The 144,179-nt window shown below is 36.6% G+C and overlaps 2 protein-coding genes and 1 long non-coding RNA gene across 8 annotated transcripts; 2 read left to right on the top strand and 1 right to left on the bottom strand.

Moving 5' to 3' along the window:
* Nucleotides 1-24,741: 24,741 nt before the first annotated feature.
* LOC112644489 (uncharacterized) lies at nucleotides 24,742-34,562 on the bottom strand. Its single transcript, XR_003126416.3, has 4 exons — nucleotides 34,157-34,562; nucleotides 29,986-30,063; nucleotides 29,064-29,110; nucleotides 24,742-25,820 (listed from the first exon to the last, which is right to left on the bottom strand). It is a non-coding gene; the product is annotated as an uncharacterized LOC112644489 (long non-coding RNA).
* Nucleotides 34,563-34,671: 109 nt separating this feature from the next.
* CENPE (centromere protein E) lies at nucleotides 34,672-117,575 on the top strand. Of its 6 annotated transcripts, XM_025422886.3 has the most exons (50): nucleotides 34,682-34,849; nucleotides 45,044-45,135; nucleotides 46,484-46,573; nucleotides 46,659-46,777; nucleotides 47,483-47,602; nucleotides 48,063-48,144; nucleotides 48,298-48,365; nucleotides 48,439-48,504; nucleotides 51,612-51,663; nucleotides 54,176-54,263; nucleotides 54,594-54,723; nucleotides 55,272-55,391; nucleotides 56,839-56,997; nucleotides 59,708-59,849; nucleotides 60,932-61,020; nucleotides 62,288-62,455; nucleotides 66,334-66,408; nucleotides 66,636-66,755; nucleotides 68,577-68,699; nucleotides 68,783-68,948; nucleotides 69,396-69,550; nucleotides 71,307-71,624; nucleotides 71,737-72,009; nucleotides 72,175-72,333; nucleotides 76,106-76,309; nucleotides 78,148-78,306; nucleotides 80,616-80,906; nucleotides 82,183-82,473; nucleotides 83,899-84,141; nucleotides 84,289-84,447; nucleotides 84,635-84,919; nucleotides 85,060-85,164; nucleotides 85,334-85,621; nucleotides 86,214-86,372; nucleotides 86,551-86,832; nucleotides 87,634-87,792; nucleotides 88,386-88,655; nucleotides 89,263-89,421; nucleotides 89,586-89,876; nucleotides 91,128-91,232; nucleotides 93,162-93,380; nucleotides 95,405-95,602; nucleotides 96,295-96,498; nucleotides 98,360-98,578; nucleotides 100,734-100,919; nucleotides 107,733-107,845; nucleotides 109,452-109,549; nucleotides 111,756-111,939; nucleotides 114,383-114,669; nucleotides 117,035-117,575. In XM_025422886.3, the coding sequence occupies exons 1-50, from the start codon at nucleotides 34,794-34,796 to the stop codon at nucleotides 117,127-117,129; spliced, it is 8,283 nt and encodes a 2,760-aa protein (XP_025278671.1). In that variant the 5' UTR covers nucleotides 34,682-34,793; the 3' UTR covers nucleotides 117,130-117,575. The 6 variants fall into 6 exon arrangements, with proteins under 6 accessions (XP_048960904.1, XP_035565542.1, XP_025278671.1 ...); XM_025422889.3 differs by lacking the exon at nucleotides 66,334-66,408; XM_025422891.3 differs by lacking the exon at nucleotides 89,586-89,876.
* Nucleotides 117,576-122,469: 4,894 nt separating this feature from the next.
* BDH2 (3-hydroxybutyrate dehydrogenase 2) lies at nucleotides 122,470-143,912 on the top strand. The gene is made up of 10 exons (XM_025422948.3): nucleotides 122,470-122,616; nucleotides 124,895-124,986; nucleotides 125,854-125,932; nucleotides 127,767-127,863; nucleotides 129,620-129,728; nucleotides 136,341-136,401; nucleotides 137,599-137,712; nucleotides 140,823-140,881; nucleotides 141,435-141,527; nucleotides 143,561-143,912. The coding sequence occupies exons 2-10, from the start codon at nucleotides 124,915-124,917 to the stop codon at nucleotides 143,612-143,614; spliced, it is 738 nt and encodes a 245-aa protein (XP_025278733.1). The 5' UTR covers nucleotides 122,470-122,616; nucleotides 124,895-124,914; the 3' UTR covers nucleotides 143,615-143,912.
* The last annotated feature ends 267 nt before the right edge of the window (nucleotides 143,913-144,179 follow it).

Genomic DNA, 144,179 nt, shown 5'->3' with positions numbered 1-144,179 from the left:
ACCCAAAAGACACCACCCCAAGATTGCTAGAACGCATATAGCAATTCAGCAATGTGGCAAGATACAAAATCAATGCCCCGAAATCAGTAGCATTTCTATACACTAACAATGAAACTGAAGAAAGAGAAATTAAGGAGTCAATCCCATTTATGATTGCACCCAAAAGCATAAGATACCTACGAATAAACCTAACCAAAGAGATAAAGGATCTATACCCTAAAAACTATAGAACACTTCTGAAAAAAATTGATACAGATGCAATGAAACGCCAGGACACCTGCACCCCGATGTTTATAGCAGCAATGTCCACAATAGCCAAACTGGAAGGAGCCTCGGTGTCCATCGAAAGATGAATGGATAAAGAAGATGTGGTTTATGTATACAATGGAATATTACTCAGCCATTAGAAATTACAAATACCCACCATTTACTTCGACTTGAATGGAACTGGAGGTATTATGCTGAATGAAGTAAGTCGATCAGAGAAGCACAAACATTATATGGTCTCATTCATTTGGGGAATATAAAAAATAGTGAAAGGGAATAAAGGGGAAAGGAGAGAAAATGAGTGTGAAATATCAGTGAGGGTGACAAACATGAGAGACACCTAACTGGGAACAACGGGTGGCGGAAAGGAGGTGGGCAGGGATTTGGGGTGACTGGGTGACGGGCACTGAGGAGGGCACTTGACGGGATGAGCACTGGGTGTTATGCTATATGTTGGCAAATCGAACTCCAATTTAAAAAATATACAAAAAAATAAATAAGTTCAAAGGTGTGGTTGTCCTGAATGAGAAGCTCTTTACCCAGATGTCTACCTCACCTCCTTCAAGTCCTTGGTCAAGAATCCCCATTGCAATAAGGTCTTTTTTGAAAACTCCATTTAAAATTGTAAATTCTACTTACTCCCAAAGTATCCCAGCACTCCTTATCATTTTCTATTTTTCCCCTAGCAATTTTTTCCATCTGATAGTTAATATAGTTTATCTGTTTGCTATCATTATCTACCTACTACAATGTACATTTCATGAAGGCAGGAGTATTCTTTCTAAGTTTTTCTCTATTTTTTCTTTATTTCTATAATTCTAACCCTTGGAAAAGAAACTGCCATAGAATCTGCATTTAAGAAATATTTATTGAAAGAATAAAGATATTTTTGATATTTCAAAGCCCTATTTTTATTGCAGTTAAACAATCTCCAATATTTTTCTATAGATTTTTAAAGAGTTCATTTGAGTCATTAAAATTTATACAAACCAAAGTACGATAGACAAAAAGTGATATCAGAATTCTTGGTCTTATCAAGATGCAGAAAGTCAAAAAACATACTTCAGGTACAAAGACCAAACAGCAAAACACAACTAATCTAACAGCAATACTATTATCTATAATCCAGTATTCAAGAGACATATCACATTGATTTTATATTCTAGGAAAGAGACACTAGGAAAATTCATAATAAATTTCTGGCTCATTGCCTTTTTTTCTCCTTTATTTTATTCAAAAGAAAAGACACAATTCCTAGAGAATGAGAGAAGATATTTCTGTTTTGTTTTGTTTTGTTTTGTTTTGTTTTGTTTTGTTTTTCTGAAACCTATAACTTCTCACCATAGCATAATCCTTGGAATAAAAACAGACTTAAAGACAGACCTCCCTTTACTCCAGTATGGTCTTTGTGTGAGCCTGATGTACTGAAAGAGCATAGGTTTCAGAATCAGACATATCTATGTCTGAATCCTAGTGTGATTACACATGAGATGCTAGACAAGCCAGTAAACCTCTGCAATTTTTGGTTTCCTCATTTATAAATTCAAGATAGGAAATTTGCATAGGTTGAAGATAATGTATGGGAACTCTCTAGCCCACTAGAAACTCAGGAAAGGTCTCTCTTAATACAACGGAGATTAATTTTATAATAACAAGCCCTAAACGATGGTGTTTAGCTATAGAGAACTTCTGTTGTATTAAATATTACTGGCTTTCATTCGATGTTCTCTATGACATGACACTCAAATGGTACACTTTTAAGCTTTTTTCCTGACACTTTTCTAACAAAACAGGAGAAAATTCAATCTCAAAGAATTGTTGGCAAAAGTGGGTAGCAAGTTGTCTTCAGATAATATGCTTTACTATAGCATGTAACAATATGTAAGAGAATGAATGCTAGAGTCACCATAGCTGACTGTCAACACTGACTCTATCAAAACTATCCTGGGCAACTCACTTAACCATCCTGGGCAACTCTGAATCAGTTTCCTCTTTGTGAAATAGAACTATCTCATAAAATTCTTGAGGGAATTAAGTGAAGTAACACATACAAACTGCCTAGAACAGTGCCCGGTAGGAAACAAACATTCAATAAACATTATCTATGAATACTCTGAAAACATAAATTTAGAAACAACTTTTGCAATTTCAAATATGAGATGTATTTTTCATTGCTTGATTATTTTTGTCATATGCAGATATTTTTCTAACTCAAAAAACCAGAAACTAGTATAAACAATTCCTTACAAATAGAAAACATATATACCTGTTTTCCTTATAATCATCTTTTTTCTGAGGGCAAGGAGACCAAAAAGTTTACCTAAATTATTAAACAAGGTAGAAACTCTAGATTTTAATTAATTCCATGTATAATTTCTATATTCTCTGTGGTAAGTTTTTAAAATAAATTCTATATTATTTTTATTTGAAATAAGATGCTTCAGAAAAGTGTCAAAGCTTAATGTCAACTTTTAAAAAAAATCCAAAACTAAATTATTTACACATGATCAATAGATGATTTAAAAATATATAAAGTCAAGAGTAAATAATGCCATACTGATCTAATTTCTTTCATTGGTAAGTTTTCTTAATGATTTTGTGAACTTTTTAAAGATTTTTAACAAGAACTTGATGAAATAGTTTATAATATTTTTAGGATTAAAATAGGAAAATGTTATCTAAGTGAAACTGTTACTGAAATGAATTTCTAATAATTTCAAAATAGCAGCCAAAGTTGGAATTGTGTATACAATTAAAATCTATATAACTACATATACAAAGTTGTGCATTGCACAACCTACGCAACTAAACACAGAGGCAATGAATTGTTAGTTTCTTCAACTATATATATATTTTTTAAGATTTTATTTATTTATTCATGAGAGACACAGAGAGAGAGAGGCAGAGACATAGGCAGAAGGAGAAGCAAGTTCCATGCAGGAAGCCTGATGTGGGATTCGATCCCAATCCTGGGACTCTGGGATCATGCCCTGAGTCAAAGGCAGATGCTCAACTGCTGAACCACCCAGGTATCCCTTCAACTATAAAGTTAAAGGGATTTTACCATGATCAAAAGTTTGTCAACTTAAAAGGAGCCTCTAAGGAAATGTAGTAATTTTCACCCCTTAGCTCTTTCCCACTTAACTTTTCCAAATCAATTACTTGTATGAAAACATAAAAGTCATTCCTAACAAATTTTCAGAAAGACAGCACTGGGATAATAGCTAATAAGTCAAAAAAGAAAAAGAAAATCAAGATCCAAAAACTCTGAATAGGCTTAATCAATAGCATGTAGTAATCAAGATAAAATTTTAAGGTTTTTTTTTTTTTTTTTTTTTTTTTTTTTTTGGTGAGCTCTGCACCCAATGCATGGCTTGAATTCACAAACCTAAGGTCAAGAGTCACATACTCTACCAATTGAACCACCCAGGTACCCCAACAGTGTGATTTTATTTTTATCCTGGTTTTCAAAAAATCAATTGTACTGGAGTCTCAAGGAGAAAACCCAACTTAGCAGAAGTTCTTATGAAAAACACCTGTGGGATTTAGTTGACTTCAAGTTCAATAACAGACAAAAGCATAATGGACTCTACAAAAGAGCTAATGCAATCTTAGATGGCATCAATTGATGTATATTTTGCAGGACTGAACTGCTGATAGTACCACTGTATTTTTCATTGGTCAGATTCTTCATGAAGTATTGTGTCCAGTCTAGGTATCAGATGACAAGACATATCAACTGTAAAGGATTAAAGTTAAATCAGATTAAAGTTAAATTACTGTCAATAGTATCTTCACAGCTGGTACTTCAAACTATCGAACAATTATTTCCTTAACTTTTATCTTCAAATCAACTAACCCATCATCTAATTTAAATGTATCTTCCAGAACTTTGTATCACTATCATAAATGGAAATCCAACACCACTTCCCCAAAGTAGAAAAAGTGAAAATAAAACTGTGATTATATTTTAACTGGGTACTGTTGTCAGCCAGAGCTCAGTTTGAGGCCTGCTCTCTCTTTATAAAAAGTTACATTATGATGTATTAGTTGTTAAATATATATTACCATCAAACTTAGATCTTTCTTTACTAATGAGAAGAATTATAAAAGTTCAAAAAAGTCTGTGCTTAGATGCTATTTATGAACCTCAGGCGTACTATCTAAAATTATCTTCTTCATAAATAGTATGTATCTCCACTTTGGGAAACTAAAGTAAAACTAACTGGTATACCAGGCTATTTCGGTCTGGAGATTTAATCTGGAGAAGACTAGAAACACTATAGAGAGCTCCTCACTCAAAATTACCTTCCTGAATAATGAGAAAATTATCTGTAGATGTGTGTCTGTTTGATAATGGTGCTCCCCTATCATGATTTCTCTGCTCCTGGCAACATCTATCACGGAGACATGTCTCATGGAACAAAATGATATGCGTCCATGAAAGATAGTGGGATTAGGGGGCGGGAGTGGGAGAGAATGGAAAAGAGTAAGAAAACTGAAAAAGAGGATCCACGGTTTCTACTCTTTGGTGATCTTCTTAACCTTGACTCCTCAATTCCTCTCTTTATAATTAACCTAAGAATTTGATATATCTGTGGAATTCGTGGTCCTCAAATGCCTGAAAACAGCTCATTCTCTCATTTAAGATAACATATTTGCTCATTATAATCCAAGTAAATGAGATAAACATCTCTACGGAATAAAATGTCCTAAATTCACAAATCTTTTTAACAGACTCATTAAATTTGTCTTCTCAGCTTAAAGTTCTAGTTCTTTGCAACTTGTTGAAAGACTGAATTTTCAATAACCCTAATTGTCTAGATAAATAGATAAATCAAAGAGCATAAGATAGTGATAGCAGCCCATGATGAATTTAAAGAAAGGTTTCATTTTCACATCAAATATTTAGCACTAACACGGTGTCATACATACAGTAAATGCTAAAGATGAATTATTAATTAACTTTTCAGCATCACTCAAGGAACAATAGTTTTAAAAAAAAAAAAGTAGCATAGACCAGAATGAGAAAAAACTATATATTTATTCAGTGTCTGTTGCATAGCAAGAACTTACCCAAAATTCTTTTAATATCCACTTAACTGATCTATAAGTGAGAAAAATTCACATATAAAACTGACAAAGTTTAAGTAATTTGCTCAAGGTTATAGAGTTAGTAAGTAGCAGGGCAGAAATTAAACCCAAGCCCCGAGCTTGGGGAATGGGGAGATGTTTATCAGCAGTACAGACTTCCAGTTATAAGATGAATAATTCTGAGGATATAACGTACACCATGGTGACTATAGCTAACAATACTGTATTACATACTTGAATGTTGCTGAGAGTAGAACTTAAATATTCTCACCATAAAGCAAAACCAAAAAAAGGCAATTACGGGAGGTGATGAGGGTGTTAACTAACCTCATTGTGGTAATCATTTTGCAATATGTTTGTGTAACAAATCATCACATTGTGTGTCTTAAACTTAATATGTTAATTATATCTCAATAAAGCTAGAAAAAATATGCCTTAAAAAAGCTGAGGCAGCCAAAAACTCTGAGACTCAGTAATAGCTCAATTTATCCTGGTCATCATCATCATCATCCTCATAGCATAACTTTCTCACCAGATCTTCTCAAATTAGATTCTCAAAACTTAGCAGACCATATGTTTTAATTTTTATTTTTCAGGCCACATGTTTTTAAAGATATAGCACCTAATAAGGAGAACACAGTAGTGTCTAATAGTTGTTTATATGAATGATTATGGATAAAAACTATCCATAATATGAGAATTGTTGGCAGTTTCTTTTTTTTTTTTTTAAGATTTTATATATTTATTCATGAAAGACAGAGGCAGAGAGGGAAGCAGGCTCCATGCAGGGAGCCTAACATGGAACTTGATCCTGGGACTCCAGAATCACACCCTGGGACAAAGGCAGCGCTAAACCGCTGAGCCACCCAGGGATTCCTTTGTTGGCAGTTTCTATTGAAAATTAGTTAAGCTGTAACAGATCCCCCAAAATTATAAAAATATAAAGTATTCCAATTGTTTTTAACTTTCATTGTTTTCATGGCAATACTGAAGCAAGTAAAAAGATATAAAATTAATAAGTGTGATATGCTTTCTCGTACTTCAAAGTTTCTTAACTAACATATACCATAAATCACATACAATATTGAGCCTTTCAAATATTTCAAAGAAACCAGAAGCTATGTTTGGGCAAACTATGTAATAGAGGGAAAATTAAGTAGAAGTCAGGTTGGGTAAAACACGAATTTTCTAAAAGACTGGTTTTCTCCATATATTTAAGTAAGACCAGACATTCCCTGCTGATAATAACGTTCTAACAAGAAACAAACAAACAAACAAACAAAAACTGTTATTGTAGACAAGATTTAACCTCTGTATGCTATAAAAAAAGAAATACATGTTTTCTCTCTGGAATGTCATTATGACATGGTCAAGTATAGGAAGAAAAGTTAAATTTTTCAAAATAACTGCCAGGCTTGTACTTTCATGATTTTATTATTTCTGGTATTATGTTTATAAAAATGTTAATGAGTCACTAAGAGTATAAAGAATTTGCTTGTCCATCCTTTCTTCAGCCATAGAGAAAGTTGATGAGAGATTATGTACTATCTCGAAATCTGTCAAATCAGCAGTATTGAAAGCCAGTGATAATATTCACTTACAGGCTACTGAACAGGTTCATAAAAGAAGAGAAGAGCAAGGGAACCCGAAACCATGTTTACTTTTAAATCAACAAATATCAGTTATAAACTAAGTGAAATCCAGTTGATAAGTGCCTTTGAGAATATAAAAAATTCAAGCAACACACAATCTCTGTACTCAGTAATGTGTTTTTAAATTTAGAGAAATTTTTTAAAACACATAAAAATGAGCAAGCAGTATGAGCGTGCAATTATATTAAATGTAAATATTTTGTTAGTGCTTCTAAGCAAAGGTCAGCAGACAAAACAGACTACTAGCTTCCACTCTTCTTGAGAAGTAGAGAATGATCTTAACACTATATATTTTGGGGATCCCTGGGTGGCTCGGCGGTTTAGCGCCTGCCTTTGGCCCAGGGCACCATCCTGGAGTCCCGGGATCGAATCCCGCGTCGGGCTCCCGGCATGGAGCCTGCTTCTCCCTCTGCCTGTGTCTCTGCCTCTCTCTCTCTCTCTCCCTCTCCCTCTCTCTGTCTAAAATAAATAAATAAATAAATAAATAAATAAATAAATAAATAAATAAATAATCTTTTAAAAAAACTATATATTTTGTTTTTGTGATGCACAAACATGAAAGAATTCTGAAACACAGTAGAAATCTACGAGGAATTACTTCAACAGAAGATAAAACTAAAGTCTAGACTCATTACTACCACAGGTGGTAGCCAGGAAGAGATACACAAGCATTTACTCTAAGCTGACTCACAGTCCAAACTGCTAAGGACATCCAAGGACTTCTAACTTCAAGTAAAGTACCTCAAATGTATACTAAACACATGCAAATTGAAGTCTGTGGATCAAAGTGTTGTTGGAATAAGCAAGTATCAATAAGAAATCAGGAGAGTACCAAATGCTACAGAAGTGTGTATTTATCCTGTTAAAAACACTGTAAGAAATATTTCCCTTACTGTTTAATTTTATTTACCATAGTGTTTTACCTTTTTAAGTAAAAGTAAAATTTAACCTGTATTTTATATAAAGCATTAGATGAATAAGACTAAAATACCAACTACCACTCAAGAAACGTTTCATTCAAGACAAACCTTAAAAACTTTAAGTGGTAGTACTGTGAACCAAAAAGCTAAAATGTAACACATGTACGACAAACATAAATATTTGAGTTTAGACATTGTATTAAAACAGTAGCTGACCTACATTTTCTTTTTGTTGATGTTTATCACCACAATTTAATCCAACAGAGATTTATTGAGCACTCATTATGGACCAGCCACTGTGACAGATGATGGGATAAAGAGATGAATGAACTAATTAAATGGTGGTCCAGAATCTAGCATTGGTTTTTCTCCTCACAATTTTCACACTCTTCTCCTCCCATTTATCTCATCTCATCTAAGCTGAATTTTGAACCAATAAAAATTAATCTGATAAAAAGCATTTGGAGAAATTCATATCATTTTAGATTTGATCCAAATATTTTCCAATTTCAGTGAAATAAGCAAAGTAATTCAATTATAAAATTCAAAACAGACTATTGCATAGTTTTAGCTCCATCTTGCATTTTTCAATAATAGTCATCTTTTCAATATTCCTCTTTTAATCTCTCTCTCTCCCACATACACACACCCCTACAACATTAATCCACATTTAATCTTTTAGACATCATTCTCAGCTAATTAGCTAACTTCTTGAATGATCACAATTTCAACATTTTCATTGGTCATGTATATTATTTAAAACCTAAAATCATAGTAATGTGCTGCCTCTCTATAACAGTATATACAGTAAATGCTATTAAAATAGCTCTAAAGTGAGTCGGGCAAAATATAAAATCCATATTGAATGTGAACTCATTTCTGCTGATTCACTATGAGAAACAACATAGTCGGAAGGTAGAGGAATTTAACTTGAGCAACCTTGAAGCCCCACTTAGGAAACGGGGGCACAGGTGGTGCTTCATCTGCCTCTATTGAATGAAGATCATGATTTTGGAAATGAAAACTGAACAGCAGCTACATAGATGTTGCACAAGAATAGGGTTTATTCATTCATAAGCCCTACTTTGCCAGGCACTAGCATTTAGATGAGGGAGAAAGAGAATAATATCATTACAAATCCCCACATAGAAGAAAGGAATGATACCTCACTGGCAGAGGTTACAAATCCAGTACAAAGGTAAGAGATTGTAGTCTCAATTAAACAGACTATCTGCTAAAAGTCAAATCCTTCTTAGGAAAAAGTACTCTACTTCAGAAATTCATTCTCTTTCTCTCTCTCTCTCTCATTCTTGCCTCTCTGATAATATCCTTATGCACAAGATTAAAAAATATTAATATTCTATTTCGGACTTATTTGTAATATAGACATGATAGAAATTTATATAGGGAACGGCTTCTTCATTTTAAAATAAATAATAACAAAGGAAGGAAATATTGGAAAGAGTCCAATATAGTCGAACTACAAATATAAAATGATTTGAAAGAGAAAAGGAGGGGGATCCCTGGGTGGCTCAGTGGTTTAGCGCCTGCCTTTGGCCCAGGATCCTGCAGTCCTGGGATCTAGTCCCACGTCGGGCTCCCGGCATGAAGCCTGCTTCTCTCTCCTCCTGTGTCTCTGCCTCCCTCTCTCTATGTCTATCATAAATAAAAATAAATATTAAAAAAGAGAGAAAAGGAGAGAAAAATGTGATATCAAAGTTTTAAACACAAATATCACAAAAGTGACAGAGCCTTAAAATAGCTCTGGAAAGATTTAAGCCCAGGATGTGCTGAAATTGTGGGAAACAAAGAAACAACTGAAATATTTTCAGCTCATTCCAGGAAAGCAATAATCAAGGAATGTCTATTTCCCTGCTGGAGGTAGATAATGGGATGTTAATGGATAATAAAGGAAAGGCAGAAAGATCCATTAAGCAATTTCATTTTCATCTTATCCAACGAGTACAATCTTTATCAATATGTTGCCTCTAAAAAATATATATATATGTTGCCTCTTAAGCTTGCCTGAGCTGTTAAGATACCAACTGCAAATACTAAACAACTTCTGGAGAGCCAACGAGGCAGGACTAAGTAACCATTTCCACTGAGGAGCAAATATCAGACATTTCATTTCACCCCTAAATGTTTTAGAATATATATCTATAAGAAAAGGGTTCTTTAAAAAAATACCATTATCATTCTTCTTAAAATTAACAACTTTTTAACATTACCAATGTTCAAGTGTCTAATTGTTTCATTAATGTTTTATTTGATTTGTCTCAACCAAGAACTAAACCAGGTCCGTATGTTGCATTTGGTTAACACGGTTCTTAAATCTCTTTAAATCACACATTCTCTCTCCCTTTTCTTTTCCTTACAATTTTATTTTTAATTTTAAAAAACAGGACTGCTGTTTCTATAGTTTTCCACATTCTAGATTTTGCTGACTATATACCCATGGTGCCAGCATATCATGCCATCTCCTATACATAGTTAGATACAGAGATCTGATCAGATTCAGTTTATTTTGTTAAGACTAAGACATAGTTAATATGGTGTACTTCTACCAGGAAGTGTGTCATATTTGGCTTTCCCTCTCTTTGTGACTTTAGGTGTTGCTGGCCTGCTTCTTCCATTAAAATGTTTTTAGCAGCTATTGTTGGCCTTTGCCTAGATCTATTTTTTATTAGAAATTAGAAAATTATAATGTTCTCATCATTTGATTTCTTCTTTATTATTATTAGCTGGAATACTTCAATAAAGATCCCCTTATCATCTCTATGGCCACACTGAGGTTCTTCATACAGGAAAGACATGTTTATATACATCCTCTTCCTTACCAGGATTCAGATGAATGAGTTGGTTCTGTAACATTATTCAAAAGTAACCAATGAGGCACTTTTTTTAAGGTTTTTTTAAATTCCAGTTAGTTAACATAAAGTGCAATATTAGTTTTATGTATACAACTCAACACTTCTATACAACACTTGTGCTCACCACAAGTATACTCTTAATCCCCATTTCCTATTTCATCCATCCGCACTATCCACCTCCCTGCCCTGGTAGTCATCACTTTGTTCTCTATAGTTAAGAGAGTCTGATTCTTGGTTACTCACTCTCTCTCTTTTTTCCCTTTGCCCATTTGTTTTGTTTCTTAAATTCCACATATGAGTGAAATTATATGGTACTTGTGATTCTTTCTCTGACTTACTTTGCTTAGCATAATATTCTCTGGCTCCATCCACATCATTGCAAATGGCAAGATTTCAATCTTTTTCATGGCTGAGTAGTATTCCTGGGTGTGTGTGTATGTGTGTACCACATCTTCCTTATCCATTTATTTGATTATCATTATGAAGTCATGAAGTTTCACATATTTGATGTCTTTTAATCCAATACATTCATTGATCCTTATATGAGGAAGCCTCTTTAATTTGGCTCCTATGCCATGTTTGTCATAACTCATGACAATATTTGGTAGTTTCCTCACTTCCTGCTGTAACAAGATCTTTTTGATCCCTCTTGTACATTCTCTGTCCTGGACCTGGAAACACTCATTTCTGCAAAAACTGTGGTTTCTTTTTATGGAAAAAAAAGAAATTTTAAAACCATAGCTTGAGTACAATTAATTATTGTCTCAGGACTTTTTTTAGCAGACAGGGCTAGGAAACAACTTGTTTTAAGAAAAAAAATGTATCATCATGAATTCGTGTTAATTTTTCCAATGCAAATTTAGGTTGATGTTTTTAGTTAATTTTTTGTTTGTACTTCTATATGTGTCTTATGCTAAAAAAAAAATGGGTTCCTAACAGCTTAACATAATTAGTTACTAATTAGTTTCGAACAATACCATCGGCAACACTAATAACTGAAAAAACAATCTAATACTTCTTTGCAGATCTTTTTATCCTTAGGGCATATTCACTAGAGCTTTACAGTCAAAATTATTATGTTTTAAGGTCACTTGAAGAATCTACTCTCTGTGTCACGAACCTACCAACTCAATTTGTTTCATTTTGCTCCCAGTTTTTAGGAACTCCTTTTTACTTTGGATTAATTTATTACATAGTTACGTAAAACATTCTCATGGTTCCAAAGTCAAATCTAAAAATTTAAAATTAAAAAGATATATTCTGAGAACTCCAGCTTCCATTTCTACCCCTCCACTCTGTTCCTTCCACAATCCTTGCAGTTCTCAAAATAATGCCCCCTAGAGTCATTTGGCAATGTTTGGTTGTCACAACTAGGAAGATACATCTATAGGTTAGAGGCCAGGAATGCTGTTACCCATTCTACAATGCATGAGATAGTCCTACAGCAAGGAATTATTCAGTCCAAACTTTCAATATCATTGCTGCTGAGAAACCCTACTCTATAAAAAACACTTGTTTCTTTTAGTTTTGGGCTACTCTTTCATTTTCAAATACAAGCAAAAGAAAAAATTACTTTCTTAGATAAACAGTATGTATAATACATAGTTTTCCCCTTATATTTTTATGTAATGATCTACCCTGGAGTGCATTTCAAAGCAGTGTATAGATAAATTATTAATTCTTTTTTACAGGGGCATAGTACTTCATAATGTGGATGCATAATTGTTTATTCAACTACTTATTCATGGATATTAGACTTGAATCTTTTTCTATTAAAGACAGTTCTGCAATGAGTAGTATTGTGCATATGTCCTTTGTACTTTTGCAATATCTATTTATTTGGATGAACTTCTAGAAGTGGGGTTGTTAGGTCAGGTTTGTACCTTCTTCATTCCCATCAGGCATTAAAATGTATTTTCAGATTTTCTTATTATTGTTTTTCTGAAGATTGAGAAATTGTGTGAGTATAATTTTAGTTTGCATTTCTCATTATTTGTGAGTTGAATAGCTTTCATTTCATTTAAGACCATTATCATTTATTATTACATGTTTTAGTTAGCTTCTGCCAATTTTTCTTGGTGTTACTGGTCTTGTTCTACTGTAATTTTAGCAGCTTTTTTGCATTTGAGATAGAAATCTTTTCTCTGTAATATAATCACACTTTTCCCAGTTTATTATTTTTTCTTTTAATTTTCTTTTAGCTTTTTTCCATGCAAAAGTTTTTTTCAATTTTAGCACAAATTTATCTGTCATTTTCCATGTCTTCTTTTGCATTTTCATCAAGAAAATTTTCCCATTTACAAATTATAAAGGAATCTGCACATTTTTTTTTTAGTAGTTGCACGACCTCTCTGATACATTTGGAATTTTTCCTGGCATATGGTTCAAGGAAGGATCAAATTTTATCATTTTCCATGTAGCTATTTATTATGCCAATATCATTTATTACAGTATCCATCTTTTCAGCACTGCTTTGATATGCTAACTTTATCTTATAACAATTTCTATATGCACTTGGAACTATTTCTGAATTTTTTTATTCTATTAGTCTGTCTAGTTATATTTCTATCACATTGGTCTGTCTAATTATATTTCTATCACATTGGTCTGTCTAAGTCATGCACCAATAATGTCTGCTAAAACTAGCATCTCAATCATTTCAGAGCTTCCCTAGCTATTCTTGCTTGGTGTTCTTTTTCTTTTCTTTTTTTTTTAAGATTTTATATATTTATTCATGAAAGACACACAGAGAGAGAGGGGGGGGGGCAGAGACATAGGCGGAGAGAGAAGCAGGCTCCATGCAGGGAGCCTGATGTGGGACTCAGTCCTGGAACTCCAAGATCATGCCCTGGGCTGAAGGTAGGTGCTCAACCACTAAGCCACCCAGGCATCCCGCTTGGTGTTGATTTCAAGTAAAAATTGAATAAACTAATATATCTCTACTTTTCATTTGGATAATAATAAATTTATAAATTAACTTAGGAAGAGTTGTCATTTTTATGCTATTCAGTCTTTTAGCTAATAATATTGTGTGTCTTTCCATTTGTTCTAATCCAATTGTGTGCATTTTGAAGATGTCTCATTGGTTTCCTCAGTTAGGCTTGAATATTTCTTAAGTTCATGCCTAGATACTCTATCTCCGTTCGTTTCATTTTCTATCATGAACAGGATCCTCCATTCCTATTGCATTCTAATAGATTATTAAGTGTAAATATGAATGCTATTGATTTTGTCTATTGATACTTTAACATACTCTTTTACCAAATATCAGATTATTAGAGTAGGTTTAGCATTCCCCTTATAGTAGCTGGAAGAGGTCCAAAGTAATACTGCTTTATTATGCTTGAGAGTTTCTATTTTTAGCTTAGGTTGATGTGGCCAAGGGAAACAGATTGCCATGAATCAAAAGAGTAAAACAAGTACCACTGAGAAAAGATGGAAGACCCAATCGGTAAAGGAAATACCAAAAGAACACTTAGGGGAGGCAATTTTCTGAAGTGATGGAAATATTTTGCATCTTGATAGATTTGTGTGTATGCAAGTGACATGAATTTGTCAAGATTCATGGGATTGCACACCTAGAAGATTTCTACATGTCACTACATAGAAATTTTATCTCAGTAACTTGTAAATAAAAAGTGTACCTAGGGTTTTTTTTTCTTACTTTTTTAATCTAGATAAATATCCACTAAAAACTTAAAACCAACAGCTATATATGGTTAAAATTTCCCACCTTCCCAAGCCTATTCTCCAGAGAAAATCACTGTTAATACTCTGATGTCAATACCTGTAGATTGTCTATAACAAATTTTCAGCTGTTCTTCTTCCCTTCTTCCTCTCTCCTTCAATTTCCTCTCTCCTTTCTCTATCTCCTCTCCCTTCCTCCGCCTCCTCTCATCTCATCTTCTTCTTCTTCTTCTTCCTCCCTCCCTCCCTACCCTTGTTAAATTCAAGAACCTATACAACCCAAATTCAAGGAAGAGACTCCTAAAGGAATAAGTTTCAACAACCAAAACATAGTATCAAGTTCTTTTATTTCTCAAATATAGTGAACAGGACATATACTTCATAGCAGTATTTCTTAACCCCCCACCATTTTTTTCAAAGATTTTATTTATTTCTTTGAGAAAGACAGAGAGAGAGAGAGAAAGACAGTGGTGGGGGGGAGCAAAGGGAGAGAATCTTCAAGCAGACTCCCCACTGAGCACAGAGGTGGACACTGGGCACAATCTCACAACCCATCTGATCACGACCTCAGCCAAAACCAACAGTCCAACGAAGAACCAACTGAGCCACCAGACCCCAAAATTCCCCTTCTTCCATCAGTTTGCAGTACAAATGAAGGGACTTCATCCAATTTGGGGGAACAATCCTCTGAAATATCTCTTCCCTCATTCCCAGATTGCTCTCTTTTTCTATTTTACCTCATCCCTTTTCCCACCTCTACATCACTAACACAGGAAGTATCTGACAGCTTAGACCACTGTTGGAGCCTTAGGAAGAAGAAAAAATGTGAGAAAGCAGAAGCCACCAAGGAGTGGGAAGGAAGCTGAGAATAATATTTGTCATAATAAAATTATACACATATAGATACACAGACACAAATTATAAACCTAGTTTACAAATGCCCTGCAATATGATTTTCCATTTACTCAACTATAAATTCAAAGTGCTTAACTGTACCATAGACCAATACATATTTTAATTATTTCAAGTCATCAGACAAGTCAAAAGACTCAGAGATGTGAATTGGATAAAATAACTAGGTATGGTTACTGGTATTGAGAATAGTAACTAGATTGGTGATTAATGAGCGTCAACCTGGAGTTTTCTCTAGTGACTTACTGAAGAATTCTATCCTTGCCTCTGCCCTGTTCAACATTTTTATTGATAATTCAGATAACATAAAAATCATGCTTCTGAAAATTGACAAGCATAAGAGGAATTGCTAATGCAATGAGTGACATAATCAAGATTCAAACTATTCTTCACAAGTCTAATTAAACTAAAAACCAACAAGAAAAAATGTAAAAATAAAATATAACATAGAACAAACCTCAATAACTTAAGTATAAGATGAAAAATACTAATAGAATTTCCAATAAAACCACCAAAAAGTACATGCCAAAAGTACAATATTAAGTAATAATAACTCACAAAACCTAAAATAGCTAATAGACTTCTTCATTTGCATTAATAGGAAGTTAACATCCAGATCAAAGTAGGTCATAGTACCCAATACGCACTGTAACCTGACAATGGTCAACAACATTAATTGTTTTAATTCTGAGCACCATGCTTTAAGAAGGACATTGACGGGCAGCCCCAGTGGCGCAGCGGTTTAGCGCCACCTGCAGCCCAGGGCGTGATCCTGGAGACCTGGGATCAAGTCCCACCTCAGGCTCTCTGCATGGAGCCTGCTTCTCCCTCTGCCTGTGTCTCTGCCTCTCTCTCTCTCTCTCTCTGCATTTCTATGAATAAATAAATAAAATCTTTTTAAAAAAATGAGGTATGTTCTGCCGTCACTAGTGATGCTCATCATTGGTTAGCTATGCCTTCTATTTCCTCTTTCCCCTGGTCCATCTAGAGCTAAAATGGCTTCTTTGCCCTAGCATGCTAATCAAACTTTTTTTCAATAACAGATGGTTCAACAGCTGTACATTTGAAAAATTCTTTTCTTCTTATCCTAGAAAATTTTTTGTATTCTCATTAAATGCAAAGGGAAGAAATGAAAGAAAACACAAGAGAGGGACTGTGGACAAAACTATCCTTCAAAGAACTTTCAAGCTTAACCTATGAACCATGAAATTAGTGAGGTGCTAAATAAGCTGAAAATTTTACAATTTAAAGATCCTCACAATATAGAGTGAGCTGCTTCCTTGTCCATGTATATATAAAGAAATACATAATTAGGGACAGAAACTGCAATTTATGTAAACACGCAAAAAGAGCACCTAAGCTCTTGTTTCTAAGACAGGGGTTGGTAAATGGGCCTATGGGCCAAATCCAGCCTGCCACCCATTTTTGTGTGGCCCAGGAACTAATGATAGTTTTTACATTTTTGAATGGTTAAAAAATAAAAGAGGAATAATATTTTATGATATACAAACATCAACTGAAATTTAAGTTTCATTGTGGGTAATTATTTATTAGAACACCAGCACACCATTCATTTAAGAACTGTATATACCTGTCTTCACACGGCAGTGACAGAGTTGAGTAATGCCAACAGAGACCAGATGGCCCACAAAGCCTAAAATATTTACTGTATGGCCATGGCCTTTTAGAGAAAAAGAATGAAGAGTATCAGAAAACGTTTAATCATGTGAATGGATGCTAAGTAAATACTTTTTGAAAGCAGCAGTGGTGGAAGAGAAGCGCTGGAGCTGCACTACACATTTCATTCATGGCACATCATATTTTCATTTAGATCCCTCAACTGTGAAATGGAAATGAGAATATTTCACTCGCATTTTTAAAATAAACCATGTAATTTGAAGTATAATATACATAATATACAAACTACAAGGGTCCATTCAATGAACATTCATGAGGTGAACACACACTTATAACCTCTATAAATATCAATAAATAAAATATTATCAAGACCCTCAAAATCTCCTTTCCAAATTACAATGCTCCTCTTCCCAAAAAGAAATCACCATTCCTCATTTCTAACACTATGAATTTCTTTTGACTATTTCTGATCTTTAATTAAAGTAGACCACACAGTATACATCCTTTTGTGTCCAGCTTCTCTTGTTCAGTGTTGCATTTGTGACTTTTACCCATGTCACGGTCGGTAGCAGTACTTCCTCCATTTCATTTCTGTATTTTATGTCATTGTATGAAAATACTATATTTATTCATTCTACTGTTGTTAACCATTTGGTTGTTTCTATGTTTGGGCCATGGCAAATAATGCTGCTATGAACATTTGGAGGGAGGGGAGTAGGCAGAGGGAGGAGGAGAGAGACAATATCAAGCAGGCTCCAGGCTCAGCAGGGAGCCCAACACAAGGGCTCCATCTCATGACCTATGAGATCACAACCTGAGCTGAATCAAGAGTCGGGAGCTTACCCAACTGAGCCACCCAGGCTATGAACATTTTTACATGTACATATGTACGGATTTCTGTGTGGTATATACACAAGTTTCTCTCACCTATTTACTTATACCTCAAACTGTTCCAAAAAGTATTAAAGACAGCTTTCACAATTACTATAGTCGAGTTGGAAGTATTAATAGCTAATGCCTAAACTCCATCAAAGGAAGAATTCTCTGTTAGGAATGAAAGGTAAGACTCTGGAAATATACATTGGAGAGAAACAATAAGACAAAAAAATCACTGCATTTTTTTTTTCATGAAGAAGTGTATGGGGGAAAAAAGCATAAGAGAAGAGGAAAGAATTTATGGAGATAAAGGGAGAAGACAATGTGGCAGAAGAGTGCAGCCTATAGATCTAATTGGTCTATGAGAAGTCACCAAGGAACTTTGAAGAAGAGGAATTTTAAACATTCAATATTAAATTGCATGAACTGTACTGTGTAAACCATCTCCATTTATCTCCACCTAAAAACTTAGCTGCCTGTGCAAATGCCGTTGTGAGTAAATTGGTCAAATTTTTTTTCATGAACAGCAAAAAAAGAGGGAGTTACTACACATCTAGAGTAACAAAGCATAGCAAATTTAAGAATATAGCTAGAATACAGCACAGCAAAATTAAGAAATAAGCAAATATGTTGAGTGCCTGAAATGATTACTTTGTCTTATTTGTTATGGACGATGGAAGCAAACAACAATAAATAAGACACAGTCTCATCCTGAAGTCCAACGTAATTGGCAATCTATAAAATTGATCAATTTATTTTTATAAGTCATATGGCTTTAAACAAACTAACAAAAAGAACCCTCTCTTTTTCTAAGCAAAATATTTACAATTGTGTTACCTAGAGTGTGAAGAGTCCATCCTCTACATTCATAGAAAACCTATTTTATTAAATATAATTTAGGGCTTTCAAAATTCTAACACAAAGATTAGAATAATTATTTAAGAAACTGTTAAGCATTAAAGTAGATCGCTTTTTTAACTTTCAATTTTGAAATAATTGTAAACTCACAGTAAATTGTAAAAACAAAATGTAGAGGGAGATACCATACTCTCTTCATCTAGTTTCTCCAATGGTCACATCTTTCATATTTATAGTACCATACCAAAGCCAGGAAAATTACCTCTGTACAATCTACAAAACTTACTCAGATTTCACTACTTTTATATGTACTCATAACTGTGTGTAGTTCTTTTTTTTTAAGATTGTATTTATTTATTCATGAGAGACATAGAGAAAGAGAGGCAGAGACAGGCAGAGGGAGAAGCAGGCTCCCTGCAGGGAGCCTGATGCAGGATTCCATCCCAGGACCCTGGGATCACAACCTGAGCCAAAGGCAGATGCTCAACCACTGAGCCACCCAGGTGCCCCAAGGTGTGCAGTGCTATGGAGTTTTATCACGTGTGTTGATTTCTGTAACCATCACCACCATCCAGATACAGAATTGTTGCATCACCAAAAGGTTTCCCCTGGCCTCTTTATAACAACTCCAACTCTACTCCTACCTCCCTTCCCTAATACCAGGCAACCACCAATCTGTCTTATGTCTTCATAATTATATTTCAAGAATATCACGTAAATGGAATCATAAAGTACATAACTTTTGAGATTGACTTTTTTCCACTTGGCATAATTACCTTGAAATCCACCCAAATGATTACATATGTCAATGGCTCATTTTTATTGCTGACTAGTACTGAATGTCATAGATATACCAGTCTGCTTAGCCATTCACCTGTTGAAGGACATTTGAATCACTTCCAGTTTTTGGCTATCATGAATAAAGCTGTTAAGAACACTGATGTACAGGATTTTGTGCCAACTTGTTTTTCTTTGATAAATGCCCAAAAATGCAATTGCTGGGTCATATTTTTTAAGAAACTGTCAAACTATTTTCCAGAGTGCCGGTGCCATTTACATTCTCACCAGCCATGAATGAGTGATCAAATTTCTCTGCAGTCTCGCCAATATTTGGTGGTATCATTTTTAATTCTAGCCATTCTGACAGGTGTATAATGATATCTTTTTGAGGCAGCCAGCTTTAAAAAAAATACCACTCACTACCTCTGGGCACTAAAGAATTAAGAATGATAGTCTTTATATAACTTAAATAATAAAAAAATCTTTTATCACCATTGATTTTCTTTGTCCTTTGAATTAGAAAGCATGCATATAAAAAGTTTTGTCCTCTTTGTTCTAAATGAGGAAATGTATATTAGGCACGTGCTTTACATACAGTAATCATATGCAGAAATAATTTTACCTGTTAGCAGTAGTATGAATAGTAGTAGTAGCAGTAAGACAAAAAACCCTTTATAATAGGTTCTGCAGAAAATAAGTAGTCAATATTTACAGGGCTCTATGCCTGCTGAAAAATAAGTATATTCTTAAAGGAACAAAGTCCTATAATAAACCCAACTTGTGTTCTTTACTCTTGATTAGTCTTAATAATGTTTTTTATGTAAGAGTGAATTCATCAGTTTCTCAAACTTCTGTAATGTTGGTTTTCTATATTTCAAGGCTATATGGCCAGTACTTACAAATAAATGATTATTTTATCATTTTTGTAATGTTTCTTTTATGAACATATATTGCCTTATTTTAACCTCCATTAATACTTTTACCATCAATTCTATCTTGCTGGATATTAATATTGTTCTACCATTCTTTATTGGCCATGCTTAGGTTGGTATATTTTTTCCCTTCTGTCTACTATTAATCCTCTAGGTCATTTTGTTAAATCTGTCATTGTAAGCAACATTTAGCATTTTTTCTTTGTATCCAAGTGATTTTTTTTTTTTTAGTGACTGAATTTTTTTACAGTAATTTTTCTATATATGTATATATCAGGACTTATTTCTATTCTTAGTTGGTACTTCTGTCTCATCTATTTTCCTCTTTATCCTTGGCTTAATAAAATTTTCTATTCTCCTTTTCCATCTCAAACACACATACAGAGTTTTTCTCTTCTTGATCTAGTAGTTATAGATTTCCTCTGCTGGTTGGAAATTAGTCATTAATGATACCAGATTGGCAGAAATCTCAGATCACCACCTGGGTAAAGCAAACAGGGTTTAACAATTCAAAGTCATCAAAAATAGGGGGAAAAAAAAAGATCAGTAACATTCTCTAGAAGAGACAACAGACCAAACTTTGAGACCCCAAAAGCTTCAATAGTGTGTAGACTAATAGACTGGTATGAGTAATAATCTCTGTCAAATTAAGAGGCATATCAGAAATTCAGTTGTCCTGAGGTGACTGCGTGGCTCAGTTAGCTAAGCATCTGACTTTGGATCAGGTCATGATCTCAGGCTCCTGGGATGGAGTCCCCTCCCCCACCACCACCACCAGGAGGCAGGCTCGTAGGGAGTCTGCTTCTAGCTTTCCCTCTGCTCCTCCCGCTGCTTGTGTTCCCAGTCATGGGCGCATGCACACACACACACACACACACACACACACACACTCTCAAAGAGAAAGAAAAGAAAAAAAAGAGAAAGGAAGAGGAAGAGGAAGAGGGAAAGGAAGAGGAAGAGAGAGAGAGAGAGAGAGAAAGAAAGAAAGAAAGAAAGAAAGAAAGAAAGAAGAAAGAAAAGAAAGAAAAGAAAAGAAAGAAAAGAAAAGAAAAGAAGAAAGAAAAGAAAAGAAAAGAAAGAAAAGAAAAGAAAAGAAGAAAAGAAAAGAAAAGAAAAGAAAAGAAAAGAAAAGAAAAGAAAAGAAAAGAAAAGAAAAGAAAAGAAAATTCAGTAGCCTAAATGTCCTCCTCCTGGTCCAGATTTATATTCTCAGACCAGTCAGGAGATGTACCAACTACTTCACCTGGACTGGGTGCAATTCACCAATGTAGAGTTAGAAATATGATCAAATACAGGGTAGAACCGACCCAGTAACAAGGATATTTAGATGTCACAATAAAGGAGATTCTTAGTTCATCCACATAGCCTAATTTACACATTCTTAACTCTACTTTTTTTTTTTATCTAAGTATAAAGTTATTGAGGATCTTCAGTCTCCTCCCAAAACAAAAACCTTAATATGTTTCAACTACCCTTTGAACTTTACTCCTCTCTCATATCCCTTATTTACTAGGAGTTTATCTTTTCCTAAAAATATGCCTTGAAAATCAGTAGTTCATTAAATTTATCAGAACATTTGCCACTTCCTGTTTCTTTCATCCACTTCTTCCTCTCCACCACCACCACCACCACCACCCCGCCCCCAACACATGCTTTGGTAGTTTTCTCAATGAACATCTAAGTTCTCTTATTATTTCTATGTCTGCCAATATTGGTATAATCCTACCCTCACTCTTGTAATAGGTTCACTAGATATAAAATTCTAAATGACAATTATTTCACCCCAACATTTTGAGGACAATTGGTATATTACCTTCTGTTATATGCTACTACTGGTGGAAAATTTGCTGTCTAATGTCAATCCTCTTAGGTAATTATTTTTCCTTTCTGGAAGCTTTAAAAATTTTTCTTTGTATTCTTGATGTTCCCCAATTTCACAAATCTGTGACTAGGTGTGAAGTTACTTTTAATTATCCTACTTGCTCTTTGCAGTACCCTTTCAATCTTGGGCATTTTGAAAATTCCTCAAATTTTGAAAATTCTTCAGGCATCTGAACATTAAATATTTGAATATTGCTTATTTCCTCTATTCTTCACTTCTGGAATCACTGTTCGATTTAAGTGCAAATGTTGGAGCCTCTCTAGCTATCCTTCATTTCTTGTAATGAATCAAATCGTTTTATCTATCTGGGGTGCATTCTGAACAAACTCCTGAGTATTATTTTGCAATTCACTAAATTTCTCTTTGATTGTGACCTGTCTAGGAGGAAGTCCTCTTCTACCTACTGCTTTTGTTGGATGGGTTTCCTAAAGTGAATTTTCCACATTTTGGAATTTGGATTTTTCAGGTTTTTTTCTCTAATTGAAGGTTCTTGATGACTCTCTCTCTCTTCTGCTCACCTCTCTTTCACCCAATGTTTTGACAGTCCAGAACCAAATCTTCCATTAGCAGCTCCAAGTTCCTCCCTCCCAATAAAATTAAGCCTACTGCAAATCAATTTGCTGCACCAGAGGGAAGCTTGGCTTGGGACCTGGTCAAAACACTAAATCCAGAAACCTCCACAGACTCAAGCTTTGTATAAGCCACTGCCTTAGCAGTCATTGGTAGTAACCTTCCAGTCTCCCCTGCTGAATAGAGAAGTCCTCTTGTAGCCCCTGGATTCAAACCAAACCTGGCTTGGTGTTTTGTTTTTGCCCTCAGCCCATTACCTCACAGGAGCCAAATACCCAGCAGATCCTTGGCTTCAACTTTTCATCTTGTACTATTTCTGTACTATTTATACTCTTGTACAATTTCTGGTTTACAGAAATTCTAACTTTAATTTTTTCCCCTTATATTGTATACAGCATTTATAATAGGTTTGGATGCAGAGAGTAGGGTGAGGTCATGAAATACTAAAAAGAGTGAATTTATAATCCTTGTTCTTTCTATGTTATATTATTAAATAATATTTCTTATAGAATAAGGGAAGTTTTTTTACATATAAGACAAAATCCAACTTTGTTAATTGATCCTCAAATAAAACAATGTACATAATGCTTCAAAAGTAAAAACATTGTGCTTGAGAGACATAAAATCAAAAACATATAAATGATCATTAAACTTTTGTTATCTAGAGATTAAAAATAAGTCCTAAAACACAACAGCTTAGCTAAAATAAAAATGTTAAAACAGATTCAGAAAGAATCATACTTGATGGTCTGTAGCAAGAAAAAAGTAGAAGTGAAAGGAAATCTAATTAAAAGTACATTTGTATTTCAACATTTACCATTAAATAATACAAATTTTACATAGGTGAGTGAATTAGCGTGTGTGTGTATTTGTGGAGAGGAAAAACAGGTCTATAGGGAATGAAAATGTAGTTGGAATTTCAAATCTTTTGGTCTAAGCCATTATTAAAGTAAAACAAAAAACGAAACATTATTAAAGTAAAGTAAAACAAAAAAAACGAAAATTAGAGCAAAATATTTTTATCTGTTTTGTTCAAAGATGCAACCCAAATTCCTAGTTCCTGGCACAAAAAAGATATTCAATTACTAATTGTTGATCAATGAAGAGTATGTGGTTGACAGATTGTACCTTGATTTTACCTACATAATTAACAAGTATTTTTACTTAGGGAACAATTAAAGAAATTAGACTGAATAACAAGTACAATTAGGTAAAGTAATCATTAGTTCATGACCTTTCTCAATGTTATTAGTGAATTGAAGTGATCTGAATTGAAATGAAAATAAAATAACAGTTTCAGACAATCTAATTCCAGGACAGAAAGGAAGAATGCCAACTATAGTTATCCATCTGGAAAAGCTGATATGATCCATCCAGAGACACCTTCTCTAATGGGGATCATTAGCTACACGAGTTGCCTTCTATTTTAACAGCCTCCTCCCTATATAATCTCTTTCCTTTTTAGTCTACCTAGAGAACTCCATTGGGTTGTTTGGCACCCAAATGTATTTCACTGATGAGAACCCAGAGCTCAACATCTCCAAAAGCAATGGGTTCATAGCAAGTCAAACCCAGCTAGTGGGGGCAAAGGAGGGGAAATTTCAACCTGGTCTCCATCTTTCCCCATAAACCATGAAGTCATTCTAGCTAATTTTCTCCCCAGTATCAATCATGCTAGGTCAAATTACATAATCTGATCAAAGGGACAAAGACTGGTAAGAATTACAATTTGGACAAGCTGGAAATATTTTCATTTTACTTTATTACTTCTTCAATTAGCAAGCAAAGGAGATTCACATTTGGAGATGCAAGTGAATTCTGCTTTCATGCTTCTCACAGTCAAGACCAGATTTAGTGAAGGATCCGTATCCATATACCCAAGGATCCCAGAACTACTAACTTTCTGGTTTCATTCTCTTTTACACAAGAAACATCAGTCCACCATACTAGTTTTTGGAAGCAAGGCAGAAAGGACTGCATTAGAAAATAACCCTTTCTCTTTGGGAGTGCTTAAGGAATCTCTTACCTGTGGTTCATTTGATATAATAATGGTTTCCCTGTGTTATCTGGCCATAACGGACTCCTGCCTCAGTCACTGATCCTGTGTGTTTCATTCTTCTCTGCAGTTCAATCACTCCTGGAGAGTCTTTGGAAGAAGTACTACTCAAGGAGGATCAATCCAGCTTCCTTTCAATGGAAAGGAATAGCCCATAAGAAATAACACAAGAAGTAAAGGCCAAATTTAGGGTTAATAACTTTTTTTGTAAGTTTTCTTTTTATAAGTTGTTTTATTTTTATTAAAATAGCATGTGTACATATTTTACAAATCAAGTAGTGCTAAAAACCTTGGGAATATAAGGGAAGGGAGAAGAAATGTGTGGGAAATATCAGAAAGGGAGACAGAACGTAAAGACTGTTAACTCTGGGAAACGAACTAGGGGTGGTAGAAGGGGAGGAGGGCGGGGGGTGGGAGTGAATGGGTGACGGGCACTGGGGGTTATTCTGTATGTTAGTAAATTGAACACCAATAAAAAATAAATTAAAAAAAAAACTTAAAAACAGAAGTTCCCCACCTTATACCCTCTACCCCTCATCCACTACCTACTCCCACTCCTCAGAGACAGCCATTTTCAAATCTCTTGAGACTATGTAATGTGGACACTGGGCATGTTTCCAGTTAATAGATGCATACAGTTCTACAGGATTAGGTTGTTACTATTGGGTTGTTTCAGTCTGAAGTAGCAAAAGTTGGCAGTAAAATAAAGGGATCAGTTATTTTTAGGAGTTCCCTAGGACTTGCTTCTTTCTACTTTCAGTTAACGCTCCAACAGTTTCTCATAAGATGACAGGTTATTTCACAAAGAGATCAAATTACAAACCTATTAAGAAAAAAAAGAAAAACAATTAAGAGTACATTCCAGCAAAAAGCTCAATGTTTTACTGTGGCAAGTGCCACTATTAGGTTTTCAAATAAACCCATTCCAATGATTATTCTGTGTACTAAGAAAATTCATGCTGTTCCCATGCATATATTGAAAAGGATTTGGAAGTAACTCTCAAAAAGTAAAGAGGTCATGCTTACAAACTTAATAGAAACATAGGTAGCAATAAGTTTAAGCCAGGGTGTTTTACTGGTGAGATCTTATACTTCACCAAATTAAATAAATATTTTATTTTAAAATTTCAGTGTTTCCTCTTGTACTAAGGTATATACATTAAAGATTGTAAAAGTCAAAGTAAGCAAAAAATTAAATACGTGGAAATCATAATAAAAATATATTTTTAAAAGATTTTATTTATTTGAGATAGAGAGTAAAAGCCTGGAGGCAGAGGGCGGGTGGGGGGGAGAGTGGGCAGAGAGAGAGAGGGAAAAGCAGACTCCCCACCGAGCAAGGAGCCCAAAACAGGGCTTAATCCCAGGACTCTGAGATCATGACCCCCTGAAGGCAGACACACTTAACCAACTGAGCCACCCAGGCGTCCCCAAAATAATCATTCTTACTCACCATGCAAATGTAAAAGTATGTAACCTACATGGTAATTTGTTCTGCTAATTACATATGCAATGCCCTTTATGTATCCTGGAATGAAATGATGTGGTTCTCAATACTATGAGTATACACATATTCCAGAGATTACATTGCAGAGATAGCTCTAGGCCTGAAAAAATTATGTTATTAGGGTTCATTCTAGTTATAGCATATCAATTAACATTTTTAAGAAGATAGTTACTTCATGGGTATTTTCAGCTACTTCTCTCAGTACAAAAATAACTTAACTTCTTAGACAACAGTAATTTTTCATAGTTATTAAAGAATTTGTATTTCATCTCCGTCAAGGGCATGATAACTATCACCAATTGTGATTTAAGAAATGGAGACACAGCCCTACTCTCAAAGAGCTTATAGCCTAGTTGGGAAGCCATATGGAAGCTATAAGATATAAGTACTACATATCATGCTAGAGGAACACAGAGGACCAACAAAGGCTTCTTGAAAAATGACATTTGAACTACTTATGGAAAAAAATAGTCATAAAAGGAAGATGAAGCTGAATGTATCAGTGGTATTAGTGATGCGCAAGAAAACAAGGGTACAAAAACCTGTAGGACTTGCTGACTGGTTGGTTGTGTTGGCTGTGAGAAAGAATAGGACTTAAAAACAACTTCCAATTTTTCTCTTAGATAACGGGGTTGTTGTTGAACCAACTGACACACACATAACTTGGAAACAGTGATCTGAAGAGCACGTGGCACAGAGCGGGGAGGTTATTCACTTAGAGTGCATCTCTGAGAGACAGCATTCATGGAGAGACCCCTCCAGGGACAAGGAACTGGCTGGCAACATTTCCTTCTTCTGCCCCTCATCATAAGCACAGGGCTACCTGTGGGAACCAGCACAGTACCAATACTCCCTACCCAACTTGCGTACCTCACATCTAAACCCCCATGCTCCAGTGGAACAGCCCTTTCTAGCCAAGCTTGCCTCAGTCCCAGAGCAGCAGGCCCTCCCCCGGAAGACTGGCCCAAAACCCCGCCAACATTGCATCTCCCCACCAGGGAGTTTGGCAAGGCCTCAGTTCACATGGAGGCAGCAGCCACGGATCTCATTTCCCAAGCAGATCAAAGCACACCTAGTTCAAACACACCACATTCAGGCCAGGGACCAATGCTGCCTACAACACACAAAGACAGTGGTTGCAGACAACTGTTCTGAAGGATAAAGCAGCCAGGGTACAACTGCAGAGCACATGCAGCAAGGGAGCAAAGTATTTGAACAGATAAAAAATCCACCAAAAAAATAGCAAAGGACTTTTTAATCCAAATGAACAAAAAATAAGAACAATAAATAATACATAATAATGAAAGGATGCTCAATTCTATTTGCAGTCAAGGAATTGCAGGTTAAGTTAATAATAATAAATTAGTAATAATAAAATATCTTTTTCTCCTATAAAAATTTTAAAATAGAAATACCTGATATACTATCAAGGAATAGTGATGAATGGGGAAGCAGACACTCACATACTCTTGCTTGTAGTATAATTGGTACAAGCTATTTAGAAAGTAATTTGGTAATATTTGTTATTATTCAAAATAAGCGTATTATTTGGGTCAATATTTTAACTTCCAGCAATCTATTCTATGAAAATAAGGGCAAGAGTATGTAAAAGTGTACACAGATGGATTTTTGTGTTATAAGCTATATTAAAACGGTGGCAACAATCTAAAAGTCCATATAAAGGAATGGCTGAATATACTACAATATAACGATACAATTGACTATTAGACAGCCATTCAAAAAAAAAAAGACAGATCTACACATTGATTTGTTAGCATAAAAAGCAAATTGCATATCAGTAAGTACAGAATGATTCCATTATGAAAATACAAATACGGCTACTTCTCCAAATAGGTTTTTGCACATATTCAAGAAAAGGTCAGAAAGAAACGATGTTCATCACCTTAAGGAAGATGGGAGATAAGGAACATTCACTTGACAACTTTAGACAATTTTTTTAGAGTAGTAGACTGACAGATGATTCTTCCTTTTGTTATTTTATAGCCTTTTTTCTAAAATAGAGAATAATTCCTGATGCAAGGTCCTGAAGGAGACTGCAGAGGATGGAATCAGGGCATACACAAAAGAATCTGCCTCAGACATGACAAACACCTCATTCTCTGGAAGTGTGTGAAAATAGAATTGGCAGGATATAGGTCAGCTGGAGCACAGTCAGCAGGGTAGGAGAGCTGGGAGGTGAGACATCCTGCCTGGCGACCTGGTCTCTCAGGAAGGATGAAGATGGGACCCAGGCATGCGGAGGGTGAGAGAAGTTTGGAATCATTAGTGAGGGAAAGAGGAGGCTCACTGACCAAATGGACACCATGCACCCATGAAGTTCTTGTTCTCTGGGCCTAGAAGTAACAGCTTTAAGTGCAAAGCTTGCTTTCTGGCCAGAAAGAAGATGAAGGATTTTGGTGAACTATTATATACATCTCTGCAGCACCGTGACCACCGGGGATATCCTCTGCAAACTTATCCTGCTCCCTCATTCCTGTTCTGACACACATCCAAACTCAATTTTAACAAGTTCCTCTTTTTATGAAGATGTCATGGACTTACTTGTGCTGACAGGAATGCTAGAAATTCTCTCAACCAATTTCTTCATTCTGTGGAGGAGAAAATGGTAAATCACATAGATGAATGATTTTCTGGTACTGTTGCAGAGATTATAAACAGTGAAGCTGGACTGACCCAGGTCATTGCCATTTCCAAGATGCCATCCAAATCCAATGTAACCATGATTAAAAGGAAATGGGTACTATGCTTGTGATCACTGCAAATAATTATACCAAAATTAAAGATAAGACTTGTGCTTTGGGAATTAAACATCGTGTCTATTAAAGAAAAAGCATTCCTGTTGAAGGTAATGGTATAACTATATATTGTAATTAATTTTATCCCAAATGCATAAAATAAGTGAGTACAGGAGAACAAGTTGAATTGATGCATATTTTTAATTATCAGGAGCTTCTCTGAATCCTAAAATTTGCTCCATATTCAAGAACTGCAAAACACTCTTTCAGGCTATGCCATGCTTTTGGAAGGTGTACAGTGCCCTCTGCAGCTTCAGCAGAAATAAACACAGTTTGGGGGGAGAAACAGTAATTTAAACAACATGGAAAAATACACAACTAACATGCCTCAAAAATTCATTTTACCGTCTTAAACTGAATGAAAATATTTAGGTAAAGATCACATTTTAAGCAAAGTGCACTACAGCATGTACAACAGGTATTTTTGTTAAAAGATATGTAATATAGGAAAAGATATTTATGTGTACATCCATAGATTAATTTGAGGATAACACTCTAGGAAATGGCAAAATTACCTTTGGGATGACAATGGTACCCTGGGGACCAGACGGGCCAAAAAGATTTATTTTTCACTGTGATTCTTCATTTACTACTTATAATTTTTCATCATGTGCATGTACTAATCTTCCAGGTAAGAAAAAAAATTAATCAATAAATGTTTTAAGTACCTTTTAGAGAAAGGTTATGCATCCAAATCTTAAACCACTCTCTCCTGAAGTTCCATAACTTCAGACAAGTTGTTCAATCTGTTAAACAAATAAACAAACCAAAAAACAGGCCCCAAATTAAGTTATTTATGCCAAGCCTCACATCACCAAACTGAATTTAATTACTCTTTCAGTTCTTCCAGAAATAGAATCTTAAACCAATCAATCAGGAATCACCTAATCAGCACTAGTTAGGTAATCTGACTGGTTAACCACTCCTATCTCCTAAAGGAAAGTAACTTTTCAATAACTAACCTGTTTTGTTTTGTTTTGTTTTGTTTTGCCTAGTATGACTTCCTTCTTCCCATTCCCTTCCTCCTATAAAAGTCTCATTTTGTACAGGTCCTCAGGGCTCCTTTCTATCTATTAGATTGGAGAGATAGAATCAATTTGAATCAATTTGAATTCAATTTGAATTCAATTTTTTGCCCAATTTGTTGTTGTTGTTTTTAAGATTTATTTATTTATTCATGAGAGAGACACAGAGAGAGAGGCAGAGACACACATAGGCAGAGGGAGAAGCAGGCTCCATGCAGGGAGCCCATGTGGGACTCGATCCCAGGTCCTGGGATCATGCCCTGAGCCGAAAGCACTCAACCCCTGAGCCACCCAGGCGTCCCCAATTTTTTGCCCAATTTGAATCAATTTTGTCTCAAATTATTAAAACTTAATATGCTTCAGTTTATCTTTTAACAAATCTCTTTGCCTTACCTGACCACTCATTAAAATATAGCTTCCTTCACTGTATTTTATATTAGATACAGCCTAGTATCTTCATAATTTAAAGTTGTCTATACTAGTTAACCAAAACCAATCCTGAATGAACCAATCCTATTTTACATACAGTTTTTACCTATCAACTAATTTCTTAAAGTTGAGGGAAATAATTAACATTTACTAATTAAGATATTAATGATTATGAAAGAGTATACAATGAAAGGTAGACCTATTTTCTAACACACTCCTCCCCACCAAAGAAGATTAGTGGTCCTCTGTGTAACCTTCTAGAAATTATGTTAAAAAGCACTTATTAAATAATTGAATAAGCAATTTTGTAATTGAATGTTTACTAGACTCCAAATCTCTTACTAGGTGCACGGCGTAAGGTATAAGCAAAAAGAAGTCGCTAACCTCATAGAGCTGACACTCTAATAGGAAACAAACAATACACATAAATTGATATATACATATCATTTCTGGAAGTTATAAGTAATCTTTAAAAGAAGAGTAAAGAAAGAGAAGTCATAAAAAAGACAGTTGCTATTTTCTAGGAAGAGAGTTCTGAGAAGGTGACATCTGAGCAGATAGTGGATTTAAATGGAAGAGGGAAAACATGGATATCTAGGGTAAGACCCTACCAGGCAGAGAACAGCCAGTGCAAAGGCCTTCAGAAAGCGTCTGTCTAGTATTCAAGAAACTGTCAAGAGACCATTGTGGCTGTAGTAGAAACAGCAAAAAAGAGAGGGTAAGGCCACAGAGATTACAAGGGATGATATCATGTCAGAGCAACAGCTGAGACTGTGAATCTTATTTTGAGAAAAAACAAGGTTGGGGGTGGCACTGGGAGTCTTAAGAGAGAATTAACATGACCTAACATACTTTTAAACGATCACTGAAATTGTGTTGTGAAGATACTAGCAGTACTGGTGGGCAAAGGTAGAAGCATGGAGATGAGCTCGGTGAGAGATACGGGTATTTTGGACCAGATAGGTAGCAGAAGTTGTGATAAATGGTCATATTCTAGAAAATGCTCAAGGTAGCCCCAACAAAATTTTCAGGCACACCAAATATAGACTAAGAGAAAATAAATTAGACCTTTGTGGTCTAGGTAACTGGAAGGGTGGACTTGCCATCAACTGAGATGTGGAAAACTGCAGATCCACTAAGTTTTGAGAGGAAGATCACAAATTTGGTATTAGACATTTTAAGTTTGCAATATATCTTAAATGTCCAAGATGAAAGAAATTATGACATATATTTGCTAACAACTAGTTTATTAGAGAAGAGGAAATGACGACATCAGACAGAAAAGCAGGAGGGCCAGGATCTAATATAAATGTGAAGAAGGTTTCAGAGTGGAGGAGAGACAGTTGTCGACCTAGTTACAATCTGGAAATGGGCACATACAAGTAGGTGTGTAACCAGGTTGGCAGGAGTCAGTGTAAAGTTTCTTCTGGTTGCTTCTATTTTCATAGTTAAATAGAAAAGAAAATCTTGTTTTTTTTGTTTCTATTCTATATCTATAGAAAATAAATTATCTGTTGAAAAGAAATTAGTGAATCTCTTTTTACCCCCTGGCTTAAAACCTTCCATGGACTTCCCTTCACCATTGGAATAACAGCCAAACATTTTATCATAGCCCACAAGGCCCCACAGGACCTGGCTGGCCCTCACCTATCTCCCACCATTGCCCAAAATGTTTCAGCCACAGGGGCCCTCTTTCCCTGCCTCAGACATGTACAAGACAAACTGCACAAGCCTTGGGTTCCCTGACCTACTTGTCTCTCTGTCTGGGACATGTAAAAAAGGTGCCCTACCCTCCCAAGCATGGCTAATTCTTATCATATAGGTCTCACCTCCGAAGTCCCCACTGTTGGCCTTTCTTGAGCATCCCATCCAATATGGTGCCTCTTCTTATCAAAAGTTAGTTTACTTATGTGTTATTGTCTGTTTCTTCCCACGTATGTGTTGCATGAGAAACTAGCACCTCCAGCCCACCTTCTCATTCTCTTTCCTCTGATCTGCTGTTTACTTTTCTTCTCGATACTCATTACCACGGTATATATAGGGCATTATCCATCTCCCCTAAGAGAAGAATAGCTACATCTGGCACAGTAGGTGCTCAATGAGTATTTCCCAATGAATATATATGGAAAATTAAATGAAAAAAATGCACGTGGAGCATATAACAGAGCACCTGGCACATAGTAAATCTCAATAAATGTTAGCTGCTACAATGATGACAACAGAGACTAGCATGGCAACAATCACAACTATGAAAGGCAAATCCTCTGTGCTTTTGAACCAACTCCCTTTATGCTGTCAGAGATTTTTCTCTCATTAATTGCATGTTCCTTCTTCCTCTTTACAGGCTCTTTCCCTTCAGCTAAATATGTGCTGTATTTCACTACTATTTTTTTTAAAAATCAGTTAAAATATACTTTGCTTAACTCTGTCTTATTAGGTACAGCCAAGTACCATCACAGTATAGCCACAAGAGAGAGTAGTCTATACTAGCTCGCAGCTGGTTAAACAAATCTTGAATGATTAAACTCATTGTGACTTGCTGGGTTTTTTTTTTCCTATTAGCTAGTTTATTCAAGTTGAAAGAAACTACTTAATATTTGCATGGCTGAAATATTAATAATGATAGTAATGATTAATAATGAATTATACAAAGGAAGATAGATCCGGTATCTCACTCAGCCTTCCCTCTCCAAAGAAATCAGGTATATTCTGTGTATCTTTTCCGAAACTACGTATGCATATCCAGACATAAATATCTTTTGAAATATCAACTAGGATCCCATCCTGCACACAATTCCACACCTTGGGTTTCTTTCAAAGGAAACACCCTGAAAGGCTTTCTAAAGTTCACATTAAGAACTGTAATCATTCTTTGTACTGGCTACATAGCATTTCATTGTATCGATAAAACGCCATCCATTTAACTAGTCTCATATTTATTATTTACAGGCATTTAATGTTTTTAGCCATTTGCTATTATAAACAATGAGGCAACCTATCCACATTATATCCTTGCACAGTCCTTTAAATACGGGTATAAATAAATTCTTAAAAGCAGAATTTCTGCAGACAAGGCACATGTGCCTTCAGTTTTTTATTTTTGAAGTTTTTTATTGATATTGCCAAATTACCTTCCAAAAGTTTTATTAAATCACCAGAATTTTCTACTCCTCCAAATAATAAGCGATTATTAACTGCAGGTCCTATTTTCGGTGAGGGAAAGGGAATAATTCCCGAAACGCCTTAAATCAAGAAAGGGAATGAAATGCTTCCTAAGGAAAATGTTAACACTTTACTATGATACATATTTTTAAAAAATACAAACAGCACCATTTCTGGGAAAGCATTAGAATTATTTTCCCACTTTTTCCTAGTAAAAGCTCACCTCACTCATAGTTTTTCCACTCCTCCATAATTCCTTTTTTTCTAAAACAACCTCGTAGGAACTCACAGCCAATGGCAACAGGAGTTCAAAGAAAAAGGAAAACCCAAAACTCAGTTTCTAAGGAGCACAAGATTCCTAGGTTTCAGGGCAGTGCAGGGACTTCAGTTCTTGTCGTTCGAGGGGTTTTTAATAAAAAAAAAAAAAAAAAGTGGATTCTTTAAAGGACTTAACACCTATTGGTGAAAAAATTCTCTGCCTTATTTGTCGTACAGATTGCAAATACTGTTAGGGTGAGGTGGAGGAGGAGGAGTCCGTAAACGGCGGCCTGCATTTCTGGGGCTTTCAGCGGGAAACAGCCGCCCCCGCCGCCGCCGGAGGAGCGCGCTCCGCGGGCCTCCCGCATCCCTCTCCGCGACTTCCTACCCGACCCCCCCGCCCCGACCCATAGACGCGCCGCCGGCCTCGCGCCCCCCCCGCACCGCGCGCAGTGGAACAACCCATGACGTCATGAGGCCGCGACGCAATCAGACGCGGCGTTTCGGAAATTTTAAAATTAAAGGCGGGGCGGCCCGTGCGCTCTGGAAAGCGGCGGAGGTTGAGCTTCTGCGCCAGTTCGTTTGGAGTCAGCCTTGGCGGGATGGCGGAGGAAGGGGCTGTCGCGGTGTGCGTGCGGGTCCGTCCGCTCAACGACAGGTAGGTAGGCCCGGCCGAGAGCAGGGCCCCGCTGCGGCTTCCCGGGGAGTCCGCGCTGCTCCATCCCGGCCGCTGACTGGCTTTGTGCCACGGTGTCCCCTCTGCGTAAGCGACGGGGAAGGACCGGAGGAGGAGGAGGAGGAGGAGGAGGAGGAGACACGTTCCAGCTGTAATCGCCTAACCGTACAACTCGGGCTGGCTCCCGTGTAGGCCCTCCACGCCGGCGCTGCGCTGACTTGGCCTGTCGGCGCCTCCCCACCCGGCTAAGGGAAGCCCGGTCGGACGGTTGTTACCGGCCCTCCTCACTCCTCAGGGGCGGTCGTTTTGCCTAACTGCACCTAACTGCCTCTGCCTCCTCGCTGTATATGCCCTGAGAGCAAGGACTAGTCTGTCTTGTTGCGCTGTATTCCTAGGCGCTCAAGACGTAAGTCGCTGAATCCGACATTCGCAACGTTGGCTGATCTCTATCAATACGGACTTTTTTTTTCTTTACAGTATAGCTGTACACCCCTCAACAGACACTGCTGCTGCAGGAGAGCTTGGTTCTCGTCTCACGGGAGTCCCAAGAATGAATCTCACAGAGGACGAGAGTGAGCGAAGCGCTAGGTAGAAATGTACTAAGCAGAGAGAACAGCGAAGAGGGGTCCCCGGCAGGGTTGCCACTGAGGGCTTTGATGGTCTTTTATAAGATGTCCCAGAAACTTGGTAAATTTCTTGTCAGCACCAGAGCGGATTTGTAAATGTATCTATATTTAGAACAAACATGGGGGACCTGTAACAAACAAAATGTTTCTCTGTAAATATCCTGAGCACAAACAAGGTGTTCCCCTCTCTCTGGTTAATACGCCCTCCATAAGATTTCTCTACATCTGGGATTTCTTGAGAGTACTCAGTAGCCATTAAAGGGGAATACTCCCTAATATTTTGGAGCTAAGGAGCCCGGTTTATTTGTTTTTTACTGTCTCATCTCTGTTTCCTTGGGATATTAGGAGCCTGACTCCTGGGGCCTTTCAGGGTCTATGGGAGCCCACAGATTGCTGGAAGCCTGACTGTGGACCTTTCCCTTATCTTTCCCTGTCTGCCCCTAACTCGTTCCGTCGTCTTCCTCCCCCTGGAAGAGTAATCCTAACTACCATTAGGGAACTGGACGATGACCAGTCTGGCTGCTTCAGGCTGAAAAGGGGCGGTGTGGGGTGGGACAGCAGAGTATTCTCAGGGGTTGGGTCAGGAGGTCCATGGTATGGCTCCCAAGAGATGTTGGAAGGCATGAAGGGATATAAGCACCAGCAAACAGAGAAAAAGAAAACCTAACAATTATTTCTATGAAGAAAAAAAAAAAAAATCACTGAAATATTGACCCTGGTTTCCAAACCAATCAAATATTGCCCCAGTTTCCAAACCAATCGAATAATCCTGGAGAGACTGATTTTGTCCAGTTGAGCTTGAATGTCATGTATTAATTGTGAGAGCTTATGAGAATTGTCAGTTATATTAAAACAGCACATGTGGAGAAACCCTTTCAACCTAAGTGATGTTGAAGTAGTAAGTAATCAGTAGTGGTCTGATTCTCAAGAGTCTTGCCCTGACCTCACTTAGTTCTTGATTTAGGGCGTCTAACGTTTGAGACCCGTCATTCAGGGTTCTGCTGAGTAAGCAGTTTGTTGGATCTTAGGATGTAAGACTTTTCCTACTGCCGGCAGAGTCACGAGGGAGAGAGCCAAAGCCGCTGTTTCCCTGTTTGATATGAGAACCACATAATCATGGGGGGGGGGGGGGGAGAGGGTAGATGAGGCATTTCTCCTTGGTAATGGGCTGCTGTGGGGGAGGCAAGAGTGATGACGCCCAATCCCTGTTTGCCTACAGCAGGGAATCCCAAGAATTGTTTAGGAACGGTGTAATAGGCCATATCAGGGCAAAACAAAGTCCATTCTCTTGGCAGATGGGCAGATGTGATTCGTTAGTTGGCAATGGGAGGTATAAAGTTTCATTGATAGTAGCCTCACTGCAGACTATACATATACAATTGGCTTGAATGGTAGGTTTTATACGTATGGAGTGGGGGGGCCTGTATTGCAGAGAAGCAGCTTGAAGCTGAGTAGTAAGGCTTTGGTTGAGTCATAAAATTTCATCATGGCCCCCACACCTATTACACTATTAAAAAGCAAACTTCGTGGGAGTTAATGCAAAAGGATAAAACAAGTATTAGGTTCTAAATTATGATTACTTACATAAGATTTTCAGTTACCAATTTTGTTGAATAGATCATGGATACCTTTTATCCTTTTAATTGATCACAGATGTCCGCTATTAATTGAACACTTTGTAGGAGTTAATCGTAATGTTGAAACAACACATGTGAGGATACTCCTCCTACCCCAAATGATGTAGCAATAGTCCCTAATGGTGCGGTCCTTGAGAAGTCCTCTGACTTCATTTAATTATTGGTTGAGTGTATCCAGTGCCTGGGAAGTACCATTTAGAGTCCTGTCCAGCAAGCATATTTTTTATTTATTTTATATTGCAGTCCTTCTAGCACTCATACTGTCCCATAGTGTGCCCTGAGGTTTTTTTTTTACCATGAGAGCCAAGGTATGCTTGGCTGTGCTTGTTTACAATTATACCTTAGAGGTGGCTTCTAGAATAAATATGACTAAAGGATAAAACCATCAAGAAGCCCTCTTGGTTTGAGGTCTAGCCTGAACAGTATTATAATTAAAAGGAATCACTAACAAGTAGGAGAAAACTTGTCTCAAGAGATATGGGCATCCCCATGTACATCATCCAATCCAATCAAAAAGTAGGGTCATCCATTATCTTTACAAGTCCATAGTTCACCCCATGCAGTAGAGTACGCTCGGCCTTTAAAGGAGCAATTTTGTCATCCCAGCCATACAGAATGGTCAAAGTGCTAGTTGTATATACAATTGCTGGGGAATTCCATTTTTTTGTTGCTTTAATAATCAGACCAATGCTGTCCAGTTAATTATCCCCATAGGATAAAAAGCATAGAGTATCTTGTACATGCCCTATTATGTAGAAATGAAAAAGCTATTTCTCTGAAGTTTACCTCAAGAAGTCTAGCTAGGCAAACGACATTCATTTAAAGATCATCAGCTACAATTTAACATCCACAAAGATGTGATTTTGAAAGTTTCTCTCTATAATCCTCACTTCTTAATCAGAGGTAGCCAAGTCAGGACTGACCTGTCTACAAAACAAGTCCAGTTTTAATAAACTTGGCCTAATTATTTACATAAGCTCAGCAAGAATAATGATTTGATCACATAGGTCTTTTAGAATCTGCTTTGCTGGAACTTTTTATAAGGAATCTCCAGGTTGAACTTTTAGTAGCCTCTACAGGCCAGAAGCCAGGCCAAGTACTTGCCATCCGACATGCCTGCAATACCTGTAGATTTGGGCAGGTTCTTCTTCACAAGGTCCCCGAAGTATCTCCTTGCACCTGCCAGTGAGTGACATTCTTTACTCACTTGATGAGGCTGTGGGGAGCTTACTTAGCTCCTTAAGCAAGGTATCAGGCCAACATTTCCAAGGGGCTTTATTGCTCCAGGTTTCACGAAGTCAACTTTCGTTCCTTAAAGCTGTTTGGTCATATCTGAGTCTATGCAGGTCTCTCAAATATGACATTCTAGTCAAAGCGTTGGTAAAATAACCAATTATTTCCAATGGTGTCCTGTTAAAAGAATGGAATGTATGCAAATAACTATGATTGCCATGGAAGAATGCTTATTACTAAGACACCTTTTGAATTTCAGAGGGTTCAAGTAGGGAGAAAAGTTAATGCTTTATTTTGTTTACGAATGAATACTTCATATTTCTGTAAATCAGGTATCTTAAGAGAAAGTTTTAACCTGGGAGAGTAAACAGAACCAGTAGTGGATCAAACAAGGAGTCACAAAACTATAATCATCCTTTTGGTTTATTTATTTCCATGTTACTTGTTCTTGTTTAATTTGAATGCAATTTTAGTTCTGGAAATTATTACCCATTTCAGTTTTGATTTTAAAGAAATTAAAACCTATATTTGTCCTAACGATCCCTTATATGAACCTCCTTGAAAATGAAATTCATCTTACAAGAGATAACAATTATAAATGACAAAAACTTAGAAATGGAATCTAATCAGTTATTTCTGTGACACCTAACATTTCAATGATCAAAATATCACTTGATGACCTTATATTAAAACATACTAAAACTTCAGATGTTGCATATTATCTCTTGAATAGTTATAGTATTTACCCAAACGTAACCTAAGGTGTATCATTTGTTCAACAGTACTTTCAGAGTAACTTAACATACTAAATAAAAGTCCTAAGGAGTCAAAAAGACTCCATTTCCAATTAAATCTTGAGACATTCCTTAAAACCTTAGAAAGTTTTAAAGCACATGCCTAAATAGGATTAGGGATGTTAGAGACCTGATAAAGGCAAAACCTAGAAACTTTTCTGGGTAGGCAAAGAGAAAACTTTATTTTATTCTCTAGAGCAACCAACAATTCAAGAAAACTTGTCTTTTCGAACAGAGAGAAAGCAAACTAATTTTAGTCTTATACCTGTGTACTTTAAAAAAAAATTCATTCATCATCAATCTTAGTGTGTTCTGACCACATCTAGAAATCTTTTTCAAGGATTTCCCTTCACAAACCTGTACAATTTTCTTTTGCATGCAGATTTTTGTACCAAGCCATTTCTTTTTAAACAAACAATCTCATTTAGGACAAAATTACCTTCTTTTACCTTTAATAAAATGCATTCCCATTCTTAGATTTCTTATGTCTCGCCAACCTTTCTATGTACAGAGGTTTCCTTATTCTCCATGAGTCTTAATTACATTTAGCAGAATTTTTCACTCTTAGAAACCTTAGCCTCCAGTGAAAACTAAGTAGTAACCAATTGTGAACTGTTACACAAGAACTTTAGGTGGCAAATTTATGATTAAGGGCAAAACATGTTTACAAACAGATTCGAGTATTCTTAGTTTCTCTGCAGTAAGAAGTCAAAAGCACAAATATATTTAGTACTTGATGCATTAGCATTATATCCTATTTGGAAAAGATCTGAATATCCAATGAATTCAGTCTCAGTTACCATCCAAACAAAACTTTGAAAACTATCTTAACAATTACCTATTAAAACCAAGACAGGAGATAAACCATTTTTCAGTCATCTTTGTGCTAACATCGCAACAGATAACCCAAGTTTATTTGACCTTTAGCAAAACCGAATAAATGTTACACGTCTATCTTAAACCAACAAACTTTAAATACTGAATAGGTTTCACCTGGGTCTACTTTTTAAAAGCCCCTTTGCTCCCCATTTGTCAATTTTTACCTGAGACACTGGTCAGGAAATCTGAAGTGAGTGGAGTATGCAGGCAGCACCCAAGATGGTGCAGACCCAGGAGTGGGGGGGTGGGGGAGGCAAAGTGCAGCCAGAAGACTGAGAAAAAGGATTCACTGTTCTAAAGCTCATCCACTTGGACAGATGAGCCAATTTCATGTTCTTCCCCAATGAGTGGAATGAGGCAGTGGATGTCAGTCTAGAGAAGACAGGGAATTTCCCCGGAAACAGTTTCGGCAACTGCTTGGGAATATTCCTTAAAGTCCCTGTCCTGAGGGAGACTAACCACAGATGGCTCCAATTATAACCATTAACCTGGGAAATGAGGGAGAAGCTCCTCGTGTATAGCTAGAGTAGCCCGTATCTTTTGGGAGAAACAGAGAGTGAGTGTCCGCATCCCCTTTACTAGGGAGGGCCTGCGTTTCCTCCAGCAACCTGGGTTTATTCTGAGGCCTACTTAGATAACTATCCAATGTCAGGAGGGAGTTTACCAGCCAACAGGTTCAGGCAAACACACATTCTGCTAGAGGCCCTTAGGTGGGGGTCCTGATGTAGAGCCCTGTTCTCTGCAGAAGAGCTGATAAATCCCAGTGAGGCCATGCAGTGCTCCAGGAGATCAGTCCTTCCTTAAATTTTGTAATCCAAATCGTTTCCAGTGGGTTAAAAAGGCGCCCCAAGGGGAAGTCCTTGGGAACTGACCAGACCATGCCTTACCACGAAGGTCACACCTTATTTTAACCTTGCCCTGAAGAACTTTTTTAACCCATGGAAAACACTAGGAAAGTTTTACAAGGGGAAAATACTCAACTTTGCAGTACCCAATCTGGAGAAATAACCACGGAGGATGGTTTGTTTCCCATCTCGTGATCCTGGCAGGAATCTCTTACCCCATACCTGTTGTTTTAAGCATCAGTGGGTCAAATTTTCCCCAACTTTTCATAGTGAAATCCAGAGGCATCTCTGCCTAGGATGGGTTGTTTCCCATCTCGAAATCCTGGTAAGAGTCTCTTACCCCTACCTGTAATGGAGAGGTTGACTATGAAGGCATCCCTACAAGTCAGCTCTCACCTAAACCAATGCGTCCCTTGGTTCACTGCCTACCCAAGGTGATAGTGGCCTAACATCTTAGGATAAGGAGGGATCAGGCCAGCAGCAGGAGCCACTCTTACCCACCCATTTGCCACCTAATCCGCCTGCCTCCTCTAGATTTCCCTGAAAAAAAGTCTGACCTAATCACAGAACTTAGTGAGGTTAATAATTTAAATGGTGATACTCCTTTTAGAAAGGTGAGGAAGTAAGCAAAACACCTAGGACCTCTCAGCAGGAGGCGTGTGCTGCTTATGGATGAAGCTTTCCCAAGTGTGACCCCCCAGGGCTGGTCTCATCCTTTTATGTGTCTCAGAGACTCCAAGGCCGTCAGTGGGAAGGTTCAGAGCCCTGGACTGCTAGTCCTAAAGTGCACCCTCCAGATGAATCTTAGGCTAGCAAGGAATCCTATAAATTACTTTATTCCTCAAAGTTCTCTTGTTTGAGCCCTCCTCCTTTGGTCATGTAAATTCACTTGCATGCCTAGCCCCATGGTGCCTGATCTGTCAGGCCAATTATTGGCCAATTTCATTTAGGTTTTCCTCCCCTCACCCTTGCTGCCTTTCTGTTCCCTTACCTGTGGCCCCCTTTAGGAGCATGGCCCTGCAATAAGCAAAACCCCTGAGCTGGGGAAAAGCCAATTCAGAAAGCTCGAAAACAGAAAGTGGAACTGGTTAGGGTTAGGCCAATATTCCCTTCCTTTGGGGAAGGGGGATTGACCAAACCTTTCCCCAGAAGCCTGTCACCTGAGTGTTTAAGACCAGCAGCTGCACTATTTGCCTTTAACTGGCTGACAGATGTCTGGTTTTGCTGTTTGTTACAAGAAGAGGTTATCCAAGGGAAAGACTTCTCCCAGGAAAGAAAAGAAAAGAAGAGAGTCCCCTTTTACTCACCCCTCAGTGGGAGTTCTGGTTTTGGGACCAAAATGATACAGGAGAGCTTGGTTCTAGTCTCACTGAGTGGAAGAATGAATCTTGAAGATAACAGAGAGTGAGCAAATCACTAGAGCTTTATTAAGCAGAGATACAGAAAAAGCTCTCAAAAGTGAGAGAGGTGGACAGGGTTACCACTTAGGGTTTTTATAGTTTGTCTTTTACAGGAAACTGACCAGGGAACTTGGTAAGTTTCTTATCAATATCAGGGTGGATTTGTAAATATCCTGTCTATATTTAGAACAAACACCCCTGGACTTGTAAGGAACAAGATGTTTCTCTGTAAATATTGTGAACACAAACAAGGTGTTCCCTTCTCTGGTTAATGTCTGCTCCGTAACACTTTTCTAGGTCTGGGATTTCTGTGATTGCTTGGTAGCCATTAAAGGGGGATACTCCCTAACATTTTGGAGCTAGGGAGCCAGGTTTATTATTTTTTTTAATTTTATTTATTTATTTATTTATTTATTTATTTATTTATTTATTTATTTATTTATTTATTTATTTATTTATTGTTTCTACTGTCCTATCTCTGTTTTTTGGGGATGGGTAGGATCCTGACTCTAGAGCCTTTCCTTTATCTTTCCCTGTCTAGCCCTGTCTGCCCCTCTTGTTCCTACATCACTACCATCATTGTCTCTGTGGATGTGGATCCACATTCTGGGCGAGAAGATAGGTAATAAAAAAAATACAAACTGTTAAGTTGACATAACATTATAGGAGTAATAAATGCTGTAGAGAAAAAGCCAGAAGGGGAAGAAATGAAGTCTTTGCCTTCACTCCAGAATACTAGCGTATTTTGCGTGTAAGAAATAATTGCTAAATATTACCAGGTGTTTAATAAATGACAGTATCAAAATCAAGAATTTCCAATTTTTTTATAAATTTATTTTTTATTGGTGTTCAATTTGCCAACATATAGAATAACACCCAGTGCTCATCCCATCAAATGCCCCCCTCAGTGCCTGTCACCCAGTCACCTCCACCCCCCGTCCACCTCCCCTTCCACCACCCCTAGTTCGTTTCCCAGAGTTAGGAGTCTCTCATGTTCTGTCTCCCTTTCTGATATTTCCACTCATTTTTTCTCCTTTCCCCTTTATTCCCTTTCACTACTTTTTATATTCCCCAAATGAATGAGACCATATAATGTTCTTCTCCGATTGACTTATTTCACTCAGCATAATACCCTCCAGTTCCATCCACGTCGAAGCAAATGGTATTGGTATTTGTGGTATTTGTCATTTCTAATGGCTGAGTAATATTCCATTGTATACATAAACCACATCTTCTTTATCCATTCATCTTTCGATGGACACCGAGGCTCCTTCCAGTTTGGCTATTGTGGACATTGCTGCTATAAACATTGGGGTGCAGGTGTCCCGGCATTTCATTGCATCTGTATCTTTGGGGTAAATCCCCAGGAGTGCAATTGCTGGGTCGTAGGGCAGATCTATTTTTAACTCTTTGAGGAACCTCCACATAGTTTTCCAGAGTGGCTGCACCAGTTCACATTCTCACCAACAGTGCAAGAGGGTTCCCCTTTCTCCGCATCCTCTCCAACATTTGTTGTTTCCTGTCTTGTTAATTTTCCGCATTCTCACTGGTGTGAGGTGGTATCTCATTGTGGTTTTGATTTGTATTTCCCTGATGGCAAGTGATGCAGAGCATTTTCTCATGTGCTTGTTGGCCATGTCTATGTCTTCCTCTGTGAGATTTCTCTTCATGTCTTTTGCCCATTTCATGATTGGATTGTTTGTTTCTTTGCTGTTGAGTTTAATAAGTTCTTTATAGATCTCGGAAACTAGCCCTTTATCTGATATGTCATTTGCAAATACCTTCTCCCATTCTGTAGGTTGTCTTTTAGCTTTGTTGACTGTTGCTTTTGCTGTGCAGAAGCTTTTTATCTTGATGAAGTCCCAATAGTTCATTTTTGCTTTTGTTTCCCTTGCCTTCATAGATGTATCTTGCAAGAAGTTACTGTGGCCAAGTTCAAAAAGGGTGTTGCCTGTGTTCTCTAGGATTTTGATGGAATCTTGTCTCACATTTAGATCTTTCATCCATTTTGAGTTTATCTTTGTGTATGGTGAAAGAGAGTGGTCTAGTTTCATTCTTCTGCACGTAGATGTCCAATTTTCAGGAATTTCCTATTTTTAAAGGGCTTATCGTGTAACGCATTAGAAGACAGTTACATAAAAAACCATTACAATACATGATAACAAGCGTTATGGTGGCTAGAGGAGTCATTCATGCCTCTGAGATGACACCAGGGACAGAGCTGGTGTCAGGAAGTCCTGACACTTTCCATGAATGAAAGAACAGTTACTTAATGGAAAGGTAAGTCAGGGTATTCCAGATACAGAGGGGCTGCATTTCTTATTTTGAAAGGGATCTTCAGGTGGCTGTATGGAGGTAGCTATATATCGGAATTTAGCACAAGATAACATTGAAGAGAGAAATAAACATGATCCAAATCTAGTGTGCCATGGTAAGAACTTCAGATGTTTTCTTAAAGTTTTGAGCAAGAGGGATATAATCAGAGTTGCATTTGAATGTATCTTTTCAGCAACCAGTACTGGGTAGGAAGGTGGAAATCAAGAACTTCACAAAGAAATTCCCATGGGAAGGCAGGAGGTTACTAGTTCCCACTTACAAGTATTGACCTCTCAAAGTCACATTTTCCATATTTCTCTTATACATAGCATAAGCCAATACTGTCTTTTAAAATAATCTTCAGAAGTTGGGAATCTTTTATCTGTCCCCTATAATATGATTTCTATGACCAGTTTTACTAAAGTGCAATGTTTTTTTTCTTTCAGAGAAGAAGCTCTTGGAGGAGATACCCAAATTTACTGGAAAACTGACAATAATGCCATTTATCAAGTTGATGGCAGTAAATCCTTCAATTTTGGTAGGCTTATAATAGCATCAAAAGTTAATCTGTCATCCTTTTCCTATTAGGAATATAAAAGCCTTTTATATTCCTGGACTTGGCATTAAAGATCAGACTAAAACTTCTATAAACTGCTTCAGTAGAAGCTTTAAAAAATTGTTCATCCATCTTGTGTGATATATAAGATAATAAATTGATACTTAAAATGCAATTATATCAGAGTGCCTTATAGTTCAAACTAACATGTTTTCTCTTATTCGTTAGTGTCACAAAACCCCATAAGCGTAAACCATGTTGCTTAATGTCAAATCATCTTTAAGATCTTTCAGTTTATTTATTTATTTTTTAAGATTTTATTTATTCATGAGAGATGCAGAGACATAGGCAGAAGGAGAAGCAGGCTCCATTCAGGAAGCCCAATGTGGGACTCGATCCCAGGACTCCAGGATCTCACCCTGAGCCAAAGGCAGACGCTCAACTGCTGAGCCACCCAGGCGTTCTTCTTTCAGCGTAGTATATACTTTCCATAATTATTTTTAAGGAATTATTTTTAAGAAATCCCCATAAAGAATAAATAGTAAAGATATTCCTTCTTTGCTGGAATACAGCAGATACCTACCCTGTCTTATGTGGAACTTACCATATGGTGAGAGAAAGGCTTTAAACAAGTAATTAGCCTTGTGTTGACACAAGCTCTGTGAGAGTTTATGGTAAATCTAACTAGTCTAGGTGTCTAAAAGGGTACCACTGACCTGGGACCTGCAGGATGCGTGAGAGCTAGCTAGGATAAACATGGAGACACTGAAGGTTGACTAAGTTGATTTGTGTGTTGATTTAATATGGATATGTGCTGAGAGTATGCCAGACACCGTTCTAAACATGCATGCATATTAACTCATGAATCCTCCAAACAAGCTTATATGACCAGTACCTTTCCATTTCAGTGAGGAACGGAAACAGGCCTGCAGTCACACAGCCAGCAAATGGAAGGGTCAGACTCCAAATCCAGCCACACTAGCATGCTACCACTTAGGCACCTCAGGGCAACAGTGAGGTCCTCTCAACTGCAGGAGTAAGAATGGTTAGGCAGTTCGACTAGCATTAAACTAGAAAGCCATCATAAAAGGTTTTAGATCAAAGCTATATGAAAGAGAAAAATAATTTCTGGTAAAGGACTGTTTTTAGAGCATTAACATAACTTTTAAAGAAGTATGAACAACAAATAAGGTGAAGAGAATATTGTGTCCTAAATATCTTACCATATCCTGACAATTTTATTTCTTTGGACAACTGCTAAGCAAGACAACAAAGTTGATTTGTTTGATTTAACTTTTGTGTATATGTGTGTGGTTTGTCTTTTTTTTAGATCGTGTTTTTCACAGTAATGAAACTACTAAACATGTGTATGAAGAAATAGCAGTCCCAATCATAGATTCTGCCATACAAGGCTACAATGGTTTGTATTCACTGTAGAAATATTTGCGTATCAGTTCTGTGTTCAAGTATTGATAGTTTTACACGTGTGTGATTTATTTTTACAGGTACCATATTTGCCTATGGGCAGACTGCTTCAGGAAAAACATACACGATGATGGGTTCACAGGATTATTTGGGAGTAATACCCAGGGCAATTCATGACATTTTTCAAAAAATTAAAAAGGTAAATACCTAGGTAAACTTCTAGTACGTACAGATAAAAGTAATAATAGTAGGATCACATAACCTTAGTATTATCTTGTAATGATGAAAGGAAGTAGGTTTAGGGTTATCTCTTCATTAGCTATGGGTAAAGACGGTATAACATGAATTCCTTTTTTCCACACAAACTTACTTTGTAGAGCTTACAGTTTTTTCATTCTTTCCCTTGAATCCTGAAACAGTACTAATGACACCGAGAAGTAGGTGTCGAGGAACAGGAATATCTTACCAGAATGGTTAGCTCCACATTGCCTTTGCTTAGCTACCAGTGATTATTAAGGGGCAGAGAAAAGTAGAGGTAGAGAAAAGACCAGAATAAGCAACCTACTTTAAGAGTTGGTTTTAGGTTTATTTTTTCATTACTTTTTTAATGATTTTTAATGTCCTTATTTGAACATTCATTGGTAGGGTTTTATTTTTAGAGTTTAGAGAGATGGACTGAGCACTCTCCTTTTCTAATAATTTGATACTATTCATTATTCCTGAAACCTATTTTTAAGTTCTTGTATTTATTGTCTATATAAAATCAAATGAGGTTTTGTTCGTTTTCTTTACGAAGATAATTCTCAGAACATTTCTATATTTAATATTAGCACATAAATACTCAATATTAGGTTTTCATAAATGGATGATCTCTGATGTTTTTACATATTTCTTTTCCTTCTAGTTTCCTGATAGGGAATTTCTCTTACGTGTGTCTTACATGGAGATATACAATGAAACCATTACAGACTTACTCTGTGACACTCAAAAAATGAAGCCTTTAATAATTCGGGAAGACTTCAATGTGAGTAACAGAGTTGAGATGGCTCTAAAAACAAACTTGCTTATTGAGATTATTGTTCTTGAACATTTACCTTTAAGTTCTGTAGTTTTTAAACTGTCTCCTGTTTGTATGGTTTATTTTTTGTTTCTTAAGTGTTTACAGAGATCGCATATGAGCAATATATATAGTTTTTAAACATTGACAGCTGTGGTATTTTGACATAAGTGCCTTAAAGAGCAAGATGGAAATTTCAGGTTAGAATATGGTGTACTTTGGGATAGGAAATAAATTGTACATATCATAGGTTTACTTGTTACTTTCATATATTTTCCACTTGTAACTTCCACAAATGAATTCTATAATAGTTTACACCTTTTTTGAGAGTGTTTAGCCATTAAAGAAGGATAAACACTTACCATGATGTGTTTCTTATCTCTTAGTAATTTCTTCTCTACTCTTCTCATAATTAAACTTGTTTCAGAGGAATGTGTACGTGGCTGATCTCACAGAAGAAGTTGTTTATACATCAGATATGGCTTTGAAGTGGATCACAAAGGGAGAAAGTAAGACTTTATACTATATTTCTCCAAAACACTTGTAAAAACTATTCAGCTAAATGTATTTAGGTTTCAAATCACATCTTTCACTCTAAAAAAACAAGTTGATGTTCTTTGGAATTTTATGTACACAGCTGAAACATGATTTGCTTTTTACAGAGAACAGACATTATGGAATTACAAAAATGAATCAAAGAAGCAGTCGTTCTCATACCATATTTAGGATGGTAGGTAACTCTCTGTTTGGCCTCTCCAATTAAAAATGCACTAAGTTTTTTACAAGTTTTCTTTTCTGTCTAGATTTTGGAAAGTAGAGAGAAAGGGGAACCTTCCAATTGTGACGGATCTGTCAAAGTGTCCCATTTGGTAAGTACTGATGGACCATGATGCTGTACCATATGGGTCAAAGCATAATTTAATTTGGTTGCTGGATGTTTGGTTTCCTAAGAACTGTTAACTGAATTAAGAAGGCAGAAACATGTATAAATTGGTAGTTTAATTAATTTCATCTATAAACATGAAATTACTAGCTAAAACATAGGAAGAATTCAGAGGGTCTTTCTTTCTGTTGTTATGGGTGCCATCTCCTATGATTTATATGGAAAGACTTTTCCTAACCAGAGTTCTTGGGGAGAGTTTCCATTTGCATTTAGGAGTTAGAGTATTCTTGGAATGGGAGTGGGGGCCATTTGGTTTTGTTGTTGTTTTGGTCTTTGCCTATAGAATTGAAACTTATGATATCAACAGAAACCTAGCTGGGACTGGTAAACAGTAAATCACATTACTCAAGTATATTTGTAAATATAATAAGAAAATGTTTTATATTATAAACCTAGTGTCTTAGATTATAAATCCCTTGAAGGGAAGAGTGATATCTTATGCATATTTATAGCCTCAGCGCATTTTACATAGTTTATATTCAATACTTGTTTGTTGAATAGTGAATGTAAACATTATTCAGATGTTCCTTTATTCCACATCAGTAAACCTCCCCTTCCTTCTTGTTGTACTCTTATCACTTCCCTCTTTTTTTGGTGCTTCCTTCCTGTTTCTTCCAATATTCTCTGTCTTCATGGTCTAAATTTTTTAGCTTTTTTAAAATTTTTTTTTTCTTTTTTTTATTTATGATAGTCACAGAGAGAGAGAGAGAGAGAGAGGCAGAGACACAGGCAGAGGGAGAAGCAGGCTCCATGCACTGGGAGCCTGAGGTGGGATTCGATCCCGGGTCTCCAGGATCGCGCCCTGGGCCAAAGGCAGGCGCCAAACCGCTGCGCCACCCAGGGATCCCAATTTTTTAGCTTTGTATAGGATGATGTCAGATTATTTTTTCCCTAAAGTTTTCAAATCAAATAGAATAATTTTTTTTTCACTTTCAGATTTGAGAAATCAGAATCTTAATTAAATATCGAATTCTAGTTTGCCTAGAATTATTTTACTGTACCACTCTTAACCAACCTAATTTCACTTCCTTCTACTCCATGTGAGCTGCTCTCTGATAGGTAGATTGGGTCTCTTGGTGCCTTGAACACTGATACTTGTTACCACCTTTATTTCTTAATTCATGCTGTCTTCCTCACCATTTTACTCCTTTATTACGTATCTAGGTCTTCTGTAATATAGATACTATACAAGAAAGATTAGACGTTGAGTATTTTAGAGACAGTAGTGTCTGAGACCGTACATAACTAAAGCAGAAGTACACATAATTAATGCCCATCCTGAAAGTCTCCACACAGAGATAGAATTTAAATCTCTTTGTTTTAATTCATTAAAAATACTTGCTGAGCTTTCATCACATTCTGAGCGTAGTACGGCTCTGAGATTGAAAGAATAAAGAAGATATCTCTCCACCACTCACTGTCTGCACTGCTACTTCCCTGGCCCAGGCTGCATCACCTGTCATTCAGACTCCTGCAGAAGCCTCCTAACCAGACTCCCTGCTGCCACTCTTGCCCCTCTCCAGTTCTTCTCCATCCAGGGGCCACAGGCTATCCTTCAGAAAGTTAAATCAAGATGTGTTTGTCACTCTCTTGCTTAAACCCTTTCCCATCACATTTAGAAATTCCAGAGTTCTTACTCTTCCTTACAATGCCCTGCACAGTTCAACCCCCACCTACTTCTCTTACCCTATATTGTCCCATTTTTACTTCACCAACTCTGCCACACTGCCCTATTTTTGAATAGACCAAGCTGATTTCTGCTTAGTGACTGGGTGTCCTGGCTATTCTTTCTATCCAGAGTATGGTTCACTTGGTCTTTGCATGACTAGCCTCCTCTTCTCTGTCATTCCAGATGGTAGCTTAATGGGAGATCTTCTGCCATTAAGCTACCATCTGCTTATGCCATGGTAGCCATGGCATGTCTAAAGAACCTGCTCTGTACCTTCCTCTTTCCTCTTTCAGCATTTTATTTAAATTTTCTTAAACACTTACCATGATGTGTTTCTTATCTCTTTTTCTCACTTCTCACCTCCTCTTCCCATCCGGCCCCATGTAGAATAAAAGCTCTGTGAATACTGAGAACTTACTTTTCTGGTTCACTGCCATATCCCTAGCACCTAACACACTGCCTGGAGCATGACAGGCAGTAACCTTTGTCAACAATATTTGTGAACTGAAGGAGAGGCCAGTGCTTTTAAAGACTCTACAGTGTATTTAGAGACACAAATGACTAGCTCAACATAGTAAGTGCTAAAGAATAAGTTGTATTTTCAAAGACCTCTGGGGAGTACAGGATTGAAAGAGAAGTTTATTTAAGGTGTGGGAGAAGAAGGATAAAGGTGGAAAAGTTTTACTAAGGAGGTAACAGTTGTCTTGGTCCTGAATAAAAAATAGGGGCAGACTAGAATATTAGAACTAACTAAACAAAGGGAGTGGCAAGGGACATCTGGTGGCTCAGCAGTTAAGTGTCTGCCTTCCGCCCAGGATGTGATCCTGGAGTCCCTGGGATCAAGTCCCACATCAGGCTCTCCCTGCATAGAGCCTGCTTCTCCCTCTGCCTATGTCTCTGTCTCTCTCTTTCTCTCTGTGTTTCTCATGAATAAATAAACTCTTTTTAAAAAGGGGGGGGGGGGAGTGGCAAAAGGTAGCTCTTGGAAGCATAGAAAAAATACGTAAGACATTAAGGGATAGGCAGTAGGTCAGCTAGAATTCACAGTGAGTACTGGCTAGATTTAAGGCTGGAGCAACAAAGTGCCAGTTAGTAAAGAATCGTATTCACTGCTAAGGTTTTGAACTTTGTGTAGAAAATGGAGAACCTATTCTGACAGTATTTTGGAGGATATGTTATAAAGAATGAACAAGGTTTACAGATCAGTTTGACTCAGAAAGGGGAAGGCCTAAACAGTGGGATGAAAGACAAGCATTTCAGATGGATATGCAAATAGACCATGTGTTAAAATTGTTCTTTCAGTAATTGGGATTTTTTAATTTCAAGTTACCCTTCCTAAAGTTTTATTTTTATCTATCTTACAGAATTTGGTTGATCTTGCAGGCAGTGAAAGAGCTGCTCAAACAGGCGCTGAAGGTAATGAAAACTCATAAATGGATTTGATCTCAATGTCATCTTGTTCTTTTACAGAATAAAAAAAGTGCTACCTTGCATTTTAGAGACTATTAAAAATGGTAATTTTGTCATGAAAGTCTTTAACATAAACTGTAGCTTCTGAGGGCACTTGGGTGGTTTAGTCAGTTAAATGTCCCAACTCTTGATATCGGTTTAGGTCATGAGCCCTGTGTTAGGCTCGTGCTGGGTGTGGAGCCTACTTGAGATTTTTCTCTCCCCCACTCCACTCTCATGTTCTCTTTCTCAAAATATTTCTTTTTAAATGTCTTTTAAAGATTTTATTTATTTATGAGAGAGAGTGCACGCGCGCACACACAAGCGGAGGGCAGGGAGGGCCAGAGGGAGAATTAGACTCCCCATTGAGCAGGGAGCCCAACATGGGGCTCAATCTAAGGATCCTGGGATCATGACCTGAGCTGAAGGCAGATACTTAATCAACTGAGCCACCCAGGTGCCTCAAAGTTAAAAACGTTTTTAAAGTTCATTTAAAAGCATCTGTATCACTGTTGGGGATTTACCCCAAAGATTCAGATGCAATGAAACGCCAGGACACCTGCACCCCGATGTTTATAGCAGCAATGTCCACAATAGCCAAACTGGAAGGAGCCTCGGTGTCCATTGAAAGATGAATGGATAAAGAAGATGTGGTTTATGTATACAATGGAATATTACTCAGCCATTAGAAACGACAAATACCCACCATTTGCTTCGACGTGGATGGAACTGGAGGGTATTATGCTGAGTGAAATAAGTTGATCGGAGAAGGACAAACATTATATGGTCTCATTCATTTGGGGAATATAAATAATAGTGAAAGGGAATAGAAGGGAAGGGAGAAATGGGTAGGAAATATCAGAAAGGGAGACAGAACATGAAGACTCCTAACTCTGGGAAACGAACTAGAGGTCGTGGAAGGGGAGGAGGGTGGGGTGGGGTGAATGGGTGACAGGCACTGAGGTTGGCACTTGACGGGATGAGCACTGGGTGTTATTCTGTATGTTGGCAAATTGAACACCAATAAAAAAAAATTTATTTAAAAAAACATCTGTATCTGGCAAATTACCTATTTTAGGCTACTATAGCATCAATTAAAAAGCTTAATTAACTATGCAGTTGGTAGGATTGGATAGCCACAGAGTTTGTGAGAGTGCCATGAAAACCATCTAAATTTTCATAATTAGTAAGGAAATTCAGAAAGTTAGTGGAATACAAAATTAATATACAGACATTAATAATTCATAATACAAACAACAACCAGTTAGTATATTTAGTATACAGAAAGATACCATTTACAATAATGACTTGAAGATCTAATACCTAGGTAGAAACTCAACAAAAATTACCCAAGACCAAAATAAAGAAAACTCTAAAGCAGACCTAAGGGACATAATCAAATATTAAAATAAATGGAAAAACATACTTAGATGGGAAGTTTCAAAATTATGAAGATGTCAGACCTTTCTATGTTAATATCCTACAGCCTAACAGAGATACTCATTGAGCATGTCCTATGTCTACCAAACTAGTGGATCCTGCAACCTGTGAATAAGAAATGAGTATTTGTGTTTTAATCTGGCATGTTAAATAGCATATTATATCTGGCATATTACAGCAGTAGGTGAATAATTCACCTGTGAAGTACTAGCTGTCCAAAACTATTTATTGTAGTACTTTTTGTGTATGTGGTAGATTGAAAACCTACATGTCCCTCAATAGAGTGCTGAGTGAATGAATTCTGATATATCCATACAGTGGAATTTTATGCTGGTAAAAGGAAGGAAAAACACCAGTGTTTACTGATATGATATATAAATTAAAACAAAAAACCCACAGTACAGATTAGCATATATACTGTGCTACTATTTGTGTAAAAAAGGATAGGAAGAAACAAATGTATATGAGTTTGTATTTCTAAGAATCTTTACAAGAGTCGACTAACAAAAGTGATTTCCCAGTAGGAGGACTGGAACTGATTAAATGGAACATTAGAGTGGAAGAGAGTTTTTTTTTTTCAGTGTTGTTTTTCTTGTTTTGTTTGTTTACACGTAAGCCATGTGAGCATCTTAGTTTAAAAATAAGAACTTACCCTATAGGAATTAATTTGGTTGCTAAACATATAGTTGCCTATATTTGGAGGTTTGGAACAAACAGATTTAAACTGAGGAGCTAGGTTTTTTTTGGAAGTGAACTTCCCTCTGATTGATTGATTGATTGATTGATTTTTTTTTTTTTTGCCTTAGCTATCTATTTCTTTTCGTTCTTTCTCTCAGGTGATAACCTTTCTGATCCACTTAATAGGTGGGAGGAATAAGGAGAGCGCTCCTTATAGCAGTGGTATTAAAGGGGATTTCAGTCTAATAAAAAGCATATACTTTACCATCTGATGCTTTAATTTTTAACTTCTCATAATTTATAAGTTCATCATCTAGTACAGAGGTCAATTTTTGTTTTCATATTTGCCTAATAAATGCAGGTGTGCGACTCAAAGAAGGCTGTAATATAAATCGAAGTTTATTTATTTTGGGACAAGTAATCAAGAAACTTAGTGATGGACAAGTTGGGTAAGTTTATTCCATTGTACATTTACCTATTAATGCTTACTTTCATGAGGTTGAAAATTGTAATGTTTCAGTTGCAATCAAATAATGTACTGATTTCTTCCATGTATTAAAAAAGCTTTTGTGAATCTGAGCATGCGTAGTTATACATATGACTGTGATCTAAATTTTTTATTTTAAATATTTTTTAGTTAGTAGTTTTGATCTGCCTCACATAACCTGTAAAGAAATTTTTTTAAACTGTAGCTAATTTAAGATTCTGCATTAAAAACCAACCACTTTGTTGTATAAAAATTCTTATTATTTTTTTCCCCAAACTCCTTTCTCACAAAGTGGTTTCATAAATTATCGAGATAGTAAATTAACACGAATTCTCCAGAATTCCTTGGGTGGAAATGCAAAAACACGTATCATCTGCACGGTTACTCCAGTGTCTTTTGATGAAACCCTTACAACTCTACAGGTAAGTTTAATTTTTATTTCAATATGGGGGGGAAATCATCTTTAAGCAGAAAAAATAACCCACTAAAATTAGTGTATCTTTTTTTTTTAATGATATAATGTACCAGCTACAATAAAACTGATGTGTTGCCTACTAAATTTCACAATTTAGCAGTCTTAGAAGATAAGACCTGTCTTCCAATGTGATTGCCTTGGATTAATTAACTATTAATAAATAGTTTGGAGGAAGGAGAGGTACTTCCAAGTAGAAGCAAACTTCAAAGTAGAGGGAGCATTTACACTGGAGTTACTGGGATTCCAGTAAGCCAATGTTTTAGGTTCGCTGTTGGCATCCATCTGTCTTCAAGATAATTTCCTTCACTCTTCTGAAGACTAGTAGCCAGTGTAAATTATAAGGACATGGAATACTCTGCATGTTCAAAAGTATTTTAATCTACTTAGGAAGAGTATTGATCTTTCTTTATAAAACTTAATTATAAAAAAACCCTAAATATTATTAATTAATTTTTTAATATTGAACACTTAACAGTCTTATATTTTTTCCCCCAGTTTGCAAGCACTGCCAAGTATATGAAGAATACTCCTTATGTTAATGAGGTATCAAGTGATGAAGCTCTCTTGAAAAGATACAGAAAAGAAATAATGGATCTTAAGAAACAGTTGGAGGAGGTATGTATGAATGAAGTATTTTAGTAAAGAATAGGGACGGAATGAGAACTAATATCTGCCCAAATGCCCAGAGATCCATTATTCATTAATAGTTGAGATCTATAACCTAAATTTATTGGGGTGGGAGGTTATATGTTTATTTTTTATTTTATTTAAATTCAATTAACATGGGGATCCCTGGGTGGCTCAGTGGTTTGGCGCCTGCCATTGGCCTTGGTCGCGATCCTGGAGTCCTGGGATCGAGTCCCACGTCGGGCTCCAGGCTTGGAGCCTCCTCCTGTGTCTCTGCCTCTCTCTCTCTCTCTCTCTCTCTGTCTATCATAAATAAATAAATCTTAAAAAATAAATAAATAAATTCAGTTAACATATAATGTATTATTGGTTTCAGAGGTAGAATTCAGTGATTCATCAGTGTTATATATAACACCCAGTGCTCCTTATATCACCCAATTACCCCATGCTTCCACCTACCCCACCCCCCTCCAGCAACCCTCAGTTGTAACCTATATTTAAAACAGCTTTCAAAAAAATAAAAAATAAAAATAAAAAATAAAAAAAATAAAAAATAAAACAGCTTTCAAGTAAGGAGAAATCAACTCATAAAAATTTTAGTTTAATTGACTATAAACTGAAAACTTTAGGTTTCTTAAAATTATTTTAGATTTTGTTTTTCATTTCCAAAGGGCAAAATTTGAGATTTTTAAATGAACCAAGTAGAGATATTCTTTCTAAATTATCACAGATACATAGGGAATTAGGTTAAAAAGAGAGACCACATATAGTTACTTAAAACTATCTTTTGTATTTTCACATTATCTTGAATTCTTCTTCTGACCCTGAGATAACCGTCTAATATGGTAGCATAATCACTTGTCATAATTTCTTTGTTTTAACCATTATGGTTTCATATTTTGTAAAAATCTTATATTTTAGTTATCTTTTTAAAAATGAGCTGAAATTTTAAAAAATAAAATATAAAATGAACTAAAATGCCAAATGGAAGTCTTATGAGAACATCTGTTCTTTTGCTGTAGGTATTGCAAGTCTCTGCTTTTATGACTTCTGTACCTATTATTTATATATTTTTAGGCAATTAATGGAATTACTTTAACAGCCTTGTTACAATCTTATATATGGCATCTAGAATACTCACATGGGAAAAATACATTTTATACTTCATTATATGTTTGAGAAATTACCATGGTAACTGCCATAGTATTAATCTTTTGTAGGTAGGGTATATTTCATTTCACTAAACCTGATGTGGGGCTCAATCTAACAACCCTGAGATCATGACCTGATCTGAAGTCAAGAGTCGGACGCTTAACCGACTGAGCCACCCAAGAGCTGCCACATGTGAATTTAATATTCTATTCTTAAACTACTTTCAAGGATTTAAAATCTAGCTACAATTATTATTAACATAACTTAATATTACATACCATAGGTTTCCTTAGAGACTCGGGCCCAGGCAATGGAAAAAGACCAGTTGGCCCAACTTTTAGAAGAAAAAGATTTACTTCAAAAAGTACAGACTGAGAAAATTCAGAACTTAACACGGATGCTGGTGACCTCTTCTTCCCTCACATCACATCAGGAATTAAAGGTAAAATTTAAAAGATGACAACTCAGGCTTGGTATACAGAGACTAGGATAGGTATTCCTATATGTTTATTATATAGTTACATATCTCTTAACCCCTTGATACAATATATTCAGAAAACCTGGAACATTTTGTGTGTTTGCTATGCATCAGCAAAACCTAGAGGTTCACTAAAAATATTGATCTCTGAGCTTACATTTAGAGATTTTAATTCAAGAAGTCTGAAATATTGACAAGCAATCTATGTACAATATGCTTAAGAAATTCTAACGAAGTTGGCCAAATGATTGGAAGCATAGATGTCTAGGATATATGGTAATATTTTCTATTTAAAGAAATATTAATCTCAGGAAAATTGATCTAGAATATGGATCACAATGATCAAAATTCTGACTTCCAGTATTTGTACTTTTTGTTTTGACTAGTTAGGTTTTTTTTAGTCCAGTAGATATTTTTTGGCTATGATGGTATCATGATTAAAAGGATAGCCTGGAGTTTGACTGCATGGATTTAAATCCTGATGCTGTCAATTCCTAACTCTACCTTAGGCAATGTCTTAAATCCATTTGGTTGCAGTTTCCTTATCTGTAAGATAATTTGATTCCCACCTCATAGGATTGTTGTGAGAATTAGATGAAATAATATAGAATGTGCTCAGCATACTTTCCACAGGGCAGATCCTCAGAACATGGATGCTCTTAAGATAATTATTAGCAGACATTATGTTCAAGTCACCATACTAGGTATAAAGAAGGCATTTCAAGAGCTGTTTGTTGACTGATGGATGAATAGGAAACAGCCCAATGGAAGGTGTAGGGAAGAATATTTCAGGAAGAGATCCCCAAGTACAAATGCTTGGAGTAGTGAAAACAACATAATGTATTCCTTGGACTTAAAATATTTTGGTGGCAGGGTCTGACTTTAAATCACAATGAAGGATTTGAATATTACATTATGCTAAAAGCAAGGAAAAATCTTATATGGTAACATCACAGTTGTATTTCAGAAAGATGTGATTGCTAATGAGCATTGATTGGCTGGGACTCTACAAGGACTGTGACTCTAGAGATGGAAAAAAATGGATAAATTGGAGAGCTATGTAGGAGGTTGACCCAACAGGGCTTTGTGATTGTTTATATGTGAGGGGCAGGGAAAGGGCAAAAGAGGTATACAGGATGACTTGTAAACATTGCTGGGTAGTTGGTAACAGTATTCATTGTTAAGGAACACCAAATGAAGAGCAGTGGAGCTGCTGTTTTATTTGGGACATCTTCAGTTTAAGACTTGAGGCCATTGAAAATGCAAATATATGAAAATCAGGTGAACAATGTGACGTAGAGCTTTCCACTTGGACATTAGCTACTGCAGATCCAAAGTCAAGTCATAGTAATGGATGGGCTTGTTCTGAGAGCATGCTGAAAGTGAAAAGAAGACCAAAGACCAGATCCCCAGAACAGTTTTTTAGATAAAGGCAGACAATTTTTTAGATAAAAACAAGCCGAGATTAGCTCTAGAGTTAAGAAGGAAATCAGGTGAATTGTGGTCACTAAAGGAAGAGCATATTTCAGAGCGGTTGTGGTCATCAGTGTCACATTCTGATGAGAAGTTAATTAAGATAAATATAGTCAAAATTTTTTTGGATTTGGAAACAAGACGCTTATTTACAAAGCAGTTTGAGTTATGTACTAGGTATGAAAGCCACCTTACAGAGGGTTGGAATGATTCCAAGGGATGGGATCACAAACACAGTAGAGGGGACTGGACTTAGAGAAAAGGATCATTTATAAATTAGCTCACCTATGAAAAGGATGTAGTAAAAGGAATGTGGAGAGGATCAAATAAGATGAAATAGTACTTGTACCGTATAGAAGGACAAGAGAAGAATGGTAGCTGTGAAATCTGGAAAAACACAAGAAGAGGAGGAAAAATCAGCAAAGGAGAGTGAGTGGTGAGGGTAGCTGGCCGGGTGGGATAAAGACCAGAAGACAAAGGTGTTCCTAAAAGGATGAGGAAGTAGACAAATGACGAGAAAGGGCACAAAAGAAAAATGAAAAGAAAATTGTAGCTAGAGAGAAGTAAGGAGTAAAGAGTTTAAAAAAAATCAAAAGCAGACAGGCCTGGAGCATTCATTCATCAGGAGAATTCACCAGGAGGGAGCTGGTGAAGATAACAGATGAATAGATAACCAGGGAGCAAGAGGTCCCAAGGGAGAAAGGAACAATGAGGTTAGGAGCTCTGGAGCAGGCATTAGCTTTATTGAATTGAAAAAGAACTGGCATCTTGAAGGCTGTGCGTAAGATTTACTCATTGAAGAAAGTTCAGATAGACTCTTTGTCCCTTCCCAGTGAGAGCTGGACACCCCAGAGTGCTTTGGGTAGCTATGGTGTGACAGTGGCAGGTTCCCTAGATTATTTAAAAGGGTTGAGTCAGCCCATTCCTTTCAATGAAGTCCCAGAAAAGTTTGTAGGGAAACTTTCAAATAAAACATGATTTTTAAATCATAATTTCGCATCACATTTTTTTTATGGGGTTAAACACTGATTTTAAAAGTTTGAGTGTTTTCTTAGGATGTCCTTAGACTAATAAGATATTAAACCAGGCTTAAAAAGAATTCTACCAAGTCCATGGTTTCCAAAAATGTAAACTAATCCCCATGTTTTATAACAGTTGAGCTCAGATCTGCGTGAGGTAATTTTGATTTCTACCCTTTTAGGCTAAAAGAAAACGAAGAGTCACTTGGTGTCTTGGCAAAATTAACAAAATGAAGGACTCAAATTATATAAATGAATTTAATATGTCAACAAATATAACAACACGTAAGGCAGCTCTAACAGTAGTGGGCGAAATTGATGAATGTAAGTGCTTTTTCAGCTACTTTTAAATTACAGAAGCATCCCTGTAAAGAATTACTTTATTTATAACTCCATTAATGTGATAAGCATATTTAATAAAATGTATGTATTTTAAATGTGATTTCATTGGAAATAATGCTAAAAATTAGTGACTTTAAGAAAATGAACATTCGGGATCCCTGGGTGGCGCAGCGGTTTGGCGCCTGCCTTTGGCCCAGGGCGCGATCCTGGAGACCCGGGATCAAATCCCACATCGGGCTCCCGGTGCATGGAGCCTGCTTCTCCCTCTGCCTGTGTCGCTGCCTCTCTCTCTCTCTCTCTGTGACTATCATGAATAAATAAATAAAAAATCTTAAAAAAAAAAAATAGTTAAAAAAAAAAAAAAAAGAAAATGAACATTCTCCATTATTTTCACATCTCTTAATGATACACTGTAGTTAAAACACATGAGACTTTTTTTTTTTTTTTTAAGGTTTTATTTATTCATGAGAGGCACAGAGAGAGAGACAGAGACAAGGCAGAGGGAGAAACAGGCTTCCCATGGGGAGCCTGATGTGGGACTGGACCCTGGGACTCCAGGATCATGCCCTGAGCAAAGGCAGGCGCTCAACCACTGAGCCACCCAGACGTCCCCACATGAGACATTTTTATCATTGGTTTTGTACTAATCATTATCCAGTTAAATTAGTATCCATATAACATCTGCCTTAAATTTTGTCTAATCTTGAAAGGCTGGCATTACACAGGCATGTTTCAAAATAATGTGTCTCCAACATTAGCAGTATTTTTAAGGGGCATTTTAAAACCTACTTAAAATGATCACTTCCCAAATTCAGAATTTGTCCATTTAACCTATACTGTATTAAGGATTCAGTATTTTATTACTAATTCTTACTAAGAATCTTAATTCATACAGTAATATAAATGATCATATTTGTTATTAATGCATTTTTGGCATTCATGCTGTGAGCACATGTTAGCTAATTGGAGCTTATTACCTCTGATCAGATTTTTTTTTTTTGTCTTCAACTTTTAAGAAATTTTATTAACATGTTTATGGATAAATTTCCTTCTCCTAATTATAGCTCTCTGCTCAGAGTCTGATGTTTTCAGTAATACTTTTGATACATTAAATGAAACAGAGTGGAATCCAGCAACAAAGCTACTAAGTCAGGTAACTTAAATGCGTGTTATAGTATATTACCCTTACTCTTTTTAAAATTCATTTCTTATTGGTGTTTATGTTGTTGCAGTACATTACTGGCTCTGACTTAATTTCTTTAACAGTTTTGGTTCTAATTATTCACTATATTCCTAGTTGGTATCTGACATGTAGAAGGAAGCTAAAAACTTCATAATGCAGATGTATGGCAATAGGTAAACTTTTGTGTCTAGTTCTTTACCAGCAGATCTTGGTATCTATGATTTTTAATTTTTTAAGTTTTTATTTTTCCTTAGACAATCCCTAAGGATAAAAAGAGCTGATTCTTTTAAAGTGTCAAAATTCTCAGGCATATAGTAGAAGAATGGCACATCAGGGAAGCGGTAATACTGCCAAATCATACTGAAAAATAAAAGTCAATATATTAGTACGTGTGGTTTTATCAAAACTTTAAGGAATACTATAGTGAATTCTTTGGTAGGTATAGAGTCCATGTTTACTTTCTAGGCTACTAATGTCCAAAGAAATACAGTATAGTTTTATAAATGCATTTAAGAAAATTTCATGTTCGTTTTAGAATAAAATTACAGTGATTCTTAGGAATTATTATTATCATTACTTAACGATTGTATTAGTTTAAATTAAGTGAGTATTATAAAGTGCTTTTACATCTCTAAAACATTCACTAGAAGTGTGTTGTTTTTGGAAAATCCCTGATGTTAATTTTTTTTTTTTAACTTACAGTTTATCACTTTCTGATAATAGTATATAAAACAAAAACAGGCCTCTTTTGAGTATGGTAAAACATAGCAGCCATTAGAGTGTTAGAGGTCAATAAATAATACCTCTGTTCCCTTTCTAAATTCAGACCTATCTGAGAAATAAAACAGGCATCAAAAAGGTGGAGAATTAAATTATCAGCTTTATGACTATGGAGCTTAATGATCTGTGGTCAAGTGGACTTCCCAGGATGCTCCCCAGCCTCTTACATCTGAAAACTTTTCCAGTCAGATACAGGCAGAGCACTTGTTTACATGATCTTTTCTTTTTTTCATACCCCTTTCAAAATAGTCTTCTAAGCTAGTTTACGAAGTGCACACCCTTTATTTTACCCTGGATCAAGTTAGACCATTAGAAAGATATTGAAGAAGAGAATGGCCTAAGTTAACTACACGATTTAAGGTTAAAATATTTGACAAATCCAAATTCTAGTTAAGGAAACAAAGAATATATTATTTGAATTCTCTCTGACTTGAAAATCTGGTTTTGTTTCTAATAGGAGAACTTAGAAAGTGAGCTGAATTCACTTCGTGCCAACTATGATAATCTGGTATTGGACTATGAACAACTAAGACAAGAACATGAAGAAATGGAATTGAAATTAAAAGAAAAGAATGATTTGGATGAATTTGAGGCTCTAGAAAGAAAAGCAGAAAAAGATCAGGAGGTAAGAGATATGGAAACATGAAACTAAAACTACACTTTTAAAATAAGGATCATTCTCTTAAAGATACTTATTTCTAAGGTTGATATGTGGAGAATCCAACCATTTTCTCTATGTATACACAATTTAGAGAATTTAAGAAATAATTTGTTTATATTATTTTTAAAGTATTTAAATCGTATTTGTTTCACTTGTACTTCACACAAGAAGTACCAATTTAAAATGTCTGGGAAGGTTTGGTGCATCTGCCTACAGGTGGATTTGTCTTGAAGAAATGATTTCCTTGTAATTTGTATATTAGTTAATTTGTTGAGTACACTGGAAATACTGTCTAGAGTATAACCATTTCCTACTGAGACCAATATGAAATTTTACTATCTGGCTGAATGTTCTATGCATGGATACCATGTATTAATGGATTTCATTTTCTTTAAAAAATATATTCCTAAATATTTAGAACATTATTGGAATAACTGGGGAAGCTGATTTTGCTCATGTCTTTTAACATATCAGAGTTACTGTGAAAATTAGTGTAACTAATACTAGTAATGAAATTTTAAAAAATGAAACCGATCACTTAAATTTTCTAAATATTTAATATTAGGCTTCATGTGAAGAAAACCTAATCCAAAAATCCTCAGACTTCAGACACTTAGAAATTATCCAAGAAATTCAAGAGATTTCTTAGAGTCCTTAACTTAGAAGTTACAGATATTATGAATTATTTTACAGAATTTTTGAATGCATATTCATTTCTCTGGAACAAGTGTCCATAGCTGTTATCAAACTATAAAGTGATGTAGGACTCTCCTCTCCTACCTCAAGTAGTAGCCAGTGTTCTAGTGTAGTTAAAATATGAGTTTATTTGCAGCTACTTCTGAGATTACTGTAAGGTTAGCCCAAAGGGACACAATGCTTTTTCCTCTATTGCTTCATTTCTCATCCTCCTTTTTTTTTTTTCTTTAAAGGAAAAAGAGTTCAGTGCAAAAAGTATTATTTCCATTCTAAGAGGCAGTCTATGTGTTCTCCACAGGGTTTCATTTAATTTGTTTTAAAATTGGCATGTTAACAAAATACAAACTGTTGTATATTAACCCGTGGACTTCAATCAATAAAATTGAGTTTCATAAGAAGGGATGTGGTCTAGTGTCATGGTTAAGAGCATGGCTCTGGAGACAACCTTGCATCTGAGTGGAATACAAGGCCTTGAGCGAGTCCCAGAATCTCCCAGGGCTTACTTTCTAAGTTTTTTACATGATTTATATATTCAATTAATAATAAAAACTAAAGCTCACAGAGTATAGGACTTGACTCTCACATCCTGATTTTTTTTTTTTAATTTTTATTTATTTATGATAGTCACAGAGAGAGAGAGACAGAGAGACAGAGACACAGGCAGAGGGAGAAGCAGGCTCCATGCACCGGGAGCCCGACATGGGACTCGATCCCGGGTCTCCAGGATCGCGCCCTGGGCCAAAGGCAGGCGCCAAACCGCTGCGCCACCCAGGGATCCCCTGATTTTTTTTTTTTTCCTTTTAACCACACTCAAGGGGGTAACAGTGCTTTTCCTCATTATTTGGACACAATTAAATTTCTAGATTTTATAAGGTAACCTAAAATGTTAAGTAATAAAAGCTTACTCCGTTCAAAGGCAGTTCCATTCTATTTTAAACTAAAAATGAAGTCTGTGTATGCAGTAAAATATGTTCCTAAACCTCCATTTTGGGGAAAAGCTTAACCAAAAAGGAATAAAATGTCAAATTATAGCCTTAGGACATGTGGTCTTTGCCCTGGTTTGCCTAATGGTCTTATAAATCACCAGAGCTGTGTATCATTTTCAAATGGGAATATAGAAATACGGGATGTTTAGATAGTAATTTTTAGAAGGAGGGGTAGACAAGGTCAAGTATCATCAAGCTCAGGGAACAAAAGAAATTCCAACCCTCTAACTGATTTAACTTGATTTATGTTAGAATTTTAACAACTTGGAGGTTTTCATCTTAAGTTAAATATTTTCTTTCAGCTGCTGAAAATTATAGCTGAAATCTGTAATATTTTCTTAATGTAGCAACTGATTAACTATCAGTCATGTCATATACTTTCTCCTATGCTCACCATCTTAAATAATACCTCATTAGGAAGTTACAGTCCAAGCTTTACAAAAGCTAATCTTTCTCCATTAATGAGAACTAATACTTAAAAGTACTATTTCAGAAGAGAAGATTTCTTTCTAAATGTGTATTTTCTAAAATGAAGACTAATGATTTAGTTCTTTATTGGTAAATGTGATTTTGTTGCACAAAATTTACAAACAGGAAAGAAAAAAGACAAAGCCAATTTAAATTATACCCAATGCAAATGTCTGAAATTTTGCCAGTTGATAACCATTAACCATATGTGATGGTTGAAGTGTAGCTAGTCTGAATTGACTTAAGTATAGAAAAAAGAATGTAAGCTATTTCTTTAGTTTTTTATATTGATTACATGAATAAATGATAACATTTTGTTACATTGTCATTTGGATATTTATATCAGTGTGTATCAGTTGGATATTTTAGGTTACAATAGATTTTTAAAATGAATTCTGTTTTTTTAATGTGGCCAGTAGGAAAATTTTTTTTTTGATATTTTATTTAAATTCAATTTGCCAACATAATAACACCCAGGGCTCATCCTATTAAGTGAAACTTCGCTTACTAATTTGGCTCACATATTTCTGGATGATGCTGTCCTAAAATGGGAATGCTAACACTAGCACTGCTCTGAATCTAAAACTAATTAGGACTGAATTATTAACATTCAGAAAATATTACTTAAACCAGCTGCTATTTTCATAAATCCCTTATATTCTACTAGAATTTGCCATTACTTATTTTCTTCTTTTTTTAGTCTTATTTAAATTCAGTTAATTAACATTTAGTGTACCATTACTTTCAGGTATAGAGTTCAGTTAATCATCAATTGCATATAACACCCAATGCTCATTATATCAATTGTCCTCCTTAATGCCCATCACCCAGTTACCCCAACCCCCCACCTACCTTGCCTTTAACTTTTTAAGGACTCATCGAATTATGAAAATTTCATAATTCTAAGAAAAAATGTTTATCTGTGGCAAATTGTCATTTACATGTTTTGACACAAAAGTGTCAAATATTTAATGCACCAGATATTTGATGGAAAGGAAACTTTAAGAGAAATTCTTAAATCTTTAAGTATTCTTTATACTTTACACAGTTAAAAAAATAGGAACAATAAATCATCATTCCAATACTTTCTGTAGAATGAGTCAACAACAAGGTAATAATTGGTAGTCCTATACATATCTCTGTAGCTTTAGTGAATGGTGATATTATTGTAAAGGCACCACATGAAACTACCCTAAACCAAACCTAAATTCTAAACCACAAATCCTTAGAAAGTATGCCATTTAAAGCTAAATGGATAATTGATGGGAAGAAAAAAAAATAAATACACAACTGCATTTAACTTAGCCAAAACAAGATCTATTAAAAGTGTGGTTTTTTTTTAAGTTTGCTTACCAGTTTATCCCCTCCAAGGGATGCGTACTAATTTGCTTTTAACATTATAGCATTATTAACAGATGACATAACTGTTACTTGGGCCACGCTGAGGGTTTTTTCTTGTTTGCTTGTTTTGTGAGGTTTGGGGATTTTTTTTTGTTTGGCTTATCATGTTTCTGTTTGTTTTGTATCTTCAAATAATGAGGTGCTCTTACTGTTTTGGTGTTTCTGAATCAGTGAGTAAAGCAGTCTTTTGGGAGTTTTATTTTTTTTTTTTCTTTCTCTCTTTTTTTTTTTTTTTTTTTTTGCTTTATTAACTGTTGGTTTGCTCTGTTGTCTATTCACATGCTCTTCCAGATGCAACTAATTCATGAAATTTCCAACTTAAAGAATTTAGTTAAGCATGCAGAGGTGTATAATCAAGACCTTGAGGTGAGCATTTATGTTGGTATTTCTATTATAAGGAACTAGAACTATAAAATGTACAGTATATGTAATTGAACATGATTTCAGAAAATAGAACATTTTGTCTTTTAAATATCAACTTTTTAAAATTTCACTCTTTAAACTATTAAACTTTATTTAAAACTATCAACTATTTAAACTTTTTAATCCCCTAAAATTTAAATCCAATAAAATATGTTTCACACTTCTTATAGAATGAACTAAGTTCAAAAGTAGAGCTGCTTAGAGAAAAGGAAGACCAGATTAAGAAGCTACAGAAATACATAGACTCTCAGAAGTCAGAAGATATTAAAACGGACTTGTCCTACTCATCGGTAAAAATCAGGTTTATTTTGTTGTTTAGTCATGTTAAGCATTTCTAGTATACCATCATCATTATTACAGCAAATACTTATATTGAGCCTGCTCTATGTCAGGCACTCTTGTAATTGTTTTACATATTGTATTTTGTTTAATTTTGTCAATAAGTCCATGAAAGAGGGACTATTAGTATCATTGCCATTGTGTAGTTAACGAATCATTTGTAGAGAATTGAGGATATCACTCTGAATGAGAATAAGTCAGTTAAAGATGAACTTCCATTAAAAATCAGTTATTCCGGGAAGCCCCGGTGGCCCAGAGGTTTAGCGCCACCTTCAGCCCAGAGTGTCATCCTGGAGACCAGGGATCGAGTCCCACGTCAGGCTCCCTCCATGGAGCCTGCTTCTCCCTCTGCCTGTGTCTCTGCCTCTCTCTCTGTGTCTGTCATGAATAAATAAAATCTTTAAAAAAAAAATAAGTTATTCCAACATTTTTATTTCTAATTGTTTTATGCAAATGCATGCAGAAGTATGTAGTCCGTATCTCCAGGTAAGCTCTTATGTTGATATTGATAACTAGAACTATACGTATCATGAGTGAGCATGGTTTTATAAATTTCATTAATATTAATGCATTCTCACTATAATTTAAATAAGTATTTTAACAGTTTGGTATTTTTCAGAAACTGTAGCTCTAGATGACTTTAGTTGGTATAAGATATGGCATTAAATTGAATCTCATGGTGAAATTGTTAATTTTCGCTATTTGCTTTCTATTCTATTTGCTCTTGGTCCTCCTCATTGCTTCAAGAAAGTATCAGTTTGATTCCCATTTTCAACATTCTCTTTAAGAAGTTAGCAGATTCTAGCTGGAATTTCAGTTTCTGTTCTTTTGTTTTCATTTGAGTTTTTCAGAATACTTTTTATTACCTTCTCTTGGTACTCTTCTATTACCTGTTATTAATGACAATCCGTTGTGAAAGTGATCTTACTATGGTAAGGTCATGGGAAGAAAAGCAGTTTCATCTGATCCTGGAGTATCTATTGATAGAGTGGCAAGCAGAATTGCCCACTTTTTAAAAATTGTTATTTCTTTCTCTTTATTCATCCAACTTATTCATTTGTTCATTGTGCATTAATACTCTGCCAAACACATGGATGGCTGAATTTATGTAAGCTGAATTTAAGATAAAAAATTATATTATCTTAAAATGACACTCAGAGACTGGATCTTCTCATGTATTTATCAATCATTTGCATTTTCTATGAGTTGCCCGTTCATCCTGTTTGTCTATTGGATTTTTTGTCTTAATTTGTGGTTTCATATACTTAATTTTAACTATGAACTACTCACCTACCATGTTTTAGAATAACTTAAAAATACATAGGAAACAATTGTGTGTTAACTTTTTTTTTTTTTTAAAGATTTTATTTGTTCATGAGAGAGACAAAGAGAAAGGCAGAGACATAGAGGGGGACATGGAGGGAGAGACATGTGGGACTCAATCCCCAGGCCCGGGATCCCGCCCTGAGCCGAAGGCAGATGCTCAACCACTGAGCCACCCAGACATCCCTGTGGGTTAACCTTTTATAAACAATAGCAAATTTCTTCAGTCTATGTAATACTATAATGTGGAAAAATATAATCAGAGGTTTTAAAGTATTTTTATTATGGAAAATCTTTCTTTTCATCTTTCCTAAATACACATTTGATAATTAGTATATTTTCACTATTTTTTTATTTATCTGGAATAACATCTGTGTACGTGTTCTCTAAAGTCTTTTCCAATTCTCAGAAAGTTAGATTTCACTAAATTATTTTTATCATGTGTATAGGAAAGCACTGAAGACCTAAAACAAATGAAACAGACTTTACTTGATGCTGAAACTGTAGTCCTTGATGCTAAGAGAGAATCAGCCTTTCTTAGAAGTGAAAATCTGGAGCTGAAAGAGAAAATGGTAAGTGATTCCTATAATATTTATAATAAAGCAGTTTTTACAATCAGTACATTTCTGTGAATTTGTAATATTTTTCTTAATAGAAAGAACTTAGAAGTAGATACAAGCAAATGGAGAATGATATTCAGTTATATCAAAGACAGTTGGAGGCAAAAAAGAAAATGCAAGTTGATCTGGAAAAAGAATTACAATCTTCATTTAATGAGATAACGAAACTCACCTCCCTTATTGATGGCAAAGTTCCAAAAGGTATTTCATAATTTCAGACTTCCCTCTTTGCAGATTTGACTTTATCTGGAAACCTACATGAAGGATTTTGTGACTACATTTCAATGATTAGAAATCTATTATTCAAAAAGAAAAAGAAAAAGAAATCTATTATTCTCTGATCTGATTTTTTTAATAGACTAATATAAGTTTCAGTATCATTTGGTATTACTATTTATAACTGTTTCCATGGAATTAGAGTCATAAGGGTTTAGGAATTATTTTTCAAATAAATTGGACCTAATTTTCAAAAAGTAACAATCTAATTGTTAAAATTTGAAGAACTATTAACAATCAGGTTACCTGTTAACCAATACTCTTTCCTTAATAAATTTTATATGGTCTGATTAAATGATCTAACTTTGCCTGTAATTTAGATTGTTACAATAACTGAAAGCTGTTTTATTTAATTTACCTAAAATGTCCTAGGTTTGCTCTGTAATTTGGAACTGGAAAGAAAGATTACTGATTTCCAGAGAGAACTAAATGAAAAAGTTGAAGAAAATGAAGCTTTGCATAAAGAAGTTAAGTTGCTCTCAGCGTTGAAATCTTTACCCTCAGAAATAGAAATGCTGAGGAAAGAGGTAAACACATTTTCAAGCAAATAACTCTTCTTTTGAAATAAAAACCTTTGTGATAGCACTTTAAATATTTTGCCATAGTTTATTTTAAAGTAGCAAGCAAGAGACTATAAACATTTCATTCAGCTTGTTGGGAATAGAAATGATTGTAGTTCCTCCTGATTTTTACTACTAGACGTAAAAACACATTTTCAAAGCATACTTAACAGTATACTTAGTAACATTATCCACCTTGCAACCATTTCTACAGTCCTCAAATGTTGCATTTAAACAGAGTTCTAGGGGTGTCTGGGTGGCTCAGTCAGTTGAGCATCAAGTCTTGGTTTCAGCTTGGTCATGATCTCGGAAGTGGTGAGATCTAGCCCCGCAGCAGCTTTGCACTTAGTCCATTCCCTTTGCTCCTTTCCCTTTGCTCCTCCCCCCGCACTCTAAAATAAATTTAAAAATAAATAAATAAACAGAGTTCTATAGGGGGTGTCTGGCTGGCTCAGTCAGTAGAGGGTGCAGACTCTTTTTTTTTTTTTTTTTTAAGATTTTATTTTTCATGAGAGACACAGAGAGAGAGAGACAGAGACACGCAGGCAGAGGGAGAAGCAGGCTCCATGTAGGGAGCCTGATGTGGGACTCCATCCTGGGACTCTAGGATCACGCCCTGGGCCAAAGGCAGGCACTAAACTGCTGAGCCAATTTTTTTTTTTTTTTTTTTTTTTTTTTTTTTTTAAGATTTTATGAGGGTGCAGACTCTTGATCTCAAGGTTGTAAGTTCAAGCCTTACATTGGGTAGGAAGATAACTTAAAAATAAATTCTTTAAACAGAGTTCTATGGCCCATCCTTTTTCTAATCTTTTTTTTTTTTTTTTTTTTGCACTAGTCTTATCACTATGTTGAATAAAAAAGAGTAATGAGATATCAGGGAGGGCAGTGATAGTTTAGAAATCAGTGTAAATCTTGTAGGCTAGTGAATAATCCCATAAACCATCTACCAGCCTTTCCTTTCTCTCTGCCTTTCTAAAAGAAATAAAAATGACAAGTGTTTGAAGACCAAATGACAGACATCATGCTAAAGAACTCTAGAAACATTATTTTATTCAGTCATCCTAAAAACTCTTTAGTGTAGTTGCTATTTTTTAGCTCAACCAATAGTTGAGCTTCATAGATGCACCTCCTATCCTCAGCCTGTGATTGAAACAGCCCTGCTATATTATCCCTGTCCTTGGTCTCTGCTTTAGTTCACTTCTCTTCTTCCCACCATTTCTACCTTACCTTTCACAATGATTTTACTTTTTATAAGCTGGCTATGGCTTATTTAAATAATAATTCAAATAAAGCTTAATTATTTAAACTATTCAGGGATTACATTTTTAGAAATCGGAGCTGCATTCAAAGGCTTTAGGAAAAAAATGTGTCAAATTCTAAGAAAAATCATAAAATGTCTGACACACCAAGAGGTTAGAAAATAGAATGATAGATAAGGAAATAAAGGCACATATTGAAATGAAATGTTTCTGAGTGTCCCTTATGCATGCATTTCTTACTAGAACCCAAAGAGATCAGAAAACAAAACTTTTAATGTATTAAAAAGGATAATACATTGTTAAGGGGTTGGTGATGATAAAAATGTTGCCTTTCCTCGGTCAAAGCTTTGCTTAGTTACAGTCTTTCCACCCTGCCCCAGAAGAAACTCTTTCTTTTTTCCCTGACAACTGCTTCAGTAGATCACACATTGCTCACAGAGCTAAATTTTATTTCTTTTCCATAGATACATGATAAATCTGAAGAGCTCTATATAATAACATCGGAAAGAGAGAAATTGAATTCTGAAGTAGTTCAAAAGGAAAGTAGAATTCAAGATTTACTTGAAGAAATTGGGAAAACTAAAAATGATCTAGCAACTATCCGGTTGAATTATGAAAGCACTGATCAAGAATTCCAAGATTTTAAAAATCATCATATTGAATTAGAGCAAAAGTATAAGATGGTCCTTGAAGAGAATGCAAGAATGAATCAGGAATTAGGAAATCTCTCTGAACAAGCTCAAAAACTTGGTTTAAGTTTGGATGCTTTGAGCAACACAGAGGTTGGTATAAGACACCCTCTAGGGAAGTGATCTGTAGTCTTCTGGGGTTTAGTTTCCATATATATACACCATGGAGTGCTCTGCTTTTTCACATTTACTTCTTATTTTAAAGCTTTCTCCCAAATCTGAAGAACTTCTACAAAAAACAACTGAGAGTCAAAAAAGATTAAATGAAGTGGAAGAGCTGAAGGAACAATTAGAAAGTACAGGTTCAAGGCTGCAAACTATAGAAAAGGAAAAAACACTGATTGCTGAGCAACTTCAGCAAACCTTGGTAGAAGTAAGAACCTTAACCCAAGAAAAAGATGACCTAAAACAACTCCAGGAGAGCCTGCAGATTGAGAGGGACCAACTCAAAAGTGACATTCAGGATACTGTAAACATGGTAAGGCTTTGAGTAAACTCTGAAAACTCAGAGCCTCTTCATACAAATATTACAGGAGCCATCACTTAAACGTGAACATCATTCACGTTCAAGTAGTCACTACAAAGTTATTCCTACTGGTTCACATTATTCTAACAGAAATTGTTTTCCGTTTTTCTGACAAAGAATATAGACACCCAAGAACAATTACGAAATGCTCTTGAAGCTTTGAAACAACACCAAGAAGTAATTAACACACTAAGACTGAAAATTGCTGAGAAAACTTCCAGGCATTTGGAAACAGAGGAAAACCTAGGAGAAGCTAAGGATGAATTCCAGGAAGAGGTAAAAATAGTGCTTCCATCCAAAGTTTTTATATATGTGTAGATGAGTTTTCCCTTTTACTTGAAACACTTAAGAACATAATGATAGTCTCAATCCCATTTATCATCCACTGTGCTAGTAACTAAAATAATTTACAAGCATAACCCTAATGTCTTTGAAATAACTTCAGATATAACTGCTTACAATCAATTTGAAACAAAAAGAGAGAAATTCATTTGAACTTTGAGCTGATATTTTCAGAGGCCTGATGTATTTTTAATGTCTTTGAAAACGCCTCTGAATTCTAAAATACTTGGTTTTATGTCAGATTTTAAATATGAAACTTGCTTAGAGTTCACTATAAAATCAATGTGTATATTGCATTTATGACTATTTCTAGGGCTTGTGCTATAATATTAATGTTAGAAAAAAAATATTAATGTTAGAGGCTTAAATCTCAACCTTAATTTATTCTAGATGGTATGGCTCATTTTGTCCTGCGACCTTAGGAGAATAAGGTCGTCTTTTTTTTTTTTTTTTTTTTTTTTTTTGGGAGAATAAGGTTATTTAATTATACACAAGAAAGGCTAATGTTGTGTTTGTTTGTTTGTTTTTATAAATTTATTTTTTATTGGTGTTCATTTTGCCAACATTGTTTTTTGTTTTAAGAGCTGTGTTAGTCCACTAGGGTTGCCATCACAAACTATCACAGACTGGGTAGCTAAAATAACAGAAATTTGCTTTCTCTCAGTTGTGGAGGCTAAAGTCCAAGATTAAGGTGCTAGAAAATTTGGTTTCTGTTAAGTCTTTGCTTCCCTGCATGCAGATGGCACCTTCCCTCTGTGTCCTCACATGGCCTTTTTCTTATACTTGAGCTAAGAAAGAGCACTAATGTTTTTTCCTCTACTTAAAAGGACACTGATCCTGAGGCGCCTGTGTGGCTCAGTTGGTTAGGCAACTGATTCTTGATTTCAGATCAGATCTTGATCTCAGGGTTGTGAGTTTGAACCCCACATCTGGCTCTGAATGAACGAATGAATGAATGAATGGTCACCAGTCCTATGAGATTAGGACCCCAGTTTTATGACCTCATTTAACCTTAATTACTCTCCTTAAAGACTTTATTTTCACATATAGCCACATGGGGTTAGGGCTTCAACATGAATATTAGGAGGACACAATTCAGTCTCTAACAGGTGATTGCATATAATTTTGTACGATGGATTCATTTACTGTCTTTCAATTTTATGTACTTAATACTATTTAATCTAGAATATTTGCTACCAGGAATTTAAAACATTCATCAGTGGGAGACTGATGAAATAATCTTTTGTACATCCATAGCTTGGAATAGTCTATGTAGATATGTATGTATATAGATAAGGCAACTGGGTTTTATATGGTCATATAATTTTTTAAAACTACATATTATATGCAAACAGAAAAGTCACCAGATGGACATATTACTAAATAAAAGCAAATAACTACTTCAGAATAATTCAGTAAGCTCCAGCTTATGTAAATAAATCTTTATATAGATTTATCTACTATTCTATATAAGCAAGCTTTTATTTTTCCCATGGGGTACAGTATTTTTGCCTTGGAAAAGCTTTTCCTCCCTCTCCCTATGCTTCAGTTCTTCTCTCCTAGAAAAGCTTTTTCACTTGTTTTAAATATCTTGTGTTCTCAGCTTATCTATAGTTTGGATCCACCAAATGAGCCAAAGGCGTTTGACCTTGATTTGAAATTTCTGACTTTCACTTTCATTAGAGGAAGGTTTTTTGAAAAGATTTTTGAAAATAAGCCAAAATTAATAGCTGCTTTAAACAAATGTAAAATGCAATCATAGGGCCCCCTGAGAAGGGGCAATGGCAGCAGAGTGAGGGAGAGGGAGAGTTCTATTCACTGGAACCAGCTGGTCTGTGGTATTAAGTTTATGTTAGAATCATCTGTGTTCATAAAAAATGTCCTACTGGCACTTTTCTGTTTCTTGGAGTTTCTCAAATCTGGGATAGAAGGGTAGGATCAGCTTGGTCTTCTGTTAACATGTTCATGATGGAATCTCATGTGGATCCCTCTATTCATCTGGGCCCCAGAGGGCTGTATTAGTAGGTCTCTCATGAATTCCCTTAGAGTGCCCAATTTGAATCCTGCCTGATGTTTCTCTCTAGAAATGCAGTTCCTCTAGTCTGTCTCAACAGAAATTTTAAACAATGATTAGTAAGCTTATCTAATGTAAAAGACACAATTCTTTTTCTTTATTTTATAATATCTGTTAGATTTTGCTCATGATAGCTGAAATACTTTCTGGGCTGAGTTCAGTTCTGAAATGTACCTTGGGTATTCTCACATACTTTGTCTCAGCCTGCTTTGTTTTTGTGTACATTCCTACATTTAGAAGTATAGATGCAAGTTTCTGAATTACAGTATCTGACAAGCTAGTCCCAATGACTTTTCCTTACCTTAAGTTCTCATGTAATTAGCTCTGTGTTTGCTATTGTCAGAAACTCATGCATGCTGCCAACAGTAAGAGAATAGATTTGTCCAAACTCATTTAAGAGAATTGAGCAACTACTAAAAATTACAATTTGAAGATTATGTAACAGCATGGGAAAATGCATGTGATCTAAGTGGAAAAAAGCAAAAACGAATTTTACATATATTAATCATTAGTCATAATTACTGTGTTCAAAATTTTTTCAAGGACAAACTGAAAGAAAATATTCTAGAATTCTAGTACTGGATTGTGTAAACTAGTGACATTGGATGGGATTTTTCTTTCTGTTTTTCAGTTTCTAATGCATTTGTAGATTATCATAGAATTTTTTTAAGCTTTTATTTATTTGAGAGAGAGAGCAGGGGACAGAGAGAGAGGAAAAGAGAATCTCAAGCCAACTCCCTATTGAACGTGGTGCCTGACACAGAGCTAGATCACATAACCTTGAGATCATAACCTGAGCCAAAATCAAGAGTTGGATGCTTAACCAACTGAGCCACCCGGGCACCCCTATTATTAAAACTTTTTAAAACATATGTGGCCGATATGGAGCTGAATTTATTTCCTGGATGTGTAAGGTTATATAGTGATAACCTAATTTCATACCATTGATTATAATGTCAGTCTTTGTCTCCTTTTATCAAGGAGTAAACATATTAGATTATCTTTGCTTAAGACTTATTAACAGATAAATGAATTTATACAACATGCTTTTCTTAAGCAGAATATAAAAAGTATATTTTTTAGAAAGATGGATTATACTACTATAATATGAAATCCGTTTCCATCAAAATTATTTTGCCCTCTCATATGATAAAACTCCATCCAGCCTTGTATGAATACGACTGCTTCTGAAAATAATGATTTCTTGAGTGTGAGGGATAGAGAATTATTTCCAACTTTTGATGGAAAGAATGTGGGGGAAATGTGAGGTAGCTTACTCTTTCATAAAATTAGGTTGATCTATTATCATACATGACGATACTTTTAATTATCTACAGCTGTGTAGGTAGTTCTTATCCATGAACAAAAGTATGCTTAAGGGCATAAACTCTGGAGCCAGACCTCTTGAGTTCAAAACCTGAGTGACTTTGGGCAAAGGACCTGTCATCCTCTCTGGGATTCAATTTCCTCATCTGTCAAATGTAAATATTACTAGTACATACCTCATAAGGTTAGAGTGAAGATTAAATGTATATGCAAGTAGTGCCTGATAAATAATTTTAAAATGTAAGTTTTGGCAATTTTTATTTAAATTGTTATTAATTGAGAAATTCTTCTTTATTTATATTTTAGATGGTTGACACAGATAAAAAACAGAATTTGAAAGCCAAAAATACTCAAGCACTGGTTGTGAATGTTGAAGATAATGAGCTAACTGAGCAACAGAGAAATATATTTTCTTTAATACAGGAGAAGAATGAACTGCAACGAATGTTAGAGAGTGTTACAGCAGAAAAGGAACAGTTAAAGACTGACTTAAGGGAAAATATTGAAATGGTAGGATCTGGCACTGTATCCTTACTTAGCAGTATGTTTTTGTCTTGTATGTTCTGGGTTTTTATGACTTCACTGAGGCATAATTTACATATGAGAAATGCATCTCATGCAAGTGTACAGTCTGATGGCTTTTGACAAATATCACTCCTTGTGTACCCTCCACCCTAGTCAAGATGTAGAGTATTTGCCTCACCCTACAGAGTTCTCTTGAACCTTGACCCAGTCAATTCTAACCTCACACTCTGCCCTATATAGTCACTGTCCTGATGTTTTTTAAATATAGATCACTTTATCTCTTCTAGAACTCCATACAAATAGAATCATACAGCATGTACTCTTTTGTATCTTACTTTTTTTTTTTTTTTTTTTTTTTTTTTACACTCCTTTTTATTTCTGGGTAGTGTTCCATTTTGGATAGACCATAAGTTGTTTAACCTTTCTCCTGTTGATGGAAATTTGAGTTCTCTCCACTGTTTGGCTATTTTGAATGAAGCTGCTGTAGTAAACATTCTTACATAAATCTATGAACTCTTTAAAAAAAATTTCTCTAGGCTAAGTATCTAAATGGAATAGCAGGGTCATAGCAAATTACTAAACTGATTTCCAAAGCAGTTGGACCATTTTACATTCCTATCAGCAAATTAAGAGAATTCTGATGACTCCACATACTCAGTACTTCATATTCCTGGTGATTTCAATTTTAGCCATTCTATTGGATATGTACCTCATTGTTTTCGTTTGCCTTTCCCTAATGATTAAGGATATTGATAATTTTCTCATATGCTTTTTGGCCATTGCATATCTTTCTATAAGTTATCTGTTCTCTCAGTGTTGTGTTGTAGATTTTAGTGTTCCAATCTTGTCCATATTTGGTTAAATTTGTTCCTAACTGTATTCTCTTTTATTTATTCTGTTGTAGTTTCTAAACTTCATTTCTAATTATTTGTTAATGTTTTCCATATTGTCAAATCTACTTTAGTTTTTGTATTTAGGGACAGTATAATATGGGTAGATCGAAATTAGCATTTTTAGAAGTTTACTGTGGATTACAAGAGAACCTGACCTTTTGTGTAATTTTCCATATTCTTGGGATTGTCTGTTAGGTCAAAAGAGCTAAGTATAAATAAGAATACAGACAGAAGTTGTAACTCTTCTTGGTCTTACTTTGCAGTGTTTCTATGGTCATGACCCTTGAGAATGTCACTGTTTTAAGTTTATAACTAGGGTTAGCCCAAGTCATGCTAGCAAAGATTGGCTGCCATTTTGAGCTTGCTGTTAACTGGTGCCCCAAACCATAACCATTCTAGCATATGAAAAGCCCATAACTGTAGTCTCACCATCAGTTCATGAGAGCTTAGAGACAGTCTCCCTTGGCTTGAGGGTGGGAAAATATCAAACCTCTCAAGATAGAATACTAAATCCAGTTCTAATTCTCATGGTAGGAATATAAGTGAAGCAATAAAGAAACAGCATAAAAAGCAGATGTTTGGCATCTATATGATTAAATTAAAGACTTTCTTTTTTGGGGCGTGTGAGTGGCTCAGCGTTTAGTATCTGCCTTTGGCTCAGAGTGTGATCCTGGAGTCCCAGGATCGAGTCCCACATCAGGCTCCCTGCATGGAGCCTGCTTCTCCTTCTGCTTGTGTCTCTGCCTCTCTCTCTGTGTTTCTCATGAATAAGTAAATAAAATCTTTTTTAAAAAAAAAGAACTTTCTTTTTAAGGCAGTCTTTTCCCATAGAATTTGCCATGATTTCTTCATTTTCAGGCTGAGATAAATGCTGATTTTTATCGGATTTCATAAATGTAATATTTAATCTCAACTTTCAAAAAATTCTAGACTATTGAAAACCAAGAAGAATTGAGAATTCTTGGAGATGAACTTAAAAAGCAACAAGAGATACTTGTACAAGAAAAGAACCACACTATAAAGAAAGAAGAAGAACTCTCTAGGACCTATAAGAAATTAGCAGAAGTTGAAGAAAAGTTAAAGGAAAAGGTGAATTTTTAAAGCTATCATCCTGACTAAACTTTTTTTTAATACATTTTGATTGCAGTAGAACTAAATTCTAGAAATAGCATATATTTCCCAAATGAACAGATCTTAATGCTAATATTAGTGGACAGTTTCAACACCTACCTAGCTCTTAACCAACATCCTTTTTTGTGAGATTTATCTTACCCTAATCTTTAGATGAGACATTACCTTGATTCATCTAAGTTAATCATACAATATTCATTCATCAGAGACTTACTGGGAACCACCTTAGCCCAGGAGCTGTTCTGGGTACTTGAGATCCATCAGTTAATAACACAAAGATCCTGCCTTTATAAAGATATATTAATGATTCTTAAAATTCTTTAAAGAATTCTTTAAGATTCTTTAAAGATTTTTGACCGTTACCATCTCTTAGACATTTACAGTTTCCTGTGTCATTTCTTTTATGGAAGTCAGGTGCTGTTATAATTCATAAGAGCTAAGACTCTTGTAATAATGGTGCTGCCCAAGTAATTCTAGAGTGTACCTACAAAGATTTTTTTCTGTTTTAAGGATAGTGCCAGATGCATTATAAATAATAGATTGTGATTTCCCACTGTGCTTCTGTGGAGTGCTTTTTCCTAGTATGTACTCTCTTAATTCTCCTCCTTTTCACTATAACGTAATCAAATACTAAAATCTTATGTCAGTTTCATACTCATCCTAAAGAAGGGAATTAACAGGCTTGTATAAAACATAATGCCTCACTAAAATGGACAACTCAACTCAGGAAACAACACATATTGACAAGGATGCAGAAAAAGGGGAACCCTCTTACACTGTGGGTGGGAATGCAAACTGGTGCAGCTACTCAGGAAAACAGTATGGAAGTTCCTCAAAAAGTTGAAAATAGAGCTACCCTGTGACCTAGTAGTGCACTATTGGGGATTTACCCAAAGGATACAAAGAGTGAATCAAAGGGACATGTGCACCCCAATGTTTATAGCAGCAGTGTCCACAATAGCCAGAATATGGAAAGAGCCCAGAAGTCCATTGACAGATGAAGGATAAAGAAAATGTGGTATATACACACAATGGAATATTACTCAGCCATGAAAAAGAATGAAATCTTGCTATTTGCAACAACATGGATGGAGCTAGAGGGTATTAGCGTAAGCTAAATAAGTCACAGAAAGACAAAAATACCATATGATTTCACTCGTGGAATTTAAGAAACAAAACAGATGAACATAAGGGAAGGGAAGGAAAAATAAAATAAGAGAAAAATCATAAGAAATTCTTAATTATAGGAAACAAACTGAGGGTTGCTGGAGGGGAAGTGGGTGGGGGAATGGGGTAACTGGGTGATAGGCATTTAAGGAGGGCACTTGAAGTAATGAGCATTGGGTATTATATGCAACTGATAAATCACTAAATTCTACCTCTGAAACTAATAATACACTATATGTTAATTAAATTGAATTTAAGTAAGTTTAATTTAAAAAGTTGATGCCTTATTGTTTGGGCCAACCCGTAAGGACCTCATTAGAAGTAAAAATAGATTATCCAAAAAGTTTTTAAGGAATGAAGAATTACAGTTATTTGGCAGCTATACCTTTATATTTAATGTTTCTTTTCAAGTTTTTCTCATTTTCACTTTGTCTCCTTAATTAAGCTACTGATACTGTATTAATTTCCTAGACCCTCTATCAAATTACCATAAACTTGATGGCTAAAAAATAAGAGAAATTTATTGTCAAATTTCTGAATCTTAGAGGTCCAAAGTCAAGTTGCTGGCAATACCATGTCCCTCTGAAGGCTCTAAGGAAGAATCTTTTCTTGAGTTTAAATGTTTCTTTAAAACCGAGCCAGCTGGAAAAGAGGAAGGCAGTTAGGATGATGTGGTTATAATACCAACTATTCCTGGCTGCCAACTGTCCTTGGTGTCCTGGGCTTATAACTATATCCCTTTTATCTCTACCTCCATCTTCATAGAACTTTCTCTGTGTGCCCTTTTTTGCCTCTTATAAGGACTCTCATTGCATTTATGGCCCACCCTACTCCAGTAGAAATCCATCTGTAAAAACTGTATTTCCAAGTAAGGTCATATTCTGAAGTTCTGAATTGACTTGAATTTTGGGTAGAACACTGTTCAACCAACTACAGTCACTGTGCTTAGAAGGTTACTTTACTTGAAAGCTGTTTGACCATTTACATTGGGAGTGTATGCAGGGCTGTGATAATGATTATTTCAGTTCAGAAAATACATTTTACGCAAGAATTTTAAGAATATATAGGCAAAATGATAATTAAAAATTTTATTTCTTAAGAACCAACAACTACAAGAAAAACAGCTACAACTTCTTAGTGTACAAGAAGAAATGAGTGAGATGCAGAAAAAGATGAATGAAATGGAGAATGTAAACAATGAATTTAGGAACCGAGAACTGACATTGGAACGTATAGAAATGGAGAGGCTAGAGGTGGCTCAGAAGCTCCATGAAAATGATGAGGAAATGAAATCATTAACCAAAGAAAGAAATGATCTAAAGGAATTACAGGAATCATTTGAATTAGAGAGAGAGCAACTTGAAGGATTCATAAGAGAAATCGAAGTTACAGTAAGTTATTACCCTTTTCTTTCATCTATTAAATGTTTCTTTAAAATGGAACTGATTGGAAAAGGGGGAGGCAATGTTAGGATGATGTGGTTATAATATTCTTTAAACTCCATTTACTAATAAAGGGACTAGAAACAAAAGAACAACTAAAAATTGCTCACATGCATCTTAAAGAACAACAGAAGCTATTGATGAACTAAGAAAAAATGTTTCTGAGAAGAACGTTCAATTAATAAATACTTAGAAGGACTTAGAAAAATCCAATACTGAATTACAAGAAAAGATTTCTGTCTTCCTTCTCTCCTTTGTCCCTTCTTTCCTTTTCTCTTTGAAGGAAAGATGATTAGTAAGTGGTGAATGTGTTTGTTCATTTATTGGATATTATTTGTTGAAAGTCTAATGTGGCAGGCAGAGTTACAGGTTATAGAAATAAAATGGGAACAAGAGGAACAAAATTTCTGTGATCATAGAGCGTAATCTAATGGAAAGAGATGATAACGGGTAAATAAGCAAACGAACAAAGGTAATTTGAGATAATGGCAGCTGCTATAGAGAAAATGAAACATTGAGATAACTGAAACAACCTATGTTAAAGGCCACCATGTGCAAGGTATTGAAACTGTGAGTGAATGAGTCATTGTCCTCCCCATGCCCCCCCCCCCCAGTAGGGGCATATAAAATAATCCCTCAATTCCAGTAGGACAAATGCAGAAATAGGACATGCAAATTTACATGGAACCATTAATGACCATAGGAAAGGGGAATCAATCTGTAAACATAAAAAAATTGAGACATAGCATTGGAGCTCATCTGAAAATGAGGGACCATTCATTAATTGACATATAATCTGCTCAATGATTGATTTTTCTCTGGTAGCTTTTGGGAACTAGTAAAGAAATTAAGTGTACAACTCACTGAATCAACAGTATGTTAGTCAAGTATAAGAATTGATTCACTCTGGATGTAAGCTGGAGCAAAAAAAAATTATGGCAGAAAATGACCAGCAGAAAAGTCATGAAGAACTTCAGTAGGAATCAAGAGAATGTGAATAAATTGGGGAGTTCATGATCCACAGTAGGCAGTGGGTTCTAGATCACTTTTATTTCTGTGGACAGTATCCTCATCTTTTCTCTTTAAAGAATTATGATAATACAGCAGCTCTTTCTGCTCATGGGTCCTGTCCCCGTGCTTTAATAAAGTCACCTTTTTGTGCGCACACGCACAAAATCATAATAACCTCCAGATAGTAACCTTGGTATTTTATGTATATCACAAGATCCCAGTGCTTCATGAGGAACAGGAGCTACTGCCTAATGTGAAAGAAGTCAGTGCTACTCAGGGAACAATGAATGAAGGGGAGATATTGAAAAAGCAGTCCAAAACCAAGGATTCAATGACACCAGCACGCATAGAAATAGAAAGGCTTGGGTTGACTGCAAAACTTCCAGAAAGTCATGAAGAAATAAAATCTCTAACTGAGGAAAGAGACAACCTTAAAACAATAAAAGAAGCAGTTCAGGTTGGACAAGAGCAACTGAAAGAAGACAGTAGAGAAATGTTGGCTGAAGTAAGTTTCATGCTTTCCTTTGATTTAAGAGGTGTTTTATAAGAATCAAGTCTTTGAGGGATGCCTGGGTGGTTTAGTGGTTGAGCATCTGCCTTTGGCTCGGGGCATGATCCCAGGGTCTGGGATAGAGTCCCACATTGGGCTTGTTACAGGGAGCCTGCTTCTCCCTCTGCCTATGTCTTTCCCTCTCTCTTTGTTTCTCATGAATGAATAAAAAAAAAAAAAAGATCTAAAAAAAAAATCTTTGGGGAAGGAAGCACTTGTGCTACAGTTACAATATTACTACCATGTTTTCTTTAAATGTCTCTTAATTATAAAGTGATTGGAAACAGAACTAAAAATATAAATACTAGCAGGGTGCCTGGGTGGCTCAGAGGTTGAGTGTCTGTCTTCAGCTCAGGTCATGATTCCAGGGTCCTGGAATTGAGCCCCATGTCAGACTCCCTGCTCAACAGAGTCCACTTCTCCCTTTCCTTCTGCCTCACCCCCTGCTCGTGCTCTATCTTTAAAAAAAAAAAAAAAAAAAAAGAAGAAGAAGAAGAAAATCTTAAAAAATTAAAATTATAAATACTAGAAAACTAGGTAGATGTGTGTGTAGGTAGGTGTGTGTGAGAGAGAGAGAGAGAGAGAGAAATCTTCCCCCTTTTCTCTCCTCATTGCCAACACCCTGATCCAAGCCACTGTTATTTCTGTCCCTGACTTTCTGCAGTAGCCTCCTTACTGGCCTCCCCATATTCATTCCTATAGGTCTGTAATTCATTTCCCATTCTGAACCCAAGTAATCTTTTCTTCTTGAAGTCCTTTAAAATCATTTATTGCTGCTCTTGAACTGAAGACCAGAATCCCTCACATGGCTTACTTATGAGGCCCTAAGTCCCATTCCTTACTGGTCTCTAGCCATATTTCTGCTCACTCTTACCCTTGCTCATGATGCTTCAGCACTGTGCTTGGTCATTTCATGGCTTCCAGATGTTCTGGGGTCCCTGCCTACAGCATTTCCATTCCCCCTTGCCCAACTAGTTCTCTCATCCTTCAGATCTCAGTTGAAGCTTTCCATCCCCCAGGAAACCTTCCTAACCACTAAGGGTAAGTTAGGTCTGCCACATACCCTGCAAGAACCCAGAACCTCTGTTGGATAAGATTTGGCATAATGTCTATCTTTCCCTCTAAAGTGCAAGTCTCAAAATGGCAAATATCATATAAGTCTCATTTACCATTTTATCTCTAGCTTCTAGTAGGATGGTGACAATACAATGAGCCCTCAGGAAGTTAGTGTTCAGCACCTGAGTATTGTCGAGTGGGAGTGAAAAGAATGCTCTGTAACGAGCCACTGAATCCTGACTTCATTGTTTTAGGAAGTATCATGATTTATTTTATCCTAGAGTTAAAATAAAAGATCTTTGATTGTCAACTCTATTGTTTTAGGATTCTCTTAATATCTCAGAACCTCAAAATAAACAAGAACAGTCCTTTGACATGAAAGAAAGAGAAGATGAAGCTGAGGAAATCGTGAGTGAGTTGGAGCAACTGCAGGAGCAGCTTAAAGCCAAAGAGGCACCACAGCCAAGAGTGGGCATGGAAAGGCTTGAGATGTCTGAGAAGCTACAAGAAGTTCTTCAGTCTGAAACTAACCAACTCAAAGAAAACATGAGAGAAATCATAGCTAAAGTAGGTTTCACCTTTCCCCATGTGCTTTTTTTTTAACACTTTATAAGCAGATATTTGTGCAAAAATTAAGCCTTTCAAAAAAGAAGTTAGAGTGTAATAGTTAAAATGTTTCTATAAATTTCTCGACAATTTTCTCTGATAATAAAGCACCTGGAAACTGAAGAGGAACTGAAAGTTGCTCGTTGTCACCTGAAAGAACAAGAGGAAACTATTGATAAGCTGAGAGTGAATCTTTCAGAGAGGGAAACTGAACTATCCAGCCTTCAAAAGGAATTAGAAATAACCAATAATGAATTACAGAAAAAGGTAAATTGGGGGTGAAGTTCATGTAGGAGAAAACTTGAGGGAGCTAGCTTAACTGAATTGTAGAAACTAATTTTATGTACTAAATTGTTATGCAGAACACTCTGGGTGTTTTTCCTTTAAAAACAAAAACATTTATGTATACACACACACATATAAACACACATGTTTTATGTGTATATGTATTAAGATCCAAGAGCTTCATGAGAAACAGCAATTTATGAGCACCAAAGAAATCACTGAGACTCAGGAAAAAATGAGTGAACTGGAGCAATTAAAGGAGCAACTCAGAGTCAAAGACTCATCATTACAAAATATAGAAAGTGAGAAGCTCAAGTTGACTGAGAAACTTCAGGAAAGTCAAGATAAAATAAAAATTGTAATTAAGGAAAGAGATGAACTGAAAAGAGTACAGGAACTTCTTCAAATGGAGAGAGACCAACTCAAAGCAAACATTAAAGAAATTGTAGCTGAGGTGAGTTTCCTTCTAATGTTTTTTGGGGTGTAAAAATAGTGTTAAGGTAGTTAACAGATTCACTATTGTTTCATTTTTACGCAACCATAAAGGGACTGAAAATCAAACAGGAACTAAAAACTACTTCTGTTCTTTTGAAGGAGTACCAACAAACCATTAGTACTAGGAATATTTCAAAGAAGACAGACCAAGAAGCAAATATTGAGAGAGTTATAGAAAGTTCAGATGCTGAATCACAAGAAAAGGTAGATCTTGTTTCATTAAGTTGGAAAATGACATCTGATTATTGTGTTGCTCATTGTCCAGTAGAAGAAAATAGTATATACATTAAAGATGACTGATTTAATTTAGAAACAATTTTTATTTTTCCTACAAATTTCTGCCTGTGTCCTAACTTGTTTTATTTTTTCCCAGATTCAAGAACTTCAGGAGAAAGAGCATCAGCTTCTTAAGATGAAAACTGTCAGTGAGACTCAGGAAAAAATATGTGAGATGGAACACTTGAAGAACCAGTTTGAGGCCCAAAAGTCAACTCTGGAAAATATAGAAATGGAGAATGCAAGGTTAACTCAGAGACTTCATGAAAACCTTGAAGAAATGAGATCTGTTACAAAAGAAAGAGATGATCTTAGGAGTATAGAGGAGACTCTCAAAGTAGAGAGAGACCAGCTCAAGGAAAACCTGAGAGAAACTGTAATTAGAGTGAGTTACCACCTTTCCCCCATTCAGTAAATATGACATTGTATCCTAAAAGAACCATGGGCAGAAGGGTTGATGGGAGTGTAAAATCCATCCAACTGGGTAAGGTTGGAGGGGTAATATTTGATAATATATTTCAAATATTTCAATAAGTTTATTCATTGACCCCAAAAGTCCAGTCATAGCTATTTATCCTGTACACATCACATTAACACAGTTGTGCAAAGATATCTGTAGAAGGATACTCATTGCAAAAAGTTGCAATAACAAAACAAAGCAAACAAAAAGAAAATAAGGAAAATGCTAAATGTCTATCAGCAGGGGACTGGTTAATTAAGTATAACACATGCAGACCATAGACTAGTAGGCCACTAGTAAAGAATGAGGTGGTGCCAATGGTGCTGATTTGGAAGTATCCTATTGGGGAAAGGAGATAAGCTGTGGAGTAATATATCTAGCATGTACTGAAATTAAGGTGAATTTAGAGGATGAGACCTAAGGGGGCAGGGCATATTTACCTCTTGCCCTCTCTATCTTTCTATACACTGAATTTTCTTACTCTGAATATACCATTTTCCTTTCTCTAATAATAAAGGACCTGGAAAAACAAGAGGAACTAAGAATTGCTCGCATGCATGTGAAAGAGCACCAGGAAACTATTGATAAACTCAGGGGCCTTGTTTCTGAGAAGACAGATGAACTATCAAATATGCAGATAGATTTAGAAAACACAAATGATGCCTTAAAAACACAGGTATTTCTTTTTTTTTTTTTTTATTTGAAAGGTTGAATTAGGTCTTTTATGTAATGAAGCAGGATATGAATTAGCCTAAAATTGAAGACAAATATTTGCCTACCTAATTTTGAAAGTATTATTTAATATTTTTTTCAATATCTATCTATATCTTAATTTATTGTATGATTATCTCAAGATCCAAGAACTTCAGGAGAAAGAACATCAACTTCTTAAAGTAAAAAATGATCTCAGAGAAAATATGTATCAAACAGAGCAATTGAAGGAGCAATTACAGGCCCAACATTCAACCCTGGAAAGTGTAGAAACTGAGAGGCTGAGGTTAAGTCAGAAACTTCATGAAAACCTTGAAGAAATAAAATGTGTTACTGAGGAAAGAGACACTCTAAAAAGAGCAGAGAGAACCCTCAGGATGGAGCAATGCCAGCTCAGAGAAAGCCTCAGAGAAAAGGAAGCTCAAGTAAGTCACTCTTCCTATACTAGTGAGTAAACATGATGTTTTCCTGATAACGGTGAACCATTCTTTGACATAAGTGGCACCATAGATATGAGTGAACTGATAACCTTTCAGGCAGGTAATTTGGTATTGTTCTAAAAGTGTTAAATTCTGTAACCATTATTTTCTTTTTATTTATTTACTTATTAAGAGAGAGAGAGAGAGCGAGCACGGGAAGGCAGGCAGAGCAAGAGAGAAAGTCCTAACAAACTGAGTTTGGAGCCCCACATGGGGCTTCATCTCAACAACCCTGAGATCATGACCTGAGCTGAAACTAAGAGCCAGACTCTCAACAGCACCACCCAGGCGCCCCTGTAACCAGTATTTTCTTTGTAGACTTCATCCTACATATATATTTATGTATGTACACAAGCACACAAGGTTGTTGATTGTAGCAATTTGTAATAAAAAGTGGGAAACAAGCTAAATGTCCATCAGAAGGAAACTCAGTAAATATGAGCGATATGTCATAATACTCTGCAACACATTAAAAAGAAGAAATTGATTTGGGCTTCCAAATCAGGTTATTCAAATCTTAGAGGGAAAAGCAAGCTGTAGAATAGTATATATATCATGTGTTTGCTTTTCAAAAGTAAGACTAGGTCGTGGAGAGGTGAGGGCAGGGAAAATTTATAAGTTTCTAATAACAAAGTTGGAGAGTAAGAAGTAATAGTTTTATTATTTTTACTAAGGAAATGGGTCACTTTTAGGAAAAAAAAAATAGCATTAACCTGTGTCACCATTCTTAAAATTTCTCTGACAAAGGATCTGGAAAAACAAGAAGAACTAAGAATTGTTTGCATGCATGTGAAAGAGCACCAGGAAACTATTGATAAACTCAGAGGCCTTGTTTCTGAGAAGACAGATGAAATAGCAAATATGCAAATGGATTTAGAAAATTCAAATGCTAAATTACAAGAAAAGGTATGGAGAATATGCTTGCTTGGATATTTGATTTAGTTGTACCTAAACTCCTTTGGGGGATGTAAAATGGTTTAGCCACATTGGAAAACATCTTAACAGTTCTTTACTGTTGCTGAACATATACCTACCCATAACTCAGCATTTCTATTCCTTGAGTATATACCTAAGAGAAAAAAAATGCATACTTCTACATAGCTATGTGCAAGAATGCTCATAACAGTTCTGTACTCATAACAGCAAAAAATGGAAAACAAGTGAAGTGCCTATCTATAGGAAAATGGATAAATCTATTGTGATTTATAAGTTCAAAAGCAGGCAATATTCATCTAGAATGAAAAAAGTTCAGAACAGTGTTTAGTTGTGGGGGGGGCATACAGGAACCTTATAGCGGTGCTAGATATGTATACATGTGTCAAGAGTAATTAAGCTATATACTTAAGATTAATGTACCTCAAAAGAAAAATTCTGTATGAAATTAGGCAGGATATTAATGAGCAACATAGGAAGACTTGTCTTAATCAATTTAGACACTATTCTTTATGCTTCTCTTAAAAACTCTGTGTCCTAACACATTATTTTATGATTACCTTCAGATTCAACAACTTAAGGCAAATGAACATCAACTTTTTAAGCTAAAGGAGGATGTCAGTGAGACACAGAAAAAGACGTCTGAAATAGAGCGATTGAAGAAACAATTGAAGGGCCAAAGTTTAACTCTGGATAAAATAGAAATGGAGAACTTAAATTTGGCTCAGAAACTTCATGAAAACCTTGAAGAAATGAAATCTGTAATGCAAGAAAGAGATAATCTGAAATTGGAGAGAGACCAGCTCAAGACAAACCTACAGGAAACCATAGCCAGAGTGAGTTGTGCTCTTTTTACTTACCCAGTAAACATGTTTTTAGTACAAGAAGCTTTCTTTTTAAAGTACTGTTGAACATGTAAATGTTAAAACCTTCTAGGGAGACAGTTTCACAATGCCTTATTAAAGATTTGTCAGCATATATATCTGCTACAGTGATTCCACTTGTAGTGATTTATCCTACCAATATATGCGCACATTGGGGCAGAAATACAATAGCGTTCACTGCAACATTGTTAGTGCTGACGAAAATCTAGAAGCAATCCAACTGTCCACCAGGCTAAATGGGGTACACCTGTATAATGGATTACTCATAAGCATGAGAATGGGGCCCTTTTTACATAGTGTACTGATTTAGAATGATGTCCAAGTGGTATGAAAGGGACGAAAGCACTGACCGAGTTCACCAGGAAGCCCAACGAGGATAGATGAGGCTAGGGACAGGGACTTTCATTTATGTCCTTCTGTACGGTTCCAATCTGGAGGTGGTGTGCTTGTTTTTTGAACTATGAGCGTGCATTTTTAAAGATTTTGGTTAACTATTACATCATTAAGAAAAGGTAATGTACCTTTATACCATGGTATTTCTCAATTTCTTCTAATAAAGGATTTGGAAACACAACAAGAACTAAAAATTGCTCTTTTGCATTTGAAAGAACACCAAGAAACTATTGATAAATTCAGAGAGAGAGTTTCAGAAAAGACAACTCAGATTTCAAATATCCAAAAGGATTTAAATAAATCTAAAGATGAGTTACAGAAAAAGGTATGTGTTGTTTTGTTCTTTGAGGAGTAACTGCCCACAATCATTTGTGGAATAAGAAAGGATATAGATACAGATATAGAGATATACATATAACCAGTAGACACTATTTTCCTTCCTTGAAGGAATTCTGTTCACATTCTAACTTGTTTTATAATGATCTCAAGATAGAAGAACTTCAGAAAAAAGAGCTTCAACTTCTCAAAATGAAAGAAGATGTCAATAAAACTCATAAAAATATAAACAAAATGGAACAATTGAAGCAACAGTTTGAGGCCCAGAACTTATCTATGCAAAGTGTGGAAATGGATAACTTAGACTTGACAAAGAAACTTCATAAATGCCTTGAAGAAAAAAGAATTATAGCTAAGGAAAGAGATGAGCTAAGGAGGATAAAAGAGTCTCTCAAAATGGAAAGAGACCAATTCAGAGAAACCTTAACAGAGATGATAGCTAGCGTGAGTCCAGAATCTTCCCTTATCTAGTAACTGTTTATAAGAATCAAGCTTTTTCAAAAAGGGGAATAATTTGGTTTTGTTGTGGTGTGGGGTTTGTTTGCCTTTTTTGTTTTGTGGGGGGAGAGGAGGGTTGTTTGTGGGTTTTTTTTCTTTTTAGAAATTTCTACAAACAGTAAAAGATCATAGGATAACTATTACTATAATTTTTCACACAAATAGAAGATGCAGTTTTAAAAGAAGCCAAAATATTTTTCAGGAAATATCATTTTAATTATTTATTTTTAAGAAAAAATTTCTTACATAAAGCATACTATTTAATTTTTTAAAAAGGTTTTTAAACCAGGAAATGCCATTATCCTCCATAAAAAAATATTTGAAGGACTAGATTTGTAAAAGAGCTAAGTGCCCATCTCTCTGTCTCCTTATGATGGAGTTTTAGGCATGGGATCTTCTCAGTGAAGTTAGAGGGAAGCGGCCAGACACACAGCAGAATGAAATTCATCCAGTGAGACTGTCTTTAGGTATTCAGAATCACACCTTAAAAAACTCAGTGGAACCCTCTAGAAAATAACATACAATTCAGACAAGAAATTGCATAAAATCTATAAAAATCTTTTATTCTCATAATTCAGCAAGACTAGAACACCTTATCATTTGCAATATCAACAGAAACATGGACACTTGGGAACCATCCTTATGTGGGCCCTAATTAAATTTATAAAATTTAATTCATTCAACAAATATTTATTAAACAGTGATTCTTCTAAATAGTGTAGTGAATAAATGAGAGAAAAGGTTTTGTTTTATATTTCTAATCAGAAGTACAAAAAGGAACAGGATATGTATTTTATGTTCCATTGTGCTGGGAAAAGTCTGAATAGATAGATATATTTCAGGTGGTTTTGCTAGTGTATTAATTGGCAACAATTCAGAGACTTGAAATTGTAAGAATCAGATATAAATCTAAAATCAAATTTGTGACTGAGCGTTATGGGAATAAATCCTGTCTCAAAAAATAATGTGGTTCTTACACGATTTTTCTTAATGAGTTGAGGCCACTCCCTACAATACTTAGTGGTACTCTTGTTATTTATTTTCTGGCCATTTTTAACTTTGTTTTTGAGTTGCAAGCTTATAATTCCATTATTGAAATGACATGAAAAAATGTAATTGGAAAAGCATATAGAGGTTATAAATATAAATGAATGTAGCTATAGTTGAAGCCTTATTTTTTTCTTTGTATCAATGCAGGACCAACAGAACCAAAAAGAGATAGTAAAATATGAAAAAAGGTTACAATGTAATGAAAAACACCACCTCACAGAAAGCCTAAGGGAGAAGTGCTCTAGGATAAAAGTAAGTGTCCCATGTTAAAATTATGAATGAATATTGGTACCCTTCCAAAGGCCTAAATGGAATCAAAGGAACCTCTATGGAATGAATAGATAGTGTTCAGTGTTTTTTTTAAACTTTATAATCTAGTATAGGTGTGCATGTGTATGCATATGTATATGCATAAACACACAAAACTGGTGGGGGGAGGGAGGTATGATTTTAAGGCCCCATTGGAAAGGTGGTATTTGAGCAAATACCTGAAAGAGGTAAAGAATTAAGTCACATAGCTGTCTGGGGGAAAAACAGGATGAGAAGAAAAAATGATGAGTACAAAGCTCCTGAGGCAGAAGCCTGCCTGATGGGTTCCAGGAACATCAAGAAGGGGAAAAGCTAATAAGAAATGATGTCAGAGAGCTCATGGGGAAGATACAAGCTGTGGGGCCTTGAAAGATCTTTGGGTTTTACTCTGAGTGAGATGGATATCTGTTGGAGGCTTTTGACCATGTGAGAGACATAGTCTAACTTACATTTGAAAGGGATGACTCTGATCGTTGTGTTAAAAATAGAGAGTAGAAGCAGGAAGAACATTTGGGAAACTAATTCCAATAATCCAGGCAAAGATGATGGTGGCTCAACCTAAAGAGGTATCAGTGAAAGCAGTGGGAAAAAGTTGGATTGTGAATATATACTGAGGGAATGATTTAACTGTCCTTCCTCTTAGAAGGCAAGATCCCTAAAGACTTTTTTGGTGTGTTTTTTATATCATTGAGCACATTCCTATCAGAATATGTTTTAAAAGTATAAACGAATGACTATACAGTGCTGTTCCATACCATAATTTGATCATACTGAGACCAAAGGCGGGAATCCCCTTTCCAACATCCCAGATGAATGAACAGCCTTAAGTTATTAAAAAGGAAACTCATTGTCAGCAGCCCTTTGTTTTATTATTTAGCACCCTGAATTAAACGTGTCATTTGTTATATGACTAGCAATTTGAACTATTGTGTTCTTCCACCTATACAATAACCAGTGTCCCCTGCATGGCCTCTAGTCTTTTTGAGCTTATAGGCCAGGCTTATTTAGTGTCTACCATTTGCATTAATACCAGGTGCCTTACCTCATGAGATACTCTTTATTGTTCCACTTACAGAGAAACTGAGGCTTGGAGAGGAAGTTTAGTAGTTGCCCAAGGTCACATTAGCTAGTAGGTTGGTAGTCAGGATTTGAAATCAGGTGTAAGTTTAAAACTTGACTACAGAAACATCTTTATAAATAAAATTTTATTTCCCTTAAGCCATAATGTCTGTATTTTATAGATTACATAGATACAGGTATCATATAATAATTATTTTCCCCTAAAAACTCCATGGCAGTTACCATAGTCTTCATTTTGTAGTTGGAAAATGGTTCAGTGAGTTCCCTAGATAGAGCCTGAACTCTAACTCTGATAAAAAGTTAGAAAACTGAAATGCTAGGCAGATAAATAGAAATGTGTAAAGAGGCTGCACCAAGCAGGCAAACGGCTATTGGATTCTTTGTCACTTGTTTTACCTACAAACTCACACTGCCTACTGTAAACATGAGCCAGGATTCGGTCTTGAATTGTAATAGGTACTAGTTTGAATTCACTCAAATTTGTCTTCACTCTTTGTAGGTGGTCATTTAAATCATGAATGCAAAAAACTAAAAATGTATCAAAATGGTAACAGTAGTGGTTTCTGGGTTTGTTATATTTAAGTCTTTAAAATTTTCACAATAATCATACATTATTACTATAATCCAAAATCAACAATGAACGTTTCTTTTTTTTTTCTTTCTTTTTTTTTTTTTTTTTAGCACAAAGGTCTTAATTTGTTTCTGTACTACGGAAAATGTTAAAGCATAAATCTTGTTACAATTCTAGGACAAGGACTATTGTTAAACTGAATGATTTCTAATTTTTCTTAGGAGCTTCTGAAGAGATACTCAGAGATGTATAATCATTATGAGTGCTTAACTAGACTATCCCTTGACTTGGAGAAAGAAATTGAAACCCAAAAAGAGCTTTCAGTTACAATAAAAGCAAACCTCTCACTTCCACATTCACAAATCAAACAAATTGAAAAACTTCTCGCTGTAAACCAAAGATGTTCAATGGAATTCCACAGAATCATCAAGAGATTTCAGGTATCACCTTTTTTAGGAAAAGCTTTTAAATATTGCTATAAATTTTAGTTTTAACATCAGTATATTTAGGTCCTACTTTGGGAGTTGGCACATTTGCTACTTAGTATATTTGCTACTGAATTAAAGGTTATGTGTATCTCAGTATGTGCAAGATCCACTGTACATCTAGGATCTGTTCATTCACCAAAACTTGAGCTCTACCTGTGAGCCTAGATATCATCATGGTGCTTAAGAGACAGATAGCATTAACATCTCAGGTATCTCCCAATCTAGTGCATGAAGCAAACATAGAACCAGGTAGTAAGTATTGTGATAGAAGCAGGTGCAGGTTGTATGACATACCAGATAAAGAGTTACAGAAAACGAGATCACAGTCGAAGCTGGACTCAAACAGTAATGCTTGGAGTTCATTTTGCAGATGATGGGGAGCCACTAGGCAGTTATTTTCAGTGGTGGCAAGAGATGATCAGATTACCATCTTAGCTGCTTAACTATAGAAAAGCAGTGAGTTTCCTTGCAGCAGCGGCAGCTCCTGAGCAGGGTTGAACTAATAAACTAATGGTAACCAAATGGGAAAAAAAAAAAAAAAGAAAGAAAGAAAGAAAAGCAATGAGTTTGTGGCAGAGAGAAGAGACAAGAGGCAGTATAATTTATAGTGGTCCACATGAGATAGGTGACCATACTACTAGAAAAGGATTTATAGGCATAGGTAGGATAAAAGAAATTAAATATTCAGCAATTTAAAATAATAGGTTCATGTGATTGATAGTGGAGGTAAAGGGGGAGACATTTAGATTGAGTGCCAGAATTTGGGTGTAGCCAGGTTTGTGCCATTAACTGACAAAAAAGAAAGAGAAACAAGGCAGATGAGGGCAGGAGAAGAGATCAGGTGTTTAGTTTCAGATGTTGTAAGGTAGAAATACCCATGATGGAGCATTCAAGAAGAGAAACCAAGTAGGCACTTAGTTGTGAGTCTGAGGTTTGTCAGGACTAAAGATAAAGGTATGAACTTATCAGCATGGAGATGCTAGATAATACAATATGTATGATAGGGCCACCCAGAAAGCATAACAGAAAAATAAGAGCCTTCGGATAAGAAGAGAACTCTAGAAAAGATCAATTTTCAAGAGCCAGTAGCAGAAAAGAGAGCAACACAGGGCTTTGAGGTTGGAAATGTCAAAGAGGCAAGAGAAAAATGAAGCAAAAGTGCCATTGCTCAAGTCAGTGGCGGACAGCATGTCAAAGATGAGGTGGTCAAGACAGACAGATTCTTCAAACAGCCAGAATATGAACTGAAGAGATGCCCTTAATTTGTTGATAATAGACTTTATTGTTGACCTTTGTCAGAGTGATTTTAATTGAGTGGTTAGGGAAAAGCCAAATTATAAGAGGTTAAGGAAGAGTGGAAAATTGAAGAAGTAGGGAGCTGGTGTCTGTCTTTCCTAGGTAGATTGCCTCTCAGGTCCTGATATTTTTCCACAAATCTTGGCAATCAGATACCCAGAATTTATCCAGGAGGTCTGTGGAACATAATGGCATTCAAATTGTCACCTTGATGTCATACATCTAACTAACTACATGTGAGAAACACATCTTGAGGCTGGCATACCCACATTGGCCACCCAGTCAAGGTAGGAGGAAATTGAAAATGAATCTCAGGCATCTAGCTGGGAAGTCTGTGTGATTGGTAGTATAATTAACTGAAAAATGAGAAGAGAAAAGGAAGTTTATAGGGAAAGAGATTATGTTACATTGTAACAGCAAATCTGAGGTAATTGTGGGACATCCATGAAGTGTATCCAGTAGGGAATCCGAAATAAGGAACTCGAAGTCTGGAAGTTATTCTCCCAAGATACTGAGGAGAAAATTAGGGATAGAGAAATGTTCTTTCCTGCTTCCTCAGCTTACCAGACGATATAGATAAAAGATGCCATCCCACTTCTTAGTCCTGAGTACTCAAAACTTCCTCTAAATGTGTTGTTAAAAGGTTCATTTCCCAATCTGTTTAATGTTTTTCTTAAAAGTACGTGTTAAGCCAGATTACAAAGATAAAGGAAGAACAACATGAATCCATAAATAAATTAGAAGTGGTTTTTATTGATGAAGTGGAAAAGCACAATGAACTGGTAATTAAAATACAGCACCTTCAACAAGATTTTAATGTACCATCTGGAGAATTAACGGACCTCAAATTGAGCCAGAAGATGGATCTACGTATTGAGGTATAAGTTATTTCAAATGATTTAGATTTTTTTAAGCCTTTTTATCATATAGAGAAGGTACGTTTTCATGGGCTTGGAGCCATTTTCATATTCCAAAAATTAAAAATAGCTTGCATGCTGACTGCTGGCCAGATGTAGAGAGTGCCACATAATGGACTAGGTGGCCTCCTTTTAGGACTCCGCAGATACAGAAAAATAGATTTAGTACCAACAAGCAGGAATTCATAGAATCCCAGAATAAGTTTCCAAATGCTTTCTAAAACATCCTAGATCTATGGTTGGGAATCAGGAACATTTTTATTATAACTCCACATGGATTATCTGGCTTTCACCCAGCAGTGTGAGGCTGGCAAACAGTTACCAACATGCATACAAGGCCTGGGTGCACAGAAAAGCTACATGCCGAAGCATTTCACATACTGATTATTTGTCACATAGTTTTGAGTTTTCAATTCTAACAGGCAGAATTTGTAGACATTCCTTACATAGCCTGTACAGGCAGATTTTTATGATTGGAACAAGGTTGTAAATTAGAATTCTATTTCTAATACAATTAAAATAAATTAGAATTATTTCAAAATATTAAGAATGAGAGTTCAGTAAGGTATTTTCCCCTTTTTATGATATTTGTATGCTATTTAGATAAAAACTTTCTTAATGTCCAGACAACTCAATACTTATTTTTCAAACAGGAAATTCTCAAAGATCTTTCAGAAAATGATTTCCACTTACTAAAGACTGAATTTCAACAAGTGCTAGGTAATAGGAGAGAAATAACCCAGTTTTTGGAAGAATGGTTGAATACTCATTTTGATATAGAAAAGCTTAAAAATGGCATCCAGAAAGAAAATGATAATATTTGTCAAGTGAATAACTTCTATAATAACAAAATAATTGTAAGTAGTGATTTTTATATGCTACCTCATTCTTCTTGTTGTTTGCTCTAGTTTCTCTACCTTTTTCTTATAAAGGACTTTGAGCAACTTAATCTTAAGTATGCTTCTTTAATTTATTTGTATATACTTTATTTTGTTATTTGAAAATGAAACGAGAAAAAATTGGGTAAAACATGTTCTTCCTCTAACATGTTATAATTTAAAATATCAACTTAGACTTGTAAAGAAGACAAAATCTTGGGATATAATAATCAGTTTCCACTTACAGAATCTTGAATTATCTTTCTCAATTCTCTCTGCTTCTGTAGGGATTAAGTCTTTTCTCCAAGTAGCCTCAGATAGGGTAAGATACGAGCCTATTTCAGGGCTACAGACAGCTGCTGTGTGGTCTTTCCATAGAAAACTTGTCTAGTGACTTTACTGAGATGTTATTTTCATCTCGGTGACCTTATGCACTCACTGGTCCTTCAACTCTGAGGTTCAGAGATGTGGTTTGTATCTTCATTCCCAAAGTGACTGGCAGAGTGTACAGATTCATAAGAACCAACACTGCTTAGGACCAGTTTGTTAATTTGTTTTACTTTGTACTGATCAGAATATTCATTCTGCTCTCTGAAGTATCCTGGTAAAATATGCAGTGGTCAGAAAGTTGTGTGTTGTATCATGCAGCTGGAGGAAAGGGAACTAGATCAATATTATAGCTTCTAAGATTGGTTTTATGTTTCATATGTTTGCGTAGGTCTTTTTTGAGACTTTAACTTCATCTGGAAACTATACTTAAATCACACTGAAATGCAGATAATATTTTCAAAATATGTTTTCTTCTGGATGTTCCCATTTGTTGACTACCTCAAGCTAGCAAAATAGTAAACGAGATGCCTCAAAAAAAAAAAAAAAAAATATATATATATATATATATATATATATAAAGTCCACAATCAGTAGAGAAAAGCATCAAAACCAATATTTGGATAAGATAATTGCCATGTATAATCAGGGTTTTTCTTGTAATATCGAAGGCCTACTTGTGAGGTAGAAAGTAGGGATACCTACTGTGCGGATGAGTGGATATGTGTAGATATATGGCTTCTTCCAGCACCTTGAAAATAGGAATTGATAACTTCATCTGGTATGAGCGCAGTAGTCTAGAACAAAGGAGAGTCCAGGATGCCAGCAAGAACACAACTAATTTAGCATCCAAGTCTGATAGAAGTGCCTTAAAGATGTAGATAAGACCAATAAGGCATTAATGATGAGAGCAAAGAGAATATCCCATAAGAATTAGAAGTAAAAAGATGCTATAGGAGTAATTTCAGAATATGCCTTCAATATAAAGTATTAATTGACTGTTACTCCCTGCACAGAAATACAAGATTTTCAGATTCATTATAAAAGTCAGTGAATTCTTTTCCCTGTAAACACTGAGGTTTGAACTGAAGCAGGAAAATAGATTGCTGTTAAGTTTATTGGATATGCTCTGCCATTACATGTCAGTTAATGTTTGTATATGACATTATAAATGTCATAATACACATAAGGACTTTAACCTGCACAGTTGTGCAGATTTCCTCTTCATGTTACGACTGATCTAATAAAGTGAGATTTATCATCTTGCAAATCAATGTAAATCCTCTCCAATCCTTATTCTCCTTTTATTCTCATCATCAACATCCAGCATCTTCTGAAATTTCAGGAACTGATGCAAACCACAAAGAATGTTCACATTCTTTTAAAGTACTGCTCTAGAATGTTCTAAATAATGAATTTCAGCATATGCGTTGCCCTAGAATTCTAGTAGTTTTCATAGTATTTTTACATGTAGTTGATTTTAGTGTTATAATGGTGTTTTACTATTTAATAGGCTATAATGAATGAATCTACAGAGTTTGAGGAAAGATATGCCATCATAGCCAAAGAATGGGAACGTGACCTGAATTCAGTGAAAGAGAAAAATGAACAACTATTTAAAAACTATCAAACTTTGAAGCTCACCCGGACGTCTGGTATCCCGGTAAATTCTGCCACAGAAGACAATAAGAATCTTCATGTTACATCAGGAGCCACACAACTAACCACAGAGGTATGTGATTTCTTATAAGATGCTTTTCAGTTTGCAGATTGATCAGAGTTAAAATGTATTTTATATAATATTTCAGAACAAAATTATAGTACCAAATGTATTAGGAAATATGGACAACGTTAGTGTGTGTGATGGGCTTATTTTTTAAATATAGTTTTATTGTGGCTATCACTCAAATAACTACAGAACTGTATACTATATGACATCTTCCCTTTGAATTATAAAACATAAGTAACTCATAACTTAATTTGATTAAGAGATACATACACCTCTTAAGGTGCCATTACAGTACATTATAAATTTCTTTGATCATGAACTGTAATCTGTGTCTATTTATAGAAGTAGCTTAAGGGAAAGAATAGTCCAGCTCTTCTCTATCATCAGAGTCTTTAATATTGGTTAATGTTCTATCAAAATTAAAATGGAAGAGGTTAAAAATATAACAAATGCCTTGCAGATTAGCCTGTATCCAAGAATCAATACCTTATTCTAATGATTCACTTATTTCATCAACTAGCCTTACTTGGGAATCTGTGAAGCAAATATGCTATTTTATTTTGTTAGCACACAAAATGACTTAGTGAAGAACCGAAGAGTAAATTACAATTTATCATTTTTACCAAAGTAAATACAATAAAACATCAACCACTAGTTTAGTAATCAATTACCGTGGAAACTAGAAGATCACTAGTACAGTTTATTGGTTTGCTAATCCCTACAGATTTGCTAGCTGGAGGAGACAAAAGTAGCAGAAATATTAAACCTATCTACCAAAGCAAAAAGGAAACAGAAGGAAATTCCATCTCCAACGATCCCATGAAATACCTTATCCGATAATTATCATTTGCTAGGAGTTTGGTAATTATGCCAAATTAGAGTAGCACAGCATAATTTGGTAATGATAACGGAAATAGTCAAATAGAGCAGTGGACCAGAGTAGAGATTCAGCAGCAGTATACTCAAGTAAGGATGAGAACTGATAATGTCAATAGCCTAAAGAGGATTTATGTAATATTTGATTCCAGACAACCAGTTAGCCACCTGGAAAAAAATAAATCTGGATTCCTCACTCATTTAAACAAAAATAAACTCTGCTTTGGCCAAAAAGAAACAGACGTTTTCTAGGAAAACCTGTATATGTGTGTAGGTCAGTAATCTTGTAAATATGAAACAATTTGGGTATTTGGGGGACACCTGGGTGGTTCAGTTGGTTACGTGCCTGCCTTCGGCCCAGGTCATGATCTCAGGGTCCTGGGATGGAGCTCCTCATCTGGCTCCCTGCTTCTCCCTCTTCTTCTCCCCCCACCCCCAACACACTCCTGTTCATTCTCTCGTGTGCGCGCATGCAAAAAACAAGTAAATCTTTTTATAAATAAATTCAGGTATTTTTATACTTGCAAAAAAAAAAAAAAACTGGAAATAACCTAGATGTTCATTAGTGGTTGATGGGTTAACTAATTTATAGTACAACCAAGAAACTAAGTATGTATCCATGAAGACAAAAAGGTGGAGACATTTATATGTGTTGGTCATGGAAAGATCTGGAAAATACATTGTCAAGTTAAAAAAAAACTGTATACTCAGTATGTTCCTACTTGTGTATATGGCTGTTTTTATAACTATAGATTTCACAAATGCTCAGATAGGCCTAGAAAGTTTCTAGAAGGATACAGTTGAAAGAGTTTAGTAGTGGTTGCTACAGGGTCAGCTGACATTCTGAGATGGGGAAACTTACCCTTCATTATATGCCTTTGAATTTTTCTATATACTTGTATTTTTTAATTTAAAAACCAGGTAATAAAAATAAAGGGAAAGATATACTATGTACATTTCTTAAAGAGTCAGTTAACAAGTGTGCTTTAAGTGGTGTTAATTTAAAATGTTAATTTAAAATGTTAGTGCTTAACACTGCACTAACCATAAATAAAATAAGCACTAAACCTTATATTATAAAATTTGGGTCTTTTTTAATCCAAAAATCATCAGCTTCTAATAAAGAAAACAATACATGTGTAAATTGAGTGACATTTGGTTTCTCTTCTATTCTTTGTTAATGCAGTCTGAAACATTAATATCTATAGATGATCATCTTTGTCTTAAACTTATATATACTGTGATTCTGGCACACCTTATATATGTGTGCTTTCTCTAACAGAAAATTCAGGAGCTGGAAGCTTCACTGCATGAAGCTAAAGAAAGTGCTTTGCACAAGGAAAACAAGATTGTAAAGATGCAGAAAGAACTTGAGATGACTAATGACATCATAGCAAAACTTCAGTCGCAAGTTAATGAATCAAATAAATGCCTTGAAAAAACAAAAGAAAGGATCCAATTACTTCAGGTAACTTAACGAACTCATTCTATAATAACAAGATTTTTTTTTTCCTTTTACTGTTGAAATGGAGGATAATTTGGGTGTCTGAACTTTGAACTTCCTATTACCTATGTACACGTGAAGTTCAGTACTCAATCTTTTAAAAAGCAAGTGGAAATTGAGAAATGAAATGCATGTAAAATATTTCCATATAAAATTATTATTTTTATATTCCTAGAAAAATTATTTTGTAAAAGATATATAAAGATTATTCTTTATAGTTTAAAATGTAATTTTCTTTTTCAAAAAAACCCCACTTATCTAAATATTTATTAAGTAAATTTTAAAATCCTTTATTTTTTTTATTTTTTATTTTTTAAAGATTTTATTTACTTATTCACAAGAGACACAGACAGATGGAGAAGCAGGCTCCATGCAGGGAACCCGATGTGGGACTTGATCCCAGGTCCCCAGGATCATGCCCTGGGCTGAAGGTGATGCTAAACCCCCTGAGCCACCCAAGCTGCCCCCTGTTGTTTTTTTTTTTTTTTTTTTAATTTAATCCCATTAGTAAGTCCCACCTGGTAGCCTGTGGCCTGACTCTGACCTGTTTAGGAAAGCTTGTCTTTGAACTTGATTGCCGTTAAACAAGTCACCTTCATTCATCACATCTTTACCACTTTTTTTTTTTTAAAGCCCCAGCCCTTCCCACACTTCCGTTGCTTGAGCCTGACCCCTAATAAGCACTTAAGTTTGCTATCTCTTCATTTCAGTTAAAATTAGGAGCAAGTCAAGAATGTCTGCTCCTTTCATCATTTTAACATTGTTCTGAAAGTTCTGATTCATTCAATAAGACATGAAACAGAGAGGCAATAAAAAACAATCTTGTAAAAAAAAAAAAAAAATCTTGTTAAATGTAAAGCTAAAAGCCATGAAAATCAATTGGAAAGCTCTAGAATTTTTGAGAGAAATCATTTAATATGTCAAATCACATTTTTATTCAGTCAAGATACATATCTGTTGAATATCTGGCATATGTTGGTCATTGCTCTAGATGTCATGTGTACAGCAATGGAAAGAAATAAAAGTCCCTCCTTCCTTCAAGGAGCTTACATTCTGGTTTAGGAAGACAGAAAATAAGCAAGTACATATTTGTGTCAGATGGTGAAAATGCAGTAGGAAAATATTAAGCGAGACGAGGGGTATATGGGTACTGGGTGGATGTGAGGGCATGAGGGAAGCAGACATGATCTTATAAAGGGGAGCTGACGAAAGCCACACCACTGAGGTTTCTTGAAGGGATGCGTGAGCTATGTGGTAGCAGAAGAGCCTTCTTAGCAAAGGAAATCGCAAATAGTGCAGGTATGTTTAAGAAACAAAGCCCATGTCTCCTGAGCAGAGTGAGCAAGGGGACAGAAGTGGGAAATAAGGTGAGAAGTAGCAGAGTCCAGTCATAAAGGGTCTCACAGGCTGTTGTAAGAACTTTGGTTTTTATTTTGAGTAAGATGGGAAGTCATCAGATGATTTTGGCAAAAGGTTATGATGGTCCGATTAAATTTCTTAAAAGATGCCCTTTGAAAATAGAATCCAGGAGGGTGTGTTTGTTAATCTGACATACCAACTGCTACAACAAAGGGAACCAAACTGCAACAACTCAAACAAGAGGGAGCTTTATTTCTCTATCTCCTATAAAAGTGTGAATTCCAGGTTGGCAGATGGCTCCACAGGCTCACTTCCCTCCTGTTTTTCTGCCACCCCCTCAGGTGCTGTTTTCATCTGCATGGTTAAAGCCAAGTTGTTAACTGTCCATGCCCTGGTTCATAGGAAAGGGACAGATAGAAAAGTTAAAAATCATCTTAAAACCTCTACTCTTAAAGGCTCTGGCCCAGAAATGGGACACATCCCTTCCTCCCATATTTCTTGGAGTCAGAGATGATTCCAGAGTTTTTGGCCTGAACACCAGGAAGGATGGACTTGCCATTTATGGAGATGGGAAAGATTGTCAGAAGAGCAAGTTTGAAACCATGAGAGCTGAATCAGAACTAAGTTTTGGACATAATGATTTTGAAATGGGTACTGGGGACATCCAACTTGAGATATGACTAAAGCAGTTGTATACTTAAGTCTAAGAGAGCTCTAGACTTGTGTAAGTTTGGGGAATTGTCAGTATATAAGTCATGAGATTGGATGAAGGCATGAGCATAATGCGGAAGAGATAAGGAGTAACCAAAGGATACCAAGGTGGAGTAGCCAGTAAGTTGGGCAGGGGCAGTACAGCATAGAGTGCAAAACAGTGGTTACAGTTTCTTCATGTAAGTAAAAGTATTTCAAGAAAGGAAGTAAGCAACAGATTTCTTCACATTCTGTCTGGATTGATACAGGCATCTATGGAGACAGATATATTTTTGCTGTATACCAGGAATAACTATTTCTGGGTTTTGGCATTATATAACACCTATGGGGAAAGAAAGCAAAATATAGGGTATTCATAAAATCTTTATACAGTTTGAGTTTTCTTTCATTTGCTTTTCGGTATTACTATAAACATTCTATAAAATGCAACAATGTGGGCAGCCAAGGTGGTTCAGCGGTTTGGCGCGGTCTTCAGCCCAGGGCCTGATCCTGGAGACCCTGGATCGAGTCCTGGAGACCCCGGATCGAGTCCCACGTCGGGCTCCTTGCATGGGGCCTGCTTCTCCCTCTGCCTGTGTCTCTGTCTGTCTCTCTGTCTCTCATGAATAAATAAACAAAACATTTTTTAAAAATACAACAATGTATTTAACTCAAGACTTGACATAAGAAAAAACTTTTGTTTAACCTATTCACCATTATTTGAAAACATCTTGGCTATAACTGTCCCAATATAATAAATAATGTAGGGTTTGTTAATTGAATAGAGAAGAAAATAATTTGAACAAATGAATCATTAACAATTTTGTTTAAATATTGATACATTTCCTCTGTTATATCATTACAAATTGTTTATATCAAGTAGCAGTGAATTGATCAAAACTTTAAACTGTGCTGGAAAGGCATCTGCCTTCTGCTCAGGTTATGATCTCTCACCGGGGGTTCTGGGATCAGCCTGAGTCAGTTTCCCTGCTCAGCAGGGAGTCTATTTCTTCCACTCCTTCTGCCTCTGCCTCCCCACTCATGCTTGCTCTCTCACTCTCAAATAAATAGATAAAATCTTCAAAAATAAATAAATTGCACTAGAACTTTATGGACATCCTGCATGATGAGAAAAAGATTTTGCCATTATTTATAATGGACACAAAATCTAAAGATGTTTGAATGACTAACCTTAACAAAAAAAGTGAGGGCAAAGGATGTGAAAAGAAAAAAAAAATTAAAAAGAAATAGAACATGTGGTTTTATAAAAAACACATCATTTCCTAGGTTGGAATCTAAAAACTATATGACCCTAAGTTTTTCCCAAATTAATTCATAAATTTCATGTCATTCAAATCAGAATTTCAAAGAAATTCTTTTTCCAGTAGAGCCACAAAAGTTTAACAACTGAATCCATCCAAGCTGCAGATGATAAAATAGGTGATGTTAACCAAGAAATTCGTTTTCTGTCTTTTCAGACAGTAAAACTGTTTAAGATCATCAATGTTTCTTGAGTGTAATTTTGGCCATGTGTTTGAAATACGGAATTCTCTTGTCTTTCATTTCTAATTCAGTATTTTCTATTTTGATTTATTTTACCTAAGAATGTTTTAAACAATTTTAAATATGACTGATTTATTTTATTATACTGTGGCAAAAAACAAAAACAAAAAACAGTAATTTCTGCATTTCTAGAATATTTTGAAATTTCCTTTTTGGTGTCATAAATGGATACCTTTTATTTATTTTGAGAGTTCTTTGAATTTTTTTTTAATTTATTTATGATAGAGAGAGAGAGAGAGAGAGGCAGAGACACACAGGCAGAGGGAGAAGCAGGCTCCATGCCGGGAGCCCGAAGTGGGACTCGATCCCAGGACTCCAGGATCGCGCCCTGCGCCAAACACAGGCGCTAAACCGCTGAGCCACCTAGGGATCCCCTTCTTTGAACTTTGAAAATAATATGTAGACAGATAGTTCAATGGAAGAGAATAGAGAGTTTATAAATAGGTCCACACAAATGCAGCCAACTGATCCTTAACAGAAGAGCAAAGGCAATTCAGTAGAGAAGGATAGTCTGTCTTAACTAATGATGCTGGAACTGGTCTTCCACAAACAAAAAAATCTTGACACAGACTTTCTATATTCCACAAAAATTAACTCGGTTGATCAAAAATCTAAGTGTAAAACACAAAACTGGAAAATCCCCAGAAGATGAGATAGAAAATCTAGGTGACCATGGGTTTGGTCATGACTTTTTAGATACAACACCAAAAACACTATCCGTAAAAGAAAAAAAACTTGGTAAGTTAAACTCCATTTAAGTTAAAAATACCTGGGACGCTGGAGTGGCTCCGTGGTTGAGCATCTGCCTTTGTCTCAGGTCATGATCCTGGGGTCCTAGGGCAGAGTCCCACAAAGAACTCTTAACAGTGATCACAAAAACAAGCCGATTAAAAACTAGGCAACAGATCTGACCAGACACCCCACCTAAGATGATATACATGTGACAAGTATATGAAAAGAATCTCAGCATCATATGTTATGAGAATTACAAAATACCACTACATAACCTGCGATACTTCAACATGCCATAATGGCTAAAATCCAAAACCACACTAAATGCTGGTGAGGAGGTGGAGCAGTAGGAACTCTCATTCATTGCCAGTAGGACTGCAAATGGGACAGCCAGTTTGAAAGGGAGTTTGGCAGTTTCTTACAAAATTACAATACTCCAGCCAGTCATATGCTCAGAGAGTCCCTGATATCAGCACCTGATTGAGAAGGTGGGGTTGAAGTGGTGCTGTGACTGAGCAGACAGTGGGCTCCTCCAAGAATGGGCTTCTCTTACCCAGTCATCGACCTCCTTAAGCTGAGCATTTACCATTTATGGAAGTTTTGCACCTCTTTAGTCTGCTAGCCATGGTGTGCATGTAAATGTTTGTACAGCGGTTGGGAATAAACCCAACCCCCATAGAAACCCTATTTACCTGGAGGAATAAAGAGAACTCTCTGGGTCCCTATTTAGATGGGTTTTATTTTTTGTAATTCTAATTCTCCATCGTATGGCTGTGGTACAGCAATAAAAAGAAATGAGTGATTTATTCAGTAATGATAAGAAATGAGCTATCGAGCCATAAAAAGATATGGATAAACCTTAAATGCACACTTAATTAAAAGAAGCCAATCTGAAAAGACTTCGTAATCTGTGATTCCAACTGTATGACATTCTGAAAAAGGCAAAACTATGACAATAAAAAGATCAAGGCTCGCCAATGATCCAAAAGGGGTAAGAGAGGGAAGGATGAGTAGGTGGAGCAGGAGACTTTTAAGACTGCAAAACTATTCTGTAGGATATAGTAATGATGAACACATGTCATTAGATATTTGTCAAAATTCATATAATGTACAATAGGAACAGTAAACTCTAAGGCAGCCTGAAATGTATATTGCCTCATCATTTGTAACAAATCATACTAATATGTGATGTTAATAATAAGGGAAATAGGTGGGGGGGGGAGGGAGATGGAGCATATGGAACTCTGTACTCTGCTCAGTTTTTCTATAAACCTAAAGTTGCTCTAAAAAATAAAAATCTATTTATAAAAAAAGAGCCTAAATATATGTAAGTATGGGGGCACCTAGATGGCTTAGTCAGTTAAGTGTCTGCTTTCTGCTCAGGTCATGATCTCGGAGTCCTGGGATGGGAGCCCGGATATCTGCTCAGTGGGGAGTCAGCTCCTCCCTCCCTCTGTCCCTCCTCCTCTCCACTTGTGCTCTGCTCTCAAATAGATAAAATCTTTAAAAGAAATAAAACTCAAAAGTTTTTTTAAAAACTAATAAATACATGTAAATATGTATTTGCATAGGATTTTTGATTATCTAGGAGAAAGTAGATACATTTACAGCACTGGATTTAACCATCTTTTAGTCCAAATAATCACAACAACACTTTATAATACTCTATACCTTGAATTCAGTTCCAGTTTGGTATTTATATTGCTATTCTGACTTTTTGTTGTTGTTTCATTTTCCTGATTTACTTTGTCTACTCCTTATTTTCAACTTTTCTGTTTCATTTTGTTTCTCTCTCTCTCTCTCTTTCTCTCTCTCTTTTTTTTTTTATGATAGTCACAGAGAGAGAGAGAGGGGCAGAGACACAGGCAGAGGGAGAAGCAGGCTCCATCCACCGGGAGCCCGATGTGGGACTCGATCCCGGGTCTCCAGGATCGCGCCCTGGGCCAAAGGCAGGCGCCAAACCGCTGTGCCACCCAGGGATCCCCTTGTTTCTCATTTTTAATTGAAAAAAAAGTCTTTTAAGAACTGAAAGTCAGGGCAGCCCCGGTGGCGCAGCGGTTTAGTGCCTCCTGCAGCCCAGGGTGTGATCCTGGAGACTTGGGATCAGGTCCCACGTTGGGCTCCCTACGTGGAGCCTGCTTCTCCCTCCGCCTGTGACTCTGCCTCTCTCTCTCTCTATGAATAAATAAATAAAATCTTTAAAAAAAAAACAAAAAAACCTGAAAGTCTTATGTTCTTAATTATACCTTCCAATAGTTTCATGTATACCTCACATCAGATATCTACTTGTTATTCATTTTAGGGTTAAATTTTGTGCCTTTTTGCTTTTCATATGTTTGGAATTTGCTGTTTTAAAATGTTCCTACCAAATAAGGTAGTTAACAGCTCTTTAAAAGTGTTCTGGAATTATTTTTCTTTTCCCTAAAAATTTAGGATAAAGTTGCTTTAGGAGCTAAGCCCTATAAAGAAGAAATTGAAGATCTCAAGATGAAACTGGTGAAAATGGATCTAGAAAAGAAGAAGAATGCCAAAGAGTTTGAAAAAGAGTATGTCTAACTGAACACGACTTTAATAGCTTAAGTTTCCCTTCTAAATTATATAAAATTTTTTGCTTTGGTTAACGTTTTAAAATAACTTCTTAAACTAAATACAAACATCCACAGATTTTAAACTTGTTAAATTCTTACTACATATGCAAAGTTTTTAAAAATAAGCATAGTTCTGGTCAATTACTAACACACCATGTTTTTTGATGATGATTTTTTTTTTTTTTGATGATTCTTGCTGTCTTCTATAAACAGTTTAAAACTGGCCTTTTTTATGCTTGAAGATGAATAATAATAACATATATATATATACACACACACACACATCTGTGTGTGCTTGGCAGTTCAACTAAGATTTCTGTTGGCTCTCATAATTTAATTTGTTCTTCCTGTTGTGTTTTTATGTAAAATCGTATTTCCTTTTAAATTATGGTACCTAAAAAAAAAAAAAAAAAAAAAAAAAAAAAAAAAAAAAAATAAATTATGGTACCTAGTACCCAAAAGCATAACCTCTTTTTATTTATTTATATATACTACTATACATCATGGCATGCCTAAAGTTCTTTATGATCTAATCTGATGAAAGAACATTAAACAGAGTCAGGGACAATGAATTAGAAATATAATATTGCCACTTATTATTATATCACTTTACATACAGGCAGTTTAATCTCTCTGGTCTTTATATTCATAATCAGTTAGGATAGGTTTGTAGTAGAGGATTTCTTAAGATTCCTTCTGACTCCTGATGCTTTTTGTTCTTCCTATAAATATTTAACCGTGATACCAAATTTGCCCGGAAAGCACTCAAGCTTCCCACATTCCATTAAGAAGACTATTGGTTTTAGTGAAACTAATACCCATCAAGTTTTTCATTATAAAAAGGCAATTTTAGAGGAGCCTGGGTGATACAGTCAGTTAAGCATCCAACTCTTGGTTTTGGCTCACATTGTGATCTCAGGATCTTGAGATCCAGCTTCATGTCTGGCTCCCTGTGGAATCTGCTTGAGTTTCTATCTCCCTCTATGTCTTCCCCTCCTGCACTCTTTGTGTGTGTGTGTCTCTCTCTCATAAATCAATCAATTGATCTTTTTTTAAAAGATCAGTTTCACATATAGAATAGAATCGGTTGATACTGCCAGAGTCTCTAAAGGCAGAAAGTCTCTTGATTCATAACTGCTGATTAATACTTAAGCCTACAATACATAAAATGTCACTTTGTACTAGGGAATAGTGAGTAGAATTTGACCTCTGATTGTATCACATTAGACTAAAGCTGCAGCCAGGGTTTGCTTCCCTGACAATGTAGAAATAGGTGTAGAAGTTCTCACTTTATGGTCTGGTAATTGTATCCAATTAATAGCTATTGGCCTTCCAGAAATTTAAGAAGAATTTTAAAAATTACTCTTGCAACAAAATAGAATACTTCCAATCTGATGGTGTTATAGCTATAAAATTTGATACCAGGGAGTTATCTACTGCCACTTATGGGTTTTATGTCAATGAGATAAATCTTATTAGAAAATTCTCGACAGCATTTCTGTTTATCCTTCCATTAAAAATCGGTTGCTAGGCTTTTACATATTTCCATTGTTGTTCTTATTAGAATTACTTCTACAAAGGCCACTGTAGAACATCAAAAAGAAGTTATAAGGGTACTGAGAGAAAATCTCAGAAGAAATCAACAAGCCCAGGATACCTCAAGTAAGTAGAAAATGCTGATGTTTCGAGGTCCTTTCCATCTTATTTCTCAATACACTTAGACATTTTGAAGACATTGTAGATGTGACAGTCAAGAATAAACCTGTTAATCACTAATTTAGAAAAAACTATCTTGAAATGAATTTATTGGGATCAAATTTATTGTGTGACAGACATCTCCTTAGCTTCCTGTAATCTCAACTGCTTATCCATTATAGATTCTTAAAAAATATTAATTTTACCTTTGTGTTATTAGATCTTTACATGAGTAGAGTATCTTCAGTACTATAAAAGAATCCTGTAACTATCAAGGTAGAAGTACCCTTCCCAATAAAAACACAAACATGTTCTAATAGATTTTAACCATATGCGCAGTAAAAATACAATCAGCACACAGTAGAAATAAGGAAATAATATCCTACATATTCTTAGTATAGAAAATAGAGTTGATGCTTACTTGAGAAAAACTTTCAGATTTATCTTAGACACAGTTTCAAATCTTTTTTTATTTTTATAAATTTATTTTTTATTGGTGTTCAATTTGCCAACATATAGAATAACACCCAGTGCTCATCCTGTCAAGTGCCCACTTCAGTGCCCGTCACCCAGTCACCCCCCCACCCCCTGCCCACCTCCCTTTCCACCACCCCTAGTTCGTTTCCCAGAGTTAGGAGTCTCTCATGTTCTGTCTCCCTTTCTAATATTTCCCACTCATTTTTTCTCCTTTCCCCTTTATTCCCTTTCACTATTTTTTATATTCCCCAAATGAATGAGACCATATAATGTTTGTCCTTCTCCGACTGACTTACTTCACTCATAATACCCTCCAGTTCCATCCACGTCAAAGCAAATGGTGGGTATTTGTCGTTTTTAATGGCTGAGTAATATTCCATTGTATACATAAACCACATCTTCTTTATCCATTCATCTTTCGATAGACACCGAGGCTCCTTCCACAGTTTGGCTATGACACAGTTTCAAATCTAATGATCAAATTTCTACATATGCATTCCTCAACCTGTACCTTTTTCCATATTACTGCCTCTTGTGTTTCATTTGAAAAGAGAGGATGCTGAACAGTGTTTGGGACAGCTTTGTGTAGTAAACAAGCACTGAACTAAGGGCAGATTCCCCTCACTTCATGACTAGATGAAATCATGGGGACAATACCTGTCCTTCTAGCTTATGTATATACTTATTGTAAGGATCAAACTGAAAATTATGTGTGAAAGCACACTACAAATTCTGAATGTCAAGCAAACATAAGATAATACTTCTGTGTATTTTTATCCATTCACTTAAAAATAATGAGATAGTGTTCAAGATGTTGTCTAGTACATGTTTGGCCTGAACTTCTCTAGAGTCTATTGCAGGATAAGTGCACCCCTATCTGGAAAACTTCAAGGGATAAGATCGAAAACAAGCAAGCAACGAGTATGCCTTTTGAAGGGTCAGGATAATTATTCTTGATTTGTGACTTTCGGGTACATATTGTATCTGAATTCAGAATAATTCAAAAGGAAATGGATATTGAGTATCTTCCCCCCACACACATAACCCTCTTGTAAATTGTCAGTTATGCAGTGGATTATTTTACTTTATAAGTACCTCACATTTTTATGCAGTTTTACCTAAGATTTACAAAACAATTCCTTACCTTATTTTCACACACATAGTATAGAATACTTAATAGTATATACTTAAAAGTATACTTTAATAGACTCTTGAATTTAGTATATCGTAATAGTATAGCTTTGGTATCATTCTGAGTTTTATTTAGGTAACAGGTATATGTTGAGAATTTACAGTGTGCTGAATGACTGGTGGTGGACCCTACACACATTCTGTGTTGCAGGAAGCCCTGCTGCGTTTCCACTGATGTAGAGGAGAGAGCAGTGAAGGACACCACTAACTAGGGTGATTGCTACTGCTGCCATGGTAGTGAAAGGTTCCAGCGAGCAGTGTTGGGCTAGTGGAATTGGTGGGTAAAGAGAAGCAGAAGGACTCTAGAAACAATTAGAAGTGTTGATCAAAAAGGTATGGGAGGTGAGGTAGGAGGAAGAAAGCAAGGATGGCTTCTAGGGAGATGGTGATTAAGATGTTCTGGTTTTTGCAGTGACTTCCTGCTCTTTTTGTAATGTTACTTTTATTTTGAACTCTGGAGATAATTAAAATTATCACCTATTTGTGTAATTTGTCTCCCTCACAGTTGTATCAGAATATACGGACTCTCAGCCTCCAAATAAACCCTTAACTTGTGGAGGTGGCAGTGGCATCGTACAAAGCACAAAAGCTCTTATTTTAAAAAGTGGATATATACGGCTAGAAAAGGAAATCTCTAAGTTAAAACAGCAAAATGAACAGCTAATAAAGCAAAAGAATGAACTATTAAGGTAAGATCTGCTTAGGGCAGCCCAGGTGGCCCAGCAGTTTAGCGCCGCCTACAGCCCAGGGCCTGATCCTAGAGACCTGGGATTGAGTCCCACGTCAGACTCCCTGCGAGGAGCCTGCTTCTCCCTCTGCCTGTGTCTCTGCCTCTCTCTTTCTGTGTCTCTCATGAATTTAAAAAAACAACACAACAGATCACAAGATAAAAGCCCTAGCCTTTAGAAAATGGACACACGCACACACACACACAAAAGGTAAAATCTGCTTATATGATATCAAAATTAGGTATCTGGCTATTACATGTGGGGAGCTTGGTGTATACACATACGTATTTTTTGGAGTTGACAACCCTTCACACGTGGGGAAAGTCATTTTTAGAGTAAATGTAATAAATGTCTTTTAAAAGGAATAAGACTGGTACCCCCCCTTCCAGATGTTGGCTATCAATTGATCTATTTTTAACAAAGCCAAGAAACAGGAAGTAAATAAAGATCTTTGAGGGCCAGCTTAACTATACCACAAGTCTGCATACCCAAGTCAAAAGAGAACTCCTTAAGTCCATTACTGTAGCCTATTTGCTTTTACTTTTTAAACAGTTCTGACAAATTATTTGACTTCTATCAAAGATTAGAATCTTGTGCCAACCACTTTACTGTGATGATACAATAGAGGAAAAGTAGGCATTAAACAAATAACTATACAAACAAGTAATTTTTTGCAATGAGTGCTATTAAACAGTAACAATAAAAAGCCACAAATAGGACCTTATCTGGGTATGGGGAAGAGTGATGATGAAGAAACTGATGTAAGAGTAGCTGTAGGGCAGCCCCGGTGGCCCAGCGGTTTGGCACTGCCTTCGGCCGGGGTATGATCCTGGAGATTGGGGATTTAGTCCCACGTCGGGCTCCCTGCATGGAGCCTGCTTCTCTCCCTCTCCCTCTGCCTGTGTCTCTGCCCCCGCCCCTCTCTGTTATGAATAAATAAATAAAATCTTTAAAAAAAAAAAAAAAGAGTAGCTGTGGGAAAAGGATAAGAGGCCAGATAAAGGCTTTCAGTCAGAAGGAATAACCAATTGGTGGAGCTCAAAGACAAACAGTGTGGGCCAGGGCATAGAGAACGAAACAGAGTCAGGTGCAAGGAGAGATGCCAGAGGTAACTGGTGTAGGTTACACAGGACACTCTGAAGAGGTTTGGGTGGTATCCAAAATGTAATGAGAAAATTACCTCCAGTGGAGGATTTTAAGCCAGGGCCTGATGAGATCAGATAGTGTCTCTGGCTGCTGAAGCAATCAAGGAAACCCAGTTTAGGAATCTATCTGCTGCAGTGCAGGCAAAAGATAATTTTGGCATGGGCTAGAATGGGGTCAGTGGGCATAAATATAAGGAGATAGATTTGAGAATTAAGTGTGGAGTTGTGTCCACAGACATGGAAGACCAGATAAAGGAGAGCAGAGCCTCTGGGACTTCCCTCTAGGTTTCTCTCTGCAGGAACTGGTTAAATGCTGGTGGCATTTCCTGCAACAAGCAAGACTATAACTCAGAAGTATGGTGTAATATATTTCTTTTAAAATAACAGAAGTACATTAAAGATTCATCTGTTAGGGGATCCCTGGGTGGCTCAGTGGTTTAGTGCCTGCCTTTGGCCGAGGGTGTGATCCTAGAGTCCTGGGATCAAGTCCCACATCAGGCTTCTGCATGGAGCCTGCTTCTCCCTCTGCCTGTGTCTCTGCCCACCCCCGCTCTCTCTCATAAATAAATAAAATCTTTGAAAAAAAGTTCATCTATTCAGAAGACTAATGTATCAAATTATTGCTGCAAGGTATCAATAAGTAAACCACTCTGGATGATATTGATCCATTGGAAACCTAGTATCATACTCTAAGCTTTCTTTTTAGGACTTCATGATTACAATTTTTCAATTTACAAGGCCTCATTTCATTTTCTGAACTGTGGAAATAGTCCATATAGGAGGCATTAGGTGGAAATTAAAATTAGAAGTATGAGATCAATTATAACAAGCAAAGGGAGAAAAAGAGACCAAGAAGCAGAGTTTTTTAAAATTTAAATTCAGTTAATTAACATGTAATGAAATATATTATTGGTTTCAGATATAGAGGTCAGTGATTCATTATCTTATATAATGCCCAGTGCTCCTAACTGTAGAGAACAAACTGATGGTTACCAGAAAGAGGGTGGGTGGGAAGGATGGGGAGTGGGGGGAAGGGCCCTTGCTATGTTGAGCACCATCACAGGTGTTGTATGAAACCGTTGAATCACTATATTGTACACCTGGAACTAATATAACACCATATGCTAACTATAGTGGAACTAAAATTTAAAAAAAAGTTAATCATATATATTTTACCACAGTTTAAAAAAATGTTATGTGTTAATAAATTCAGAAATTGCGCAGACTTAGTCTCTCTCTCTTTTTCTGCTACATTCAAGCAATAACCATCATCTTTCCAACGAAGTCAAAACATGGAAGGAGAGAATCCTTAAAAGAGAGGCTCACAGAGAAGTTACTTGTGAGAATTCTCCACAGTCTCCTAAAGTGACTATAACAGCTCCCAAAAAGAGGCCGCATACGCCTTCTCAATGCAAGGAACGGAATTTACAAGATCCTGTGCCAAGGGAATCGCCAAAGTCTTGGTTTTTTGACAGCCGATCAAAGTCTTTACCATCACCTCATCCAGTTCGCTACTTTGATAACTCGGGTTTAGGCCTTTGCCCAGGTAGGTAAATATACTGGTTCTTTGGAAATCAAGGGATAACTGTCAGAACTTATCTTTAATTTTGGCCCCAAAGGGAAAGTTAGACAAGATATAGTTGAGCAAGCTAGAGAGTGCAGACTTCATTTGACATTTCTGTTGTGAGAAAGTTTCTCCAAAGCACAGCCCTAAAGTGCATCATTTTTTACCCTAAGTCTGTATTATGCCTCATAAACCCTCAACTTTTCCCTAAGATAAATAAGCAATTCTCAAAAATATGAAAGCACTACCCTATAAATAAAATTTTTTACTGAGGAAGCCTTTCTTATCAATGCAATGGGCCAGTATTTCCAATTATATTCATTTTACACAAGCCAAATCATAGACTTGTTTCATTAACTTATTCATTCGGTCAGCAAAAAAATTTGATCTCCAACTATGTGTCAGAGTAAGACCCTGATGCTACATTGATAAGCAAAACCAGACATGGCCCCTACCCTACTGGAGGTTAGAGTCTAGTAGGAGATACACACAGTAATCAAGTAGTCAAAAATAATAATAATAATAATAAAAGTAGGTAAAACTATGGAGTGCAAAAGGCTGTGAGGCTTATAATAGGTTTTTGTTTTGGGAATATTAAGGAAGTCTTCCTTGAAGAAGAAAACAGATCTGAGAGGTTAACGTGAGTTAGCTTAACAATCAGGCAGATGGAACAGTGACAAGCCCAAGGTAGAAGGGACCATAACCAGGGGAGGGGTTGAAAGAAAGATGATGTGGCCAGACCACAGATTATATAAAGGAATTTTTACTTTATCTTGAAAGCATATAGAGGAAGCCTTTGAAATATTTTAAAGAACATGATGAGGCGCAGGAGAGGGGAGGGTTGGGGATCATAAGGAGTTGTAAATTTTGAACATACCATCTTACCTAAATGGTAACCAACAAATAATAGGAGCAAGAGTTTATGACAGTTGTCCAAGCAAGAGGTGATGGTAGCATGGACTTGAGCGGGTACAGTAGAGATGAAGAGTGGATGGTCAGGTGAGATTTGGGGAAAAAATCAGCGCTAGGCACCTGACTGGATAGAGGGAGGCAGCCTCAAGGGTCATCCCCATCTCTGCCTGGGTGCCAGACACAGAGGTGTGGAACATTGCCAGAGATGCTCTGTAATACTGCATTTCTTGTCCTTCTCACTGCTCAGCATTAATCATGTGTCCATGTGCCAGTGCATCTGCCTGTCAGAAATGCTGTTACACAGTTGGAGGAAAGCTAAAGCAACAAAAGTATATGCTAAAAGAGGCAGCTGTCCGATCATTTTTAGCTAGATCAAGTCAGCAGTCTGGAAGTGTTCCTGGGGGTATAGGAAGGCACCAACTTTGAGAACATTTCTGAACCATTTATTCACTTTATGGAATAATATTTAACAAACATTTAAGGACCTTCCATTAGCTGGCACTTAAATGGAACTTTTGCTGTATACACATACATGCTATTTTAGAAGATTTTTTTGAAAAATGGAGAAACTTTAAATCACCTTTTGATTTTTTTTTCTGATCGTGCCAGAGGCACATGCTTGATATGAATTAATTCAACTGTAAATAGAAATGTTTAAGTCTTTTTATCAATATATGGATCACTCTGGTACTACTTTTTTTGGGCGGGGGGGGTACTACTTTTAAGTGAAATAAACAAAAGTGTAGTCTGGAAGAATATATGAATAAAAACTGACCAGTTCAGAATTAAAGGAGATGGTTCCAGCCTGAAGTAGTAGAATACTGTTCTAAAAGAATTTTAATGTTAGTTTTTAATTTGAATTATAAAAGATAACTTGAATTTTCTCAACAACTTGAGGTAATTGCAAAGACCAGATATATGAGATTTACTTTATTAAATATGATCCTTTGAAAATGAATATTGTTTATAAACAAATGAAGTACTTTTAAAAGCCTCAGAGTTTTCTGAGAATGACTATTCTTCAAAATATATGCTATTTGTTTAGCACAGCATGTATTTTTCCAAAATTAACGCAAAGGAAAATAAGACCCAACCTATGTTTGATTCACTTTGAATCTCAAACTGATGAACTTCAAGTGACACTTTATTACTTCTTGGTTTTATGTACAAAATGGCTTTTCTAACAGTTGATTTTATGAGAAAATGGGGAAGAAACTTCTCCACCTTTGGTGAAGTGAAAGGCACCTTTTTAATGACCAAACTTGAGCTCATTAATGACCAGATTGTCATTTTTCATTCTTCATATCTCTACTGTCTTAACATTGGTTTCATTTCTATTGGTTTCATTTCTACTTGTATTCAAATTTTATGGGTTTTCTTTAATAAAATAAGATGATTTAGGTTTTTTTTTTTTTTTCCTTTTGTTTTTTCTCAGAAGAACAAATTGCTGGAGCAGAGAATGTGGATCCTCAGCCTGGTCTATGGCATGCCTCCTCAGGAAAAGATGTGCCCGAGTGCAAGACCCAGTAGACTCCTCTACTGTCACTTTTCTGGGGGCCCAGTATTCTGTGTTTGGAAATTATTACTTTATGTGCCTATCCCTGGCATTGTTGTCACAATCCAACTTAATTTCAATTCAGTTTTTACTTTGCCGTTACAATTAGAAGATGAAGGAACAGGAGATTAATGCATTCCAGTAATTTAGAATGGTGATAGCAATATCTTCTTCTTGAATGTGGTAATACTTTAGAAGTTGAATTGTTTTATTTATATATTTTGTAAAGAGCAAAATTATTGAAGGAAATTTCCAGTCTTTCATGTATACATAAAATGTATTCATTTTTATTAATGTAATGTTATCCACATATGATTTAGATAATTCTAAGGCATAATATATCCATTAAAGCATCATTTAATTTGTAAAATTATAAGCTTTTTTTTAAGTACCTAATAAATGTTTAATTAGTGGTTCTGAATCACAACTCTAATATTAATGATTTCTTGGTGGGATATTTGGTATATTTGGCTTTATTCGCTTGTTGGCTTTCAGAATTTTGCTATGAGATTATATACATGCTTTCTGGATTTAAATTGCTACGGGATAGCAAAATGCTATGACCTCTTCATTTTCTAGGCTAATCTTTCTTTGGCTATAACAAATACAAAAATTATCCTGTGCTTTTCTGTTACCCACCAACCCCCTATACAAGCACTCAGAATTGGTTGGTTTGTTATCAGATTTTGTACTCTACTACATTTCACTCCCAGCTGGACGAACTTCACAGACCATTCTACCCTTTTATTTCAGACATGAGGAAACAGCACCAGAGTTTCTATCAAAGTAGAAAGTCTTCTAAACCCAGAATCCCCACAGATACATAAGGCATCTATGGATGGGCTTCATGCAGTCTGTGAAACCTCTGAAATTTTATGTTAATTTGTATGTATAGATTCCTTTTTCTAGGATACTTGGGTCCATACTTTTATCATATTCTTAAAGGATTTGTCATCCTATTGGAGGTTAAGAACTGTGGTTTTAGAGAGTATCTGATACTACTTCTCTATCGTGTGACTTTGAAAAAGCACGTAAATCACCAAGTTGCATAACGTTTAGAACAGAGTTAGTGATTTCAACTCATCCTTGGTTCTTTGGTAAGAAGATTCATTGAAAGGAAGAGATTATGGTTTATATCATAGCCATCATTTTACAATCTATGAGTGGATATTTGCCCTTGATATACTATCACAGGAATTCACTGGGGCTAAGGGGAAGGTGTCCCTCCCTATAATTCTCTCCCCCAAGCCTGCCCCTTCAGGGTCTTGTTTCTCATTGCCATGCTTCCCCAAATAAGACACTGGAACAGAGCTGCAGATTTGATTCTTTACAATGTCTGCTCCTCCGCTGAATAAAAGTAACTCAATAAGCCCACCTAGATAATAAAACTAAGGCCATTAAAAGCATAATCAGTCATCAGATATCCTGTCTAGTAAAATGTTGCTTAACTTAGAATTTGGATGTTCATTTTCTTCAGATTTGGGAAATTTGGGCCCATTATTTCTTCAAATAAATTTTTTGTCCCTTTCTCTCTACTTGGAAGTACCATAATGCAACTCTTGGTCCTTTTGCTGATGTCCCATAAGTACCTTAGGCTTTCTTCACTTTTCTTTTTTATTTCTTCCCTTTTTCTTTGATTCTTTTTGCTGCTTGATCAAGTCTGCTATTGAACCCCTCTAGTAATTTTTTTAAATTCAGTCATTGTATTCTTCGGGTCCAGAATTTGTTTGGTTCTTTGTTAGTTTGTTTCTTTATTTTTATTTTAAGATTTTATTTATTCATTCATGAGAGAGAGAGAGAGGCAGAGACACAGGCGGAGAGAGAAGCAGGCTCCATGCAGGGAGCCTGATGTGGGACTCGATCCCGGACCCCAGGATCACACCCTGAGCCAAAGGCAGACGCTCAACCGCTGAGCCACACAGGTGTCCCTAGTTTCTGTTTGTTAATAGTGTCATTTTGTTCATACATTGTTTTCCTGATTTCGTGTAGTTGCCTATCTGCATTCTCTTGTAGATCTTTGAGCTTCTTAAAAACTATTTTTAAATCTTCCTCTGGTAATTTGCTTCCATGGTGTTGGGTTCTAGAGATTCATTTTGCTCCTTTGGGTCATGTTTTGTGTGTGAATGTGCATGCGTTCTGATTTTTTTTCTGAGCTTTATGCATTTGAAAAAGCAGCCACCACTACAGACTGATTCATACAGGGGAACACGTTCATCTATCAGCCTGGTTGGAGATTCTCAGAATCTCTGAAACCTTTTTAGGAGGATGTGACCTCTCTGGGCTGTGTGTATAATTTGCCAATTAGAGAGGCTTACCAATTTTCCTAGGAGCCAGATCTCTGGCTCCCTCTGGTGTCTTTCTGCAGTAAGCATGTTCTTGTGGTAAGAGGCTACCCCACTCTGTTCTCCTTGGCCCTCAGGCATCCAAAGTATTTTGGCTCCCCCTTAGCACCTCAGGTAGGCAAGACAGCAGTCTTGGACAGCCCTCCAAAAAGTTGGAATACCAAGCACTTGCTCTACACTTCTCCCTCTCCCAATTGTGCTGAACCACTCTGGCCTCCACCTGGAGCACTGGCCCTCTCGTGCCAACTATCACCAGTTCCATCCGCACTCCCAAGTCAGGCAAGACAGAAACCAGCCCCTTGGCCTCCCATATAAAAAGCCAGAACGTTGGATTTGTTTTCTACTCTTCTCTTCCCCATACTCCCCTGGAGAAACTAGGAGCCAGAGGCTGAGATGTGCTAGCTTGGGCAAGGGGTGAGGTGGGTGGAGCCATAGGAAAATGAAATGACTCTTCTTACCCATGTCATTGCAGCTGTTCTCAGCTTTCCCCTTACCTAGGGTACTGCGACTTCTTAACTAGCCTAAGTTCTCATAAAGGTATTTTGGTCTGTATATTGTTTTAAATCTGTCTCTGGGAGAAAAAGGTGGAATTTTCTGGTCCTCCATGTCATTGACATCTCCCTTTTAGGATCTGGGTTTCAATATCATGATAAACGGCTGTGAAGGTACAATGATGAAAGTCAACAATGAAACATGCAACAATGTTTAAAAGAAATAATATGGTCAGACAACACGAAAGTGGTCTGAAAAGTAAAGACAAGACTAAAAAAGACAAATTATTTTTTTTGTAGGAAATATTTTCTTGAGAGCCTGGTAAAATTATATCCAAGAAACCTAGTGAGAGCCTACCATGCATATTCAGGAAATATTTAATGGCTGTTTACTGTGCCAAGCACTGATCTAGGCACCAAAAGGTACTGCCTTTGTGAAATTCACGTTTAGAATTAAATATCTCATAAGATGGGCTGATTGTAATATAAGGGTGAAAAAGATATGGTCCCTAGCCTTAAAGAAATTTAGTTCATGGAAAATATAGATGGGTAAGCAAATTTTTGCAACACTATATTAGGCTGTCACAGAGTATGATTATTGAAAATCCAGACAAAGGGAAGGTGAAGAAAGCTGCATCAAGAAGAATTAGATTTGACCTTGATTAGAGAATTCTCATATCTGTATAAAATCTATTCTAAAATTCTCAAAAGTTAAAGGGAAATTGTTAGTAAAGCAACAAGCACAGCTGGGTGTGACTAGAGATCATTAAACTCCAAGCTATCGTGGGCAATAAGGGACAGTTTTACCAAAGACTGTGTGCATATGTTTTTATACGTGAAAATTAGGTCAGGGATTTTTTTTAAATCCATTTTTGCCATCTACTCTAATTGAATTTTCTTTTCTTTTAATTGGAGTTCAATTTGCCAACATATAGCATATCACCCAGTGCTCATCCCGTCAAGTGCCCCTCTTAGTGCCCCTCACCCAGTCACCCCAACCCCCTGCCCACCTCCCTTTCTACCACCCCTTGTTCGTTTCCCACAGTTAGGAGTCTCTCATGTTCTGTCACCCTCACTGATATTTCCCACTCATTTTCTCTCCTTTCCTCTTTATTCCCTTTCACTATTTTTTATATTCCCCAAATGAATGAGACCATATGTTTGTCCTCCAATTAACTTATTTCACTCAGCATAATACCCTCCAGTTCCATCCACGTCGAAGCAAATGGTGGGTATCTAATTGAATTTTAATAATAACATTTATTAAGTACAAATGTAATAAATGTGCATGCCTTGTCCTTCCTTCTCACATGCCTGAGGCAGGTGCTATGGTTACCTTCATTTACAGATAAGAAAACTGGGGCTTGGAGTGTTAAGTGATTTACCCAGCTAGTGAAGGATATGAGACTTAACCTTCATCTTTCTCACTACACAGTCTTGTTCTGAACTGCCATGACTGTTATGAATATACTTGGCTCCAAAGACAAAAAACTAAAGAAAGATGTGATTCAAAGAAATTAACTTTTTCTCACATAAGAATCCAGAGGAGTTGGTCTAGAACTGTGGCATAGAAGCTGTCTTCAAGGAATCAGGTTCCTTCCCTTACCCTGCTCTGCCTCTGACCTCAAAAGTCACACAATGGCTGCCATGTCCCAAAGCAGATCCACATTCCAGACAAAAAAGAAGGAAAGCCTTTCAAAGTGGCCTTGCCTTTCTATTCAAGAAGGAAATCCTCTCAACTTGCCTTCCATTGGCCAGCTCTAGCAACAAAGGAGGCTAGGAATGTGAGAGTTTGGTTTTCTGGCCTTTATAAAATAAAAGGCAGCGGAAAGAGGTGGGGGGATGTTGAGTGAACGAAGGCAAATAGTACATGCACAAAATAACCTACACAACCATTCTGCTCAATTATGCACCTGATTAAGTATGACTTACTAAGCCTAGCACACATGACCTAGTCCTTTTCAATCTCTACTATCTCTGTTCTCTTCAGCCAAATTTGAGTTTTTGTTCTTGCCCAACATGAGCCTCCACACTAAAGTTCAAAGTGCTACCCGGACCTTGCCCCTCAGTGTACTCAGGATGCCTGCACTCTGCCACTAAACATTTACAAGTATTAGAGTGTGACAAAACAACCATAAAAAAAATAACTAGATTTTAAACACAAGGGAATTTTTATTTCCCTCCCTCAAAACAATCTTGGGAAATGGCCTAGAAGGAAGCCTGTGCTATCTTAAATGACCTAGGGTCCTTCTATTTTATTGCCCTACTCTCTTTTATATGAAATTTCTGGCTCATTAAATTTTTAATATCCTAGAGCAGCACATAGTAGGCACGAACAAATAACAAAGACTTAGGTTAAAGTGAAGGTGATGATTTCCATATCCTAAGTAAGCTGTAGGGCGCTTTTCCATTTTTCACCTCCTTGGAGTTAACTGTACCACCTGAGCTCCACTTGGTGGCAGCACACGCACATACGTAGTATATAAATGTGCGCCTCCTTTTCTTAAAACTGACGGAAACTACAAATCCCAACATGCATTATTAAGCGCCTGACTTGCTTCTGCACAAAGGTCTCAAGTTTGTTTCTCGCCCACGGATCTGAAGGACGCCGTCCACTTGCTGCTCTAAAGTAAGATTTCCTTTTATTTTTTTAAATGATACTTCAGACTGGGGGAGAGTTAGATTTTGCGTTCTGCAAGTTACCCATTTCAAGATTAATTTCAGCTGTTAGATCAGTATAAGGGTGCATTTTTAACAAGTCTAAAACTCTGGTATATAAGTTTTTCAGTGTGGTTTTCATGTTGGATTTATGGAGAGTTGCCTCATTTTACCATTTCAGGTCATGTTTGTATTACATTTTCCCAAATAAATCCATTTTAGTTTGATAGTATAGTTTTTTCCCACAGTAAGTCTTTGTACCAAAATCTGGTCCCAGAAAGGCAAGACCAGCTAAGATTTCAGAGCGAGCAAAGCAGCTGTGCTTCAATAGTTGTTCCGTAAGTGCTTCTCTGGGTTTCAAAGATTCCTAGGGACATCTTTGGTATTGGTACTTGCTTTCAGTGCCATGCACCCAAAGCCAGCAGCACTTATGACCTCCGAAGGAAGTGCACTGCTGACCAGGCCCTGTCTCCTGTCTTAAACGCTGCTCTGATCCAGCCCCCTTCTCCATCCCCTCCCTCTCTGCTGTTTCACCGGAGGCCCCTCAGACCACTGCACACCCTCCCAAAGACAGCCTCCCGCAGCCTGCTCCACAGTGAGCTAAAATACGTGTCTGATTGTGTCACACTCTTTCCATCAATCCTTTAGTGTCCGTTGCCCACAGGAGTAACTGGCCTCTTGGCATTCCGAGCTTAGATAAAGCGGGGAGGCTTGGTTACAGCAAAAAACCAAGGTTGGCTAGTGAGAACAAAGATTGGTTCAAAAAAGAAAGGACTCGATCATGTGAGCCTTCTAAGCCAGACTTGCTACCTGTTTTCTATCAGGCGGATAATTGAGTAGGGTAATTGTGTAGGTTATCTGTACATGTACCTTTTAAGTTGGCTCACTACCCTCCTCCCCTAGCTTTTCTCTTTACAGAGGCTAGAAAACAAAACTCTCAAATTCCTAACCTCTGCAGCTAGAGCTGGCCTGTGAAATGAACGTTGGAATTTCTAAGGAGGGCTTCCTTCTTGAATAGAAAGAGAGGACACTCTGAAAGGCTTTTGGCTTTTATTTCCCACCACCAGCCCCCCACTACCTTTTTTTTTTTTTTTTTTGCCTGGAATGGTGATGTGATGCCTTGGGACAAAGCAGACATTGTGTACCTTGGTGTGAAATCAGAGACACCCATTAAGGACAGCAAGGCGAGCAAATGTACTCAGTTCCTTGAAGACAGCCTCAGTTAACCATCATTTGACGTTTAACTACCCCCAACCCCATCATTAGCCATTCCCCTCATCCTGCAAACTACTGCTCAAGAACCAGTCAAGTGTCTTATGCATATCTTATTTTCCCTAGGTCAGAATTCCTCAGTCCTCCAATCTGAAAATTAGATAGTATCTGTTAAAGTGTTACTACTGCATGCTTAAACTTTTCTTTTTGAAGATTCTTATTTATTTGAAAGACAGAGAAAGAAAGAGCACAAGCAAGGGGAGCAGCTGAGTGGAGAAGCAGGCTCCCCACTAAGCAGAGAGCCCCAGTGCAGAGCTAGATCCCAGGACCCTGGGATCATGACTTGAGCTGAAGGCAGACGCTTAACTGATGTAGCCACCCAAGCACCCCTGTATGCTTAAACTTTAAGAAAGGTTCAGCAGTATTGTGGGGTGGAATTTCACATAGTGAAGAAGTCAGGAGGCCTGAGCATAGTTCTGTCTCTGTCATTAACTGGCTCTGTGACCTTGAGTAAATCAGATCAGTTTTCTCATCTATAAAATGGGAGTATTGGATATGATTTGATTTTTCCAGCTCTTTTGTTCAATGACTCTCTGAGGCCAACCATGAAATCTTTCCAGTGACAAGGAAAAGCCATAGACAATTGATAGTACAAACCCCCAACAAAAGTTTACAGCAGAGAAATCGAGAATGCCATAGCAGTTTGTATAGGGACAGTGGGGACAATGGTGGTGGTAGTGAAGGGAAGGACTCCAGCCCTGCTATATCAGTATCAAAGGCTGTCTTCTCTAAGTACTCAGGAAACCGAATGGTGGATTAAAGTCCAATGTCTGTTACCACTTAAGTGGGTTATGCTAAATATTTCTGATACACTAAGGTAGGTATCTAGTGTCAGCATTCTTGGAGAATTCAGATGATGGGACTATTTGTACAGAAACTGTCATTAAGTTCTTAAGGAGTACATTAAACTGTTCATTCTAGATGTCACTGCACAGGACCATGTGCTACAGTGTAAGCCATTAAATATACGTCTCTAGCTTTAACCACAGGTTCCATTATGGGTCGACTTGATGGGAAGGTCATCGTCCTGACAGCTGCTGCTCAGGGGATTGGCCGGGCAGCTGCCTTAGTAAGTTATTATCTCTTGTTTACTTACTACCTTTTGAGGTATTGAATTATGTGGACAGATCCTATGATTACTTGATTCTGCTCTACTTTTTATTTTTTTTAAATTTTGTGCTTCTCTTGTCTTACGTTACAAAAGAAAAGTCCCTATTCCTGACCCCAGGCAGATGAAGGAATGAACACCTCACATGTTTATTATGCAACATTACTGATAATCTTTGACTCTGAGAGACTTCTCTGTCTCAGTTTCTCTGCACTATGATATATTTACTACAGTGGCCCTACAGGAATGCAGAAATTACATCAATTCAGGTATAAGACTCGAATTACAAGACTGTCAGGTTACCTTTACCTTCCTAATTTATATCAACTTCTTGCACATTATTACCCCCACTTGACCTAATTAATGCATTTAAAGTGTAATAGTAGGGTATGGTTTGACATTTATGAAACTAATATACTCAGGAGAAAAAAAAGTGTTGAAATAACCCATTTTCTCTTATTATTTGGAATATAATAAGAACTAGAAAACAGTAAGAACTTCCTCAGAAATGAAATAAATACAGGCCATGACATCACAGAATAGTATTTTGAGAAGTGTCAATAACAGAGGCCTCGTTTTTAAAAACACTATTTTATTTGATAATGCTTAAAGGGACAAAGTCAGATGACAAGCATAATGTATGTCACGTTCTAAGTAATGAAAATAATAATGGGATGGGTGAAGTGAAAGAGAGCTTGAAATTCTACCTATTTTATAGGGAAAGCATTGAAAATAAGATAAGGGAGAAAAGGCTAAAAGACTTTCCATTCATGAGAACAGAATCAAATCAAATAGACAAAGGATTTACTTGTACATTGTGTCTCCCAGGCTTTTGCAAGAGAAGGTGCCAAAGTCATTGCCACTGATATCAATGAGTCCAAACTTCAGGAACTGGAAAAGTACCCCGGTAAGCAACTCGGCAGTGTGAACTTGGAATTCAGACTCAGCAAGGTGTCACAGAACTTGATCCCAGGCCTTGGGACCATGACCTGAGCCAAAGGCAGACGCTAAACCACTACAGGGTTCCTATTCTGAATCTTTGAAATGCACATGTATTTTACACTTACAGAACATTTCAATTCACACTAGCTGCATTTCAAATGCTCAGTAGCCACATGTGGCTACCATAATGGAAACAGCTTAGCCTTAAAATGACATATGATCAGAAGCTGTAAGAGTTGGGTCGCCTGGGGTAGCTTGGTGGTTGAGCATCTGCCTTTGGCTTAGATCCCAGGGTCCTGAGATCGAGATCCGTATCAGGCTTCCCGCAGGGAGCTGGCTTCTCTCTCTGCCTATGTCTCTGCCTCTCTCTGTGTCTCTCATGAATAAATAAATAAAATCTAAAAAAAAAAAAAAATAAAGCAGCAGCTGCAAAGACTAACTTGTTTGGCTGCCCCTTAGTGTACCACACCGAACCTAATTCCAACATCAGACGGCTTCAGACGGCATTACTCAGAAAGAAATCAGGACATAGAAGTCACTTGAAATTTAACCGTTTCAGCAAAATAGAACAGGTTACATGAGCAAACACAGTTTAGTTCATTGAATTAGTTAACTGAGCTAGACTATGTTGAGTTACCATTTCAACAAGTCTAAGGGGTAGCTGCTGCCCTGGAAAAACAAAGCAAAGGAAGTTCTTCTGAAACTCAAATTTAGTCTTCCCTTTCTTTATTTATAATCTACCTTTTCTATATCCAAAAGGGAATAAAATAAACTATATATTTTTAAATCATAAAAAATAATAACTGCTTCTTTCATTAAAGCAGATTTGTTGGTTTTTTTTTTTTTTTTTTTTTTTTTTTTTTGGTTTTGGGGTTTTTTAGTAGCTAGTATAGTGTGTCTCTCTCAGATCCCACACCAGATCACTCCTGGTTAGTGTTTTCATCCCTTCTTCTGGCCTCTCATTTCTTCTCGCAATTTAGTCCAGAAATAAATGATGGTACCCATGACCAACAAAGTTATTTCTAGTAAACAAAAGAATTGGCATAAAGGTAAAGGGCACAAATAGAAATAATTTCTTATTCCACTTCCCCTGCCCTTCCCTCACAGGCAGAATTCAGCATCACTGGAGCAATAATTCAACCTTTAGGGAAAGAAAGGGCTAGAGGGGCCCAGTTGCTTTATTCCTGCTGGCTTACTGAGAGGCATCTAATATAGAGGTCAAGACAAGGAGGATTTTCAGATTTTTACTAATAAGATTCTTAAGATTCCTAAAACCCCAGGGATCCCTGAGTGGCTCAGTGGTTGAGCATCTGCCTTCAGCTCAAGGCATGATCCCAGGATCCTGGGATCGAGTCCCTCACTGGGCTCCCCGCAGGGAGCCTGCTTCTCACTCTGCCTATGTCTCTGCCTCTCTCTGTGTCTCTCATGAATAAATAAATAAAATCTTTAAAAAAAAAAAAAAAGATTCGATCTCTGGGTGGCTCAGCGGTTTAGCACCTGCCTTTGGCCCAGGGCACGATCCTGGAGTCCCGGAATCGAGTCCCATGTCGGGCTCCCAGCATGGAGCCTGCTTCTCCCTCCTCCTGTGTCTCTGCCTCTCTCTCTCTCTATCATAAATAAATAAATAAATAAATAAATAAATAAATAAATAAATAAATATTCCTAAGACTCTCTAATGGCGAACAATCCTATGAAGTCTAACTGGACAAAGACTGCAATCCTCACACTTTAAAACAGCTAAATCTTCAAGGCTAAATATTTTTATGAGTACAGATAGATTCCTTTGTTTTATTTTTCAGGTATTCAAACTCGGACCCTTGATGTCACAAAGAAGAAACAAATTGATCAGTTTGCCAATGAAATTGGGAGACTTGATGTTCTCTTTAATGTTGCTGGGTAATTCATGTTTTAATTTCACTGTTCTTACAGAAAGTTTTCCATGACTTTAATGATTTTTGATAAAATGGCAAAATTATTCATCATGAACCATAATATATTTCTTAGGAAACACAGCTAGATTTTAACAGAATTTTTATTCCAAAATTCAGCAAGTAAGAAAGCCAAAGAAGTGGACATAGAGGGATGCCTGGGTGGTCCCGTTGGTTAAGCACCTGCCTTTGGCTCGTGTCATGATCCCGGAGTCCTAGATAAACGCACTGGGTTCTGTGCCCCCCGGGATCCTCCTTCTCCCTCTCCCTCTGCCTGCCACTCCCCCTGCATGTGTGCGCTCTCTCTCTCTCTCTGGCAAATAAATAAATAAAATCTTTAAGAAAAAGAAGTGGACATGGGCTTGAGGCCTAAGGGAAGTTATGATCTACCAAAGAGAACTGGTATTAATCTGAACCTGTTGATTTCTTAAGGCTAGCAACAGCTCACACCAATGGACTCGTGGTGGGTGCTCCAGTAAGACTTATAAATTAGAAACTATCTTCCAGTAGATGTCTCTAAAACAAAGTATATACACCAGAAACCAAGTACTCAGCTTCTTGAAATGCAGGTGTTCCCAATTTTTTTGGCACAACCTCCCAAGCTCAGGGTTTCTTAGTGGGACAATGAGTCCCATCCATCAAAAGAAGTTTCTGTGTTGCACTTCTGTATAGAGCACAAAGAGAATGGCTTAATTGAACTTACTAGGTAGTAGCAAACATGCGGAACTATGTGTGAATGAGAGGAGACTGAAAGTGGAGCAGCTGCACATAGGACAGGTAGTGCCAGTATTTTCTCTGCTTAGGTGTGACAGTAGAGACAAATACAACTGAGGTTTATACAGGACCCAAGTGACATTCCACCTTTCTTATGTAGTGAGATATTTGTACTGCTGCATTGGTAGAAAACCTCCAGAGCTTTCTAATATGTTTTTGTTCTCCTTAATCATGTTTCAGTGCAGAAAAAAAAAAAAAAAAAAATCTATAGTTTGTCATGTTACATTACATGAAAATTAAATTAAAGCAACAATTTTTGACAATCTGTTTTATAAATTGTCCATCCCTTATATGAGAATATACTCAGAGCCATGACAAAAATAAATCAGGAAAATTAGTTTTTGAACATCTACATGTTAAATTTTAGGCAGTGTAAGGGATATAGAAATAGAGCACGTGGTTCTTGCTGTCACGCAAAGGATGAGCAGGTTATTTATGAGTGTGACTTAAAAGGCAGTGAGTGAAGGCTGCTTTAAGAGTTTGTTTTGTTCTGCTTTGTTTACTCAATATGTTAGAACTGTATGATAACCATATTACTTGGCCATCCTGAGATGTTGAGACAATGGTTTCCCTTGCAATTTGATTTTCCCTTTGAAAACACTAAATCTGTGCCACCTGAGGGCACTATTGCTCTTGAAAAAGTAGGGCAGGCATCCTAGTCTCATGTTTTTGATATTTCCTGTGCAATCGCTATCAAGCTTCTTACGTTTGGTGGCCCCAGACTTTTGCCTTTCTCTTTTAAAAGAAGGATATTGTTTTCAAATAAATGTATTTAGCTTAAGTTGTTGGATACTCATTAACCTAGTGTACTAGGTGATATCAGAATTGTTAAAATCTTCACAAGAGTCAATGATCTAAGTTAATATATTACAATAAAAAAATGATAAGGAAAAGGAATACAGATCTTCTTAAATGATCATTTTTTCCCCGCTATTTAATTCCTCTTCCAGTTTTGTCCATCATGGAACTATCCTGGACTGCGAGGAGAAAGACTGGGACTTCTCAATGAATCTCAATATCCGCAGCATGTACTTGATGATCAAGGCATTTCTTCCTAAGGTAAGGACTACCACCACTAGGATAAGCACTACTGGATAAGTAGATCTCCACACTGGGCATCCAGAAAGGGTCCTCACATGTGCTGAAGAGTGACAGTAGCTAACGTAATGACTAACCTGTACTGAATGTTTATATCAAGGCACTTAATATAAATTAATTGATTTAACCTTTCAGTTAAGAAATATTCAAGAAATATTAAGCACTTTCTATTGGCAAATCTCCACTCTAGGTGCAGAAAACACATCAGAAAACCAAACAAAGTCCCTTCTATAAGAGATATCCCATTTTTGAGGAGTGAGACAGGATAACAAGGAATCGGAAATATAACTTGGGAAGTGATTAGAAGTACTATGAATAAAAAGCAGCTAGGATATCAGTAAAGCCCAGGAGGGCCTCACTGACATGCTGAAATTTTCATAGAGGCCCAAGTGAAATGAGGGAGCTAGCTATGCAGGTATTTAAGGAAGAGGGACCCAGGGAGAGGGACAGCAAGGAGGCATGCAGGACCAGAAGAAGGTAATGAGGTACATACTACTTTATCACATCCACCGTACAGAGAATAATAAAACTGAGAGGTGAGGTAACTTGCCCAAGGTCACATAATTAGCAGGTGGTTATAACAGGATTTGAAGGACGCCTGGGTAGTTCTGTGGTTGAGTGTCTACCTTATAAATAAATAAATAAAATCTTTAAAAAAACAAAAAACAGGATTTGAAACCTGGAGTTGGGCCCCTTTTTGAATTTCAGTGTCTAGGCACAGGCTCTCAAGATGGATGTACCCCCATGGCTTTTCTGTTCCCTGATCATTTTTCTTGTTTTTAGCTGAGCCATAGAGACCAGAGAGGTGAGTCACAGCATGTGTTAAAGAGAGAGCATTCCTCATGATATATTAACCCTTGAATTCCACAGCTTTCACACAAGTCGTCAGTGTTTTTCGTTTTATTTTACAAACAAGCATTAAATGCCTTTTGATATAAAACATACACTAGGTGTTCTGTGGGAGGGGAGCATAAATATGAAAAATATTGAGTTCAGATGAATTCATAAGCCAATAGTAAGCAGACAGCACAAGCTCAGACACTGAAAGGGGTTGACTAAGTACAGAACCAACTCAGTCCAAGGTTGTAAACCGAAGCCTAGTGAAATGCAGAGAAGCTATTCTTCTCTTCCATCCTAGATGGATTAGATGACGGACATACTGAATGCTGCCAACCCATGGAGAAAAGCTTTTTAATGGCAAGGCACGGCTGATGCTTTGCTCTGAACATTCAACCTAAAAGATCCAGGTGAACATTAAAAGGAAAATTACGAAAAACTGACTTAGAAACAAAGGAATTTGGGATGCCTGGGTGGCTCAGCGGTTTAGTGCCGCCTTCAGCCCAGGGCGTGATCCTGGAGTCCCAGGATTGGGTCCCACATCAGGCTCCCTGCATGAAGCCTGCTTCTCCCTCTGCCTGTGTCTCTGCCTCTCTCTCTCATGAATAAATAAAATCTCAAAAAAAAAAAAAAAAAAAAAAGCAATTTGTTTTAATCTGCTTAGCACCTAGAAAGGATCTCTCAGTGAGCCCATGGGATGTTGAAGTAGCAAATTTTTAAAATATAAATCTCTTTTTTTTCTTTTTTTTTTTTGTGCTTATTTGGAGTTCATGAGAATCTATGCTATTTGGAATTGGATTATTTTTTGAAGACTGATTCTTAACCTAGGATATAGGAGAGAAGCAGAAGCTATGGTAAAAGGAGAAAGTCACAAATGGTAAAGCTGTCACATGTGCATAACCAGCCTACTCCATGTCTGGAATGCTTTACAAACATTAGTGAAGGCAGCAAGTGTGGGGTATGGTCCAGTGGTACTCAAATTTAAACATGTCAGTGGGCAACCCAGGTGGCTCAGCGGTTTAGCGCCACCTTCGGCCCAGGGCCTGATCCTGGGGACCTGGGATCGAGTCCCGCATCGGGCTCCCTGCGTGGAGCCTGCTTCTCCCTCTGCCTGTGTCTCTGCCTCTCTCGCTCTGTGTATCTCTCATGAATAAATAGATAAAATCTTAAAAAAAAAAAGTTACTCTTCCTTTAAAAATAAATAAACATGTAAGTGTTAATTTTTTTAAAAATCTTATTTATTTATTCATGAGACAGAGAGAGAGAGAGAGAGGCAGAGACATAGGCAGAGGGAGAAGCAGGCTCCTCGCAGGGAGCCCAATGAGGGACTCAATCCTGGGACCTGAGCCGAAGGCAGACATTCAATCAACCGCTGAGCCACCCAGGCATCCCAAGTGTTAACTTTTGAAGTATCAAACATGAACTTGCAAATTAGTGAGTTTACCTATGATTTAAAGCATCTTAACAATAAACCATATGAACCAGTACCACTGATTTGTAAAAATCCCAGGAGATATTAATGTCTGGGATAGACAATCAGATAGAGTCAATCTTATTAACCAGCACCTGGTTACTTTAACAGTAACCAACCTGACCCCAGATTTTGGACTCTGGCATCACAGCCTGAACTCTGCCCCTACTTCACCGTGTGCCATGGGAGATGGCACTTGTACTCTATTCTATTTAAAATGGAGGTGAGGGGGCACCTGGGAGGCTCAGTCAGTTAAGTGTCTGCCTTCAGCTCGGGTCATGATCTCAGGGTCCTGGGATCGAGCCCCACATTGGGTTCCCTGCTCAGCAGGGAGTATGCTTCTCCCTCTCCCTCTCCTCACCATTTGTGGTCTTCCACACTCTCTCTCTCTCAAATAAATAAAATATTTATTTATTTTGATTTTATTTATTTATTCATGAGAGAGACAGAGAGAGAAGCAGAAAGAGAAGCAGGGAGCCCGATGTGGGACTTGATCCCAGGATTCTGGGATCATGCCCTGAGCCAAAGGCAGACGCTCAACTGCTGAGCTGCCCAGGCATCCCAAATAAATATTTTTAAAAATAAATAAAAAATAAAATGAGGGTGAGAGATTACACAATCCCTAATTGTCTGGGATCTTCTGGATTCATTAACTATGATGCACATATACCAGGTTAGAACTTTCTAGGGGAAGCCGGGATTTGGAGTCCAGGCAGATCTGAAAAGTCAGGTGGCCAAAACATAGAAACACTTGTAGGAAATTTTTGTTCATGGGTAGACATACAGAAAACCATTCCAAAACTGGAATATGAGTCAAAAGGCAAAGAACAAGTTGAAAATACTGTAAATAGAGATCAATGCAAAATCCAAAGTCAAGGAAGTCTCAATATGTGGAGATTTTTTTCCCCCTTTGCTGTATCTTAGAAGACACTCTAGCACATAGAAGTGCTTTAGCAAGTATTTGTTGAATGAATAAATGAATCTAGGTTGCCAATCCAGGTAGAGGTCAGACATGAACTCACCAAAGACCCAAGAAACCAAGGTCTGCCAGGTTTAGGAGCTGATAAAAGAGCTGGATCAGGGTAGGACTAACTGGATCTACAGCTAGAGGGAATTTTCAGAGCTCTTTCTAGCCCCTGCCTGAGCTTCTGGGAGGTTGATCCTATATAGGAATACTGTGTACTAGACACTTCACTTTACACTTGCCAAGTCATATTTGCCTGACTACAACAGAGGACTGTTAGCCTGGGAAGCCAGGAAGAGCATGCACCTGTACCAGGAGGTACTGAGCCAGCATTGAGAAGGCTGCATGGGAGGAGGCTGGCACAGGGCTCTAGAACCAGCAGAAAGACCTGGTTGAATGGATGGCACAAGTGCTTGGGGGCAGCACTAGCATCTCCTAGGTGACTGTATTCTTTTTCTTTAAAGATTTTTATTTATTTGAGATAGAGTGAGAGCATGAGAGAACACAAGTGAAGGAAGAAGCAGAGGGAGAGGGAGCAGCAGACTCCCCATTGAGCAGGGAGCCTGACTTGGGACTCAATTCCAGCACCCTGGGATCATGACCTAAACCAAAGGCAGACACCCAACTGACTGAGCTACCCAGGTGCTGCCACCCCAGGTGACTATATTCTAAAGTTTTGCTTGAAGAATTACTGCATTTCAAAAGATTATAGACTGAACTAACTTAATAGCTAATCTTTATATATTCAGTTGGGGTATATGTAATCTCTAGGTATTAAAAATGGGTTATGTAGGGACAATGATAGCTCAATAAAACTGGGAAAAAATTAAACATAAGTAAAACCAGGTTATTTGCAAGTTGGATAAGAAAGAATGTGAAGGCTTCGTTTTCAACACCATTATACTTGACTCATATCCCTGGTCTTTTTCATGAGGACCTCATTTCATTATGATCCTCTTTATCATGAAGACAAACAAGTTGGGTTAAATATTTTCACCCCTACTGCAGGGGTGAAAGTATTGGTTGGGTCACCTCAGCCTTGGTGGACTCACCTTGACTTGGTTGGGTAACCTCAGCCTCCCCTGTATCCTTTAATCCATCTAGCACGATGCTTTAGGTTGTTGTAGACCCTATGCTTTTGGGTACAAATAGTAACTAAGTATCAAAACAAAGGCAGAAGAATACTGTAGGGAGACCTGTCATCTTGGTAGCTTCATCCCTGGACCAGTCACTCACCTCCATTCCTTCACCTCTCTGTCTGAAAGCTGCTAGAGCAACTCACCCCAGCAGAAGCGACTTCTCTCTCTACACTTACTGTTAGGACACTTTTTTAATAATTCTTTTACTTGGCTTTCATGGCACAGCATATCCTGCTTTTCCTTCCTCCGTTCTCTGGTGGTGGTCTTCCATTTCCTTTCAAACCTTGTTTTAACTCTTCACTCCTCCTCATGTCCACCATCCTCTCCTTGTTCTTTGTGGTCATCCTGTGAGCTTCTGATTTCAATGAGAAGGTAATGTCCATCGGACAGGAATTCTCTCCACCTCTTGCTTCTTCCCCCAAAGCATTCATGAGTCCCCATGTCCCTGGACATACCTGTATACCCTTGAAAACACACATACATGTTATACTTAAGTATAAGTTCATCTGAAAACATTGTGAATTCATAGCAGCTTTTTCATCCATTATATTATTCCTGTAGGTCTGGGACAGGGCCCAGCAATCTGCACCTTAATCTAGTATCTCAGGGTGCCTCTGTGGTAGTCAGTTGAGCATCTGACTCTTGATTTTGGCTCAGGTCATGATCTCAGGGTTGTGACATCGAGTCTCGTGTATGGCTCTGTTCTCAATATGGAGTCTGCTTAAGATTCTCTCTCACTCCCTTTCCCTCAGCCCCTTCCCCCACTTGCACTCTAAATAGATTAATCTTTTTTGAAAGAAAACCCTAACACCTTGGGATGCCTGGGTGGCTCAGCAGTTGAGCATCTGCCTTCAGCTCAGGGTGTGATCCTGGAGTCCTGGAATCAAGTCCCTCATCAGGCTCCCTGTGGGGAACCTGCTTCTCTGTCTGCTGTGTCTCTGCCTCTCTCTGTGTCTCTCTCATGAACAAATAAAATCTTTAAAAAATAATAAATATAAACAAAAAACCTAGCACCTCAAGAGATTTTGATTCATCACAGTATATGGACCACCTACTGGGTACCATCTCTAGGAGGACAAAATAGCCACAGACCCTCCTCTTCAGCCATTCACACTTTGAGTGGGGGAATTCTGAGGGAGGGGTTCTTAGGAAACACTTCCTTGTTGAGGGAAGCAGGCCTCACTGAATAACCATTTACCACATCCTGCATTTAATCATCTCAATCAACTCCACCCTTGTTGCCCACGGACATTTCTGCATCAGTCCTATCTGAAATCACTCTGTCAGCTTCCAGTGGGTCTCCTCTACGTGGCACCACAGTAAGCATAGTATTCCCCAAATATAAACATGGCACTTCTCTGCATTAAACAACTCATCGTCACCACACTGCCTTCAGGGTAATGCCCAGATTCCTAAATTCAGCCCCCATTGTCCTCTGCAGCCTCATTCCTCCCATGCCTTGGCATTCTAAGCAGACCTATCCTTTCCTCCCAGATCCGTGATGCAGCCTTTATACATGTGGTACTTGCTCCTTAAAACACCTTTCTTTTTTCACTTTTCAGCCTAACACTCTAGCTTTCAAAAACCATCCAACCTCTCTCCTCCTTAGGAGCCCTCCTCTGAGTGTCCCGAAACCTGGATTTGTCCCTTCCTGCCACCCAATCCTCCTCTGTGGAGGTCTCTGATGCCGCTGGATCCTGGTCACATCAACCCCTCCAGTCCACTGGCAGCTCTCGCTAGGCAGGGAGTGTGGCATTTATCTTCCAAACTCCTGGACCTAGTGCCGCATCTGATTATAGTAGGCCTTCAACAGATACGCATTGAATAAAGTAAAGAGTTTTCCAGCATCAGGAATACAAAGTAACAATTAATGTTCATTAACTTTCATTTAGCTCAGAGTACCTTCTTAGTCTTGCTGATGCTCTTGTGCCAGAGGAAGGCAGTAATCCTCCTGAGAAATATTCCTGCCAGTAAGTGCGTAAGCATGCCATCCACTCCCAGCGATGACTGGGTGAGACATTAAAACTGCCTAACAGGCTTAATGTTAATAGTTAATAAGATGCTTCTGCAAACCATAATAAGCAAATGCAAACCTTTTAAAGAGGTATTATTTTTATCTTGCAGAGTGGCATTTTTGTTTTGTATTTGTTTTGTTTCGGCAGATGCTTGCACAGAAATCTGGCAACATAATCAACATGTCATCTGTGGCTTCTAGCATCAAAGGTAGGTCTGTCTTCCTCTGGGAATCAGGATGCACATACTCCCGTACCTTCACCAGCTATGAGTTTGTTTTCGCAACAAGCATAGCAGAGGTTATAAAACCCACAAATAATGTCAAAACCATCTTTTAAAAAATTAGTAACAGGTTCCTTACCACCAGTCCTTTTTGCCTTCACTGTAAACCAGTCATAAAAAATAAGTTTCATTTTCCCTTCCTTTTATTCCTTCTAAAGGATATGGGGATAAAAATCAAGCTGAAAGAAGGAAATATTTATCCATTTAATTAACCAAAAGAGATGTATTGAGCAGTATGTGCCCCTGCCCCAAAAGAGTTCAGTCTGAAAGGGGGAGAGTCAGGCAAATGCATGTCTCCTACATTGTGACAGTATTATAACACAGGCTTTTGCAAAGTGCTGTCTCGATTCAGAGGAGCATAACAATTTGGGAAGTGCTTCACAAAGACAACCAATCTAGGCCCTAAACAAGAAGTCCAGCCAGAGAACCCAGATTGCAGTGCCAAATGGAAATACCATCACAGTCTGGCAGATGGATTTGTGAGTTTAAAATGAAAGAGCTACTGCAGAAATAGCATCCCTTCTCTCTACAAGAACACACATGAGCCTGCCCAAGACAGGAAGGCAAAAAAATGTGCAGTCCTCTTGACTTACTTGGTTTGGTAAGTTTGGTTTGGTTTTTGTTTTGTTCTTTCCCTTGATTTTCATTTGGAATCTGCCCAAGGTTTCTACCAACCAATAATGAAAACCTAAGATCACTGCCATCATTAAGTGCAGATTCTCAACGCCTAAGCCCTGACTGGGTTGTGTCAGGAATGATATTATTTTCCCACATTCAGACACTAGCCCTCTTCAGGGAGAAAACCTGATACCAAATTTTTTAAAGGGTAGGATGGGAGGTGGTATGACAGTGGTTACTGGGGACAGCTATTTGTGTTCCCTTTTTTTTTTTTTTAAGATTTTATTTATTCATTCATGATAGACATAGAGAGAGGCAGAGACACAGGCAGAGGGAGAAGCAGGCTGGGAGTCCGATACGAGACTCGATCCCGGGACTCCAGAATCACGCCCTGGGCAAAAGGCAGGCACTGAACTGCTAAGCTACCCAGGGATCCCCTTGTGTTCCCTTTCTAAAGGAGACTGTTGTTTTATTCCTTCAACTGTTGAACCTTCCCTTCACCCTCAGGAGTTGAGAACAGATGTGTGTACAGTACAACCAAGGCAGCTGTGATTGGCCTCACAAAGTCCTTGGCCACAGACTTCATCCAGCAGGGGATCAGGTGCAACTGCGTGTGTCCAGGTGAGGTGGGCTCTACAAGGCTGTGCACTTGTCCCTTACGACACTCTGGTTGCCACTGTGACACCTACCTACAGAAGCTTGTTAACCACATGTTATATTGTATCCTGTCACTGGGAAAAAGCTCAAACGAAAAAGGGTCTAGGCTTATTAAGATAATAGTCCAACAGTAGGTTGGGAACGAGATTCTAAGTCATTAGGAATGAACCACAGATGCAAAGGGTTTAAATGGTATTTATGCGTGTGGCACAATTCCAAATCTCGTGGCCAAGCCACATTACTGGCCAGAACTTGGTGTTTTGGAAGCAGACCAGAGATGGCCTTGTCAGGGGAAAGAGGAAAAGTAGGCCATGCTCACAGAACCACAGGAAGAAAGTAAGAGACTCCCAAAACACAGAGAGCTACTGAGTTTTGAATTTTTTTTTTTTTTAATTTTTATTTATTTATGATAGTCACAGAGAGAGAGAGAGAGAGGCAGAGACACAGGCAGAGGGAGAAGCAGGCTCCATGCACCGGGAGCCTGACGTGGGATTCGATCCCGGGTCTCCAGGATCGCGCCCTGGGCCAAAGGCAGGCGCTAAACCACTGCGCCACCCAGGGATCCCGCTACTGAGTTTTGTAAATCACCTGGGATGACCCATAAATTAAAAGGAGGGATCAGTACCTTCCTTTATGCAAACTATGGCCTGTAGGAGAAATCCAGCCCATCACCTGTTTAGTAAATACTGTCCTATTATAACACATCCACACCCGACTTGCATTATCTATTGACTATGACTGTGCTCCTGCTACAAGCAGAGTTGAGCAGTTCTAACAGACCAAATGCTTCTCAAAGCTAAAAGTATTTCCTATCTGGCTCTTTACCAAAATGTATGCCGACTTCTCATATAAAGGAAAGAAGAAAAGCAGAACTTAGTAGAAAGGACATTCAATCTGTCCAAATAAAAGCATTCTATAACTTATTTCATAAGAATAATTTCTCATTTTCTCAATAACTATGGATATGCCTATTAAATAGATATGCCCTTTCACCTGGTTCCACTAACCCAAAATGAACACAAGGTGCCTAAGAAGAATCACTAACTTCCTTCTCTGAAAAGGAATTAAATATCACATTTCCAGAATCAAGGTTGCTCTCGGTGGTCACAACTGGTATTGGGGGGTTAGGGAGAGGAGGTACTTCACGCTTACCTACGGAACTTTTCTAAACCTAAAGTGTATGCTAGAACTTGGGGAAAGAGTTGATGGGAAAAACTGTGTGTAGTTTGGAAAGTTCCACACGAGACTTTATATATTCCACCATGGTCTCCCCTCAGGTTAGAAACCATTGACTTACTAATTTAAAGGAGAAATACAAAATACCCTGCAAGCTGCAGAATTTCCATGATTGAGGTGTTCTGTTTAATTTTTCTTGGACTAGAAAGGCAAACATAGGTAACACTAAGAAAAAGCATATAAGAGAGACAGTTTCACTGGGTTTTAGCATGCCCACTGGTGACACTTGACTGTAACTATTTTTGGTGCCATTTACCCAATGGAATAAATGGCAAAATGATCTGGAAAATGTGGTTGTTTTAGCAGCTGGACTTTTTAGAAGATTGGAAAATATATTATCAAACTGTCTGGAACAAGGAACTAGCTGTGACTCAAGAGCCAGTCGCAAAAGAACCTGACAAAGAATGAGTGTACCTGGAATTGCACTGATGGCGGTATAGTCATAACTCTTCAAAACCAGGCTTGTATAGACTATGGCATGCTGTGTCAGTCTGTACCACAGAGGACAGAGTAGAGTAGGGACAATGGAATTAAGTAGAAGGCATAGGCTTGCTCTGTAGTTTCATTTACTAGCCATGAATACCAGCCATATGAAAGAGATGATGCTTGCTCTCCTGAGTGATACAGGAAGGTATCAAAGTTGTATTTTAAAACTGAATTTTGAGGATATTAAGTGAAAGCTTAGGATGTCTTGAGCATACTGTTGGTATGATCTTGGATTATAAGGAGGGTATGGATGAGAGAAGTGAGGAAAATATTATTGGAAGCTGGGTACAAGAGAACTTTGTTATGTGTTAAGTTTATCAACACCATTGCCTGCAGTCATGTGGAAGGTAGAAAGTGTTCCTAATGAACTGAGTGATCTAGTAAAGGCAGCTTCCACTGAGTGTGGACAGGGCTGCCCACTTATGGTGAAATGTGAGAGGATACAGGTAAGCTAAAGAAAAGGGTGTTAAACACGAAAGAGCCGAAACTTTCTGACTTTGAAGAATCCCAGCCTCTCCAGAGAAATGACAAATGATGCTAAAATTAAAAAACAGTTTCTGGTAAACACTGACCTCAGGCACTCTCAGGACTAGAGGGTATGACTATAAAATCATTTGTTATGAACCTACAAGTATCATATGGTCGCCCAGAGTACTGTCAGCAACCCCTGCCCCCCAAAAAAGGGCTTCTAAAGAGAATTTACAAATTACATAAATTAACAAGAAGTGTGGAGTCCTACTTGCTCTGTAGGAGCTCGAACTAAGTGGAATTTAAAAAATTTTAGCATCATTCCTACCTTTTTTAAAGTGAAATAATTTCAAATTACATTTTTTGTGAGAAACATGAAACAATGGTTAAAAATAGGAATTCAAAACCAGTGAAAATAGGCAAGATAATGAGGAAAATGTAGAACCATCTAAATTACTGAGGACCAATGACAGGCATGGCATTGTCCCTGAAGATACTCAGGGATTTTTTTTTTTCTTTTAAGGCATCCTGGGTTCTTGTACAAGTACTTATATGGTTGTATCTACATCTCAGGGTTGTTTTGTGGATTAACTGAGATAATGCATGCAAATGTGCTTAAAATTGATAAAGTGTCATACCATTGTACTGTGATCAAAATACATCTTGGGAATGCTGAGTGATTCACCCAGAGTCCTTGCCTCGGGTCACAAAGAATTATGATCTGTGTTTTTAAAAATCATAGAAACTGGAGGTGAAATGATCATTCGAAGTCATGGAGAAGGATTTCACTGATTGTTGTATCATATAGAAAGGAAGTTTAAAGTTTGTCAATTTCTTTTTCAGTTTGAATAATTAACCAAGCCAAATGTCTTCCTTTGATTTAGCAACGGTTGATACCCCATCCCTGCAAGAAAGAATACAAGCCAGACCAAATACCGAAGAGGTATAACTACTATTTTAAATGTGTTTAAAGCTTCTGGTTGAAAAATGTCCTCTTCCTAGAGTAGACAAATTCATGGAGACAGATAGGGTGGCTGCCAGGAGTTGGGGGGAGGAAAGAACAAGGAGTTATTGGTTAATCTGTATAGAGTTTCAGTTTTGCAAGATGAAAAGAGTTCTAGTTTGTTGCACAATAATGTAAATGTACTTAACACTACTGAAACATACTTAAAAATGGTTAAGATGATGAATAACATGTATATTTTACCACAGTTTCAAAAATTAAAAAAAAAAACTCTCCTCTTTAACTGATCTGATACATTGTAGATTTTAGCATAACATATAGTTTGACTAGCTTGGAAGTCACCATAGTCCTACTTGGTCCACAATTAATGAGACTAATGATATTTTCATGTATCACGTATCATACATAATAAAGCAGCATGCCAATGGTACCTCTGTAGATTCCTCTTGCCTTTGACCTCCTGTAGGAGCTGCAGGTGAGTTCACACTTCACCTCACATCACTGATATCATGGTATGGCTTTCTGGTCTCAGGCACTGAACTACTTCCTGAAGCGACAGAAAATTGGAAGATTTGCAACCGCAGAAGAAATAGCCCTGCTCTGTGTGTATTTGGCTTCCGATGAAGTAAGCACTCTTCTTCCCAAGGAGTTCATTATCCTCATTTGGCCATGATTTGCTTATCAAGATAATGTCATGTTAGAGAGTTACAACATATATATGCTAAGAGGTTGCATTTATAAGATAGGGATAAGCTGTGATTTAATTTGCTCAAAGAAAGGCCACTTGATCTGACCCACCAACTCTTCTTCATTCAGCTCTACATGTCACTAAATCTTGTAGCAAATGACATGGAGGACTGAAAATATTAAATTGCTTAATTTTATGAGAGGCAGTTGCTTTCAAAAATTATAATTGGGGAAAGCCTGATCAAATGTAAGTCAAGCAACGAACCTCCAAAACTATGAGAGCTTCAGGTGAAATGGGGAGAGAGTTAAGCAGATGTCATTGTTTCTAATAGACACTGGGTTGGCATCTGGTATTTTTAGTTTTACTTGTGACCAGTTCAGGAAAATCCTGCTTTTTTTCTATGAATTCTTGTTGGTCATCACATATGGATATTCCTAATTCTCTTTCCACTTTGCATCTATTTAGTCATCAATTTCTTCCTTGATAGCTATTGTATATATTCCTAAATGGAATTAAACTACGAAAGCAGACTATATTTATAAAGGTACAGAGCACAAGAACATCCCCCTCTGTTTTATGTGTTTGAATATTCCATGACCAAGGAACTGCAGTGTATAAGAGAGGAAGAGAGAGAGAGACACAGGCAGTAGTGAGGAGGTGTGTTATTAATCTGTTAGCACTTCTTTATAGTAACTTGGTGTACATCAGGTGGTTGGTGAATGTGACAAATACACTGGTTGAAATGTTTTAGTGATAGAAGTTCCCTCTTCTCTGGACTGTTAACAGTCTTTAGCAGCTAGGGACACTGCTAAACAAATTAATGGAACAAGTTCATTGGCCTTTGTGGCTTCTCTGAATCTGTATCTACAGAGCTTATCTGATTTGAGGGTACTGCTGATAAGCTAAATTGCCCTCGTTTAGCCAGAGCTTAGGGTACCAAATATTTGGAAATGTTCTGGCTTGAAATGTGCAATAAAAAGACCTTTGGACTTTTATAGAGGAGTCCATATGTATAACAGAAAGCTTGCTTTAAAAATAAAAACTTCAGGAAGTTGGGGTCATTTCTTGGTAAAATGACTAGTAACCTCCTAGTTTATCTACAGTATTTGATCAGTTTTCATAGATTGAAGTTCAAAAATTTCTGTACTCATACTATGGTGTCTTACCTCCCAGCTTTTCTTATTGTCTTAGGCTTTAAATTTAAAAGAACACATATTTAACATCCATGCTTAAAAGATTTTTAAACCCCTCCCACAAGGATTACTTCAACATTATTTCTTTGGAAAATGGAAAATTCTATGGAAAAAAAGTAATTTTTAAAATTCCCCTAGTTTTGTACAGATTTGGATATCTGAAACTAATATAGAATACTAAAAAAAATTAAAATAATAATAATAATATAGAATACTTTTCATAGTTTAATATATATATTGTTATTATTCATTTAAGTTTTTAAAACACATTTAGTGTGCTCAGCTCCTGGAAATACCTATGTATTTTGATCAACTATACAATATCTTATATAAAAAAAAATTCTGTTTGGTAAGTCACTTTATGACTTACATACTTGATGATGTTCAAAAATTTATTAATGGCATAAAGCTCAGGTACTTTAGAGTAGTTCTGAATTTCAAAATGAAAATGTACTATTTTAGCTTATACTTTATCCTAATTTGGGGAATGGCTTCATATCACTAAACTTAATTTTCTGATCCTGAAACCAAACACCTGCTTAGAATGTGACATGCGCTAGAACACTAGCCAGAGGCTAATTAACTAGATCACAAGAACATGCAGCAGTTTCAAATCATCCAAAATTTAATTCAGATTTTCCTAAAAATCTGTGTTAGGTGAGTGTTCCTATTACCATGAATACATTGTTTAGCTATCTCAGTCATGGGAAAATTGAAGAAACACAATCTGTGTTAAACCTGGTTAATTGTTCTGTCTCCTTGTGTTTATCATTGCAGTCTGCCTACATAACAGGTAATCCTGTCATCATTGATGGAGGCTGGACCTTGTGATTTTAGAATCTGTTTGCTGGAAGAGCAGGCCCTTCCTCCCCACAGTGAGACTGGTTATGAAGAAAATTCAGCCATCATGTCTTTCCCATTCATGGCTTATTTATGACAATTAGCCCTTTTTAATGATGCCATTGTTCACAAAAGTCAGATTCTTTAAATATATTAATCTCTTTCTAACCTCTTCTGAAATCATTATAGGGAGATGACATAAAAGATAATGAACTCACTGCAAATGAAAAGTTTTAAAATAAACCACAGTTTGCAAGCATATAAAAATAAAGTGTGAATATGAAAAATTGCAAGTTGTTAAGAAAAAGGTATTAATTTGTATTTTACTTCTTCCTAATATTCAACCATTTTGTATGATTCTGCATTGGTCTTTACATAGATTCTAATTTTAAAATTCTACACCATTATAATTGAACACAAGGTAGGTAGGAATTTAGCTTCAGTAACTTATATTAAAAGGAATTTAGATTCGGAACTATACTGTTGATCTGTTATATAAAAGAAAAATAATCATCAAGTGTTGATACTTAACCAATGTTATAACTCATAATAAGTA

The sequence above is a fragment of the Canis lupus genome, chromosome 32, assembly GCF_003254725.2.
Source record: "Canis lupus dingo isolate Sandy chromosome 32, ASM325472v2, whole genome shotgun sequence".
In the NCBI taxonomy this organism is placed as follows: domain Eukaryota; kingdom Metazoa; phylum Chordata; class Mammalia; order Carnivora; family Canidae; genus Canis; species Canis lupus.
Note: the sequence above shows the minus strand (reverse complement) of the source record. Positions and strands in the feature narration are given on the sequence as shown.

Coding starts and splice junctions, on each gene's coding strand:
- CENPE (XM_025422886.3), top strand. CDS start 34,794: ATGGCGGAGGAAGGGGCTGTCGCGGTGTGCGTGCGGGTCCGTCCGCTC. Junction 80,907..82,182: donor TAAGAGAAATCGAAGTTACA/GTAAGTTATTAC, acceptor GTATATCACAAG/ATCCCAGTGCTTCATGAGGA. Junction 88,656..89,262: donor TACAGGAAACCATAGCCAGA/GTGAGTTGTGCT, acceptor CTTCTAATAAAG/GATTTGGAAACACAACAAGA.
- BDH2 (XM_025422948.3), top strand. CDS start 124,915: ATGGGTCGACTTGATGGGAAGGTCATCGTCCTGACAGCTGCTGCTCAG. Junction 137,713..140,822: donor GTGCAACTGCGTGTGTCCAG/GTGAGGTGGGCT, acceptor CCTTTGATTTAG/CAACGGTTGATACCCCATCC. Junction 140,882..141,434: donor CCAGACCAAATACCGAAGAG/GTATAACTACTA, acceptor TTCTGGTCTCAG/GCACTGAACTACTTCCTGAA.